The sequence below is a fragment of the Conger conger genome, chromosome 4 (genome assembly GCF_963514075.1).
Source record: "Conger conger chromosome 4, fConCon1.1, whole genome shotgun sequence".
NCBI classification, from domain to species: Eukaryota; Metazoa; Chordata; class Actinopteri; order Anguilliformes; family Congridae; genus Conger; species Conger conger.
The window spans coordinates 48,178,203-48,322,381 of NC_083763.1; the positions used below are offsets into that span (position 1 = coordinate 48,178,203).

At 40.8% G+C, this 144,179-nt stretch overlaps 6 protein-coding genes across 9 annotated transcripts; 4 read left to right on the forward strand and 2 right to left on the reverse strand.

Annotated features, from left to right (window-relative positions):
- Nucleotides 1-3,089: 3,089 nt before the first annotated feature.
- On the forward strand, nucleotides 3,090-5,886 carry LOC133126642 (tripartite motif-containing protein 75-like). The gene is made up of 6 exons (XM_061238983.1): nucleotides 3,090-3,286; nucleotides 3,411-3,506; nucleotides 3,717-3,956; nucleotides 4,364-4,386; nucleotides 4,902-5,038; nucleotides 5,198-5,886. The coding sequence occupies exons 1-6, from the start codon at nucleotides 3,107-3,109 to the stop codon at nucleotides 5,884-5,886; spliced, it is 1,365 nt and encodes a 454-aa protein (XP_061094967.1). The 5' UTR covers nucleotides 3,090-3,106.
- A 1,932-nt stretch (nucleotides 5,887-7,818) lies between these two features.
- faim2a (Fas apoptotic inhibitory molecule 2a) lies at nucleotides 7,819-22,956 on the forward strand. The gene is made up of 12 exons (XM_061237515.1): nucleotides 7,819-7,941; nucleotides 13,594-13,801; nucleotides 14,701-14,834; nucleotides 16,049-16,113; nucleotides 16,530-16,583; nucleotides 17,634-17,684; nucleotides 17,848-17,887; nucleotides 18,569-18,606; nucleotides 18,807-18,894; nucleotides 19,344-19,439; nucleotides 19,756-19,809; nucleotides 20,362-22,956. Exons 2-12 carry the CDS (start codon nucleotides 13,645-13,647, stop codon nucleotides 20,506-20,508), a joined length of 924 nt encoding a protein of 307 aa, XP_061093499.1. The 5' UTR covers nucleotides 7,819-7,941; nucleotides 13,594-13,644; the 3' UTR covers nucleotides 20,509-22,956.
- A 573-nt stretch (nucleotides 22,957-23,529) lies between these two features.
- si:ch73-173p19.1 (uncharacterized) lies at nucleotides 23,530-40,191 on the reverse strand. Of its 2 annotated transcripts, none has more exons than XM_061237511.1 (17): nucleotides 40,060-40,191; nucleotides 37,795-37,901; nucleotides 37,377-37,531; nucleotides 36,465-36,583; nucleotides 34,710-34,868; nucleotides 33,690-34,140; nucleotides 33,104-33,208; nucleotides 32,655-32,745; nucleotides 31,473-31,690; nucleotides 30,719-30,961; nucleotides 29,879-29,977; nucleotides 29,286-29,479; nucleotides 28,452-28,626; nucleotides 27,545-27,701; nucleotides 26,851-27,004; nucleotides 25,986-26,097; nucleotides 23,530-25,307 (listed from the first exon to the last, which is right to left on the reverse strand). In XM_061237511.1, the coding sequence occupies exons 1-17, from the start codon at nucleotides 40,081-40,083 to the stop codon at nucleotides 25,108-25,110; spliced, it is 2,763 nt and encodes a 920-aa protein (XP_061093495.1). In that variant the 5' UTR covers nucleotides 40,084-40,191; the 3' UTR covers nucleotides 23,530-25,107. The 2 variants fall into 2 exon arrangements, with proteins under 2 accessions (XP_061093495.1, XP_061093494.1); XM_061237510.1 differs by having other exon boundaries at nucleotides 32,655-32,748.
- Nucleotides 40,192-41,927: 1,736 nt separating this feature from the next.
- Nucleotides 41,928-100,116, forward strand: slc4a2b (solute carrier family 4 member 2b). 3 transcript variants are annotated; one of them, XM_061237507.1, is made up of 26 exons: nucleotides 47,040-47,111; nucleotides 53,379-53,428; nucleotides 58,596-58,653; nucleotides 63,169-63,341; nucleotides 77,781-77,949; nucleotides 78,791-79,044; nucleotides 80,711-80,841; nucleotides 82,353-82,609; nucleotides 84,160-84,296; nucleotides 85,560-85,646; nucleotides 86,375-86,555; nucleotides 86,913-87,048; nucleotides 87,398-87,590; nucleotides 87,929-88,034; nucleotides 88,388-88,572; nucleotides 89,000-89,216; nucleotides 89,976-90,179; nucleotides 90,404-90,552; nucleotides 91,060-91,254; nucleotides 93,263-93,490; nucleotides 93,585-93,674; nucleotides 94,470-94,636; nucleotides 94,869-95,122; nucleotides 95,664-95,833; nucleotides 96,039-96,212; nucleotides 96,445-100,116. In XM_061237507.1, the coding sequence occupies exons 4-26, from the start codon at nucleotides 63,282-63,284 to the stop codon at nucleotides 96,523-96,525; spliced, it is 3,825 nt and encodes a 1,274-aa protein (XP_061093491.1). In that variant the 5' UTR covers nucleotides 47,040-47,111; nucleotides 53,379-53,428; nucleotides 58,596-58,653; nucleotides 63,169-63,281; the 3' UTR covers nucleotides 96,526-100,116. The 3 variants fall into 3 exon arrangements, with proteins under 3 accessions (XP_061093493.1, XP_061093491.1, XP_061093492.1); XM_061237509.1 differs by lacking the exons at nucleotides 47,040-47,111; nucleotides 53,379-53,428; nucleotides 85,560-85,646 and adding an exon at nucleotides 41,928-42,036; XM_061237508.1 differs by lacking the exons at nucleotides 47,040-47,111; nucleotides 53,379-53,428; nucleotides 58,596-58,653; nucleotides 63,169-63,341 and adding an exon at nucleotides 70,014-70,149.
- A 27,506-nt stretch (nucleotides 100,117-127,622) lies between these two features.
- Nucleotides 127,623-129,476, forward strand: LOC133125841 (B-type lectin plumieribetin-like). Its single transcript, XM_061237518.1, has 3 exons — nucleotides 127,623-127,684; nucleotides 127,962-128,055; nucleotides 129,118-129,476. The coding sequence occupies exons 2-3, from the start codon at nucleotides 127,966-127,968 to the stop codon at nucleotides 129,376-129,378; spliced, it is 351 nt and encodes a 116-aa protein (XP_061093502.1). The 5' UTR covers nucleotides 127,623-127,684; nucleotides 127,962-127,965; the 3' UTR covers nucleotides 129,379-129,476.
- A 2,744-nt stretch (nucleotides 129,477-132,220) lies between these two features.
- On the reverse strand, nucleotides 132,221-142,813 carry LOC133126643 (mediator of RNA polymerase II transcription subunit 1-like). The gene is made up of 15 exons (XM_061238984.1): nucleotides 142,383-142,813; nucleotides 141,691-142,299; nucleotides 137,704-137,836; nucleotides 137,158-137,186; nucleotides 136,984-137,055; nucleotides 136,672-136,746; nucleotides 136,235-136,311; nucleotides 136,096-136,161; nucleotides 135,895-135,994; nucleotides 135,269-135,393; nucleotides 134,214-134,330; nucleotides 133,875-134,063; nucleotides 132,918-133,013; nucleotides 132,537-132,639; nucleotides 132,221-132,377 (listed from the first exon to the last, which is right to left on the reverse strand). Exons 1-15 carry the CDS (start codon nucleotides 142,811-142,813, stop codon nucleotides 132,221-132,223), a joined length of 2,379 nt encoding a protein of 792 aa, XP_061094968.1.
- Nucleotides 142,814-144,179: the final 1,366 nt, after the last annotated feature.

The window sequence follows — 144,179 nt, forward strand, 5'->3', positions numbered from 1 at the left end:
GAAACATGAATCATTACTCCAAGTTTAACATACCTTGAAACTCCTAATTGCCTGAGTTGGCGTACCTCACATTTTCAATAATCACAGTGTAAAAATATATTGCTCGCCAGCTGCTGAAATAATGTCACAAATAAAAATACAGAAGCAGTCTTAATAAATTATATGCATACCCATAGCTTAGTTTCTTTCTTCGCACTCAACATGTATTTAAGTCAAGCTGGTAATCTTATATAAATAAGATTTATATAATTTGCTAAAGGATTTCTTTCTGTTCTATTTGTGTCTAAATAGTGATTGAGAATGTAAACTTTTGACTTCATTCTTTGTCTTTTAAGAAAGGTAGGCCCTTTTATTGGGCTATTGTTCGCTAATCAGAGGAAGAACCTATTATTTTATAAAATCACTGAAATCAAATCTGAAGGCAATCTAGCCAAGGCAGGTCTTGTCTGTATTAAATGGTTGAAACAGAATTGGTTACTGGATTTTGTGTGTCCTCATGAACACATCCAGTTTAACTTCAAAGAAGGAGAGAGGTTAGCCTAATTAATTTTGTACCCAACTGGAAAAAAAACAGCTCAAGTCAGGCTGGTAGCTGGTAGCTGGTTTACCAAGACCAGCTTACAGCTCAACATGGTTCAGCTGGCTGACAAGTTCAGACCAGCTCCCAGCTTGACATGTTTTGACCATAACTGGTAATTGGTTGACCTACCACATCAGAAAAGCTACCAGCACTAGCTGGTTGACCAGCTCATATCCAGCAAGACCAGCTTATGACCAGTTTGGCCATGCATTATTTTCAAGCTGGTCAAGATGACACAGCTGGATTTTACAGCAGAGTAGGTAATTCAGTTCCCATGTGTGTATGTATGCATGTAGCTATGTATGTATGTATGTATGTACAGTGCATCCGAAAAGTATTCACAGCGCTTCACTTTTCCCACATTTTGTTATGTTACAGCCTTATTCCAAAATTGAATCAATTCATTTTTTTCCTCAAAATTCTACACACAACACCCCATAATGACAACATGAAAGTTTTTTTGAAATTTTTGCTAATTTATTAAAAATAAAAATCTAAGAAATCACATTTACATAAGTATTCACAGCCTTTGCTCAATACTGTTGATGCACCTTTGGCAGCAATTACAGCCTCAAGTCTTTTTGAATATGATGCCACAAGCTTGGCACACCTATCTTTGGGCAGTTTCGCCCATTCCTCTTTGCAGCACCTCTCAAGCTCCATCAGGTTGGATGGGGAGCGTCGGTGCACAGCCATTTTCAGATCTCTCCAGAGATGTTCAATCGGATTCAAGTCTGGGCTCTGGCTGGGCCACTCAAGGACATTCACAGAGTTGTCCTGAAGCCACTCCTTTGATATCTTGGCTGTGTGCTTAGGGTCGTTGTCCTGCTGAAAGATGAACCGTCGCCCCAGTCTGAGGTCAAGAGCGCTCTGGACCAGGTTTTCATCCAGAATGAATCTGTACATTGCTGCAATCATCTTTCCCTCAATCCTGACTTGTCTCCCAGTTCCTGCCGCTGAAAAACATCCCCACAGCATGATGCTGCCACCACCATGCTTCACTGTAGGGATGGTATTGGCCAGGTGATGAGTGGTGCCTGGTTTCCTCCAAACATGACGCCTGGCATTCACGCCAAAGAGTTCAATCTTTGTCTCATCAGACCAGAGAATTTTGTTTCTCATGGTCTGAGAGTCCTTCAGGTGCCTTTTGGCAAACTCCAGGTAGGCTGCCATGTGCCTTTTACTAAGGAGTGGCTTCCGTCTGGCCACTCTACCATACAGGCCTGATTGGTGGATTGCTGCAGAGATGGTTGTCCGTCTGGAAGGTTCTCCTCTCTCCACAGAGGAACGCTGGAGCTCTGACAGAGTGACCATCGGGTTCTTGGTCACCTCCCTGACTAAGGCCCTTCTCCCCCGATTGCTCAGTTTAGACGGGCGGCCAGCTCTAGGAAGAGTCCTGGTGGTTCCGAACTTCTTCCATTTACGGATGATGGAGGCCACTGTGCTCATTGGGACCTTCAAAGCAGCATAAATATTTCTGTACCCTTCCCCAGATTTGTGCCTCGAGACAATCCTGTCTCGGAGGTCGACAGACAATTCCTTTGACTTCATGCTTGGTTTGTGCTCCGACATGCACTGTCAAGTGTGGGACCTTATACAGACAGGTGTGTGCCTTTCCAAATCATGTCCAATCAACTGAATTTACCACAGGTGTACTCCAATTAAGCTGTAGAAACATCTCAAGGTTGATCAGTGGAAACAGGATGCACCTGAGTTCAATTTTGAGCTTCATGGCAAAGGCTGTGAATACTTATGTACATGTGATTTCTTAATTTTTTTATTTTTAATAAATTTGCAAAAATCTCATTATGGGGTATTGTGTGTAGAATTTGGAGGAAAAAAATAATTAAATCTATTTTGGAATAAGGCTGTAACAAAATAACAAAAATATAAACATATGACAACATAGAAATATAAAAAAATAACAAAATGTGGAAAAAGTGAAGCGCTGTGAATACTTTCCGGATGCACTGTATGTATGTATTTATGTATTTATACAAAGGGATACAAAGATGCAGGGAGTAACTATATAATGTTATATATAAATACCACTTGTTCATTATGATACAAGCTTAATATAAGTGTACAATACTGTTGTTTAACTTTAAGATTAAAATTTAAACAAACATGGTCTTTCACATCATGTCTCAACCATCGCCAATGGCTGTCAGTCGATCGTCCATGGAACCAACCCTACACCATAGGCCTATAATTAGTTAAAACTGTTATTAGTTATAATGCAATAAGCATACAGTTATACACACGATTTTCACACAGATTCAGTTCGCTCTGCCTGTCAAGTCGCCATACGAAATACAATGTAATAAACTTACTGTTGCCTACATTCAATTGTTGGAAGATTTTCGGATTCGGAATTGTTTTCGGAGGCGGTCTGGGAAACTTCTACGTGTTTGGAGGGAGGGACAAGAAATTACGCAACACAGCCTGGTTAGTAAATTCATGCAGTGTATGTTTTAGCCACAGTTAGATGAGGCACGGATCTGAGCTCACAACTACACCAGTAAGATGAGCGATTCACTGTCATCAACATCGAGTGATTGCTCTAGCACATGCACCGTCCATGGGCATTGTGTGGTCTACTACTGCAGAGACTGCCGGGTGACGGTTTGTGGCACCTGCGTGACCGACAGCAGTCATCGAAAACACGAATTTGAAACGCTGACGAAAGGATTTGAATTGCATATCGTAAGTATTTTGCCGGTTACATTCTTTATATTGGCTTATAGGCTAGGCTACTAGTTAACGTTATTGACGTTTATATCTTCATAAATAATGCTCCTGATGGCAGTGATATCCTGTGTATTTATAGGAGGCAGTGGCAGAACGAGTGAAAACCCTAAACAAAACCATGAAAGAGCAGACTAACATCAAACCTCGGGTGTTAAAAGCAAGGGACGAACTTGAGGTAAGCGACAATTCTTCAGACATTAATATACTCTAGTCAGAAGCTGATTTGAATTTCAAGAATAAAATAATTTATTTTTCCAAACAATTGTAACTCATAAGCTTTTCATTTATTGTCAGATAGGCTCGACACATTTAATACAAGATATGTGAAAGTGCTTTTAGCAAGCTGGACCTTCTGACTGATAGTGCACCTTATTGTTTACTGCAGGACATGTTCAACCTCGCAAAAGAAAAAGTGGCAGAGCAGTACCACGAGCTGCGGGAACTGATGGATCAGAATATGCAGCAAGCATTTATGCTGATTTTGGCCCTGAGAGAGAGAATGATTCAGGACACGGACCAGCTAGTTCAATTTGGAGAGGAATACGAGGAGAAGAGGAAGCACATCCAATGTAGTGTGAAAGCACTAAAAAGGACGCAGGACACAGATGATGGTGCCATCATTTCGGTGAGGTTTCTCCCTTCTTAACGTTCAAACTGTTCTTCTATACAGACCTCTATCTCTCTCAACTGCAGGGGTGAGCTCCATTTCTTAATCCACATGCTTTTGTACTGTGCCATGGGCACATATTTATCAGCAAGTAGCCTGTTTTCAATGCAAACAATGGACAAATGAATATGTAAATGAATAAGGAACAAACTAAATGTCGTTTTCTGTCAAAAGTTTTTATGTAAAGTGTCACTGAAGAGTGGTCACATTTATATATGTAAAAGATTGAACAAAGCCTGACCCCTCAGGCTTAACTAAAAGCCCATTTACCATTTGGAATTGGCAAATTATTTAAACCACACTTTTTATGTCACAGAATAGAATTGTGATTTTCTCTCTTGGCTCTTTGTTTTCTTATTTCACAGAAGATTGAGGAAGTGGAAGCACAGTAAGTCTTAATTTCATTGTGCATCTTTCTTTGTTGTTGTTTTTTTTTTTTTTTTGTTAAGCATGAACCAATATTTAGTTTAACGTTCTGACACAATAAGATCAATGCAGCTGTTGGGTCCTTGGGCAAGGGCCTTAACCCCTGTACTTAGTCTAATCAACTGTAAGGCACTTTGGATAAAAGTGTCAGCTAAATAACTATAATGTAATGGAAACAAACTATAATATATATGAAGTAATATGAAGTATAAACTGTAGAAATTATAATACATTCATTTGGGCTGAGGTCTGTCTCAAAAGCATGTTAATTCAAATATGAAAGACTAAGTTATGAGAATAATCTTTTTGAAAATTGATTGAATAATTCAATAAATCTCTGATTGAATACTATGGCTATAAATACTTTGGTTTTACATCACAGATGAAAGGAAAACCAAAATGTTTTTTTCTTTCATTCAAATGAACTAATCAAAATAATTTTGTAATCAAGTCTCTAATGGTTTTTTTTTTCAATAGAATTGAAGAAATAGAAGACTATCACAGGAACGTTTTTGAAATAATTACATTTGACAAACAAAGACTGAAAGCACTTGAACATTCCATTTCAAAGATTGTACAAATGAATAAGGATCTGCTGCCCAGGCCGTGGGAATGTAAGGGACAATTACCAGCCACCTCTTTTGGTTGTCATATTTCATTACACTATACTAGATGCTGTGCATTTGCCACAAAGTATAATTCTAAATAATTCAGACATTAAAAGCTCTTGAGATTGAGCAAGCAATGCAATTGTTTCCCCTTTGTGCTTACAGTTGGAGAGAATATCACCTTTGATGATGGTGCATCTCATGAACACCTGAAGATTTCTAGAGACAAGACCAAGGTACAATACGTTGCATCACAATCCTCCAACAAAAGGCGAAAAAGAAAGCAAATAGAGACTGTGTTCAATGTTCTGGCTTCCCAGTCCTTTACTGAGGGACGCCACTACTGGGAAGTGAATGTGAAGAACACAAAGTGCTGGACTGTTGGTGTGGTGGAGAAAGACTGGGTAAAGAAGGGCATTAAGCAAGTTCTGGGCCAAGACATGCTGTCATGGGTGCTCCAGATGGATGGAGACTCACTGGTGGCCCTGCACAAGCATGACACCACCATGATCACAGAGGCAGTGATAGAACGACTGGGAGTCTTCCTTGACTTCAAAAAGGGTAGACTGCAGTTCTTTAATGTTCACAGAGGAACCGTCCTGCACACCTTCGTGGAGAAGTTCAAAAATCCACTTGTTCCTGCCTTCAGCATTGAATCGCAAAAAGGCAGCACACCCGAGATGAGACTTTGTGTCCTCGTGCTAAGGGATATGGACAGAAATTATGACAGTGGGCAACGGAGAGAATCAACAGATTCTGGCAATGGGAGAGCTTTTAACAGCTCCAGTAGTGCTACTGGACGAAGCAGTCAGTCATCCAGTCCTCTGACAACTGAGTCCACAGCTAGACTCTGATTCTAATCCTAAATGGAACATTTTCAATAGTTCATTTGTCATTTCCATTTTAAAAGGCAACAGTATGAGTCTAATTTAAATCTAGTGTGTGCTGACATGAAGTTCACTGTGAGTGTGAATGCACGTGACCCCATCCCACACACATATACACATAAAGCCATAATTGTATACCCGTTAAATTTGAAAGTCAAATCATTTGTCATATTACATAGAAATATAAAAAGTGATGGTTACCTCTATTGATCAAACTGTGGAATAGGACTTTTTATTATTTTTGTATCATTTCAATCTTTTTTTGATTAATTTTTACGACATATGTGTGTATGTCGTGACTTCAACCCTCTCATAGCAAGCATTTATATTTTACCTAGTTATTCAGGGGCATATCCTTGTAGGCTAAATTCACTGTATCATGAATATAAATGTATTTATCAAAAAATATATATATTTTTTAATATTTATTATTTATTTTATTACTGATATTTATAAAATACACAGGTGAACAAGGAAGGTGAACAGTCAGGCTGATTATTTTCAACCCTTTTTTAAAGAGTAATGTGTTTTTAATGTTGGAGGCCCATATACAATGATCAGCCACAACATTAAAACCACCTGCTTAAACTAGTTTTTTTCAGGATTGAAAATGCTGTAATTTTACTTTCAGATAATCATCAGTGACTTGCATTCAAAAGTGTATTTTTTCAATGAAAATGGAAAGCTCATTGGCAGGGGTTGAAATTGAATTGAAATCTTTTATTTTTTGACTTTTGCAAGCATGAATGCATGTTTGAAGGCTCATTCCATGATTGTTGATGCTAAACAATTTGTTTAAACTGGTTTGAAGCAACATTATTCTGCAAAATTACTTCTGATGGTCAGTTGTTCCAGTATTTAAGGTAATACGAACTTTGAGCAGTTTCACAGTGCTAAACACGATGGCACGACGGAAGGAGCTCTCTGTGATTGTTCATAGCCACATTGTAGCCTTACATGATGCCGGTTGGTCACTTGATGAAAAGAATCATCTGGTGACATAAAAGTTATGACTTGGCCCCCTCAAGACCTTAATCCGATTGAGCAAATCTGGGATTTGCTGGATACCAAGCTAAATCTGTTGTAACATTGAAAGAATCTCTTTGGAATGAACTTCAAACCATATGGAATGGTTTAATGAGTGAAGATAAAAAAGAATATGTTAACAATTAAATGCTGTAATCAAAGCAAAGCGTGGCCACACTAGATACTTACTTTTTTCTCCAAAAGAGACTATTATTTCTGTTTTCACAATATATTGTTATCTGTTTACTTATTTTCATCTACATGAACCAATATTACATGAAATAAATACTTGAATAATACTTGGTTTCTGATTCATCTCCATTGTGTTAAGTGTATAATCATCACTGCACACTACTGTATACGTCATCATGAACACCAGTACCTATCAAGATTTTTAAATAACAAAACAATAACCATATCAATGAGCTTACAAGATTTCTATTTTCATTTTTGAATGCAATTCACTTATGATAATATGATATGTGTACTTACATAAGCAGATAATCTTATAATGAAATATTAAGTGTTTATAGACAAGTGTCTACAATTTAAAGCATTTTTAATAATGAAAAAACTGGTTTAAGCAGGTGGTTTTAATGTTGTGGCTGATCAGTGTATTTATCTTGGTTTAAATACTTAAAAAATCAGTAGGCTAAATATGTATTATGATTGTCATCTAAAATGAATCACATTTAGAAATTAATTTTACTTGAAATTAAATGATTGTTATGAAATACGTTAAAAATACATTTATCTGAACGAACTCAAGTAAATATCAAATTGACCAACTGTCCCAATACGTGAACTCACTGTTTTCTTTGACTCCGTGAAACTACAAGTACAGTATTTACTTATGACTCTATTCCCCTGCAACATTTGTGCGCCAGGAATGCACCTATGGGATGCACATCGCGGAGGAGTATTCATGGCCATTGTTTTGGTCTGAGCAGTGTTAGCTAAGTTAGTTTTTGCAGTCGGCGCGAAATTACATCGCAGGTAAGAACGTGTCATTTATCCAGAATATATATTGTTATATACTATTGACATAACATACACATAAATGCTTCGTTTTCCACGGAAAATGTACGTCCAATAGAAAAGCTAGCTAGCAAACCCATTTATAGCTAGTTAGCTAGCTAACAGTTACCTAGCTAGCACACAGTCACTAACTTACCCCCCACAATCATGTTTAGCTCGCTTGCACAATTTGTGTTATCGAAGCTTGATCGACAAAGAGCTTGAAATCTTAGCTAAACTGCTCATATTATTAAATAATAAATAGCCTCCATATTCTTCTAAAATATCGCCATCTTTGTTATGGAATCAGGCATGTTCAGCAAAGCAGTACATTGCTAACGTTAGTTAATGTTGGACTACTTGTGATAAACGAGTGTAAATAAATAAAATGTTTATTTATTTGCCTGGCTATCCATCACGCGCACGTCCAGTCTCGTGTTCAAAACTTGCATCGAAAGCGAGTCTAGTGTTTAATCTCGAAAAATAGGATCTTTGTAGCCTAGACATCATTTGCATAATTCCGCTACTCGTCAACAAAAACGAGACGGTTTTGGTTATTTCTTAGTGACTGTCAACAATAGATGCTTCCGAATAGTCTTTCAGTATGGCTACGTTTGTTTTGCGTGCTCATTCTAGCATTTGACAGCCAGGCTATTGTCAAGATATCCTGGAAATACTACCACACGTTTAAGCGCATGAATAATGTTAATATAAGGGCCAAACTGGACAAATGTAACAGTTACATTTGCATGAAGCCAAAGCCGCCGAAATGTTCACTACTTTTATCCGAAAATACATCTGCTTATTTATTTATTTATTTATGCATCATTTTTTGCCCTCATCTTCGCGATCCAGGGCTATCTACTTATGAAATGATAAATGGTTGGCATTTATATAGCCCCATATACAATTGATGCTTCTCATTCACCCATTCATACACACACTCACACACCAACTGCGATTGGCTGCCATGCAAGGCGCCGACCAGCTCGTCAGGAGCATTTGGGGGGTTAGGTGTCTTGCTCAGGGACACTTCGACACAGCCGGGCGGGGGATCGAACCGGCAACCCTCTGACTGCCAGATGACTGCTCTTACTGCCTGAGCCATGTCGCCCCACTTATGACATCAATTTAGATGGGATTTTAAGAATAGAGGCATAATTTAAATTATAAGCAGAACCAGCTGCTTGCATTTTAACAACTCCTATAAGGCAGTTTACATAATTTTCTTTTTGAAACATTAGTCCAAATCCAGCCCTGGTTTTTTCTCCTGGGTAATTTGTGTTACACACATGACTCTCAGTTAAAGGGAGGATGGCAAACCAGGAATTAGTGAACCAAAACCATATGATGCTGCTTTAGTTTGCTAAGTAACAATATCTCGGCAATGACTCAAATATCCAAGACCAAATTTTCCATTTTATTTCGTATAATTTCAATTTCTTTGGCTTATTGCCGACCTTGCAGGTCCCAGTCATGTACCTTAACCACTACGCTGCAGGCCATCCTCTGCATTTAACCCATCCTAATTACTTAGGAGCAGTGGGCATATTGTGGCACTTGGAAACCAACGCCAGTTCTGAGGCCAGTGCCTTGGTCAAGGGCAACAGCAGGAGCACACTGAGGGGTTATCACTCATAACTCCATTATCTTTCATTTTGGGGTGAACACAATATATAGTATATGTTAAATATAGGGTTAGTGAATACCTGGACAGTGATATAAGAACCATTTGCCTACAACGTAGAGTAATGGAGATAAGGCAAGTCAAAGTCATGGAGTTGAATTAGCATAAACATTGCTAGTCTATATTGTCCAGAGTAAAAACCCGAGACAAGTGTAATTTTGGTTCCAGGGGTTTCATATAAGGCCAAATCAGCACGCCAAATCTCATAAAAATCTGTAACGATGCGGTTCAAATGTGTGATGAGTTGACATGGAATTAACCTTAACCAGTTTATAAAAATAAAAAGAATTCTGAGATCCCTAATCACTTTAAAACCACAGGTCTTTCTCTGAATTTATTAATCTCCGGTGATAGGATGAATGGCAATCTGGGGCTTTTCTGACACAAGGTACCAAATCCAAAACAATGATAAAAGGTGTTCTGGAAGGTGCTTTTCAGACATACCAATCTGAATTTAGAATAGCAAAGAGGTTCAGTGCACTTTTCATTTTTTCAGTGTATTTTATTTCATGTGTTTATTTTACAGAGATAATGTACAACTGGATTTAGATTTTAAATACCTTCTTACAGTCCGCTTTGTAACAGTCCATTATGTTTATTTTAATTTCTCAGTCAGCTGCTTAGGGGACATCATCTTGATTGTTGAGCATAAGGATGACCCCAAGAATGGCTAGACAGTTTTGAGTATTAAACAAATTATTATATTAATTAATTTAAGCCCTAACGATTCAGTCATTAATGGCATTTGGCAGACGCTCTTATCCAGAGCGACGTACAACGTAAAGTGTAAAGTGATTTTTTCAAGGTAAGCTGGGGCTGACCCCTTAACTGCTTGGAAGGCTAGCACCAATGTTTTCAATTTGATGCAAGCCATGACAGGCAGCCAGTGGAGGGAAGTAAACAGGGGGGTGACATGCAAGTGTGCAGACCAGACGAGGTGCTGCATTCTGGTTAAGTTGGAGGGGTCTGATCACAGACGCTAGGAGACCAGCCAAGAGAGAGTTGCAGTAGTCTAGGTTGGACAAAACCATCGCTTGGACCAGGAGCTGGGTTGTGTAGGGGGTGAGAAAGGGGCGGATTCTCCAGATGTTGTATAGGAAGAACCTGCATGACCGGGTCACTGCCGCAATGTTCTCGGAGAGGGACAGTCTGCTGTCCATCACCACACCGAGGTTCCTTGCACAGGGTGATGGCGTCAGTGAGGTATCCCCTAGGGAAATGGAGAGATCCAGATGGGGAAGTTTTGAGACCTGAATTGGAAGTTTGTCTTAACTTTCTCGCATACCGCATTTCTGGTTTTATTTTGTAAATTGGTTAAATACAGCCAATTATAATTGCGCATTAAAAAAAAGTTTGTTCCCTGTCAAAGGTTATGTTAATTTCTTTTCACTTAAACATTAAACAATTTTACCAGGAGTGCCCAAACCTTTGCACAGGACATGTATCCAGTGCCAGAACTCAAAATCAGTTTGGCAGAATTATGTCAGTGATTCAAAATGAATGTAATTCAAGGTATGATAAGAAGATCTGCTAAAAATACCAATAACATGCCTGTAAAGAACGAAGGGGAAAATGGTGATAACAAATGCAAGGAAGGTCATTATTTCTGTCATTTTTCAAGAGTCTGGCAGTGTTGCTCAAATGCATATATTGGAACCTCATTTTCATAATTCAGATTTCCAAAAATATCTTTCAGATTGTTGAACAGACTTGATGCCTCAGAAATCAATTTCTTATTTATTTATTTATTGATTGACTTTTTCAATTCTTTGTTAAAACAAAATGATTTACTATTTATTTTTTACATTACAAGGCATTTAGCAGATGCTCTTATCCAGAGCGATGTACAATGAAGTGCAGATAAAACACAGGAACAAGTGTGAAGAGGACCCGAGAGGACAGCACAGTTCCGAGTCCTAGCGTGACTATACAGATAAAATCGGAACCCTTGAAGAATACATCAACTTACAAACTAGCATACCACGGTTGGCAGCTAGTGGATGGACTTTATGTAAATTAAAGTAGTCATTTGCATAGTATGCAGTCACGCAAGTTAGGTATGGGCTAATAAAAAATATGAAAGCCTGTTTCCTCTTTCTGGAATCTTACATGCTTATGTTATTTAACAGTTCAGTTCTCTTGGTAACGTGATATCCTTTATCTTTGATGAATTTGCTACACCAGATCTAGATTGTGGTTATACACTTAAAATATGTTGTAATGACTGCATGTATGACAATGACAGTCCGATAGCTGCAATTACAGTACAAAGCACAAAGACCCAACATTTATGCATTGTACTCCACAATATGAAATTTGTAAGAAAAAATATCACATGTGGTTAAAGTACACATTGTCAGATTTTAACAAAGGGAATTTTTATATATTTTGGTTTCACCATGGAGACATTACAGCAGTGTTGTATATAGTCCCACCAATTTCAGGGCACCATAATGTTTGGGACACCACAATGTTATGTAAATGAAAGTAGTCATGTTTAGTATTATGTTGCATATTCTTTGCATGACTTCCATGACTTCCTGATGTACAGTTGTTCAAATAAATAGCAGTGTGTTAAAAAAAGTGAATAAAGTGCAACTATTTTTTAATAGCTTTTAGTTCCATATTTCAAATGTAGTGGAAACATTACACATTCAATTCCAAATCAAAGCATTAACAAATTTTATCAATTTTATCAAATTTAATCAAAATGGCAGTGTCGACATTTTTCTCTTCAAACTCATTACTGTATAAACTGAAGACTTTTTCAAGATTTAACTTTAAATTACTGAACTAATATTTAGTTGCATAACCATTGTTTTTGATAACTGCAGCGCATCTGCGTTGCATCGAGTCAACCAACTTCTGGCACCCAGAAACAGGTATTTCAGCCCAGTTTTGCTTCAGAAACTGCATTTTTTAATGTCACCCTACACGTTTTCAATGGGGTTGAGGTCAGGGCATTAAGCTGGCCACTCCATTACCTCAATCCTTTTTGTCTGGAACCAAGATGTTCCTCGCTTACTCGTGTGTTTGGGGTTGTTGTCTTGTTGAAACGCCCATTTCAGGGGCATTTCCTCTTTGGCATATGGCAACATAATCTCTTCAAGTATTTTGATGTATTCAAACTGATCCATGATCCCTGGTATACGAACCCGTAATATGGAAAACATCCCCATACCATAGTTTTTGCACCACCATGCTTCACTGTCTTCACAGTGTACTGTGGTTTGAATTCAGTACCCGGGGGTCATCTGACATACTGTCGATGACCACTAGACCCGAAAAGAACAATTTTACTCTCATCAGTCCACAGAATATTATGCAATTTCTCTTTGGGCCAATCGATGTGTTCCTTGTGAATTTTTAACCGATTCTGCACATGCCATTTTTTCAACAATGGTGCTTTACGGGGGCTTCTTGCTGATATCTTAGCTTCGATCAAACGTCTTCTGACTGTAACAGCACTTACAGGTTGATCTTTCTAGAGCAGATGAATGGCTGAATCTTTGCCATTCTGACTATTCTTTGATCCTATGATGTTGATGGAAGATATTCCAACTGTGGGGGGGCATGGTGGAGGAATGTGGTTTGACATTGTAATTTGAATTCAGTGTAATTCAATCAATGCCTGTCAATTACTAGATGTTAGTAATAATTTTCCAATATTAGCACTATTAGCAACATTAGCAGTAATAACAGCACAAAGTTAACAGAGACTTTTATTCTCCATGGCATGCGTAGCTATTTCTAGCAAAATGTGGCTGAAGAAGGCAAATAATCCATCAAAAAATTAAAAGCCCCTAATTAAGAAAAAATTATTCTTAATTCATTAGGATTATTATTATTATTATTAGGTCTTATTAATATTATGGTGCTATATTTGCACTCATTCATAATTATCCCTATAAGCAATCGTATTATTCTTTGTCTCTCTCCTTCAGTGTCTGGAATCATCCCCCCCACCCCCCAAGCCAGGAATCTAGAGACCAACAATGAGTCTCCCAGCTGCCCCACCCAGCTACGCCGAAGCTATAGCAGGGGACAGGGAGCCACGATTTGGTGCCCCCCCTTACACCACCCAACCACCACCATTGCCACCCTCATCAGTGCCCATCCACCCAACCTGGGCCTTTGTACATCCAAGCCCCAGTAAGTGTCTTCTCTCACCGAATGAACTGTGGTTCCCCAGCTGTGCCTACTGTTTGATGATGACGATGATGATGATGATGATGAATAGCATTTTAGAGTTAGAGTGACTAACCTATTAGGGCTACAGACCCTTGAAAACAATTGTTCACCTTAATTAAAGCAAGTACATATTTTCTGTCATTTGCTGTCTGGATTTGTTTATTCAGCCATTCTGCTATATCTGGCAGCCAGGAAATGTTTCATGTTAAACATATTTTGATAGTTTGACAAATAACTGGCTGGTCAGCTAACCAGACAGCCCTAGAGTTCATCTGCTTGCAAAAGACAGAAAACAGTTGAGATGATTAGCCAGCTGCATAGTTTCGTTCCAGACCAGCTTTTCAGCAACATCTTATTTAGCAAAATGTACTGAAACTAAGACATATAGAATTCCCTGGCTGAATCTTTGGATTTGAAAATGTAGCAAATTAGATGTTGTGAGTTTTCAGTTAACAAGCATAAGCTTGCAGTGGACAGAGATTACAGCCTCTTGCATCGTAGTTTCTGCTGTCCGTTGTTCGCTGTCTAAAACAGTGCTTCAAATGTTCATGGATTAGCCAGACATTAGTGTATACTCATATAACAAGTGGCAACACTAAGCAAAATAGCTTTCCTTTTACGTGATGCTTGATTCATACCAGATGAAGTATGATGATAAGCGTGTAAATAAATAAAGACAACAGTTTAAGCCTCCGTGAAAAAAGTTCTTCAACGACAGGTGCATCTACAGGAATAACCACTTCAAGAGTTTCCTGGTTATCGTGAAAATGTCAGTAACTGCTGATGTTATCAGTAGCTGCTTGTCAGTAACCCAGCCGAAAGTCTCGTGCCTCTTCTCACTCCTGGTCTTTGCCTGTCAGGCCCCGGCTATGTTAACCCCTATGCCTCAGACGTGACGTCGCCCTTCTCCGACCCCAGCACCAGCGGCAGCTGCGACGGACTCAGCGGAGATGGCTGGGAGGACAAGAACGTCCGCCGGATGTTCATCCGCAAAGTGAGGGGAAACGCGGTTCCCGTCAACGCAACACACTTTGCGGCTTCCACAACGATTGGCTGCTGGCATCATTGCGCCAATGTTTTAGGGCTGTGCAGCTCCTGTAACACCTGAGGTCGAGGAGGAATTTGGCTCATTGACATAGGCGCACGACATGACAGCTTCCTTCCCTGGCCCTTAATAAATGAGTGCCGCATTTAGATGTATAATCGGAGAGCTGTGCAACGATTTGTGCACTATGAAATCTTGGACAATTGCAATACAGTGCTACTGACAGTGCTTCTAATGACAAAACTTCATGACATAATCACTGTTGTATGCAAGATTTATGACTGCTGACTGCCTATATCATGATTGTGGTGGTGGGAGGAAAGGACATACCTGAACTAGGCCCACAAACCGGTTTTGCAGTTGGAACACTGGCATATTTTACAGGTGCAGTCCTCCCTAAATGTATTGGGACAGCAAGGTCAATTCCTTTGTTTTTGCAATAGACAATTGAGTTCAAAATATTTACATGAGATTACAGATCAGAATTTCAGCTTTTATTTCCTGGTATTTTTATTGACATTTGTTAAACAACCTAGAACATATCACCTTTTGTATCAGACCACCCAATTTTTAGGTGAGCAAAAGTATTGGAACATGTGACTGACAGTTGGACTGATGTGACTCTTGGGACTCTTTTGTGGCATGTTTTTTGGATACACAACTCCACGATTCAGTGTTTAAGTACATGGACCACTTATGTAAGGGAACACTAGGAAGTTGACTGCTGAACGTATTGCTAATAGACTTAGCACTATTGCTAATTGCTAATCAATTAAAATAAAAATTAAGTAGTGACTTAATTGTGAGCTGTGATGATGCTGGCATTGAAAGCTGCCACAAAGATTGGCATTATATGAATGAAAGGATGGTTGATCATAGGTGCTAGCAACAATCATTTAGGTTTTTTTTTTTAGCTGAAACTACCCATGTATGTTATGTGTTTCAAGAAAATGCTCAAATGCAAAAATGTGTCAAGCAGTGAGCAGCCACACTGGAAAATGTATTTGGATAAAACTTAGATTGGAATCATGGAGGCATGCAAGTTTATTTCAAATATAGATACAATTACACTTGGGAAACCGTTGTCCATCAGGAAAGATCAGGTGGTCCACATTGTTATCAGTGTGACCTTTGATGGCACCGTTGTCTCATCCCATTGGCAGGTCTTCACAATTCTGATGATTCAGCTGATGGTGACCTTTGCTGTTGTGGCACTGTTTACATTCTGGTGAGGAGTCTATTGATTTCCCTTTAAATGTTGAAATGTTCAAAAACATATGTAACACTCATATAAATATTTGGTAAATCCTCGGCATGTATTTAATGTAGCTAAACAAAGCAAATATACATTTTATTTTTTTACTTGGTTAATTGTTCATTGCCATTTCTCTCTTGCTAACTTTGATAATTATGAGCTGTAAATACATATATATCTAGGGACTAGCAACTGTTACAAAAGTAGTTTTTGAATGCATTTAAGTAAGCTACACAGTGTCATTAAAAGGGATAGCTAGCTAGATTCCATTATCTCCTACACTAATAAGCACTTCAAAAACATTTATTCAATGTTAGTACTGCTAATGTAGCTTCTTTCTCTTTCTATATCTCACTTTTTCTCTTGCCCTCTCTCACTTTCTTTTTCAGTGATGAAGTCAGACAGTTTGTACAGTACAATCTTGTCCTTTATTTGGCCTCTTAGTAAGTAATTTCAAATTTTTGGCATTTGTATGATGAACTAACTGAAACATAAGTGCTCTTGTTTTCATAAAGACATTACATGCAAAAAATCTGTTTTAAACATTTTTGCCATAAATGGCCTATTCATTTTGAAGAGCAGCTAATAAAACAAATAAGCCTTTTCAACAACAACTACACAAAACAAGCAACAAAGTGAATAATGTTAAATTAAATTCTGAGTGCATGCAGTGATTAAAGGGCCAGTTTCACAGACACAGAATGGAGATTCTCCATACCAAACTAATTTTAGTCAAGAACTAAGCTTAGTCTAAGCTTAGTTTGTGAATCCAGCCCTTTAAATGGAATTTCAATTGAATCTAGATGATGTTCCCTGTTTAGCACTAACAAAAGGCTTGCCTTTTTCTAATTAAAATAAAACCGAAACTTAAACTAAATTTAAATTTAAACTAAGTTCATAGTATTGGATAGACTCACGTTAGGAATAATAATTTCTTTAAATTAAATTATTTTGTGGACGAATTATGCCATTAGACCTTTTAAATAACACATATTGGTTGGTAATTAGTTAATGGAGAACCACTAGACAACAATAATTATTTTACAATAATAATTATTTTAAATCCACTACTCCTTCCCCATTCTCCCTGGCACATTGTGTTGCACTTTGATGACAACCAGCAATTCAGGAGAGTTTTGTGAATAGCCCACTTGTTGCAAACCACCCATCAGTAGTAATAATATGAAATGAATGGAATATTAATTTCGAAAAATGTGTTTTGTGTTTACTCGGGTTCCCTTTGTCTAATATTATATTTTGTCTAAATATCTGAAACCATTCAGTGTGACAAATACAATACAATACAATTATGCAATAATAGTGGACATCACAAAGGGGACAAATACTTTTTCATGGCACTGTATTTTTTGTAGAGACCAAATCAATTGACACATATTATCTCTAATTATTAGTATTGGTCACGGCAGGAAGATGATTATCGCTTATTGGCTAATGTTGATATTTGTGCGTCTGTAATATTTTGTGTTCCTCAGTATCACTTTCATGGGGACGTACCTTATACTGGTGTGCAGTACAACCACCAGGTAAGAGCAAGACTCATATTTAATTATGTTTCACTCACACTTTAAAAAAAATATTTTTTAAGTCAGCCAAGGAAGATCTTTACATACCTGTTACTGCCTGGCCCATGAATTGGCTTGTAAGGCTAAGAAAACACTGATATGCAAATTTTTTTTTTTTCCCCAGACGGCAATACCCCACAAATCTCATTCTACTCTCCGTCTTCGTGAGTGTCCACCAGCATTAATGTTTTATGTCTGTTGTTTATGTTTTTTTATCTTAAACTGATAAATGGCAAAGTTATTATAATTACTTGGGAGCATAAGAGACACAGCCTTTTACGTGTGGAGTTTGCGTGTTCTTTCTGTATCCGCATGAGCTTCTGCATGGGTTTCTGTCAAGAGACCAAAACCAGGCTTCTTTTTTTTGAAGCTCATTTCCTGGTCATGCAGCGGTATTGGTCATTCAGACCCCGTTTTCAGTGTAAATCAATGGTACAATTGCGAAAATTATTACTAATGTTTCCCACAAATTTTTTTTGATTGTGTTATTAGGACAATACAGCAATACTTTCTGGATGAATCAAGGACAGATTAAGTCACTCTCACATAGTGGAGGAGCTGCATCAGCTTCACTAATGTGCCATCTCTGGCTCCAAATTGTACAACATGCCGGTAAACTTGACTTTCCGGGCTAAAAAAAAAAAACACTTTTCACAGCCCCATGGATAGTCAGTGGGTATCTTAACTGGTAGTTGGTCTATGGTTTCATGCCACAGTCCAAAGACATGCAGGATAGGTTACTTGGAGAGACACTTCATTGTCCAACCCCCCCAAATGCCCTGTTATTGAAAAAAACTTGACCAAATGGCGTGAATAATTGTGGTTTTTCCTTGTTTTACTTTTAGACTTTGGCAATGTCCTACATGGCAGGAATGCTGGCAAGGTAAGCTGTCCTTCAAGATGTGTATGCTATTATTTGCATGCTAATTCATTTGGGTGCCTGGGTTCATAGTACCCAGTTTAATCATGAAAGGGGCTACACAAACATATCTTAAATTATTTTTTGTTTTGCACTTGGGTGTGGGCCAGCGCTTTGACTGGAATTTGGTGCTTACATTTCACATATATCCTTTATCTTTGTAGTTATCACAACACCAAGGTGGTGATGCTGTGTGTGGGGATTACCGCTGCAGTATGCCTTGCGGTGACTCTCTTCTGCTTCCAGACAAAGGTCAGGTCCAAAATTCAGTTGGTAGAAAGGCAATGTCCGTAGACGTGTTCTCACTAGCGTGCAATTACTCCTGTCAGCCTTACCCCCTAGGCCATTTAATTCTGCAGCTGACACGTGTCGTAACTCACAGTCGCATACCAGCGCATAGCAATACCGGTTATTCAGCATGTGACAATGAGTACACACGGTACAGAAGGGTGACTTGGCTGAGAAATGAATGTCTCTACTTGCACTTTCCGTTTTTTTCTACCATTTACCGTTACGTTTCCCTTGCTACAAACCAACCTCTGCTTTTGCCCAGAATGCGTGTAACTTGTGGACCTTTAATTTCATGGCAGCTTGAGGTCGACTCATTGAAGTTCCTCCCTGTTGGTGATTGAAGGTTAACTGATGCCTTTCCTGACTCAATGGCAGCGATTAACTGACTACTTGTTCATTGCTCACCGCAGTTCGACTTCACCTCGTGCCACGGCCTCATGTTCTCCCTCATGATGGTGCTGATGGTGACGGGTCTGCTGCTCATCTTCACCGCCCCCTTCGGATACGTGAGTGACCGACTGCAGCCTTCCTCGTTGGCGCACGTATTAGTCCCTCAGTTACGGCCCCTCCCACACCCCTCCTCTGCCCCAATGAAACGGCGGCACTTCGTTCTGTTATCTTCACGCGTTCAACATTCGTAGCAACTGCGTGGAATTGTGTGAAATCCGTGTATGGAAAGCAGTAATGCAACAGAATGTTGAACACACACCTATTGCAAAGATGCAGGGGGTTGTATTGGAAATAGTGTGGGATGTGTTGTTCCTACTGTGAGGGACTGCAGGTAGAGGTTTAAATATGGCTGTGCTCTGTATGTATTTACAGATTCCCTGGCTACAGACAGCCTATGCTGGACTGGGGGCTCTGGTCTTCACACTGGTAGAAATATTTTTCACATCCCTGTAATTGTATTGAATTGCTGTGTGTAAGTGGGTTAGCACTGTGATTTTAAAAAATCAATGTTATTCATAATGCACAACGTTCATGAGCCTTGTGGACTTTGTACTGCATTTAGAAATCCCATCAGATCCTTTAAGACTGTTCCACAATATTTATTGAACTGTTCCGCATGGCATTCCTTTCCAAGGATTGCATTTTATCAGTCACTTTGTAAATTTTGTTATGCAAACAAAACCACAAAAGAAAAGTTCATTTATTAATCTTTAATCAGCAAACTCATCAAGGCATAGTATTCATTGTATCTACTATGTATACACCCATTTGTGTTCAATTATAATTCAAGTGGAAGTGATGTACAGCATGTGTAGAATGATCCAGAACAGTAACTATACCAGAGTTTTGATGAAATGGTGAATGTCCCCCTTATTCTAACACTGGTATGGAATTATTGCGCGTATGTATTGACGAGAGAGCTGCTGATAGCGTATCTGTCCCCAGATTAACCCACATGCCCTTTCCTATTCTCTGCAGTTCCTAGCATTTGACGTGCAGCTCCTAATGGGTAACCGGCGGTATTCCTTAAGCCCAGAAGAGCACGTGTTTGGGGCTATATGCCTATACATGGACATAGTCTACATCTTCTTCTTCCTCCTTCAGCTGTTTGGCCGCCAAGAGTGAACCCTTGTCAATGCCCTGCCCCACCTCTGGTTCAGTGAGAGAATCATGTGATTCAGCGAGAGCTGGGGGGGGGGGGGGGTTTAATCAAGATACTCTTTCCGTGTTGGCAACTCTATTAACTGGGCACAATGCAATACAATCATTTCCTTATCTTTGTTGGTATGCAAGATTCAAGGTTGCCAGGTCTGCGAGGGTGACTGACACTCTGTCCACAGCTCCAGCCTTGCGGCACTACAGCGCCCTCTGGTAGCTATTATACTGTAGTGCAGGGCTATCCAATAACATCAGTAGCTTTCTTTTTTTAATCCAGACCTGAGCTTTCAAACATTTCTTACAGAGGCTAAAACTGAAAATGCTAGGTTGAGTGTTCTGTGGTGACCTGCATTAAAAAGCCATTGTAAAAGTTTGCTGGATGCAATTTCCATCCCAACATTATCAGTTGAATGATAATGAAGCACTGGTGTTCTACAAGTAAGTCAGCCCAAAAAACCCCAGGGAAAGAGCTATAATATCAAAGCAATAATATGTTTAGGAGTGTCTATGCAGACCTGCTGGGGCCATTGGTACAGCTGAGCTGAAATATCATTGTCAGGCCTAGTCCTAAAGAATTCATTTTGTTTTACTGACAATTTGCTACACTGTTCACCACTGGTGTGGGTTAAAAAAAACAAAAAAAACTAGACGGGTTGTTGCTGGCCTTTTGATATTAAGCCCAGTATCTCAGTGTTAGTAAAGGGAAAAATCTGACAAGATATGTTTGAATTAAAAATGGGTTAAACTATGTTTTAAACTATGTTTGATTGGCTACTAATATGAATTTCCCAAGTTTCCCAGTCAGTTGTCCCTTGTACCGTTTAATATTTACCAGCCACATGGAAGCCTTAATTGTCTTTTTGGTCATTTTGTGGCTCTTTATTAAGACTGATTTTGATATATATTTTGGTGACTGATGCTGTAAAGATTATTCATGACTATCAGTAAATGTTTGTGTTTATTATAAGCATGGTATTAATTATGGCTGTCCAACCATTCAAGAAAGGAGTTTTAATGTGGCATTAAGAATAACTTATCCAGAAAGAGACAGCCACACACATTAACTGTTGCTGTCACTGTGTGTGTCACCCAAACTACCAAAATCTACGTGGACACGAATGTCCTTTCTATCTCTTAATATATGGTGTATAGAATTCGGCCATCTTGTTTCAGATTCTTGCATATGTAATATAAAAAATATTTCATTATGCAATATCATCACACTGGTTGTTTATATGGGAACAGCTGCAGTAGTGTGAGACTTTGGTCCTCAAAGGCAAAGCAGATCATTGAAATCCATGATTATTCCAGCTTTCTATGAAAATGTGTCACGATATGCATATTTGTCATTGTGTTAAAATCAAGTGTTCACATATATAGTGTAAACATGGGTGTAACTGAAGTGACATCATATTCAAAGAAAGGGCAGTTAGATTTTTTTTTAGATCATGTAATATCTGTTGTTTGCCAAATGCATGAATGTTAATACTAAAGTAGTAAATTTGGGAAAGTTTCTTGCTGTAAGCAGATATACACTCAGTGAACACTTTATTAGGTATTTTTTGGACTTATTAGTTGCTAATAAGCCTATCCACTTGGAGGTTTTATGCAGTGAGCTCACAGAAGCTCTTCTGCATACCACTGTTGTAATGCATGGTTATTTGCGTTACTGTCACCTTCGACCAGTCTGGCCCTTCACCTCTCATTAACAATGCGTTTTTGCCCTTCGAACTGCTGCTCACTGGATATTTTCTGTTTTTCTCACCATTCTCTGCAAACTCTAGTTGTGCGTGAAAATCACAGGAGATCAGCAGCTTCTGAGATAGTCAAACCACCCTGTTAGGTCTACCTAATAAATTGCTCAATGAGTGGATATGCTGTATGTGTGTGGTATGAAATACAAATACATTCCCTTCAAGTAAAAAAAAAAAAATCAGAACACAATGCTTACAATATTTTCCTTGGTACATTTCCCTCGATTGGTTTAGAAAAACGACTCAATTATGAGCTATGCGCCTGACCTCAACACACGCCTTGATGGCCATTGTTTGAACCAAGATTATGTATGCAAAGACACAGCTGTCAGCAGCAGGCAGACAAGCAGTCAGTGTGCAATGGAGGTTTGTCATTATCTAAAGACCAAGGCATAACAACCTGCAGTAAGGATTGCATTGTAAGTATGCACTCTGGCTATAGCAACATCCAGGTCCAGTGGTGTGTGCAGGACTTCTGGTTGTAGCCTGCCCCACTCCCATGTGCAGTAATGCCCCCCTCCCCCCTCTCCATATCTACACAAAATATAACCCGTTCTGGCTACCGTCTGGAATATACATTTTATTGTTGAGTTATTGTATATCTTTTGTATCACCCTCTAATGAACAATGAAAAAAGACATTCAATAAAAAGTTACGTAAAGCTGCTAGAAAGTTTTGTTATTTTATATTGTCACTATACTCCACTGTTAAAAAGTATCGGTCTTGAATTTTGTATCTAAATAAGACAAGATTATGTCAATGAGGTGAGACACTGGCTAATTTCAAGATTTGCAAGTGCGGCAAGAATTTAATTTGACAAGCAAGAAGTAACTTAAGGAAAGCTAATATTATACTTCAGAGAAAGACAAAGATTTAAGATACTTTTTTTGTTCTGCTATAGTATGCTGCTATTGTTACCAGTTAACCCAAATCCCAAGGGGTTTTGGCTTTGGTTGGCCAATTTAAATAGGGGCTCAAAACAAATAGTATAGCAGTGATTTTGATTGGTTGAAACGGTATACGGTCAAGAATTTGGCACTTTGAGCACTTCTGGGACTGAAAGGGTTAATAGTCACAACACTTCTGCCTGGTGTGTCCAGATGGCAAACCACAATCATGTTTTTTTTTTTACAGCAGTAGGCTGATTCCTGCCTACCTATTTTTCGATTTAAGTTGTGTGCTGTATATGAAAAGGTACAGAATGGACTAAATTCTACAGTGTAGTATAAAAGAATTTGAGAAGTTCAAAATGTATTTTTTAATAAGCATTTTCCATGTGCAGTGCACTTCAGTTGTTCCAGTACATATTTTGAAAAATAAACCGTACTTTACATCTCAGTGCAGTACAACATAAGAGGCAAAACTACATATGTTTCAAACTAATAAGAGTTGCCAGCTTTGGCATGGTACTGTTGTACCCAAGTATGTAGTTATGAGCCTACTCTTTACAGTGGGTGCTTCAGGAAAAGGGTGTCATGCTTACCTACATTTACAGCCAATGGGAGCACAGCAAGCTTCATCACAAAGTGCAAGGTGCTGATTGGATCAGATACTGTATCTTCTGCAGAGGTTGGCCAGTTAAGCACCAGAAAAGCATCTCAACCAGACACCACTTCAGATAATTGAAAATTATAAAACAAGCTAGTTTTATTCCAAAACGGGGAGGCTAATTAGAAAAGATACACCAATTGTTGGTCCCTTGCCCCTTTTCCATTTTTTCAGGAACAGTGACTCACTGTATTATTTGCAAATTGGTACATCCTCAAAGTTAAATGCAACATGTTGTATCTTAACTATTAAAATGACTCCCTTTACAGGGTTTAGTGCTTGCAGTGCAACACCACTGCATGTGCGATTACTATAAGCTATCAGAAATATTAATTTCGGTAGCCTAACTAAAAATTTGACCTGTGATTGGTGGTGTATACAGCGATTACATTTTCTGTTGAAATAATAAAAAATAAAAAAACCCAATGAAACACTTTCTAAGCCAATAACAAAAGTGTGTTTCAGGTCACTCTAAAACCATCAACTAACTACCTACAAAAAAACAACACAGGATTAATTCCATGTGTAACCATGGATGAAAGATTCTTTTTAAATTCCAGAGTCAGGCCAACACTTTCACCCTCTCTGGTATGTGCATTGCTCAAATTGAATCAAATTCGTAACTGGCACAGCCAAACAATATTAGACAATTCTTAGCAGTAACAAAGACTAAAGACACGAAAGTGTCAACATTATAATCATCTTGTACTTCAGACCCTTTTATAGGAAACCCGTCTTCCATCTGAACAGATTGTACGAGCAGTAAGCGTCATTTACATCTACAAAATCAACATTTCTTTTTTAACATTAACTTATTAGTATCCAGTCCCATATTAACGTATCGTTAAATTTTTGGTAGTTCCAGGCCCTGTCCGACATAGGCCAGTGGCCTGTTTTTGCAAGCAATTAATAGAATGCAAACTTCCCATTCACGAGATTTTAGAGAGGTTATATACAATGCTAGTGCAGATACTTTATGCATACGAAAATAATGGGATATGTCAGCATAAGGATGGATGCATGCTCCGGCGCAATTGGGGAATACCGTAGACATTTTCACGTTCTGTGGAACGGACAAGTCTTAATCGACTTCTATTCACCATAGACTATAATAGTACACTTGCATTGGTGCTCAATAGGGGGGTTTAATCTACAGGAGTAGCACGGTTCGTCTCTGTGCCGTGAGGGCTCCGTTCATTCAGTGCAACCTAGACCGCTGGCTCCAGCACCCCGTCGCCGTGACGACGTGGTCTCGGGGGCCGGCTCAGGGCCGGAGGCCGCCGCCCTCGTCGGCGTCGGCGTCGTCGTCGGAGACCTGATCCGGGGGGATGGCCCGGGTGTGGCTCGCTCGGATGCTGGCAATGTGAGGGCACGCGGAGACAAAGGCGGCAAATCCCGACAGGGTCACCCCGGTCCAGTCCAGGTTCACCTGGCTCAAGGCCATCTGCCGCAGGAACTTCAGACCTGAGGGAAGAGGAGAGGGGGCCAGAGGTCACCCCCATGCGGAAAGCATCTTTCCTCCAGGGTCTTTCAGCGCACATATCCCTGGTTATGGGTATGCACTGTGCACTTTGTGGTACGTCGCTCTGGATAAGAGCATCTGCCAAACGGCATAATGTAATGTAACGTAATGGACAGGGCGGAACATAAGGCTCTCGTAATGAGGTACAAAATAAAAGAATGAGCTTCGCTGAACTGCCTGTTATAACATTAAAGTATACTATTATCGCCAAATAATTGTGAACTTTTGTTCTCTGCGTTTTCCCAATGAACAGCCAATTTTGTTCCTACACACTACAAAGTTTCAAACTTCATACAAAAATAATAATAATTTTGTTATTTAGCTGATGCTTTTATCCAAAGCCATGTACAGTAGATTAGACGAAGCAGGGGACAATCCCCCCTGGAGCAATCCGGGGTTAAGGGCCACGCTCAAGGGCCCAACGGCTGTGCGGATCTTATCGTGGCTTGAACCACCAACCTTCCAGGTCCCAGTCAAGCACCTTAACCACTAGGCTACAGGCTGCCCCCTTAGCTAAACTCAGCTGAAGTTTGTAGCAAACAGAAAAAACTTTGAATATAGTTCAACTCCTCACATACAAAATTGGAAAACACTTTGTGCTGGAAATAAGCGAAGCTCACCGTGGTCAGTGATCCGTGTGCGGCTCAGGTTCAGTTTGACCAGCTGCTTGCAGTGGAGCAGGCCCCTCCTCACCACCGAGTCACCCACTTGAGTGCTGGCCAGGCCCAAGACCTGCGGCACATTAAACACCATGCTCAGCACAGGGTGGAAATGAGGGGAGGGATCTAAGGATACACACCTAAGTCACACGACCGATCGGTGTGTGTGCTTGTGCGCGCATGAGCATATGTGTGTAGGAATGCGTGTGCATGTGTGTATGTGCTCATGTGCATTTGTGTGCCCATGTGTGTGCATTTATGTGCATGTGTCTGTGCATGTTTACATGCATGGGTGTGAAGGCATGTGTCTATGCATGTTTGAGTGCAGGCATGCGTGTGTGTGTGTGTGTGTGTGTGTGTGTGTGTGTGTGTGTGTGTGTGTGTGTGTGTGTGTGTGTGTGCATGCTTGTGCATGCGTGTGTGCTCGTGCATGTGTGGGCAGTCGTGCGTATGTGTGTGTGTGCATGCGTGTGTGTGCTCATGCATGTGTGGGCAGTCGTGCGTATGTGTGTGTGTGCATGCGTGTGTGTGCTCATGCATGTGTGGGCAGTCGTGTGCGTGTGTGTGTGTGTGTGTGTGTGTGTGTGTGTGTGTGTGTGTGCATGCTTGTGCATGCGTGTGTGTGCTCGTGCATGTGTGGGCAGTCGTGCGTATGTGTGTGTGTGCATGCGTGTGTGTGCTCATGCATGTGTGGGCAGTTGTGTGCGTGTGTGTGTGTGTGTGTGTGTGCATGCTTGTGCATGCGTGTGTGTGCTCGTGCATGTGTGGGCAGTCGTGTGTGTGTGTGCGTGTGAGTGCGCGCGTGTGTGTGCTCATGTGTGTGTACCTGCAGCTGCGGCAGGCAGGTGACACAGGCAGCCACGCCTCGGCTGGTGACGGCTGTGCGGTCTAAGCAGAGCTCCAGCAGCTCCTGCAGGCTGCACAGGGGAAGCAGACCCCTGTCCGTCACCATCGTGTTGCTAAGGGACAGCTTCTTCAGCCTGAGGAAGAGGTTTTTACATCAGCTCACAGCCAGATAATATACCGGCGAAATATATGACAGACCAATCAACCCCACAACACATTATGTCATAGCCCAATCAGGCTCCATCTTATCAAAATGAATATACTGTGTAATAATTGCTGGGATGTGATCCAAATTTGTACAGCCAAAGGAAATAAAAAAAGGGCATATTTTATGGGGATAATTCCTATTCATTACCATCAGTTTAAAGTTTCCACAGATTAAGGATATCTTTAAATTACTGTGGCTTCAAGTGCAATTAATATATATGGCCTAGTTCTACGAGCAATAAAGAAATAGGCCAAGACACAGTAGCATTTTTATAGCATACATAAAAGAATGTATGCCCAGAAATGCTCACCTTTATATCCCATCACTAAAGATTACCTAATGCTTAGTTTACCTAAGAGCTAAATAGTATCTTGCTCTGTAATCAAAACCCCCAGAGGTTCTGCTTCCACAAAATGAGCTGGCAAGCTACTCTGCACAGCGAGCGCTCTCGGAAAAGGACTCTTGCCTGGTCATGGAGGCGAGGTGGGCAGTGCCCTGGTCAGTGACGTGTGTGTAGTCGGTCAGGTCCAGCTCGGAGAGCAGGGACAATCGGGACAGGAAGCCCAGCCCGCTGTTTGTCACGCAGTGTCTCCCCGGCAGGGTCAGCTGGGTCAGCCTCAGGTCTATGGGATGGGATATGAATAAATGCAGTCACTGACTAAACACGTGCATACAGGCGCCCTCTAGTGGCTTCATCTGGAAGTCAATAATACAACTGGAGTGCGGGGGTCACTGGTTTGCAGTGGAAATGAATGAAGTTAAGGTTCATGTACAGTGAAAAAGTATTTGCCCGCTTCCTGATTTCCTCTATAGTTGGACTTGTATTCGTTACACTGAATGTTTTAAGAAAGACAAAATGGAAAGAACCAGAGTAAACACAGAACACATTTTTGTAAATTCATATATTTAATGAAAAAAAGTTGTTAAACACCCTTGTGGAAAAAGTAACTGCCCCCTTAAACTGAAGTCTTTAGCAGTAATAATTGCAAGTAATCACTTCCTATAGCCTCCAGGTTCATTAGAAATTCCATGGTAAGAGACCTTACAACTGCTGGATATTTGGGTGGTAAAGCCCAGATACATACGAGACTGACATATGCTTTAATAATCCTCAGGTGTCAATAACTCTCATCAGTCTCTATTATATAGCTGTAATGGGCTTTACCACCAAAATATCCAGCAGATGTAACGGCAGATGTTGGAATCTCCCAACTGCAAATTCTGTGGAAATAACCGAGCGGGCCTTTAATGGAGGCAAACTGCCACTTCTCAAGGATAGTGTTAGGCAGCACGGCTTCTAAAGCCAGGTTTTTCAGCTGAAGTGTCTGATATGTGCAGAAGGCTCCTGGGCTGAGAACAGGCTAAGAGCTCACCTGAGATGATCTGGAGGGCATGGTTGCCGTCGGCGACGGGGATGCCAGCCAGGCTGAGGGAAGACAGGGTCGGGTGGGTCGCCAGGTGCGCTAAAGACCCCTCGGTCACTCCCGTCCCATCCAGGTACAGCGTCTGCAGGCTGAGCAGCTCAGCCAGGGGCGACACGTCCCCAACCTGGGCCAGGACAGACAATACAGCATGATCCCCCTCACCGGTAATATAAAAACATTATAATTATGTCTTTTTATGAGTATCATAATCATTAAAGGGGGAGTACATAAGTGTTACTTCTTCCTACTCCTTTTCGCACATGTAAATAGGTTTAAGTTTAAGTGCTGGTGGAGGGAATTTGTGATGTATTTTTATATTTTGTCATTCATCTGTTTAACTACTGTTTCTGTTTTGTAACTATTTTACATGTTCGAAATAAAGATTCAAATAAAATAAAATAAAATAAAATCATCGCTCAAAGTGGGGATGGACATTTCAAATTAGAGTGGGGATTGGACATGTCCAATTATCCGTTCGCAATCGCGGCCTCCTGGTTGGCTCAGTTGCACCAAGCAAGATCAAGACAAAGAAAAGTATTTGAATTCAAAACAGTTAGCCTCTATATTAGCCTACATATCTGACCCAAGGACAGTTAGCCTACATATTAGCCTACATATCTGGCCCAAGGTCTGATCCACACAGGTGAGAATGCGTTAGTTCAGGAACACAGTCCAGGCGAACGGAACGAGAGGCCAAACCACGCGTGTAACGGGTGACTCGGCGGCTGGAGCCGAGCGGCGTTTGATTCTGGCGCGGGCGGCGATGGATAGAAGAGCGGTCACCTGGGTGTGTTTGATGCTGAGGAGACGCAGCTGCGGCACGCTGACGGGCAGAGCGGCCAGGGTCAGCTCGCTCACGCCCGTCTGGTTCAGGCTCAGCTGGGTGAGAGATGAGGGCGCCGACCGGAGGAACTTCACCATCCCCGCGTCACTCACTTTGGTATGGTCCAGCAACAGGAAGGAGAGGGACTTCAGACCTGCGAGGATGAACACTGTTTTATCACCACCCTATCGGTCCGTTTGGCCTTCTCTATGCACTGTATTTACTGGGGTTTTGAAAACAAAAGATCTCAGTTTACTGCATGGGCCCAAGCTATCCGAAATATTGGTATTAGCTTAAGAAAATTCAAATGTATGCTCTACCAGCAGGAAATATGACCTACTCGTAGAGCACTTCACACATCCCTTGATGGTCCCACGTGCCTAATCCTCAAACTTCTCATACCTATATAATTACCACCATTCAAAGAAGCATTACATGTGTACATACTGTATAATGAAACAACAAAAGGTGCGACTGGTAAGATCACCTACTAAATGATTCATGCAAAGATGAAGAGCATGCCTGCATAGGGTGTAAATGTGAGCAGATTTACCTGTGATGTGCTGCAGGCAGGAGTCCGTTAGCTTGCTGCATGAGGCCAAGTTTAGGTGCTGGAGTTTCTGTAGGCTGGAAAGAACAGATAGGCCCGAGTCTGGAAGACAAAAGCAGCCTCATGTGCCCCAGCCCTGATATACTACATACAAATGGACATTACCTTCATGACCTCCAGCTGAATCGTCAACACGTACAACAAAACGCAAGCGGTTTCATTGGTTTTGCAGAAATTCTGATATCCCATGACAAATACAACTGGTTTTATGACTCACATTTAGCATTAACTAAGAATTTGGAATCTGTATTTATGGATTTTTGTAATAAATCATTGAGCAAGAAGGAATTTTTCTAATACACAAATACAAATAAAACCGGAAAGAGAAATGGAGCAATGCATTCTGTATGAGGCTGGAAAAGATGTTATGAAGTAGGTTAAAATCATGGTTTCTTTTTCCAAGTTTGCAAAACCAATTAACATCTTTTTCAATGCTAATTCCTAAAACAGTACATTATTAACAAGGACCATACCCCATTTTAAAACCCTAGCATAAAACACTATAATTATGTTAACATGCAGCTGGTTAATAGGGACGCCTGTAGCGTAGTGGCTAAGGTAAATGACTGGGACAGGCAAGGTTGGGGGTTCGAATCCCAGTGTAGCCACAATAAGAACCCTGCATTACTCCAGGGGAGGATTGTCTCCAGCTTAGTCTAATCAATAAAAGCGTCAGCCAAATGACACGTGATGTAATATGACAATAGTATCACATATATCAAACTTAAAAATGTTGTTTTATATATACACCCATGGCCAGCCCTACAGGCAGTGACTGTGTACCTGTGATGAGAGGCGAGTTGACCAGGCTCAGGTGCTTCAGGGCTGTGAAGGCTCTCAGCTGGCGGAGCAGCTCGTTTGTGGAGTACGGGTAGCAGTTGAGGACAAACTTCTGGAGCGGGCAGCCGAAGAAGAGCTCCAGAGTGCGTGGGCGCAGGAGTCTCTCGCGGGACATGTGGTTGAGAAGGAGCTCGGCCAGCTCCGGGGTCAGGCAGGAGAGGCTGCTGCTGTACTGCATGCTGGGAGCTGAGTTAGGGAGGGAGAGAGAGAGGTCATCAAACTTCATTACACCGATTACGTAACCAAGACCTGTTCTGCCCAACCTTGTTCCTAGAGGTCTGCCCTCCTGTAGGTTATCAATTCAACCTTCATTCGGCACACCTGGTTATACTATGAATGAAGTGTGCCTTCAAGGACTATTAATTATATGGCACTCAAGCGTTTTTTGTTTTTTTTACCAATCAAAATGACTGTTAGTCTATCGTTTTGAGCGCTCATTAAACCCCAACTAAACGTTCTCAAATTTCTCAACCAAAGCCTATTTTGCTTTTGGGTGGAGCCACTTCCTATTGGGCTAGGGACTGAAAGGGTTAATGCTCTCCTTGCACAGATGCCTTAACAGAATGAATTGATGAACCAAGACTAACTGTGGTTAAATGTAAATTTTGTGTTTAATACAATGGGTTCTGGGTATGATTTGATCCTCAATGAGCAGATTCAGGCATGTGATGACCTTAGGGTGACGGTGACCACCAACCTGTCATGAGGGTGACAGTGGCTCGGGTCGCCATGACGCAGAGAGAGGGTACACTGGGAGTCCTGAAGGCCTTCTTCGGGGGAGACGGCTGCCCCGTGGTGCCCGAGGGGTCGTCGTGGCGAGCCGCTCTTTGGAGGCGCTCCACGGCGGCCTGCCCTGCTGCCCCTGGGGCCACCCGCCTCTCTTCAGGCGCCAGCACTTCCTCTGGCGCCCCCTCCCTGCAGCAAGCAGAAATGCAGCAGTGAGTAAGACCAGACCTACACATGCCAGCAGCTCCATCTGCCTCCATTTCAACCACTAATATTCACAGAACTGGGAAGGGAATGGTAAAATGGTTCACCCAAGACAATGACTGCTCGAAGTAGGATGTTACTTTCAGGCTTGAATGAAATCTTGGCACAACAGCCCTCAGTGATGTAGCATTGGAAGCAAAACAAGTAAAAGGCATACATTTCTATGTCTGGACCATTGCCTCCACTATTTAACTCACTATTTAATGTTGAAGACTTCTAACATCCTTTGAAATGTTTGTGCAGCTACAAATATAAAAGAGCACAAAGATGCTCACTGCAGCCAGAACACAAACTTTTGAAAAGGGCATTGAAATGATCACTTTTTTCATTGCTACCATCACCTGACAATATCATTATAAATTAGGATTCTGAATTGCTTTTTCTCAGCTATATTTAGGCGTACACATAACCAAATTATATTACGGGTCTCATGAGGTGTAAAATAAGTGTGTGGAATACTAAACTGTCCTGGAAGTAGTGTCCTAAAATAGTGATCCTTCCCCTCTGCATGTCACCCTCCTCCTCCCTCTCCCTCTCAACCTCTCTCTCCTTGCTCTCCCCTCAGGCAGCAGCAGGCCCAGAAGATTGTAAGAAATAATTACAATAATAAAATCTATTATAATAATGTGTGTAACCATACATCTCAGTTGAAACCACAGTTTTCAGGTAAACGGAACGCAGCAAGTCCAGCCCCCAAACACCGTCAATGCCATTCCATTTAAATTGGAGAATTCAAGTCAGAAAAACCCTGCCAGAGTATGCCATTTAGCTGCCGACTGCTAGACTGTGCAGGGAGCTTGTTCCTAATAAAATTGAATCTGGTCCAGTGAGGTTGCCTCTCAGCCACATGTCTGGACAGTGACAGGCAGGGGGCGCCCTGGACACTCACCTGAGTCTGTTGCCCTGGTTTGGCCAGCGGTGGCCGGGATCCATCGGTCCCCGGGCTCGGTTGTCTGGGAAGAAGGGCAGCCGGGGAAGACCTGCTAAGATAATCAGCGAGATATCACTCCAAGTGCCTTTCTGCAAGCCATTTGCTACTGCACTCAAACTCCAGTCATGAATTCATCATATGGAATAACCCCGATTCAGTACCTGACATCATAGTGTGTAGCTAGAATTTACTATAAATTAAATCTGCTCCTGCTGCTGAAAACCAGTGAATATCAAGACATGTATTAAAGGCCTTCTACAGCCAACTGCTAAAGCCCTGCAGAAATGCTAATGTTGGATGCAAGTGTTCCACTGCATATTAGCAGTGATGACTGAATGAATCACTGGTGTGGGGAAATTAAATACAGGGATGGAAAACATGGAAAATGAGAAAAGGCTGAGTAGTACCAGGAAAAGGGAGGTTTTGCTCTTCGTTCCCCTCCTCTAATGGAGCTTCCTCATCAGAGCTGGACGCCTCTTCCACTCCGCCCGCCACCAGCTTCTGGCCCCGCCCTGTCCAGGAAAAAAAAATGTCAAAATACGTACCTCTTCATTAAAGGACGAAATAACGAAATCCGACTGGAATCTGACAAGCGCTTAGCGTCCTTTCAAAAAAGTCCAACACTACAGCACTGAAAGGAAAAAGACTCAATACAGTAAAGGGATAGTTCTCCATAAAGGACACATTATCTTACCTCGAGAAATGCCTTTTGACCGGATGACAGCTTTCTGCACATTTTTGATTAGTCTATTAAAAGGACTTCACAAAACCCAATTTCTAAATGAATGGAAGTCTAAGAAAGAGGCAGATTGAGCAACGGTATGTTTTTGCTTTAAGATAATAAAAGAAAATCCAAAAATAATAGAAAGAAATATGAGTCAGCATGAGTAATTCAGCGGCTAAGAAAAGAGAAGTTTCAGCCTTTGAAGAATGATCCATTTTCAATAATGAAAATGCTAAGACGCGGTTGTACCCAGTAATGTGAGCACTCACCCCAGAAATGTGAGGGGCCGGACAGCGGCGGACCCACCCCGGGGATCCCGGCGTACCCCACCGCCTCCTCCCAAAGCTGCTGGGGCAGAGGCGGGGGCAGAGCGGGCTCCTCGGCCTCCTCTTCCCCGGCGGCGTTGTTCTGATGCGCGGGCGAGCCGCCGGGGCCGGCCGCCTCCTGCCGGCCCCAGCCCGGCGGGGCGGCGGGGCTGGGAGGGTCCTGGGGCGTCTCCGGAGGGGTGGTCTGGATGCACAGGGCGGCGTTGGGCGTGAGGCCCAGGGAGTGGAGCGAGCAGGCCAGCTCGGCCTCGCCGAAGCGCTTGCGCGGGAAGCCCTGGAGGAGGGAGAAGGAGGGCAGGGACGGGTGGCGGCCGGAGATGTGCTCCACCACGCGCCGCAGGGGCGCGTCGGCGGGGAAGCGCTCCCGCATGGACTCCCCGGAGGGCAGCCGGATCTGAGGAGGACACGGGGTGGGGGTGGTGGTATGGAGAAGATGGCTCCTCTTTATTACTCAAGTGTGCATTGCTGGGGGAACTACTCTCAAACCTACCAATTACAAAGGATTGAGCTATGGTCAAGCTGCCCTGAAGAGAAATGTAGTGGCTGACTGTTGGCAACTACAGTGGAGAAAAGAGTATGTGGTATTTGGTCAAAGGGGTTTGAAAAAATATACATTTTACAGCCAAAGTCCTGTAGCTAACTACACCTCAAAATTAAAACTGCTACATATTTGAACTATTACCAGCAAACTGCAATTAAACTACTAGTTTAACTACATGTAAACTACTCTCCAATACAGGCTAAGTGTTAGCTGGGTAGTCACGCAATACAGCAAGTGCTGGGATGAAATCCTTCTCAGTTGCTCCGAATTAACATTCACTCACACATTAGTCATTCACTCCACTATTGCCTGGAGCCGAACTGGTGCCAATGATTCAGTCAACGTTCAACCGATCGATGAATGTATAAAGATTCAGGCCCAGGAGCTGGACAAGCACACTTGGCGAGGGGGCTCCATCTCACCATGAGGACGCAGTGGTTGTCCACACTGGTCTGCACCCTGCCCCCCAGCCTCTGGCCCTCAGCGGGAGAGGGAGAGGGTTCTGACTGGCCAGCGGGCTGGGCCTTCTGCTGCAGGCTCCGCCTGTCCTCTGCAATCCGCTTCAGCACCAGCTCCCTCTCCTGTCAGACATAGGGACAGCTGTCAATCATACAATACCAGTGGAAGGTTTCTGAATGGGAACGTGACACACATACACTGGAGGCCACGTCGGTCAGTGAAACTGTCCCAAGCAAGCTTTACGTTTACAGTGGCTTCGTAAAGTATTCGGACCCCTTTTGCACACTTTTTTGTGTTATAGATTTAAGTGTAAATGGATAAAATTGCCATTTTTCCTATCAGTCTCCACACATTAAGCCACAATGACAAAGTAAAAACATGTTTTTACCACATTTATTAAAAATCTAAAACTGAAATCTCTCGTTTGCATAAGTATTCAGACCCTTTGCGGTTGTCAGGTGTATCCTGATTGCTTGAATTATCCTTGAGGTGTTTCTAGAACTTGACTGGAGTTTAAGGCTATAGTTTAGAAAGGCACACATTTGTGTATATATTGACCCACAATTCACACAGCATGACAGAACAAAAAGCAAGCCATGAAGTCCAATGAACTCTCTGTAGAGAGTTTGGGATTAACTGCCCAAATCCAGGTGTGCAAAGCTTGTAGAGATTTACCCAAGAAGACTTCTACAAAGTACTGAATTAAGGGTCTGAATACTTATATAAATGAGAGATGTATGAATACTTTCTGAAGCCACTGTACATTGTCCTATCCAGAGTGATTTACAAAAGTGGAGAATGTCAGTGATACTCTCTGGAATACAAAAGTGCAATATCACCAAGAAGGCCCGCATATAATCAATAAGTGTAAAGTTGGCCAAACAAACAACATTGCATTGTAAACAAAAGTAAACATCACTATAAAAACAACAACTACACCTATAATATTACTATGCCAGTAGGAGTAGGAAATTTGAGAAGAAAAGAAAAAGGATGGATAAAGAGGGTCAGGGGAGGTGCAGGCTGGTGAAGGCAGGCCTTCAGTCAGTGTCAGAAGATGGGTTGGGCGTTTTAATGCAAAGGAATGGCGATTCCTGTTCTTCAGCCAACTCACAGCATTAGTACACAGAAAGTAACTGCGTTCCAAGTGCATAACAGTTGTGCATACAGGGCTGAGTACCGACTGGATTAACCAACCAAGTCAGGGCTGCCCAGTCCTGTTCCTGGAGATCTACTGTCCTGTAGGTTTTTCATTCCAACCATAACAAATCACACCTCATTCAACAGCAAGAAATCTCATTGAGCTGTTAAATAGAGGTGTCAAATTAGGGTTGAAACTAAAATTGACAGGATGGTAGATCTCCAGGAACAGGAATTTGGTGTTAAAGGCTTGAATCCTGGGATGGATCCTTAAGCAATTTAAGGTAGCGTAGCCGCTAAGGTACATGACTGGGACCCAGAAGGTTGGTGCCCCGGTTCAAGCCCCAGTGGAGCCATGATAAAATCCGCACAGCTGTTGGGCCCATGAGCAAGGCCCTTAACCCCACATTGCTGCCCGGGTGCCGCATGGTGGCTGATCACTGCTCTGTATGGATGGGTCAAGTGCAGAGGACAAATTACCCCACGGGGTTCAATAAAGTATATCATCATCTTCTTCTATTACAGTGAATTTACAGTAAATGGGGGGTCTCGTAATGAAAGGTGGAGGCGACGGTTACCTGCTTCTTCTGTCTCTTCTCAGCTCTGGCCTCCTGTGCCACGCGATGCCTCTGCTGCTCCTGGAAGTCGTTCTTATCCTGCTTTATACGCGACTCCAAGGGAGGGGGGGAAGCTGTACCTAGGGGCGGAGGAGTGTCTTCAGACCAGATGCTGAGAATCAACAAGCTGATGTATTTTTCTGGTGACATTATTTAAAGGCCATTCCTGGTTTTAGTATCTAAAACGCCCACAAAGACTGCAAAGAGCAGTGACGTAGCAGCCCCTCGCCCTCCGGTTCCTGTGGTCACCTCATCACATAATTATGCAAAAACATACTACCTCATGTCACATGGGAAATTGTTTTACAAACAGCTCGGAAAAATAACCCTAACATATTAATATTTCTACCAAAATTGCAACTGTTTTACGTTAATCAGTGTGGAACACAAACTGAAAGCACGAGGATAATAGGAAAAACAAAAAAAAAATGCAAGTGGGCCTTTAATTATGCTTATTTTTATTCATATAATCATCAGCTGACGATTGTGGACCGATTGTTAAGTGATAACTAATAATGTGGCAAACCAGAAGCACTGAAGCACAACAGGAGGAGCATGGTAAAGATGCAGAGATTGGGTTTTCCAAGAAAATAATTTGGACATATAATAATAAATAAATATGTCCTGACTTGAGTCATCCAGTTCAGACAATGCAAAACAGCTCCTTAATTCAGTAAAATTCCTAGCCTGCTGTGGTGAATCTGTCTATAAGCAGAAAGTATTTAGGTTCTGTGGTGGCTGAATAAAACTATGAGGAGAAAAGTGAAGTGACATCTCATGCACCATTTTGCTTTCCCTTTGGGAAGCAGGAAGCACTTGATCCATTCAGAGAAAGAAATCATGTGGTTTTGACAGCAAGTTCTTTGCTTGTACCTTCACCGTGGGAGTCATGTGGCACAGACTGCGATGAGCCTGCAGAGGTCTGAGTATCATGGCCTATGGGAGGGTTGAAAGCAGAGAAGGCGGTTTGAAGTGGCTGGGAAGACTGCTTAACAAGCTTGTGCCTTGGACTTCCACCTTGCAATAGCCTGTTGCAGAGAAAAAGAGAGAGATTGATTAATTGCTTAACTGGTACCAACTTACCAAAGCACTTTATTGATGAGACCCTTTGATTGGCCAATAACGGACATTTTACTACATTGTTATTTTGGGGGCCATATCAATGATGTGATTAAACGATAGACGTAGAGTGCCAGGTTGGTGACAGTTCATTCTGGGATGTATTTAGGAATTAGCCTGCAGGACGGATGGCTGTATGCCGTAGGACTGCGTGCACGGTGCGGCTTCTCACCACTCTGCAGCCTCGTGCACAGAGAAGTGCCCCGCCTGCACAGCGGCCTGGATCTGCGCCTCGCTGAAGCCCATTTCGCATAGCGTCCTGAAGAACTCCCCAATGGTCTACAACGGACAAAGGTGACTGAGTTGGAAGCACGGCTCAGACGGAAAGAAACAATGCGGAAACCTTCCACAGTATGCCAATGTTGAGTGTACTGACACTACCAGAAGTCAGGCTGCAAATTAAGTTTGGGATTGTCAGAAAAAAATGTATTAGTCCAGCATTAACCCCTTATGGACAGACGAATGTGCCTTTTCTTAGATTACAGTACATTTCAGAAGTACACATAGTACACTTAGTGTTGTTAACACCGAGAAACAACATTTGACTACGACCCCTCCTAGCATATACCATACAAATAAAATTGATTTGATTTTAAGATAAAACAATGGATCAGACCATTCATTATTTGCATTTTGAGATTAAAGATCTTAAGCATAGCAGATGCCAGGAAAGCACTGGCACAAGCAACTGTGCGAATAAAGCACATGATGCAAGGTCATTTTATAGCGGACGAGTCCCCACAAACTGGCACGCTCACAGCTCAGAGCTAGAGCCCCTCGACACTCGCTGTGCATAGTGCATGTGTATGCACAATAGACACAAAACGGACACTGACCCTGAGGTCAGCTGTGGGGATGACCTCATTGTGCATGTTTTTCACAGGATGTGCCCCCAATGAACGATCATGAGGTCATAGTTCCTCGGGACCATTCAGTCCGTAGAATGGGTCTTCAATATAACATGAAGGCTGAAGCGATCAAGTCACTTTGATGCACGACCCTTTTGGTGATTGCTATTGAGTTATTAATATTGGTCATTAGTGATTTGGCCATGTTCAAAGAACATACACTGTAATATACTGATCAAGATGCGTAGCAAATCCCTTTCAAAATATAATGCAACAGAAGTGATCGCGTAAACGATGCAATTTTCATCGACTGCAGTTAATCATTTAGGCCTACCTCAAGCACGCATGGTTACATGGAAATTATAAAACTGTGCTAAACTCCGACCTACCGCGGAGACTGGCACATTACGTTTTATTCAGCAAGCGCCAGTTAGCTAATGGAACTATTCAATTATATGTTCACGAAACGCAATTTTTAACCCTCGCAACATTTGCACCAATTGGGATCTAATCATATAGATGCGTTTGCGTTCCGTTTAGCTAATACGTTTTCAAATGGATGCTACTGTAACGTTAGCTAACGCTAGCAAGATATTCCGGGTACAGTATAATGCAGGTGTTTCGAGCACAGTCAATGGGTTAACTAGCTAATTTAGCTAGTACAATTTGCTGAGGTGCCCGACATTTCACACTTTTTGTCAACTTAAGTTATAATTGAACTGATTAGTTAAATTAACTAGCTAGATAACTTGATAACCAAGTTAGGTTGCAACATGAGATTAGCTAGCTAATACTTTGAGTCGCGATACATGTATGCATAACGCTAGCCATAGCTATCATGGCTGTGATGCAGCAAAACAATAAACGTTCCCGACGTTATTACGTTAGCTAACGTCAGCTGACTAAACAATTTACTGACATTAGCGAACTAGAAAGTAGACTATTTATCAAATTGTGTAGCTATCTTATCATGCGCCTTAGCAAAGTAATGCAACGAATATAGGTTTGCTACCGTTAGCCAACTAAAAATCTTGCTAGCTTGAAAATATCACAAAAGTTGTAGTATAACATATCGATATAGCTAAGTTAGCTAGGTAGCATTAGCAGACTTGTGAAAAAACTTTGATATCTAACTAGACAATACTAGCAAGCTACCTGCATCATTTCCCTGTCATAACCTAGCCAGCTAGCTTGCTAACAAGTAACGTTACTTTTTAGATTTGCTAAGTTAGCTAGCTACGTTTAGCTCGAAGGACGCTCTAGTCTTGGCAACGTAGTTAACGTTAGCGAGCATGCTAGTTATCAAGTTAGGTAACCACGTTGTTTTCTTTTGAGTGACTATTTTTATGAAGCTATGTTGTCGCTGGCTTACAACAACATCAAAAGGAAGCGCAAACAAATCATTCAATAAGGAAAAACAAACTTTCGGTTTGGTCGACGGCCTATGATTATTCCGGTTAGCGGTCAGCACAAATAACTAGCTAGCTTGGTGCAGCAGTAAGCGATTAACCAGCTGTGTAGCTAGCTAAAATATTTGCAAGCTACTTGCTAACAACCGAAATGGTATTCTTCGAAATACTTCACATTACCGGAGCAGAGTCCATTTCTTTCATGCAACAGAGCCAGCCGTCTGTGCATCTGACTTCAGAACTCAGAGGTTTGGATTTTCTGTTTACTTCCCCTGTTGATTGCCCCGTCAGAGAAAGGCAGCTGTAATACAAGGCAACAAATGGAATTGTGAAGAGCGTGCTGACGTCAGGCCAGTAGGAAATATCCCCCAAACAAAATATTATCTGCCAATCATCATCTTTATCCAGCCTTTTAAAGGAGCATTGCCCGAATTCGTGGCCAACCCTTCATTGAGGGATGGAAAGTACATCGGGCTGGGCCAAACTGATCATGGGTTTTTTTTTTATTCTTGACTTTAATGATCCCTTTGTAAGTTCAGGAACAACGGGAAGAAAATTGACAACGTGTATCGATTAGAATACCGAATTTCGATTCACATACTACGTTTCAAGTGATATTTCTTAATTTAATTTCGACCACAGAAATAACACGAGATAGGTAATAGCTTATGGTTTACGCTTTTCTAATGCTTTTATATTACATGGCCAGTAGAGGTCACAGTTGACCAAGGTACGTCGAGCAAGTATAGGCTAACAATTGAGTGATGCATATGCTTTCAGATTTTTCTTACTGTTATGTCGGGGATCTAAGGAATGTTGTCCCCTATAATTTGTGCAGACTGTCTGTTTTAATTTGAGGGTATTTATAGCCATATCGGGTGATCTGTGTAGGAATTACATCTCTTTTTATACATTTTAGGGGACCTATGTATAAAAAGGGATGCAATTCCTACTCGAATCACCCAACATCGATGAAAAACCTTCAAATTAAAGCAGTCTGCACTTTAACCTCATGTTCATTGTTTCATTTCAAATCCAATGTGCTGGAATACAGAGCCAAAAGAACAGAAAGTGTTCCACTGTCCAAATACTTATGGACTGCACTGTATTTGTTTTCTCTTCAGTTGTTAGTTTTCTCCCAGTGGTTTTATTGCAGGTTGGGCTAACCCGTTTATGAAAAGAGCCAAATTGTACATATTGCAAAATATCCTGAGAGACTGTGTGTTTTCCATGTTCACAATTATCATATTCTTGGATTGCTGATAGAGGATTTTGTATATACACTGTGATTTGAGCCAGAACAGCAAGCAACTCTGGGAAATGGTCCCCACTGGGGCAGGGCAAACACATGCTGTAATATTATTAAATAAAATAAATAAATCACAAATGCACAATTGATGTGGATATTTTCTTGGTTTAGTATGCACAATGCTCAGCATACAAAACAAATGGATTTCAGTAGGTTAGTACAGAAATTAGTGTAGTGGACACTGTATTCAGTAAAGAACTCTACTGATTATATCTTCTGCCCCATTTGTAGAATAAGGGTTACAGGAGTTTACACTTGACAGCAGATTGTGAGCTGCAGTAGCTGAGCCATTTTGTATAAGAGACAATAATGTAAAAACACAATGAAGGTTTAGATAAATATCTGGGAAATTAAATTAAATGACCAATTAAAAAATAACATTATTTTAGCCTTTAGTCATGTAAAGATATATACATTGGCAAAACAAAGATTTATTTTGGTATCCCAGAGGGAATACATTATCCCTTTGACTTCTGTGGTTCAGGCATTAGGGTAAGCGAGGAGCGTAAAGGCACGTTCAAGCACAGGTGATTCCATCAAATCTAAAGAAAAAAGAAAGCACAGAAACCCATGCTAGTGGGACCCCTTGTTTTAGAATTCATACGCTCACATATAGCTTAATGCGTTTCTAAACATTAACTACACGCATTACATGTACTTTATGCTATTCATTTGCTAGCATATATTTGTTTTCAAGATTATCAGAAGCGAATTCCACACGTAGGCTAGACTCAGACTAGTGTTCTTACCCCTCTCAAACGCAGCAGCTGGCTTTTAATTAGAAAGAAGAGGCCTTATCAAGCCACATGCGTTTTTAGCTCTAGTGGTTTTTGTCGTCCTTGAAATGGGTAAGTATTAAATAAGTTAGTGCACGTATTTAAAATTTAAATGAAAGTTCCTATGTGTACAACATTATATCTTGTTCATGGTATGAATTTGAAAACCTGACAATCATGTCGTTTTATTTGTCTGGAATTTGGTATATTTTGCAAATGGCAAATGGATGATTCGCTTGATTATGCTAGGGCAGGTAACGTTCAACTGGTATATATTTAAAAAAAGTTAAATTCAAATGAGTAGCCGAGTCTAGATACAATACCGAAAGTTACGTTCTTGGCCTGCTTGCTAGGTAGTAAATGTTACATTCGTGGATGAGATTGCGAACATTACATACGTTAGTTGTCCCACACACTAGATTAGTTTAAAATACGTCCACATTCATATATCGGGTAGGCAACTCAATGGGCCTTGTAAGGAACAGATCTAAAATATACTATAGTAGGCTTAGTATGCTTTAGACTTTAGGTTCATCTCTTTCCAAATGTGTTAGTTTTGAAGTTCAATGTTTGAAGAATAGTATTTTAACTGTATCTGGGACCCCCCAGGTAATGTTTTTCTTGCAAAACCTCAAAGAGTTGGATAATGACACACGATGATTTCATGGAAAAACCCAATGATCCTTTGGGCTTGAGTATTTGTAATAAGGCTTAGACCGATTTGTGAAATGGTTAGAAGTAGCTATGTGGCCACCATAACTTTTACGTATATTGGTGCCATGCTGAACCTGCATATTCTTCACTTGGCATACAAGAGCTATAGGTATTACCTAATATAACTGACATTGTTCACTCAGTAATGTAATGTAAAATCCACATCCTCAGTCAGTTAGTGACAGAGTGGACAGCCTGTCCAAGATGTCTGCTTTACTTGATATAAAGTATAAGAATATGTGCATGTTATTATTCAGCTGAAGGTTTTTGTTATATTTCATCTTAATCACATCTTTAGAATACATTAATCAATTTGTTGCTTTTGGTTTTCTAGCCTTTTTGGAACAGGCCCAAGTAACACATTTTACAACATTGACAAAGCATCCCAGTAACATTGTGAGAATGTTTTGTGTTAGCTGGGAGCTTTAAAAAATAATGCTGCTTGCCAGCAGCAGTACCATCATTTACTCCACTCTGGCCAAATATCAGTTAAGCAGCTAACAAGCTTCGTGTTTGGATTGGAAAATCCTGAAAAAGAGTTTGTGTTGGTGGGCCAGCAGGGGGCCGTCTCACTGCTGAACCAAACAAAACTCAATTCCTCAGTGGAGTGAAGGGGTATGAGGTATTAAAAACGAGGTCCTGACCCACTTTGGCCACTAAAGGCGCTTATTGCAAAGAGTACCAGACTTCTCTGGTGTCCTGGCAATTTTCCCAGCAGCAAACTTTCTCAGCCTGGCCAAATGATCCTGTAGTTTAGTTTCCTCTCTCTCCACCTAAGCTAATGTGTGGCCTCTGTCGTGAGGAAGACCTGTAATTTTAATAAAATCACAGCACTGGGGGGTGTGGTTTACTATTTACCATTTACATCCGATAACTGATTCTCGTGAAGTCGGGGTAGATTGATTTCTCCCAAGTTCACAAGTAGGAATTGCGACTGAGTGACAGTCTATTGCACTTTTTATAGTCTGGAATGCAGCATTAGTTCTTTGAAAACTATGATTTCTGCCAGTGTTCAATGCAGTTTTCAGTGAGCTAGCTTTCTAATCAGACATTTGATTAGACTCCGCTGAAAAATGTCCTCAGGCACACACACCCCTCCTCTCCTGTGATTAATCATTTTAAGATAAAAATGCATTCTAAGCTCTAGGACAAAAGTCTGACGGTAAGATATGGGACTGCCAAAGTAAATTTTGAAAGGGAATACTTCAGTCTACAAAAATCCCTTGATTGTCTTTGGCAAGGTGTATTTGGCCAACTGAGAGAAGGTCGTCAGAGCAAGTTCGGCTCGGTCTACTTGTGCTGCCTCTTTCTAGGGCAATATGTAGTCCCTCTGCCACAAGTTTTTGCTAATGGAGCAAAAATGAAAGTACTGTACATAATAATTAACCTATTCATCTTTATTAATTGGGTGCTTTTCATCTTGATTATTTACCTTAAAGCATGTTATGCCAGAAATTGTCCATGTTTATATTGGACTTATTGCACCATCTTGTAAACAATTGCATAAGAGGTAACCAATAAAAGACTGAGGTTAACTAATGTGCTCATAATTGGGTCGTTGAACACATTTAATTTGTAATTGTTTTCCATAAAACATGCAGGTTTGCCTTATCATTTGCTCTACCTTTAAATTCTTCATTATCTTCAAAATGGTTAGTTTTGGTGACCAGGCATCAAAATTTGAAATTAGGATTAAGGATTAGGATTAAATCCAGTGTATAATCAGTTAAAAAGGCAAAATGTATGCATAATAAGCACAATATGAACATGGGAATTTGATCATTTATGGTATGCATAATTATCTATGAATATGTGGTTTAAGAGGGCAAGTAACCCCTCTAAACATGAAAAGAACCTAATTGGGGAAAACCGGAGTACTCCAGGACTGAGTTTTCAAACCACTGGTTTAGGCTTACAGGAAGGAAACTGGGTTTGGAACGCCAAGTTATAGTGTAAACCTGTTCCCTTGGTGAAAAATCCAACATCACTTTGGGAAGGTGCCAATTAAAATTTGCATCCCTTGAAGCATGTGCAGCCATCCTTTCCCCATCTGAGCTATATAGTTGCTGCACTGGTGAACTGTGCAACAGGACTCGAGTCAACCAGGATAATTGTTGCCTTATAAGGGGATCTTATCATTTGGGCATTGCAGCTTCAGACAAATTTTAAGATGTAATTCCAAGCGTGAAATTGGGCAGATTGTGTTTGATAATGCAGTGCATGACCAGGAATGGGAATCTGTACACTTCGGACATAAGTCAGACAGAAATGAGATCCAGTGATGTTGTGCTTCTGGTCTCTCTGCCGGAAGCAGGTGATCCTCCCTCAGGATGTATCACTAACGTCATTGTTTTTCAGTACAGAGTTGTGGGCATATTTAGCTGCAGCCTCCACAGTCAATGTGGTCACTGTGGCAGATCTAAGTGTATGGATGGACTGTCCAGGCTTAAGGACTGTAATTAAGCCTACGCTGGGTGACTGTGCAGGGAGAACGATGGCAATAGAGCTATAAAGTAGCACCAGTGCTTTCTAACAATGTTACAACAATTTCCAACAGTTTGTGTACTTTCACTTCTATTTAGTTTAAATTGGTTTGGATTTAGTTTAGTTTAAATTGGTTTGGATGGCTAGACATTTAAGAACCAATATGTGTTAAAATATCAGGGCATTCTGTTGTGTTGCCCATGAGATATTGGTAAAAGTTCAAATTGTATTTGATTTTGGAGGGGGGATTGTGGGGGGGGATTGTGATCGTTCAACTAAGAAAAGACCGCTTCATATGTTTCTCTTGTCATTGTCAGTCCATGTTCAGCGGAAGTGAATCAGATAATCCTGTTTGCCAGCAGGTGGTTTGTGATTGCTTTCACATTTACAAGTTGCCACCACGGTGCAGATGGCAGGTGGGGCACATTGAGAAGCCATGGAGACTATGAGCAGTATTAGGGGGTACAGGTGCCACTTGGGTACATGGGAAAAGTGTATATTTCTGTGTAGTGTATGAGCTGTGCTGCATAGGGGCCTGGGCTGGGGCTGGGGCTGATCCACACCACTTTGCAGAAAGGTTTTCGCTTTGCCTGCTGGCTTGCCCAAAATCAGGTACATGTGAACTGTGTTTGTTGGATCCACAACTGCCATATACTGTATACACTAGCGCATATACGGGGACCCATCAGTTGCACAGAAATGGTCAAATAACTGGCATCGGTAGTCTGAGCATTGAGGCTCCTTCATCTTTCTAACATGATATGCTTGATATCTATGCCATAGCTATCTTAGAATGAGCTGCTCAGTGTGGGACTATTTGAGAGGCACTAGCTACTGCTTTTTCTAAAGTGAAATCATGTTCTAGGAGAAGCCTCTGGCACAGCTGGAGGTTTTTCATTTTTCATCAGTTGGTCTCCATTATGTAAAGTGCTATCGGCCTTTAAGAGACTCGCTGGTTCATTGAGCCCTCTGCTGAAACTAGTTCACTCTTGTTTTTTTATGTAAAGTCTGCCCAAAGCTAATTTACTGTAATGTTGGCAACTAAAAAATATGAATCCTATTGGCACAAATACAGTGTAGCAGAATGACCATCATCCTCTGTGCTAATGTAATCCGGACAAATTGCTCGCAAGCAACTGAAATGAAAGTTGGTAGTGGTTCCATGGGACAGTTGAGTGGCCTGTGTGTGGACGGAGCAGGTCAGGTAGATAGTGATATTGTGGGAATGGATTGTATGACTGTTCAGTTCTGTCTGAGCTACTGAAGAAAATCTTGTGTTTTTGCGACAGTCAAGTGTAACCAACAGGCAGTATAACTGGCAACAGAGATGGTGAACACTACAAGTACAGTATGTTTGAAAATAAACTTCTGGTGATCTGGGATCTACTTGAATTGCAACTACTTGTAATTGTCTGTTTGCTCTTCTGGTATTTTGAAGCTGCCTCCAGAGTTACTGGAACCAAATCAGGAAAATGCATCTGAACGTGAGAGCCACGGTGACATTTGTCAGAAAAATAACCTGAGCTCTGTACATGATGTAAGAATGGAATGCATGCAGCTATTAAATAACAGATTATATTCACTTTCAGTAGGATCTGCAGGCCTTGGCTCTAGTCAGGTGAAAAACTGTTGTTCTATTTCTTGGTTAATGCAGCTTTTCTCTCCCACAAATTGGCAGGTATAGCATGACACATCTACAGTGTGTGTGCCATATGGGTATCGTCTTCTACTTTTCCTTTTTAGTTTGTTTTCCTCTACACTTCTGTGGGGGATCTGATTTGGGAGCTTTGACTCAGCTGGATCAAATGTCTGTTGGCATGCAGAGGATTATCTTGAAGGGTCCAGATGACCTGGTCCCACTTTTAGCTCATAGTCTTCAAATGCTGGTTTGTTTTCCCTTCCAGCTTGCAGACGGATCGTTTCTTCAGATCAACGGCTCCTCCCAATGTGTAAGTCCAAAAATTAGGCTGTTCAGAACATCTTCAGCCTTTATGCAACAGAGCTAGAGCTTTGCATGTGCCACCACAACATTAGCTGTAAATGTGTATTCTTGTAGGATTCAAGAAGAATTCTCAAGCCAGTTTAGTTTCCAAGAGGACAACTTTACTTGGCCAAAAAAAGAGCTTGTGCTCTATTTTTAAACCTGTCATGTAAAGACCTGAAGTGACTCATGAATATGACACTGGAATTTCTTAATATACAGCCATGCTGGAAAAGAAATGGTCATACTGCCTGCTGGAGTCTTAGGTACTACTGCATGTAGGTCAGGCTGCCATGATGTGTGAAAGTTTAATGGTGAATCTTAATTGACGTATATTTTTGCTTTTTTATTATAAATGTGTGAATTCTGTAGCACCATCACTGCAGTGCCCATTTGTTGGGTCTCCGCACAGGTCCTTCATATTGTCCTACCTCTTTTCACTGTGCCGGGTTGACAGCCAGCACTTGGTCTGCCAGGGGCATTCTGAATGAGATGAGGTGGGGAATATCCTGCCGAATATCGGTCAAGTTATGGCTAATTTGACCATAGACATTGCCCTGTGGGACTATGCCAAAATCTTTAGTGGCACTCCATGAATGGAAAAACAGGTTTATAAACGCTTGATGGGTCCAACCACACGCAGTCCCTTTCTTATTTTGTAATTGATATTTAATAATGCAGTCATGATGTAAAATCCAGGGAAATTGAAAGTACTGGGCATTTTCTAGTTCTTGCCGTTACTGTGGACATGGAACTTGCTATGGCTGTGTTGAATGTGGTAGAAATGTCATCCCCTGCTCGTCACCAGGACTATGTGAAATCTGGACACTGGCTTGTGATTGTTTCCAAGGGAAGATGTCTGCATGCCAGGAAATCCAGGATTTCACTGCATGGCTGACTATTAAAACATGGAATGGGAAATTTAGAGATCAGTTGAAATCCCTCATCAAATTCAAAATCATAAAGCTGATCACAGTTTTCACCAAACGAGCCCTTGACATAAGTAATGGTATTTGTTGACAAGATCAGTGTACGGGGATAAGTATCTCAAATTAGTCAAGCGTAATCGAAGACAGTCAGGTCATCATATCCTAAACATGGCAATCGCGGATAACCGGTATCAAGACGCTTGTTATAAACTCACTCTGCCAACCTTGAAAGTAAGTCCGAAGCTATCTGCAGGTTCACATAAAAGGGGCGGTGTTTGTAACAATGAGTCAATCGCACAGCGTCACAGAGAGCAAACGTTTACCGTATGCCTATACATATAGTGGCATTTTTGTGTAGGTTCATAAACACAACTGGGGTTAAGGATTGATCCTTTAGCTTACACACTGTGTTTAAGTGAGACAGCAAGAGCCGATCCGCTTCCGGATTTTGTGCCAACTTCTGCTCTTATTTAATTAGCTAAATAATGTCTTGAACAGACATTTGTATATGTACCTGCTACAGCTGCAGACCGCTAAAGTATCCTAAAGATTGTACTGTGCTCAAGTACAGGAGTGAACTGTAGGGTCCTCGCACGGGCCGCCAAATAACGTAAGGACTTTACACTCTACGGAACCAACATAATTTCTAGAGCCGTCAGAAAAATAAATTAAGGTAATTGATTGGAAGAAAAACCAGCTAGCTGACCAGCCCTCCAACCGGAGTCGTGCACCCCTGATCCATTTTACAATCTCTGCACCGACGTCAATGGGTATGGAATACTAATCCGGTCATAATTATTTTCATTTCACAATTGCAATTACAATAGATTTTCTTTCATTCATTCATTCATTCATTCATTCATTCAGCCTTGTATCGTGGAAGTAGGTTACAGATTTTGATGGTTTCCACTTGTTAGTGTACAAAAAAAAAAAAGTCAAATGGACATTCCATTTAAATGTTCCAATTTTAATGGAATTTTTATTTTATATTATGCCAATACTTGCATAATATCATACATCATTTTTTTAATAATCCCCACAAACGGTGCTTGGGGTTCTCCATTTTTTTTTTTTTTCTCTCCTCCCCCCCCCTCTTAATATCCTACCAATATGCTGAGGTAGGGATGATATAAAAGGACCCCATATTTGCTGAAAAAAAAAAAAGGTGTCCTCCCTGATACTTTCGTCATGCGTTCTTGGTGAGAGTATCAGTATAATGTCAAATGCCAAAATCCTTTGGAAAAATACTCAGTCAGGACGTTCTACAACAGATAATACAATCAAGTCTCCCTATCGTGAAGCAATCCACAAAATATTTTAACAGTATGTTTGGATGACGGCTTCCACAGCCATTGTAAATGATACAGTAGCAGTTAGCAGGCTACTCTTGTCTATTGTCAAAGCTTAAAACGAAGTGAAAAACGGTCATATTAATTTCAGTTAAAACAGGGAAAATGAAGGAGTAGATGCAAACATTAGCTAACGTTAGCTAACTTTGGCTTACTTGCTAACGTCAGCTACACGCGACTGGCCGGTATATTAGCATTACATTTTCTAAGATAAATGCATTACATTAGTCACCACAAACAAAATATGTCCTATTTTCATTATGTATAATTCAATTGCAGCATGTGTGTTGTGAAAAATCATCGCCGTACCTACTGACTCCATGGTTGTACAAGAACCAAAAAAGAAGGGGAAAAAAAGGATATTGAAAGTGACCAATCACATGAGTGGATACATCTCTATCCAATCCCTGCAACCAAGGTCTAAAAACTCTACTTTGCTTGCAAGTGAGCAAAACGCATTCGTATGTGAAAGCGTCTCTGCTCGCTCGCTTCACAGTTCCAAGCCCACGAAAGTTTCCCTGCACGCTTGCAAAAGCGTCTCGCTCGCTTTACAATACCATTCGCGCGATATTTGTGGAACTAAATAAACACACGTCTGCTTCGTGATGTAGGCCCCTGGTCTGTGTGTATATCCCATTGAAGGTTTTTTGATGTTGTTAATTCTTAGATGATACAGAAGTACAGACGTGCACTGAAACTCTACAGGAATGGCTTTTTGGACCACAGACCAATGGACCATGTCTTGCTTGGACCAGTGCTTGTTTTGATCATGGAATTATTTTGTACCGTTTCCATATGAAATATTTTTCTGAAAGGGATAATTTACAGTATGCTGACCTGGCAGGTTTTTGCTTAATCAAAGCCATTTTTGTTTTTAAATGCAATGGAAATGCTTCTGCTGCTTTTTAAAAACTTTTTGTTGTTTTAATCTGGCCCTTATGAATTAAGCAGTAAACAGCTTGAAATTACTTTGATAAAGTTTTACTGACAATTAGTTAAATTGATACATTTACTGACAATCAGTCCAGCAATAAATTGCTGTCTCCTGTGATGAACTCACAAATTAGAATGAGCTTCTTAACGGGTGTTGAAATGTCTTCAATTCTTCTGTCCAATTTAAACATTGATTGATTAATTGAGCAAAACAAAAAACCCAAGTTAATGACTGCAGGGGGTATAGGTACCCGGAATATCTGCTTGTGCTGATGGAGCAGGTCCCTACGTTAACTCGGAAGAACAGAAAATAACAGGAAGGTGTAAATGTGCTGCTGTAAGGGAGATTCATGGGTATTTTCAGCAAAGACCACAGATGACAGGATGCTGAAAGGTGGCTTTATGTTCTAAGGACTACAATGGAAGGAAAATGCTTTTTAGTGACAAAAAATGAGTTGCTTCGATTGTCTTTGTTAGGTTTGTAGAGTATTTGCTTGAATGTGTGATTTTAAGAGAATTTTGCCTTAAGAGAATTTCTTTTCAACTGTAAAATCTGGAAAACCAAATGACATTATGCTGTGAAATTGGTGGTTATACAAACTGTTTGTACATACACATTCCACCTGGCTGTATGCATTTGCTGTATAACATATCCCTTCTATTCAATATGGTTAATAAAAGTTGGTTTTGTGCACTTCAACAAATTCTAAACTTTGGCTAGGCAGTCTTTTGTTCAAGGAAAGTATGTACTGTATAGCAAATTAAATGAGTTTAAACTGAATCACAGGCTCAAATGAAAAAGGAACACCATACAGTACTTGTATAATTTGGCTTCTGAGTATTTTAGAGGAACGGAGTGTGTGGTGCTGGAAATCTGTATAAATTGCCAATGTCAAAGTTAATTAGACTCTAGTTATTGTAAACATTGTCTGCTGTGGTGTATCTGTTTTTAGCCACAGCTCCCATTGTAGGTTTTTGTATGGTTGCTGTGGCCTAGGAGACTCTCTCGTAAATTGCTGTTGTAAAATTTGATGTTTTCATCAAACGGATAGCCTTTCAATAGGTCAGCAGTTGGTGTTGCTTTATAGGTTTGCTTTTCATTCTCCAAAGGCCATGAAATGAGTCAAAACAATTGTAATGAGTATAACACTTTCTTCTTTTTTTCTTTTTTTTGTTTAATAGGAGGGTGCAGTGAATGTTATTTGTCACTTGTGTATCTCTCCTGGCAGTACTGCATCCTTTGCAAGGATATGTTTTTGTGGCATACTCTTAAATGCCATGACCAATTATATTTATATTTATATTTATATTTATATTTATATATATATATATATATATATATATATATATATATATATATATATTAGGCGGCACGGATGGTGCAGTGGGTAGCACTGCCGCCTCACAGCAAGGAGGTCCTGGGTTCGAATCCCCGTCGGCCGGGGCCTCTCTGTGCGGAGTTTGCATGTTCTCTGCGTGGGTTTCCTCCCACAGTTAGGCCAATTGGAGAGTCTAAATTGCCCGTAGGCATGAGTGTGTGAGTGAATAGTGCGTGTGCCCTGCGATGGACTGGCGACCTGTCCAGGGTGTATTCCTGCCTTTCGCCCAATGTATGCTGGGATAGGCTCCAGCCCCCCTGCGACCCTGATCAGGATAAGCGGGTTCAGATAATGGATATATATGTGTATATATATATATATTTTGTAACCTGAATATGGAACGATACTAACATGGTTACAGCTTTTTTTTTTTTTTTGTGTGCAGATGATACATTTTTGAGTTGTGGATGTGTGCTCTGTTAGACTCTGTAAAGTGCGATACCCTGGAGGAGAATTCTCATAAATAATATACGCATTGCAGGTAAATAAATAATATTCGTAATCTTGCTCTTCAGTAAAGCCCCGTTCCAACAACTCTGGTTCTATATGGTGGTCTATGTGCTGGTTTTTGTTCCTAACATTCACCCTAGTGTTCTGACAGATCTATATACTACACAGGTTCACTCCTGTACTTGGACACAGTAACATTCATCATACATTTGCAGTCTTGCTGTTGCTTGTGCGTATGCAAAGGTCAGATTGAGATAAGATTGAGCTAAATAAATAAGAGCCTTGTTAGAGACTTAAGAGGCTTGTTGTGGACCACTGGTTTCTGACATAGCAAATATTCATTCCTGACCTTCTGTTCAGCAAGTGGAATGGAGGGGCTCAAATTAAAAATCGATGTATTGGATTCTTTGGATCAATTTTATGAAGGCTCTACATGAAAAAACATCTGGAGATGAACCTGTGCTCTGCACTGCAAAAATTTGTGAATCTAACCAAGACTTAACCATTTTTTATTGTTTCTACAAGAAATGATGTCCCTGCTTTTACTTAAATGTGTTACACTTTAATGTTTTGTTTTTGTAGGTTCTGTCTTCAATAAGTTATGAACTTTGATTCATAATACAGTAATTACAATATTTTTTACTCTGTCTTCCAGAGTTCTGTGCCGGGCTGCTTGAGTAAGAAGGAAAATGGTCAATAAATGTTGAATTGGGCGTATATACACTTAGTAAAGGTCTAAGCGTTACAGTAGTACATTGTGTTTAGCATATATTGTTGTTCAGCTGAGTGTGAATTGGCACCATGGAGGTGATTGCTGTGTGCATAGGACTCCCTTTGCATTGTGCTTGTGCATTGTTATTGAGTGCTTATTTCTCTCTTCTAAAACCATGTGCGTCTTTGCAGCAGTGTTAGCAAGTTAGACGTCCAATGCCTGGTTCATCCTGCATTTCATTAAAAATTGGCGAATGTGAGACTGCGTCCAAATGATCGTAAACATTTTAGCATATTTTTAATAAGTTGACTACATAATTAAGTTGAGTATTGCTTACTACATACAACATGGTATATTTCTATTGTCTGTTCAAAATGAATACATTTACTTATTGACTGTGAATGTCGAGCTTTATAGATGGGTTTCATTAATTGTACAAATTGTTAGAGTAAAACTTACTCTCTTCTATTTTTCATGAATCAGAAGGGGAGGTGCTTTGGAAGGCTGAAATGCTTGCAACTTTGAACGTGCTGGTAAAGTATACCAATTTAATGGATAACGATATATTAACTTATAACTTAACAGCCTTCTCGGAACGTTTTGTTTTTGTATGTATTGTATACATACATTGTTTTGTACATTTTTTTATGGATAGCTTTGCTATTTATATTATTAGCAACAGCTCCCACACACCCTTCATCGAATCTCAGTAATGAAATGTAATTGTACAGGGCGTTTCCAGCTTCATGCCTGTTTGGTTGGCCAGTCTCTGAGTTTTGCTAAAGTATAAACCACTAAATTCCTCACTGGGAAAATGTTTTCCTTTTTTTTCTTGTTAAATGGCCACTAACAGTGGGGTTTCTGCTTCGGCAAGGCAAACTACTGCAAATTCAGACGCTTGCTTGCCCTGTCACAGACTGCACTGAGGAAATGTGCACACAGTGAAAGCCTGCTAATCCAATGGCGTGTCTGTGGAATGTGCCCGTCAGGCTATGATGTCCTGCACCATCTCCCCTACCTGCTAGTCCTGCCTAAAGGTTTGAAACGCCCACCAATAAGTACCCTCCCCAAAAACACACTGCAAGAGACTGCCCCCTCTCCCATCGCTTTATAGATGGCACTCTAGCACTCCAGCCTTGTTGTTGCTTGCCTCTGGCAAACTGGTTCACTAGGAGTTGGTCCTGAACTATCTGCTTTACTAATGGTAGGCAGCACCCAGACCTCACACTGGATCATTGAGGCATCAGCAGCTTTGATTCGCCTTAGTTGTTTGACACAGAAATAGGATTTTAATCTCCAAATATTGGCATTCAGTGGAAAGTTGCTTAAGAAATTGCATGACAATTTTTTCATTGGACTGTGGAATTGCTTGGACTGATTTGATCATTTCTCCAATGAAATTTGACTGAAAACATTTTTGGAACAAAGGATATTGGGAAGTGGTGAGTTATTTGTTTCTACCTTTGGTGTACAGCACATAATTGTATGCCAATGTGACATCAGCTTTTAATTCTCTTTTTAAAGTATGTTTGTAACACCTCAAGTTTCAGTGTGTGGTTATGTCTTTGATCCCTGCTAACACAACTGTTCCACTTTTGAGGAAAAATGGTGTTGAACCTTGATTTCCTGGTTTGTGGTTTTGTTACTGTCATGATTCATTTTTTCATTAATTTTATCTTGAGCAATGAGACCTACAAATGTAAGCAGCCCCATACTCTTACAACAGGAGATGCCATAGCACCTGATCCCAGGTATTAACTGTTCTGGTCAACAATATATTGTCATGTGCCTGATCTCCTTGGATCTGTACCAAGCTGTTCTAATCTAAAATGGGGTCTTTGGGAGAGAAGGAGATTGTGAATTAGTGCCAGTAAACTAGGGTTGCCAGATTTGAACACTGGCTGTACATAAAAGTGTCTTGGCTGTATCAATCTGCAATGCAGAATTTGTGTTCTTCATCCGTTGCCAAATGTCTCTTCTAAAAATCAATGTAGCAAAACCATGAACCATAGGTCAAGGCAATGGGTCCACAAAATCGAAAATAACTGCACACCTAGGGCAATGTGTGCAACATACACTACTATACAATGCACTTCTAATTTATTTTAAGTCGTCAGTGTACCATAGCCGAGGCAATTGTAGAAATTGTGATGCATGGGATGTAGCATAATGGCCAGACATTCCAAAAGCAAAAACGGTCCCATTTTGCGGAACTACTTGCAAGAATTCTTTTAAGAAGACTTAAAAAAAAAAAAAAAAAAAAAAAAAAAGGATGCATTTACCATTATTTCAATTCATAAATGTGTTTCTAAATATTAGTTAATAAAATGGCTACATTGACAAGTTACTGTAGCTGTGGTGTAATAACGGCCCTTCAAGGGTGGTAAACTGCTGGCATTTCCACATAACTGACCTGTTCATCGGGTATTATCCCTTTTATAGTGTGCCACTGTTCCACATGTGTATGCATATACAGGTATACACCACTAACAACATTATTAGTATGTAGAGGTGCAGGCATAAAAAGGCGCGTTCAGTAACAAGGGTTTTTCCAAGAAGACTATCCATTTTTTGGAAGAAGAAGAAAAAAAAAGTTTCTGAAAATATTCAAAATGGTTGGCAACATTATTTCTCAAGGCAAAGTTGTGGCTATTAACCATAGCCACTCAGATACAGTCTTTGAAAACCTGCATATTTCCTGTAGCTGCTATTTTGCCCTCTAATGGCCAGACTGATAACAAATTTTGCATGGTGGTATAAAGTCAAGACATGAACAAAATGGCCACACCCAATTAATTGACATGTCATGCACACACAGTTCATAATAAGTAATAACTGATCAGGGTTACTCCCAGCATACTTGGTGAAGATTTGGGGGGGGGGGGGGGGTTATTTTCTCGACCAAAATGTTCCAGAGTTTTGGTCTAAAATGTGCATAGCTGTGTAACAGCACCACCATGGGGCTGATAGCCATTTTGTGATTAGTGGTTGAGTAACTGAACCTACCTGCCAAGTTTTATAGCTCTACAACTTAGTTTTTGCTGCCCATTCGCAAAGCAAAGAAAAATTTGCATGCAAAAGTAATAAAAAGAATTGGGTTCTAGCGCTATGTGCTTGAGCCTGTAATAATGAATAAAACCAAATTAAACTTTTCCATAATTTTATCAGTATTTGCAGGAAATGTACAACATTTTATTTAAAACTTTATTTATTTAAAAAAATATATATTTTACATTTTAGTAATATCTGTTGGCTAGAATTCAACTCAGTACAGACTTGGTTTAAGTGTTTGTTGTGTGTAAATGATTTGGGCTGTCGTCCTGTCCTCTACACCCCCATATCCTTCCTCTCTTGCTTTCACTGTGCTTTTGACTTTAATCGTTAAAGTGCTCCCACTGTGTAATTTAGGGAAAACCACATTATCCCACACAGTGAAACAAAACTGGAAAACAACTTCACCACGCAGTCGTGACAGCACTTTAAGGAGTTTCCATTTTCAAGTTTTTTTCAGATTTGTATACCCTTCAATCCACCTTGTACACCTCTGGCAATGACTGGGAAAAGCAACCCCCAGTCTAAATATGGAAAGGCATGTCCTCATCTGTACCCTATATCTAAAGAGTAAAGCAGCCGTAGTTATTCAGAGTGGAAGAGAATTTAGAACTTTCCAGTTACTTGCTTTCATGCTATTTTGGTTATGTGATTTACAGGCAATTGTAGTTTTGAATAATATACAGTGCCAAAGTACAGAATGCAGAACATAGCCTGCCCAGATTAAAGAGAACCTCAAACTGTGATGTTCTTTGAAAGCTTTTACTAAAATGAACAGCTGTTATTTGCAACACAAACAAAATCCACTGGATAGAAGTGCTTTGGTATGCTTTAATTTAATTCATTTTAAATGTTTGAGTGCCTTATGAAAAATAACATTTTGAACTGAAAACAAATGTTAGCACATGCAAAAATGTAAAATTCTTTGTTAATCACACATTGTATTAGCAATTTCTTCCTACAAAAACTAAATTGTTTCAGTTATGGCCTTTAAGAGATTTCACTGACTGCTAGATACCATACCGTGATACCACACCACATCATACCATGATGCTGACTATGATCTGGTATATTAATACCAGTATCTGTAATCATGACTCTGTAGTAGCTACTCAGTTAGCTCTTTTTTTAATATCCTTAATTGAGCCTCCCCCATAGGGGGGTGGCTTATACTAGTTGTTGGTTTTTTTTCTACATTGACGCATATAATTCCTGTGGGAAATCAGACTCCATGTCCACCCACTAGTCCAAAACAACTCTCAAAAACAAATAGCCTTTTTTTGGCCTACAATTGTCTATAATGTACGTCATTGTTCATCAGAGATGTATATTTACTGAAATTGTGCAACATCTATTTGTTGTGACCTTAACCTACTTTCTGTCCGATAGGTTGGCCATCTTAGAAAAGTTAGTTTTTACTATATCCAATTGGGACAAGGTATCAACTTGAAGCTTGACACTGGGCACATATTTGAAATGTATAGGTGTGAGGTATACATTCTAAAAGTGGTGCAAGAAAAATACACTTTTGGGGCGTAAAATTGTATATACATACTGATTTGCATTAATTTTATGCTGTAGCCTAAAAGGGTGAAATGCATATAGCCCGGTTATTCAATCTGGACATGAACATACTTCCAAAATGGATTTCCACTTAACAGCCTAGCCTAATTCATCTCAGTGTCCCAACATATCTTCATATTTACAAGGCATAATTCTCCTGGGGTGAGTCATGGTCTGCAATATGAAAGGGACTTGGATTGAAATTGGAATTGCAGTGCATTGCAAAGAAAAACAAACCAAGGCAGGGTAAAGGGAAGGCAGGGTGTCGGCTTTTCTCCCCTGATCGTTCAGTGATCAGAATTTCTAGTTTAATTTGCAATTGTCAGTGATAACTCTAAATGAATATTAAAGAGCAGTAAAATGTACTTATAGTTCCATTACACAAAGCAGATGTTTAAAAAATATTTTTTTATAAATCTTTTATTCCTGAACTACCACAATAAGCAATTAAAGCAGGCTATGATTATGCCTGCATTAAATCTTGAACAATGGATGATTCAAACTAAAAACGACTCCCTAGTAATTACACAGCATACGCCAATTTTGGGGTGATCCAGGCTATGACACAGTCAGACTCTACAGTATATTTGAAATGCCAGAGTATGTTACAAGGTGAGAGTATCACATCATTGTTTAGATGTGTAGGTGCTCAGACATCGGTCTTTGTGTGTGCGTGATTGTGTGCCTCTGATTCAGTGCTGTTGAGTCATCTCTGGTCACATGGCTGTTTGTCAGAGGCTGGAGGAGGAAACCTAATCCAGAGGAGGAAGGCTTGAATGATCAGTTGGTACTTCAAGCCTACAAGCGCCTGGACTGTAGCGAGAGACTGTGCACAAAGCCAACAAAGACTGCACTCTAACCACAGACCTCTCTCTCTCTCTCTCTCTCTCTCTCTCTCTCTCTCTCTCTCTCTCTCTCTCTCTCTCTCTCTCTCCTCTCTCTCTCTCTCTCTCTCTCTCTCTCTCTCTCTCTCTCTCTCTCTCTCTCTCTCTCTCTCTCTCTCTCTCTCTCTCTCTCTCTCTCTCTCTCCTCTCTCTCTCTCTCTCTCTCGCTCTATTCCCTCTGCCTCCTATTCTCTCCTTACAGTGGCTTTTGGTTTTGCACTATGATGTCAGCTGTAGCCCTACTGCAGTAAGCAATAAAGGTAAGCTCTTCTCTTTAGTGCACTGTGATTTCAGAAAGCCAAGTAGCCACACTGTTTGCTCTTGATACAGTCTTTGTAAATGTGCTTTCATTTACTAATGTGATGCAAGTGATTTTTATTTTTTAAAACTCTTGAGCAAAGCTGAGTGTGCTTTCTTTGTCTCTCTGAGACAGGTTTGTGTTATTTAGTATTTAGCTGCATGGAAATTCTATCATGAAGGAATCTGTGTGGGTAAGGTAGGAGAGGGGATATCAACTGTTCCAGGTTTTTCTTTTGGACAGTTTCCTGTGAGACATTCCTCTTCCAGTTCAGTGTTCTTTCACACATGCGCATGCAGACTGAATTTTCTGAACACACATGGCAAGCTATGACTGATGACTTATGAGGGTTATGTTGCTGCTCTGTGAAATGTGATTAGTCATTTGAACATTTGGAAGGTTATTTGAGCACGCCGATTTTCATCATCTGATTCCTCCAGGAAAGACTTTGGAAAGGCATTTGTTCTATGTAACCTGAGTTTTCGTTATGGAAGCACATGATGTGGCAAATGTTATGCAACATTGAGTTCTGTGAATTATAGTCCATATATCTAGCATTGGTGTTATTGAAATCTTAAGTATTGGAGCATAGATGAAGAAAATGGAGAGATTCACTGAGATTATCAAACAATGGGTTCTGCAACAGGAAGCATTGCTTTTAATTTGCTGCATTTACCACACCACTGCTTTCTAAAATATTTTGTTTTATGGGTTAGATTTTATGAGTATCACTTGGTAGTTGACTAATTTGTACTGCCTTCTGAAGCCATTAGATAATATTGTCTGCTCGGCAACTGTCTGCTGAGAGGAGCCAAAACAACTCTGGCTTGTGACTCCATTTACAGTATGCTATCAATTCCTAAAGATATTTATTTGACTAGATTCCAGGCCATCATGATGTGTCACTTAATGTGTGCACTGTCCAGCTTTTAAAACATTGGCCTGTATTCCCTGGAGCTGTCTGGTCAGAGGGGCCAGGAGTGGCTAGATCTTGATGTTGAGGAATGAAATGAACTGTCCCACAGTTTGTCCCATCTTTACAAAATTACAATGATTGTATGACTTTGATGTGGCTCATTTAAGATTAATGGTTTGAAAGCTAAGGAAATAATGGCCATAAGCACTTCCAAGGAATTATTAATAAGCTGGGAAACTTTCCCGATGACCATTTAATTGATTCCATTGCAGACTATTTTTAGTTGAAGGGCATTGAATGCTACCCTAGAAACCTTTCAGGGTTAGCAACTGTCTGATGGTACACTGTTCTCTTGATTTATATTTGAATAACAGCAAGTGTGTATTTGCAAACAGAGAGACTTTGTTTAGAGTTATGAAAAATGCAGACCTAGGACAATGATTGCATTGATGTGAAGATTTGATTGGGAAACAAGATTATTGTTGGAATGAATGCAAACAGACAGAGGTGCCTGCCAGCATACACAGGGATGTCATCAATCTGGTTTGAAATGTTGCAAAAATAGTAGGTATTGTTATAAAATGAGAGAATGTTGAGAATGCTAATGGTTTCTTGAGGAACTATCCTAAAATAGTCCTCATGCTGTTTTTGTAAGGAGGCACTTCTCGTTTGGTTGCAACACTTACCTATCAGAGACACGCCCATCAGGGGCACACACTGTCATGCAGAAGTTTACTTGATCTCCTGGTCATCTTTATGCAATGGTAGAAGCGTCAGGGCGAGATGCTGTAACATTCTGTTGTTACCGTTTTCACATTTCGCCCATTCTTCAGATGTGGGACAAAACATTTATTTTGGGATTTGGCATTTTCTGGCAGGTCTAGAAGTAAAAAAATAAATAAATAAATAAAACGCTTAAATGCATTTTTCACCACACAAAATGTGGATTTGTTTTAAGCAATAATTGTAAGCGTTCTTTGTCCCAATTCTCAAGAATGAGTCATTTTATTTGCATCTATGCTATCCATTTTGTACCACTAAATATTTTACCGAAGCAAATAAGGTTACATTTGTTTAAGATTTCAGATCCTTCACCCCTGAAAAACAAGGTTGAGTGTTGTGCACAGTCCTATACAGTTGTCAGGATTTGCTGGTTGTATTTCAGGCAGCCTTTGCTGAGTCATTCTGTCCCGTTTCACAAGAAGAGGGATGCAGGAACATAAGCTGAAGGGAGGATGGGGAGGGGTCCCTCTGCCCTCACTTGTTTGGGAATCTTTGTGCTGTAGTGTCTTGTATCACCTACCTACCTGTATGGTTTAATAATTTTGTTTCTGTTTCAATAAGAGTTTCCTTCTATGCCTGAACTCAAAATTGGTAGTAACCAGATTGAGTCTGACTTGAAATCCTTAAAGGAATCATACAGCACACAATTGAAAGTCTGTGCATTCCATCTAATGTCCTAATGTCCACAAAGTCTCTCCCAATCCCAGCATTATTTGTGCTATACAAACCAAAGGCACTGCATGCACAAACCTTGTCAACCTTGCTGCACACACACACCTTAGCAACTCTTACAAGGCATAATTAAGGCATAATTTTAGCAGCTTCTCACAACTGAATACAATTCTTTATATGAATTGCCATGGGGAATTTTCAGACATCAAGCCGAACTACCCAAGACTAAATGAACATCACAAATAAGTTTGAGAATTTACATTTCAGTCAGAATGATCTCCACATCCATCAGATCAAACACTGATATCACTGCTGCTTGCAATTCAACTTGGAAATAAACACAATCAGTTTTCCAGTTCTGCATCCTCTTCAGTCTTCCTGCATTTCTGCAACTGCCACTAGACAGACAAAGCACAGTATAAGTAGATGCTGTGAGGTTCTCTGTGACAATGTACTTGCTATAAAAACCTTCCAGTTTAAAGCAGACTGAAACTTTTTGTGAATGCTGAAATATGGGACACACAGGCTAATTGCTGCTCCTCTTGATCATGCCAGCCAGGCTAACATTATCCAGAATAATAAAACTGGCAGCAGTTTCCAGACTGCTTGGGAAGAGCATGAAGAGTTCTTGCTCTATGGAGCCTAATCTTTATCTGCCCCTCTTACTCATGCATGACTTCATCTCCTCCACCCTTAAGTGCCTCATGTCTAGAACCACAGGAAAGGGTTGGTTCTGCTGTACCTAAAGGAACCATCGCTAGGTCCGGCATTGACTGGCACATATTAAACCGCTAATGTTTTACAAAATGTAAGCAAACTTAGCATTAAGTTGTTTTTAAGCCAAGTTTCACTGTGCAGAATTAAAAACATTTTTTGATTGGACAATTCTGAATGGGCAGACCCACCAGTCACTGATTAACTTTGACTTTGATATAACTGCATGTCATTAATGTACTCCCTGCGCTTTTCCTAAACTGTCCAATTCTGCACAAGGCAGTGATGACCTTGGTAAAGTAAATATTGTCATGAATGTCCTGCTGGTGGAATGCTAAGGAAGTGTTTAGCTTATCTGAAATGTTCTCCAGGAGGACTAAAAGCATGCACTTTAAAAGTATGTTAAATGTTAGTCCTATTTTACTTCTATTTTTAAAAAAAGCATCCTTTGGGAATTCCCGGAACTGGAAATTACCTTAAAGAACATCAGTATCATTGGCAGTGCAAGGACTGGAAAATATCCAGTAATATTAGGCCCCAGTTTTCAATTTTGTCTCATACCAATGTTTAATCCAATACTTAGTATGTGTAACAGTCAGATTGTTACTAAAAAATTAAATTAAATTCAAGTGATAGGCCTATTAATCCACAATAGAAAAATATGAAAGATTATTAACTTTTAATTCTGCATGCACACTACAAGTCTTTATCTACAATTTCCCTACATGGACAATGGGTTATGAGATGTAACTATTAAAGAACTGGATAAATATCCCAGAGCAGACTGAACAACAGCTTGCTAACAACAGAAGGGGAAATCCTTAGCAATTTGTTGCCACTTTTGGCTCTGATGCCAAAATGAGACACATTTTCTGTTTTAAGTTTCCGATTCTGTCAGCTGTGATAAATTGAGACTTCCCGTCTGAGTAACAAGGGCCAGGTCTCATTCCACTCCATTATTACACCTCCTTCAAGTGTAACTACAAGGTCTCTGACCATTTCATCAGACCTTGGCTCTAATGTATATTACAGATAGTTAAACCAGGACAATGTGCTGACTCTTATCTGAGTAAATTCACCACAGTAGCAGTCTTATCTTGTTATCAAATAGACCTTCCATGATTGTGGGGAAGTGTTGCTGGGCTGGTACCACCCTTCACCTCTCCAGGAGTAATCAACCAAGCTGTGACAGAATTGAAAGTTTGCCAGCCAAGCTTTTTTTCTGTAGTGAGCAGCTGCTTAACTGCTGCTTCCATGTACAGTACATGCCGTAATTGTCTGGCTCTTCAAAAATCAATGTAAGTTATAGGAGTAGGAGGTTCCAAGTAGTGGAGTGAGAGTAAGTAAGGGGATCAACTGTATCCTTATTAAAATGTCCATCTGTATCTTCAGGTTATGCTGCCCAAAGGTTCCCCGTTGAGTCAGAGTGAGAAAGAAAAAGGCTAAAAGATCCCATCTGCTGCACCTACATTATCTCTAAGCACAACCACAGAGACAGAGGAGCCATGAGTACCTTGAGGGTTTCCAGTGAGGTCACCGGTGCTGTGGCTTCTGTCATCCACAATGTAAGTACAGCATTATCGCCAAGCTATGCTGCCGTTTTATTCTAGTCGTCCTATTTCAAACTAATCCATGAGTCTACTCCACTTTTATTCTGAAAAATCTGTTATATACATGATACTGTACAACAACCATGCAAAGAAAAGCACTGTGTGTCTCAGTCATGTGGTGGCCAATTTATTTTTCTTTTATAGGCTACCTTTGTTTTTGATTGATCAAATGTCATTGATTTAGATGTGTCCAAGTCTGCAGAAGTCATCCAAACCTCCCACTTATACACGCATGCAGTTTTTGTCCCTTCCCCTCCACTGCCCCACAGTGTTTGTTTAGGATATTTTGAATAGGCGTATTGGTATATTGAAGCATTACTAATCCATTATCACATTTTTCTTTCAAATGTATTAAGTATTATTGTACGGTTGCTAGCAGATTCATATATTGAGTTTCCATAAAAAGTGAAGCTTACGTTTAGACATGCTGCATCCTCTAAAATCAGATGCAGGCAAGAAGCACCTGTAAAGTGAATAAATGCACCTATAGGCTTTGGGCAAGGTCACTTGTCACTTTCTGGGTTGCACTGTAGGTCTGAAGTAGCATTCGAGCAAGATCTAAAGTTTCTGGGCAGCTTGATTGCTTTTCACTGGATGGTGATGCTTTGAGCCACTAAACCAAAACTAATTTGGGGACAGTTACAAAATGTTTAGAAGTTTGGTCACAGCATTTGGACCCAAAGTTCTCTCTGTTTGGCACCCAGAAGGGTTATTCCTCTTACAGATATGATGGTGAAGATGCATCCATATAGTGTCCTCAGGTCTCCTAATTACATCAGCACCATATGGAAGGAAAGCCAGGAAGGTGCTTTTATAATTCTGAGCAGTGGAAGCTGGAAGCGAAAGCGTTTGCGGATGAAGCTGGTTCTCTGTTCCTCCCCGGTGCTTCCTTACGTGTCACCACGTACCGCTTGCAATCCCAAGCCTGGATCTGCTTCCTCTAGGTCTCTGCTCAGGATATCCCTTAGCAGTGCAGTTTTCAGCAAACTCATCAGCTGATCTTCACCGCTTAACCCAGTTTGTGGTGTCCACCTCCATCAGGGTTATTTTGGCTTGTTATCAAACCTGCCGAGAGATATCTTATCTTGCTTTAGCATGTTGGAATTGGTTATCTGTGCTTGTCCTCTGGAGTGGTTTTATCCATTCACTGGGCATTTCAGTGTCAATGTGAGATTAGTGGCCATTACGCATATACATTAGATCAGTAGTTCTCAAACTCAGTCCAACCACAATCATAATCTTAGGATAAGATGTTTAAATTAGGTACTTTGTCTGAAATTGCTATGCATGCCAGGAAGTCCCATGCTCATAGTACTTACTTTATGTAGCTGTTTGCAATATAGCATGAGGTAAAAAAAAATTAGCTGATCAAATTAAAGACTCTCAATTGCTGAACACATATGTTTAAATTCTTTCACAATTTTTCCCTTCAATTTATTAACAATACAGGTTTGGCTCATTGTTTTTCATTACTTCATAACTATCTATCAAATGGCTAGGTGTTTCACTAATTAGGAACTCGCTGATTTACCTTGGTTTTTAATTTATATCAATTCAATTAATTTATGCAATCACAATATAGCACAATGTGAATATGGAACTTTTATTCTACATGGCATACATGGCAATTTCCGACACAATCTGGTTTATGAGGGCAACATGACAAGTTCCTAATTTAGTGAAGTTGACAGCTTTTGGGATTACAGTACAGTGTGTACATATAACAAACGCACCACAAACACAGCCCCCTTCACTAAATGTAATAAATGTACAAAGTAGCCCAGGCACTTTGTGGGGCTATCTTCTGGTTAAATACAGAACATACATATAAAAAAGAAAATATTGTAGATGTTAATACATGGGATAAGGACCAGCGGTGTATGCTGGAAAATAGATTAAAAATGATGGCATTTAAAAAATGAAATGCCAATATTTGCCCATACTATATCCACACAATCCAAAACACAAAAGCAAGTCCCATCTAACTGACTGAAAATAATCTAAATTAAAGTTTGAGTGATCTCGTCCAAGTTGTGACTTGAAGAGACCTGCTGTGGCAGAACCTGAAAATCAATTTGTCTTTATTAAAGTCTCAATAGGTAATTTCGGACAATAGGAATTGCAGAAACAAACACCCTCAAACCACAACGCTGGCGTTGAAAGGTTAACGTAACCTTTTCCAGTACAATCAATGGAATACCAAATGATCTCTACCCCCCCGCCCCCACCAAAATGGCTCGTACCGTTAGAATGGTGCGACAGGAAATTTGTGTGCTCTTGGAATAGTGACTTATTCAAACCATGAAAACATTGGCATGGGCCGGTTTTCGGTAACTAGCTAGCTAAGTTGGCTTATCCCTATCCCTGGAACAGACTACCTAAACTGCTTCCTGTCCCAGGCAGTCCTAAACCTGGCCCGGGAGAATACAGGCATGCTGCTCCGTCCTCCTTAGCCATTGTAAAAACGTTAGAGAAATTTTTATATGTTCATAGCTAGCTAGCTAGCTCTCTGTCATACTGCCGCTCACTCTCGTCAGGAGGTGGGGGAGGGTCAAAAGCTCTTCAAAGCCAGCAGCAGCCCACACCATTCACTTTGCTCATGTTCATATCAGTCCGAATCAGCCCCCCGCATTTCGCTGTTTAGTACAGCTTCAAATTGGAGTGGCATACCGCTGAGGAAAAAACGGTCTGGGCTACAAAAATCCTCTTTCCTTACCAGGTCAAGTGATGCGCCTTCTACAAGCAACAAAAGGTTAAACGTCAGACCAAGTTTGAATCGATCTACCTTAATGCCGTAAAGCACAAAATGTAATTTTTTTTTTACAGGCCCATAACTTTGTTAGGAAAAGCCCTATTTCTGCAAAAATTTGTATCTGGTGGTAATTCTGTATGTAGAAGTGATGTCCAGCCTCAGAAAACATAAATGCCCCCCCTCACTGGGGACCTATTTTGAGGGATCATTCATAAGAACATTTTTAGTGTTATTTTATATGTAAATGAGTCCTCCATTTCTCATTTTGTAACCATTAACTGGTAACATTAGCTGAAAGATGAATTCAGTCTGCCCATTTTTGGCACATTTAGACCTGTCCAGAAACCAATGTCAGAAATTTTCTCTACTTTAAGGATATAACTTCAACATATCTAATCAACTTTCTAGAATGAATTCTAGAACCTTTGCTACTCTGGGTTTTGTTTATGCAACACTTCCGTCACAACGTCATGCGTCTTTCCATACTGTGAAATTATGTGAAATGGAAAAGTTTGATTGCAGTTACCAGTATACACTGGACAATTGCACTTTTTAAATGGGTTGTAATCTATTACTGCATGCATCCTGGAACGTTCACAAGAATCTGTTCATTGTTTTGTTTTTTGTTGTCGCTCTTAAAATGGCTCGATTAGGAAAAGAAAATTGAGTATGAAGCTGAAGTGTTCTGGAATTTTAGATCTCATTGTCTACCAACACACCGAAAAAGAGAAATCCAAGAGGTGCTGTGGTGCAACGGCATGGAATGGCCGTTCCATATTGCTGAGCACACCTACGTACTTGCTTCAATTACTCAACTGGCACCAAAAGAGGAACGGAGGGGGAGTGCCATAATGAATACATTAGGTGGCGACAAAGCAGAAGTAAACGTGATGAATAGTAATAGACACGCTGAAGTGTGTGTGTGTGTGTGTGTGTGTGTGTGTGTCTGTGTGTGTGTGTGTGTGTGTGTGTGTGTGTGTGTGTGTAAAAATGTTATTTTTAAATTTTTTTTTATTCAACACCCCAGTTACACCAGCATCAAAATTCTTACAGGCTGGTGCAAGGGAGTATTATTGTTTTAGCAGCAAGCTCGAACATGGACTGTGGAAAAGCAGCCAACAAACAGGAGAAATCAGCAATTGTGAAATGTCAGTTGTATATTTCAGTTCAGTTGCTTGTTAATGAGTTCATTATTTGAATGGTTGGTACTCTGTATTATCCATTAATAAAGTCCTATTAGTTGTGCTATCTTTGCTTAGAGGATTCATTCAGTGGACAACTATGGGGATCTGGTCAGATTCATTCAGTGGACAACTATGGGGATCTGGTCAGATTCATTCAGTGGACAACTATGGGGATCTGGTCAGAGGCAAGTCATAAAAAGGTCATGCATTTGCAAATCCATCTACTTGGTTGAAGGTGCTTTAAAGTTGAAGCGGTGTGTAAAGGAAGGGAAATATTCCCGCACATTACATCAAGTTGCTAAAAGGTGAGCCTTTTCCTTTCTGAAATGGTAACATTCTTAAACCCAGACCCTCCACATCATTACTCCACTTCAGTTGACAAAAACACACATTTACTGTAATTTCTTGCAACAATTAAATTATAGGTTTTTTTACTTTGCGTGTGCTATGGTTATCTTTTTTGTGGTCATCCCGGAAATCTGCCAACAGAGATCTGAGGAGACCCTGGCTCTTCACAGTGTAAAGAGAAACTAGTTAAACGGGAAAACTGTACCTCAGAGCTGGCTGAACCTCTGGCCTTTCCTTCTCTAATTCTGTCTTTCGCCCTCTGTGGTAATTGGCAATGGTAATATTAACATAATCTGCTGGGGAGCTGTTGACGTCGGGACACTTATGTCAGTCACTCCAGAACTATGGTATGAGTCACACTGGTGTTGGGAGAGCGACTCTACTTGCTGCATGCAACCAGCTTGTCTTGCAACGCAGGTTCACGCTACCATTTACTTGCATCTATCTTGAATGTCTCATATAATGTAGATGTGGCAGCCACAGGCACTGGCCACTGACCCTAATCCGCTCTAGGAAGAAATCTAGTACCAGCAGTCATTATATTGGGGTCTAAGAATATGTCCTCAAACAGCATGCACATAATTGCCGTTCGTGCGGCGATGATTTTCTGAGCAAGAACTGGGCAAGTGGCATTTGCTAAAGCAATTAAGACTGTTGATTGGCTATGAGGGGTTAGGGTTAGATGGTAACTGCTGTTGCTATTTGTCCACTGGTATGTAATTTGTGGTGTTGCAGTACAGTACATTCTTCCCGTCTGCATTCCCTGGATTTATGAACGGTGAGAAATTTTTGATTGCGGAGCTTAGAGAGGCATATTGCCTGTTTATGGAACAATGACTACTGACACATTGCCAGATGCCTCCTGCTGTTCCAAATCCCTCAATCTTCCCTGGCTTAGGGGAATGGATTCACAAATCTGTCAGCCACTAGATGAGTAGGGGAGGCTGGAAGGCGTTCCTCATGGTGGAGAGCCAATGGGACACTGGCCAGTCCTCACAACAGGGAATGCCAGAGACATCAGGATGAGGAACTACATTTTCAGGATTATCTTCGGTCTGTGGGGTCTCTTTCCCCCAGAATGTATATCTTTTTAGATTTTTCACTCAGAACGGATCACAAATGACTTGACTGGACATTCTAATGCTGATTTAACAGTCATTTTAATTTCAGATTTTTCCCTTTTTCTCCCAATTTCTCCCAATTTGGTTGGCAATTGTACCCTGTCTATACAAATTACCCATGTTATCTAGGATACATACGACCACATCCCAGGAGCACGAATGGATCTAACGATCCGCAGAGCGATCTGCCTTCTCCAAGCCACATCGTCTCCAACCGCGACTGCAACTCCAAGGTGATCGGGGCGCTGTTTTATGCGGCGACCCTCCCCCTGCTGAGTCCTCCCCTCTCCCTTGGAACGGCGAGCCAATTACGCCGAGGGAATCGAATCAATCCCCGGTCCTCCGCATTCAACTGGAACAAACTGGACTGCAACAGCAAGGTTCGCTGCATCTTAGCCTGTTGCACCACCGCGGCTCCTGATTTTCTGTATTCTAAATATTTTTCAGTATGAATCTCATGGATCCATTAGTTTCTTTGGTTTTTGAGCTGGGTGAAAGCCTTTTCATGCAGCCATTTACTCATCCGTCGCTTATAAAATATGGGGCTGGAGGCCTAGGAGCAAGAGACGGTATAAATCAACCAAGTGACTCAATGCATAAAGCCTTATCCTAAAGACAAACGTAAGCAGCAAGCTTATGAAATTTAGTCCAATCCAGAGCCACTCAATTCTCTTCAGCACCCGATGACCATTTGATTTCCTGTTGCATCGTCTCAATATGAAAGATCTTCAAATAAATAGTGTATTTATTGAGTTTTTACATTAAAAAATGACTGTGAATGTGGTCCACAGCTGTGCTTCTGAAAAATAAGAACAAAACAAAAAAAGATCTGTCAAACGTCAAGTCTTCCTATGCCATTTTAATGAAGCGGCAACATATGCCATGCTGATAAAATGGTTGTTTTACAGCATAATGTCTATAACATGTCTGCAGGCACGGACGTTCAGTACTGATAGCAAGAATTTGTCAAAGATAAGTGTGTTTGCTCTAGCCATGCTGGAGTTATTGTGAGTCCCATTTCCCTGGAGCAAGCAACTGTTGCTCCCAAAGGTTAATCATTATCCCTCTAAGCATAAATTTAAGAGGGAGAGCACCAATATTGTCTGTGTCTGTGCGAACACAGGGGAGTCCAGACGGCCTGCCGATTGGTAAATAGATTTGAAAAGGGGAAACATTGTAAAATTAACCAACATCCTCTTCCTGTAGCAACTGCTGTGGTCATGTGACCAGGCCCGTGAAGGGATATGAGTTTCTAGGGCTTTTTTCCTTTAAAGCTGTAAAGGTCGATCTTGCCTGACCTCAATCTGAACAAATGGAATTGGGAGGCTGGCTAAATGGACTTCCTATACCAAACAAAGGTAAGCATGTGGAAGTTGCTACAGTACAGGGCAGCATGGTTCTGTGCCAATGGAGAGTTCAAGGTCACAAGTGGAAGTCTGATTCTGCAGAATCACTATCAGAAATCGTATAACTTTGGGTTGCATTTTTCCCCTGAGCAATATACCCTTTATCATAGAAATAAGCCAAGGAATGCAGATCGTGAATTGTGTTTCTCTTTGTTTAATGTGTATAGGATTTGTAAGCTTATGTAAGCTGAGGAGAAAATTAGAACATTTGCTTTGTTGTGCTGGAGACCATTTGGGCTAAGAAGGTGAATAAGTGGTGGTAGTGACACCCTTCAGTGTTCAGTGCCTTTGAGATCAATGAAAGTTGATTTAAGTGTCTTACTTCCATTATTGTAGTTGCTGCAGTTCACTTTGGCAGGTTAGGATAACAATGTGAGCAGACCAATGAGTGGACATGATGTCTCAGTTTGTTTGAGACCTGGATAAATGTGTTAAATGATTCAAAATGCTGTATCCTTCCATGCCAAAATTTTGAACCATTCCATGGCTGTTTTAACGCTCCTGTTTCTCTTTAAATCTCATTTTAGGTCTGGGCTCCTTGCATCATGTGATATGAGCCTTCATCAGCAGTTTTACATTACTCACTTCTGCATGCTACATATATTTTAAAGGCATGTTGGGCATCTGGAATTTGAGGAATTAACTGCTAAAATTAGTGTTGGCTACCATGTTACTTTATTAAATCAGTGACTAATAGGACATGTTCATCTTAACTGTGATGGATATAATGAAGCCATATTTTCCATGGAACAAGTATAGAACAGTTCATTAAACAAATCCCTACTGTAAATGCCTACCTAAGATATCATGGTATGTTTAGCTTCCCTCTCAGGTCTCTGATACTGTGTCTTGGGTATAGTTGTGTGCTTGTATAATTCAGAGGCTATTTAAAATTGTTGTTCATGGCCCGTTTTATTTAAGAGAATGAGAAGTGCAAGTTGCACACGACTGTTTAAAGTGTAGGATTAATTTTCTTTTTAGCTGTTGGTTTTCTTCCAAAATTAAGTTTTCAAGCTTCTTGGTGGGGTTCTATTTCATGATTTACTTTCGGATTGTGTATTTAGCTGCTTTCTCGGAAGACTATCCTTTAAAGAGCAATGGGGGTTGTCCACAATATATGGACTGGAAATTATTTAGAGGGAATCTAATCATATGGATGTACCAGGCACACCCAGAGTATATAAAGTGTATTCCTAAAACACACTTGATTGGTTTGTCCTATCCGTTGCATTCCCTGGTGTTTTATTTCTCATTCACTGAGGGCCCTCTGTCCTGGTTGAATGAGGTCTATCTGCTTTATCTCATCAGTTGAAACAGAAATGGTATCTGATTTGTGTAATCCACCAGCCTGCATACCCTTGTTCTCTGAATTCAACATGATTTTGGATCGCCATAGGTTAATTGCCGAGTGGAGCAAGCTCTAGCTTTGCCCTGGGTTTCTTCGATAGCCTACAGGTGCTCACTCTGCACCTCCACTGATTACTGCAGCACTTCTACCTTCACCTTTCCTGAGTACTTTGCCCTTACCACGGGTGCCGTGTGCTGTCTGGATACTCTACTTTGACCTCCATGAGCCCCCTGTAACCGCTCAGTGTGGCCAGCTGACTGCATCCTATCATGTCACACTACAATGTATGTGATTGGGGCCGCATCTTACCCTTTGTAGCATGTGACACTAATTGTATAGTAGTTTTTGACTGAAGAAAAAATATTTGTTTCCTGAAATCTATTGTATGGAATAATTCTGTACCCTTATAGTAGAGTTGGCAAAAACCGCTAATGGAATCTTTGCTGTTATGTCGATGTGTCTGCTAAATGTCCATTTTCCTAGTTCTTTTCTTTACATGATTGTTTTTGTAGTATTTCTGAACTTTCCTCTTGTATATACAGTCCCCTCCAAAAGTATTGGAACAGCAAGGACAATGCCTTTGTTTTTGCTGTATATTCAACACAATTGAGGTCAAAATATGTACAGGAGATGACAGATTCCATTTCCTGGAATTTTTTCCGTATTTATTTCCTGGAATTTTTTCAGTTTTTATTTCCGAGATGTATTAAATGACTTGGAACATATCACCTTTTGTATCAGACCACCAAATTTTTATGTGAGCAAAAGTATTGGAATATGACTGACAGGTGTTTCTTGTTGCCCAGATGTGTCCTGTAAGATTGATTGGCTTAACAATAAATAGTTCTGAATGCCTAGCCTTGGGTTTTGCCTGTGAAGACTGCATTTGTGTGAGAAAAGATGAACCAACATGAAGTCCAGAGAGCTGTCTTTGGGAGAGAAGCAAGCCATTTTGAATCTTAGAAAAGCGTAGATACCCATTGCACAAGTATTGGTGATAGCATGTACAACAACTTGGAATGTCCTGAAAAAGAAAGAACAAGACATCGAACAGGTTGACCAAGGAAAAGGCAGCTGTAGAAGTGTGACTGATGTTTGGGGTTTTTCTTCACAGTTCTGTGACATCACAAAAAACCTTCACACCTGCCCTGTGGAGATATCTCAATCAACCGAAGAAGATTTGGAGAGCAGCAATATAGACGCCATACCACAAGATGCAAACCACTCATCAGTAGTAAGAATCGGAAGGCAAGATTCGTTTGCAAAGAAGTACAGGGATGAGCCACAAAAGTTCTGGAACAAAGTTTTAAGGACTGATGAGACCAAGATTAACCTCTACCAAACTGATGGAAAGGCCAAAGTGTGGAGAAAGAAAGGGATCTGCTTCTGATCCAAAACATACGATCTCATCTGTGAATCACGGTGGAGGACGGGTCATGGCTTGGGCTTGTATGGCTGCTTCTGGAGTGGGCTCACTAATCTTTATTGATGATGTAACTCATTATAGTAGCAGCAGGATGAATTCAGAAGTCTACGAAAACATTCTGTCAACCAACTTATGGAGAAATGCATCCAAAATAATTGGGAGGAACTTCATCATGCAGAAAGACAATGACCCAAAACACACTGCCAACACAACAAAGGTCTTAATTAGGGGAAAAAAAGCGGACGGATTAAGACCTTAACCCAATTGAGCATGCATTTCACCTCCTGAAGAGGTGATTGAAGAGAAAAACCCCTCGAAACAAATGACTGAAAGGGGCAGTAAAAGCCTGGAAAAGCATCACCAGAGAAGAATGCAGTTTGGTGATGTTAAAGTAGTAAATACCAGGAAGTAAATACCCCCCCCCCCCCCCTTTCTCTAGGCATGCTAAAGGGGTGTCAGGTTTTAAAAAATGTTTTAGTTAGTGAAATGTGCTGAGCAATGTTTCACATGAATGGATAAAGCGGCGATGGTTTCCTTTGCCCAAACGTTTATTTAATTTACAATTTATTTGCCATTCACACTTGAAGGACACTGGCTCCCAATTTTATTTTTGCTTCATTAGTAGACCGATTTATTCAACAACCTTGACCTAAAGCGTTAACCGTGCGTCCATTAAATTTAGACTATAAAACTGTTACATTTAGACTGTGTACCAAAAGTACATTAAAAAAACATTTCCAATGCATGTGCAAAGAGCAACATGTTCTTTTTGATGCAATAAAGCTTGGTCAACGTTGGTTCACCTCAATGTGAAAGGTTTCTCCACGCAAAGGTTATTTCTCTTTCTTAATCCTGCCGCTGTTTGATCTAATCGCCGAGAACTCCCGCCCCGTCTCCACAGGTACACCAGTGACGGGCCCGACAGAACGAGACTCAAAAGGCCCCTCGGCCAATATTTACACGAGTAAGGTTAAAACGTGTTGATGAATGACATTCATTGTTAAAGACAATCCAAATAGCGGGTGCCCTTAAAGGCATGTTTGTCCTCAACACAGGAATTGAAATGGAGAGTCCTGTTTATTTTACAGCGCAGTAATCAGAGGTCGATGCAGGTGCCAGGCTTAGGAGATCACGAGACCCAAGTGGAGAGAGGGGCAATAGGAGAAGGGGGGGATTTTAAAGTAGCGTTGAGAAGCCAGGAGGAGCAGAGCGGGCGAGGACACGGGCACCGCCACTGAGCATTCGAACACGGTCCTGTTTTTGACATGCTCACCCATTCAACACGCTCTGCCGTGCCATGAGTCTGGTAAGTCCCACACCTGTTGCATGGGTTTCAGGGTAAGACGGGAATAGAGCGGCATGCGTTTCCTGTGGGGATCTGAGCTCACAAAGGCTTTAGGAAGGGCATGTCTCGACTGCACCACTGATTGCTTTGCTGTCATTCTAACATCAAAGTGAGGACATAAGATCTATGAAGATAAATTGAAGAAATTGGATAGGGTCACTTGTTTTGTGGAAACTTTAGTTGCTCTGTGTAACAACAGTATTCATGTTTTGTTGCACAAAGGTAGAACGTTGGTGGTTTTACATTTGCTGTGTAATACTTTATCCACACAAACAATATTACCCCCCCCCCTTGTAGTGTGTAATTTCATTCATGATTTCCCCTCTGACTGCTCAAGCTGGTCTGTGCCATGAAAAAGTCTTGAGCAAATGCTAGATTTGTGCTCTGGGCCCTGGCTGATAGTTGATCTTGCTATTTAGGGCTTGTTACAGGACACTTGTTCTGTCACCTCTTTGCCACTCCTTAACACATCCACGCCAGCTATGGTAGTTTACTGCAAGCACTGCATGTGATACACTGCCTCAAAAATAAAATATTTGAATGTTTCAGGACTGTAATTTTGTTTTTGGTGCATTACTAGGAACTGCTGTGAAGTGTCCTTCCCTGGTTTCCCCGAGTGACCTTGCGATTATCTGCCCTGCTTTTTGGGGACGACTGGCCTTGATTTGTTTAGTTAAATGGGTGTAGATTCTAACTTTTGGTATGAAACGTGAGTTGGGTGGCTACTGTCTGCATGTTGGCTGATCAAAGAGAGGATGTTTAGATTTCCTCCCAAACAAAAAATTGGAAGAATTTTTAAAAACCAGAGCACATCTCTTTAGTGAAGTCCTCTCATCCATGTGTGATGCGTTTGGTTTCATTCTGTATGATCAGTTTTCAGGTCTCTTAGGCTATTTTGGGGCTAGGGCTTGGGAATTGAATGGGATGAGGGAGGGAGCTTGTTCAGAAAGTGGTTTCAGATTGGGTCAATATTTAACATGTATAAATTGGCCTTAGCTCACATACTGTTGTTTTGTGGAAATCTTTCAGTTCTCTTTGTTCGCACCCATGTGTGGTATGTGTACAAGGAGAGGTCACTGATGGGCCTCATACGGTCAAGTTGAGCGGATTCTTAACGCACAAGAGACCTCCTGTTGTGGTCCAAATAAGCAGTGAAGCCTGACGACCTTTCATAGTTTTTGCTTTAAAAAAGCAGAGAGGGTAAAAAATGACCGATGATAGCTTCCAATGCCCAATGGCAGGTACTTGTCATTGGGGTATTTGCGTATGGCTGGAGAGTATGTTGCCCTTTGGACAGCACCTCACACCTCTCCACCTCAGGGGTTTTGAAAAAAAATGTGCTGCTCGGATATCAGTTTAATTTGTTTAACAGTGAAGCAGTTTGTAACTTTTGGTGGCGTAAATGATTCTCTTTTGAGATCTTGCTGACAAAATTTGTATTGTCTTTTTGGAATATTACAGCTTAGTAAATTTATGAGGCCTTCAGTAAGGTGGCCCGTACTATATTTTTTTGTTGGTTTACAGCCACAAATGATTTATAGCATGTACTGGCCCTATCCATATAAGGTTTGCAGCCCTGGGACCACGTACTGTACAAGGCCGTTCAGAGTGAAAACATACTTTCAGCTATGCTGAGGTATTGTGTATCCTTAAAAATGCTGTTAACTTGCCACCTATTTGAGACCTCAGAAGGACTCTCAACCTGTAAAGAGTAGCTAGAAAGCAGAACATTGGTTTGGGGTGCACCTTTTATAAAAGATACAAGTGTAATTGTCTGATGTAGATAAAGATGACTATAATAATACATGTAAGAAGATATTTTGGATGATGAGGATTAAATCAAGGTATCATCTTGAAGTCCAGAAAAATTGTATGTGAATGGCCAGCTTCTTTGGAATTGTCAGGGATACTATCTCTCCATATGTGGACAAAGATGTGCACATCAAGAGAAGTAGAACTGCAGAATCCGTTCAGTTTTGATGCTGGCCATATTCATTTCGCCATTTATTATTTTGTAATTATATACCCATTATAATGCTAATATTTACTTTGGTCTTAAGTTTGAAGATAAACACATTGCACTCTGAGTATAGATTCGTGCAGTGTTATTTACAGCACTGCTCATGAAGATCATGTAAAGGTCACTCCTAAGAATGAAAACTTTGGTTGTACTTGAGTGTATCTGCCATAAATTATTGATGTTGTATTAATGTTCTTCAGTGAATGACGAATGTGCTTTTTGAAATCTCATTTGACATTTATCTGAATTTTCTTAAGGAACACATTTTCTTCAAGTAACCTAGTTATATTTTAATTAACAACTTGTTACTCAAATTAATTAATCAATCAAACCATGTTTATTACACATTTATCAGATGTATAGAATGAAGTTATAGAAACCTTTAGAACATTCTTTTGAAACATGTTTCTTGCAACCACTTACAGTAATTTAATTTAGAAAAGATAATGAGAACTCAAATATTTGAATGGGTGAGGCCTTTGAATTGATGAGGGCTGTGCTTATGTTGCTCCATGCATAATACTGAAACCTAAGGCTTCAGTAGCAGGTTGGTTATTGGCTTTTCAGTAATAACAGCAGTGGGATTATTTTCTGAAAATTATTTTGGATTTGAAACAGCCCAGAGGGAACCCTTATCACATACCAGCATCCAGAACTTGCTAGCCAAGCTCACCATAGTAGGAGAAGGTGTGCCTTGTGCTCATGTAACCCGTTTGAGTTTGAACTTTAGCTTTACTGGATGGGCATGCTAGGGTAACCTTGTTGGAAGGGTTACTATTGTGATACTGGTGTAACATTAGTGCTGAAGTGAACATAATTAAACAATTGTCAATTATTGGCACTACAAAATGTTTTTTGTGTTTTGTGATTTAAATGGAATTATATGGGAAGACATTAACCGACATTAACTAATTGGTCCCCACCCAGTGGTTTAGCCTGGTAATGCACAATTGCATTTTTTTATTTTGACATTGCCAAACAATCGTCTTTTAGCTGTCAGTTTTAAACCCACAGCAAAACAGTCACAAGTGCACACTCACTTAACCCTTTCTGTTCTGAGCCCAATATGAAGTGGCTCCACCCAAATCCAAAGGGGTTTTGGCTTTGGATGAGAATTGAAAGCTGGTAATTTAATAGGGTTTTAATAGGGGCTTAAACCAAAAGTATTGCAGTCATTTTCATTGAATGTCATATGGCACTCTGGGGGCTGAAAGGGTTTCAGGCCGTTTCCGTCACTAAATTCTACTTGTCCAAATGTATTAACTTCTGTATATAAAAATACTATTTGGGCCAAAAGTTATTATGCCCAAGATTGACTCATCCAAGAGCCTTGGGCTCTCTTATCCATCTGTTGACTTGAGTCAAACTGAGATCAGTCTCTGATCTCTCTCCTCCCTCCCTTCCCCTCTCTGAAGTTGAACTAACTGCTGCTCTCCCTCCTCAGCCTGAGCCATCCACCCCGCCGCCTCACAGCGCCCGGCCAGAGGAGGACGAGGACGAGGACGGGGACCTGAACAAGGCCCTGGGAGTGAAACGTTTTCACCAGATCCTGAGCCCTGCTCCACAAGTCCCAGATGAGCAGTACCGCTCCTATAATGAGGAGGACTTTGAGTGTAAGCAGAAATGCGCCATTCTGCCCGATGCATCTCTCGAAGGATGGTTCTGAACCATCGTGTACTTACATTTTTTGAACTCTTGACCCTGGTTTAATTGTAGCTGGTTTGATATGGTGTTATCATTATCCCTAGGGCTAGGAATTTAAATTTGGAAGCATAAATGCGCCATTCTACCACAGATGCATCTCTCAAAAGGATGGTTCTGAACCATCTTGGAGTTACATTTTTTTGAACTCCTGACTCTGGTTTAATTGTAGCTAGTTTGATATGGTGTTATCATTATCCCTAGGGCTAGGAATTTAAATTTGTAAGCATAAATGCTCCGTTCTACCACAGATGCATCTCTCAAAAGGATGGTTCTGAACCATCTTGGACTATTTTTGAACTCTTGACTCTGGTTTAATTGCAGATTGTTTGATGGGGTGTTATCATTATCCCAAGGGCTAGGAATTTCAGTTGCACTGATTTGTCATATTTCGGGCCACTAGTTAGTCGACGTTTGCTCACATGCACTTCTGTCCTCCAACAAGACGTCAGTAGACATTTTTTGAGCCGTGCGTTATACTACTGTCTCCATTGTTTGCCCCAGATGCTTCCATCTCTAGAGAATCTGGGAAGGGAAGGTTCACGTATGCTTCCTACATATGTACATGAGCTTATAATTCATCAGAAGTAAACTGACAACTGGTTTATTAGCAAACCATATCACGCAATATGGAGGTACTTACGTTAACCTAGTCATTCTTATAGTACAGTATGACACATACTGTGAACCTTAATGTCATTGCGAGCCATATTGATAGCATGTATGTGACTCATAAGTCTGTCCCCCCTTCAGACCACCGTCACTCCTCGCACCACACCCACCATCCCTTGTCCAAACTCCCATCTGATGGCCGCAAGAAGAAGAGCGGCAAGAAGAAGAAGAAGAGCGGGAGCCGGAAAACCGCCATGGGCCCCAGCGGAGCTTCCACCATCGAGGAGGGAGAGGAGGAGGAGGAGGAGGAAGAGGAGGAAGAGTGCTGCAGCCCCCCTGAAGCAGAGGGCCTTGTGGTAACCCCTGCCACTGATGCAAAGGCTGGGCAGGTGCAGGTAATTGGACATGCAATTCCGATTCACAGGGGACCCCCGGACAGTCCCAAAAGCCCTGTTATGTCTGGAGAGTTCATCTCCAGGGCACTGGGCATGTCATTGTGTATATATTTGAGGGTAACCAATGCACGTTTCCATGGAGTCAGGGCTCATCATCACACTCCTGATGGCATACGTTGACCATTAGATCACTGTACCATTTAAAATCCTAAAGCAAGGCTTCAACATGGATGTGTATGATCTCCAGTTGTATCATATCTATTCCAAGATTGCATTCCACACATGCACACACAAGCCCCATCTGTGTCAGGCGTCACTTTTAAAGGAACTATACATACAAATGGTTGAATGGTCATTCATTACATACTTGCAGGCATGCAGCTTTGAAATGTATAGCTGTGAAGGCATTGCCAAAGTATGTAGATCAGGTGGTGTAGATCCATGTTTGTATGTTGCAAATATCGTACAACTACAGAGGACACAACTATATACTGAGGCATGGTTGGTACAATCATTACAATCTACATGGCAACAGTGACCCAGATTGTGTGACAGTGCATGCATGCATGCGCAGTGTATGCACAATTGATATTAGTATATAAAATGTATAGCTTAAAATCAACACAAAACACTGTTCCCACATTCAGTGAATGTCATGCAACAAGTGGAGCCAACCTTAATTTTCACTCGCTGAATATTTTATAAAGGTTATCATTTATTAAATGAGCTTCATGTTGCATTAAGGAATTTGATATGCATGCCTAACACTGTGGGCCATTCATTTATCAGTAGCATGCTTTAATTTGTATTAGCTGTCAACACACAGAAGCTATTGTATTACAGTATAACTACAAATAACTTGTTTGAACCACAGTTGTATACATGTGGAGTATTGATTGATATGGTAATGAGACCTTAGTTATTTAAGATGAACTTTTTGCTTCTGAAATTTAAATAGCTAAAAGACAGCCAATAGCAGATTTGAGGATCCTTCAGTTACATGCCGACTTAATGTGCAAGTTGGGGTGATGTTAGGGGACAGTTTCACTAAATTGCGGCCTACCAGTGCTGGCAAGGTGGGGTAGTGCATCTAGGCCCTGGGGAGTAGGCTGGATAGGGATTCTGAGTGGTGAAATGGTACACGTAGTGTATACTCACTGTTCTGTAGCCTTAGATTGACTTGAGTGTCCATCTGGTTAGAGGGGTCGGGCCCTTTTCTGTCCCTTTTACTAAATCTATGGTCACTGGTCAGTGAGGTCAGCATTTGGCAGGGAGAGGGACAGGGTGGGCACCCTGGGCAGTCATCAGCGGGACACTGTGCTTAAAGATTGGTGCTTGCCAACGTGGAGGGTCATAGTTTTTGCATACATTCTAATGGGAGTCGCCAAGGATTTTGTATTTTGGGGAGATTAAAGACTGTATCATGACATTTATTTTGGTAAATTTGTTTTTTTGGAGTTCAGTACTCCCTGTGTACTCTGGTAAATAAATTGATTGGACCTGCTGCGGCCATCTCATGTCTTGGAGGACCTGAGTCTTCCTGGGGAGTACATCAGGGGGTGATGTTGGTCAATTGCAAGGTAGTAATGGCTCAACCTAAGGATCTTACTGCAATGCATTTGGAAGCTTTTGAAGAGGCCTGATGGAAGTCCTTTGTTTCCCCTAGTTCTTTGTTTCAGAAGATGACCCCCCCATCTCCATATCCTGCAGCCCCCCGCCTGTCCAAGAGCTTAAAATTGTACCCGGCATGGCCCAAGACAAAGACACTATCCTTCCAGAGGAGGCTTCATCCACAGAGTGAGTAAGCTTCACTCTGTCTGCACTTTTTCTTCAGCTGACTTGATTCTCACCACATTGCTTTGATACTGCATAAATGTGTTTATGATGGGGAAATGTTTTAGTAGTGTTGCAAGAACATTCTCCCCCCTGTCCCTCCACATGGCCAGTCCTCTGGGACTCTGGGTACTCCTCAAAGAGCAACAGGTGCAGAGAAGCCGAAGAAGCCTTTCCCTGGACTGGACTTCAGTGCACACAAACAATACCCTCACCTATCTACTATACTTTATATACATTTCCCTTTTCTAGTGAGGTTGCACCACAGCACCATTTGGATTTTTTATTTTTATTTTTTTTCATAGATAATGATGAGATACAGAACTCCTGATAATTTGAGCTTCATACTCATACTCATACTGTTTTGCTGGTACAGCCACTTGCTGGGTATTACAATGAAAAATGAACTGTTGTATGAAATGCAATATGAAATGTTTCCTTTTGGAGATTTTACCCCACTTTTGTGAAATAAGTGCATCTTTAGTGCCGAGTATCTATAAACATAGATGCATGTTTTCTGAGACCAGATTTGGTCTCAACATACAAACGTATCCCTACATACACATTTACAAAGGCTTGACCTTACAAAACTATAGACCTTTTTCATTGCACCCAGTGAAATTTAAACCGCTCTACAAGCAAAACAAAATGGTGTATGAAGCTTATGAATTTTATAACTCATTGTCTCCCAGCACACAAAAAAAAATTACTCCAAGAGGTGCTGTGGTGCAACCGCCTGGAGTTGGCATCGAATGGCCATGCTTCATATGGACTGAAGGCCAGTTGGTACCACAAGAATTGGCCTTTAGTCCCAACCCAGGGCCAATAAAATGCTCCCTTTCTGTAGTGAATTTGCATGAATTTACATTTCCTTTAAAAAATGTAATTGTGAAAGCCTTCATTTTTCATACATAACGATTTCGAAATTGAGAATCAATGAGAATACTAATAGGGTTGTTTTTTTGAACAATTGTATTACTATGAAAACAACAGAATTGTTTAGCATACAATAAAGCTCATTACCTGTATTGTGTTTTATACAGGTGTATTGTTCATCTTTATCGAAGGTATGAATAATTCTGGAGGGTGTACATTGACATTTGTCTAATGTTAGCTTCTGTAGGCTTTGTGGGCCTGATAGGTGAACTGCTTACACTATTTTAGAGTGTGCAATAATACCTCAATACTGACCTGTGAAAGAAGGCCTGAAAAGCAAGTGTCGCCTGCACCACCATTTCATCACACAAAAGCCCTATAACCCTTTGGTGACCAAGGCTGTGATGCATTAGCTTCTGCTGTCACCATAGTAACCTGATCACATGATGGTTGCACTGTAGCACTGCATTTATGGTGTACAGAAGAGTTTTTACATCAGCCATTGCAGCCCTGGGCCTGTTGCGATCTGCCTTACGACGCATCTTCGGTGTTCTCAGGCTCATTGTCTCTGAATCTCCGTGTCCGTCTTCCCTGTGCAGCGAGCAGGGCTCAACCTCGACTGCGCTCAAAGACAGGACGGAGGGGTCAGACCCCACCCCAGCACCGCCTGGCACCCCCATCTTGTCGGACTCCACGCCCTTAGCCCGCGTCTCCTCTACTGGGCGCAGCTACGACCTGCAGGACCGTCGGCGGTCAGGGAACCTGACCGGTGCGGAGCAGGCAAAGTACCAGAGGGTCGCCACGGATGAGAATGAGGCCCAGACACTGGCCACTGTCGACCTGGATGGCATCAAGAGTGAGTCCTGTGTGGGGAGAGGCTTCAGTCCATTACTAGGCACCTCTGCATATTAATGGGCTGACCAATTGTATCACTTTACTCATTACTCATCAAAAATTGGTTATCAAAGTAATCAAAATTACTTGTTGGCTGCCTGTGGGTGATGTCCTAGATTAAAATTTAAATTGACATGTGCTGTCGTTTACTATGATGCAGGGTTGAGGGCAGTAGTGGGTGGTAAGGAAGGGATGTTTGAGTTCCAACAACAAAGGGAGCTTATACCATCATTACCCATCTCCACGTCCTGTGGGCCGCAGTGTCAGCAGGTATTTGCTGCTGCCGTGCGCTACACCACCAGATTTTGCTGATTATATTACCTGCTCGGTTCCAATAATAAGCTAATTGGAGAAATCAGGTGGTGTAGGCACAAATGTCTGCAGACTTTGAGTTGAGTAATGTTGACCTATACAGTGTGTAAACCAGGGCTGCCCTACCCTGTTCCAGTACCAGGGATCTACCATCCTGTAGGTTTTCATTCCAACCCTAAAAACGCACATCACATCCAACAGATAGAATTCTTGTTCAGTTGCTAATTGTTAGAACCGGGAAAAGGATTTGGCAGCCCTGGTCTAGACAAATCGTTATTGCTTTCTCAACTGGCTGATCTGTATCCTTCACACATGCATAAAAATGTACCTCAAACATAACAGGAGGATGAAGAATACAATTATACATGGGGTTGTATCTGTTCTAGAGTCTCCCCTTCAATTAGGGCTTCAGTGAAGGTAAAGGTATTGAATAGCATACCATTTACTTTTCATTCTTTATATTAGAGTACATTGACTGGAGCTGAATATTGCATGTAGGCTACTTTGGTTATAAGATTGCATACTCTCCCACAAACCTCCAAAATGTGTCCGGATTGGGTCCAAGCTCTGTGCACGCATCATGGCCCCTGTGTGAATATCTAAAACCACCTGTCACTGCCACAGTGTTCTTGGGACAAGGCTCATAATCTGTCCCATTTGTCGTTTCCTGAGTGTGGCTTTCAACTGCTGATGATGGTACCCCCTCATCACACACAGTTGTATCGCTCTCCTTTACCTAAAACTATTCTAGTACTTACACCTACAGCCACAGGACTAACTGGGGTGATCAGAGTGGAGATTCATCTAAGGGTGTTCAGATAAAGAGTTCAAAATCCTGTGACAATTAATTCACGTCTTCACAGTTCTGTTCACGTGTAATCAGCAGCTGAAGACATTACCATAATATCAGTATCAATTTTAAAATGCATTGCAGTGTTTTCCCTGATGAACAGCTGCCAAAAATCCTTTTGTGGTGAACTTGGCTTACTTCAGAGTGTTCTTCATTTATCACTTGGTCTGAAATTGAATATTTGAAGATTATTTCTCCTGCTTTTGTTTAAGTTCCTCCCCAGCTAGCTTGGCATTCTATTTTGGGAGTGGCTTTTGCCTCTTTAACTTGGCTGTAGTTTGTCATGTTCCATCATATCCACAATTACCATCGTCTCTGACCTGTAATGATTCACTCCCTCCTCTTCACAGGTCACCGCTTTGAGGATGTCCCTGGAGTGCGTCGACACCTGGTCAGGAAGAGCACCAAGGGACAGGTTGTCCATGTCACCAAGGACCACAAGGAGCCCAGCACCCGCGGCAGAAAACTGGATCGGACCCCACATGAGGTGTGTGTACTTACCAGATCTTTTTGGATCACAGACAGGAATATAGTTTTACTTTTGTTTTAGTGGTAACACTGTCTTTTTGCTGGATTGCTCTTGGATTTACTGGCATGTGATGTGGCGTACTTGCTCAAGCACATTTGTTCATACAACCATATAGATAAAGATGTACATTCATTGGGGGTAAGCGCTATAAATGGTAGTTTTCTATTCGGTATTTTGGGGTGATTAAATACCTTGCTACTCCGTTATAAATCGAGTCAAAAACCAGTGCCTCAGATCTGCTGGTTAGGTTAGATGTTTGACCAAACCCTGACTCCCTATAATCCCTATCCAATGGCATCCTAATTGAAGTGTTCCCTAGTGGCCTGGCTGAATTCTTAATCTAAGGCAGCCATCACTTTCATACAAGAACAATACGATGCATAAGCCCAGGGGGCTGCAGTGGTACTCTTCCTCTCTGGGTGCAATATAGTTGTGGATGTATTAGTACAACATGGATGTGCTGGTATAAAGAGGGCGTTCTCCACTGGAGTATACCTACAGTATGGTGTGGTTTAGTTTGACTCTTCAAAACTGATTCAGTACCATGAGCAATGTGTGTAGGCTGCCTTTTGACATTACTGAAGCTACTGACTACCAGCCTCTCAGATGGCATTTGTAATATAAAATATAAAGGCTATTTATACGGTGTAATGGCCCAAAATGGAACAATAACTTTAAATATAAATGTATCGTTCATTATGGATCACGGATGGTGCAGTGCATGAACGATGGAAACGCTAACAGTCCATTTGAATTTACAAGTTTTCATGTTCTGTTATTTACAGAAGGGTATTATTCATTAGTATGAATGCTTGCTTCATTATTGTTATAGTTATCATTTATAGTTATAGTTGTGGACAGACCTTTCAGAAGTTTTTTTTTTTACAAAAAAAGCAGCTCAACTTTTTCTACTCTGCCTCCTGTCTGTAGTTTGGCATCTCTGTTCTTGTTTTTGTGGAGGAGAAAGAAGGAACAACAATTAAAAATGAATGAGTTACTTCTTTCCTTTCACACACTGAAAAGGGAGGGAAAGAAACTGCACAGGTAACCAGACACCCGAGAGCTCAGGCGCGCCTCAATCAGGGAGCCATGTTTTATTAATGTATCTAGGTCCCCAGTAGCAAGGTGAAAACAGTGTGTGTGGGTGTGTGTGTTTGTGGAGATGCACTGCTCTTGGTGAGACTGCAGCAGTCCTCACTCCTCCACTTGTCACTCCTCCAGTCAGTGTATCTTTACCACGCCGCCGCCTCCCAGCTGGGCGGTATGGTCCTGCTGGACTTCACTGGCCGTGTGGCCCGGCACCAGAAGGTGAGGCAGTGCCTGGTCCGAGGCATGCGGGAATGCGCGTGAAATTGTGGAGAGTTTTGCCTAGCCCCGGCAGTTTGCTTTTGGAAACTCCAAACCTGTGTGCTTTGAACAATAAGGCATGGAGTGTGCGCGCAGACGAGGCTGGCGTTGGAGCTGTTGCACCAGGAATCTTGGGGAACATGGCAGCTATCTCGGAAAGCATACGTACATGCTGACAGGACACCTGTATGCAACTCCCTGGTGCTGCAGTTCGGTTGATGGAGTCTAATGGGATTAAATATGTGCATCATCAAAATGCTTTTACTGAGATTTTGTGTGTGAATGGTTTAATTGGTCTGTGTATTTGCTTAAGGTATCTGTAGCTTTGAAGAATATAGCTTTTTGCGTGTTCAGTTTGCTTGTACCTTTTTTCTGTGAACCCATATTAGGAACCATTTTCTAATTTTAACATGCACGTTTCCAAAGGATATATAGCTGACAATTAATTGAAGGTGGGTAGTTGCCTTCAGTAGCTGAATATACTAACTTTGCTAACCGATAGTACAGATCAAAGCAATGCTGCAAAGCTGAAAAATGCAAGAATGTGGCCAATGCTCATTTGCGGAGGGAAAAGTTTAATACGCAGTGGACATTATTAAACATCCATATTTAAAACCGCTGTATACTGCCTTATAAATGAGTGCTATATTGTCCAGTGGTAGATGACTTTCCTTCGGACACTTTCTCAGGTGTTTGTGGAGCTCAATGAGCTGATCATGGATAAGAACCAGGAGATGCAGTGGCGTGAGACGGCCCGCTGGATCAAGTTTGAAGAGGACGTGGAGGAGGAGACGGACCGCTGGGGCAAGCCTCACGTAGCTTCCCTAAGCTTCCGCAGCCTACTGGAGCTCCGAAAGACCATTTCTCATGGTGAGGTGGATGCACGTAGAAGGAGGGGAAAGGGAAGTGGTTTTACAAAGAGGGGGAAGGTGGCCGGGGAAGGATGTGTGATGTAGAACGGGCTAGTCATAAAGCTAACAACAAAAGGGAAAAAAGAGGGGAAACTGTGCTTGAAGCCAGTATGTGCCTGAGGCAAGTATGTATGCATTTCATTAAGCTGGTATTGTGGACAATATATCATCCTGATTGGTCGGAAATTACTGAGTGACAGACTATGTGGGTGATTGATGAACCTGTGGGTTGTTTGATAAGTGATGTTCTCATATTGACAGTGTCTCCATGCTGATTGCTTGCCCCCCACTCAATGAATTTTCGGTCTATGTTCAGGGGCGGTGCTCCTGGATCTAGACCAGAAGACGCTGCCTGGCATTTCTCACCAGGTGGTGGAACAGATGATCATCTCAGACCAGATAAAAGCAGAGGACCGGGCCAATGTGCTGAGGGCCCTGCTGCTTAAACATAGGTGGGAAATGGACCAACATGTCCACTTTGTTGTTAATGTATGATGTACCATGAAGGAAATTCATAACAGACCATTATCTCACCCTTACATTTTGGTACGGAATATTTAGAGGAACACAAGCAATGATAAAAATGAATAGAATCTAGAATAGAATGCTAGAATGCTACCTTATCTCATCTTATGTGTTCAGTCGTTGCACTGATATGTACTGTTTTGTACATTGCTTTCCACAAAAACATCTGTGAAATACAATGCAATGTATTTATGCCTATGTATTAATACCAATGTTTATGCCTAATGGCTAGCCATTTCTCCTGGTCATCGTTATCCATCTCTCTCCCTCGAACAGTCACCCAAGTGATGAAAAGGAACACAGTACCTTCCCCAGGAACATCTCAGCCGCTAGCTTGGGCTCATTAATTCCCCACCACCACAGCGGCAACCACGTGCCCCAGCCAGAACCTTCCGTCACTGACCCTCTCATGGGTAGTGGTGTTGCTGTCATTGAGACTGACACCCGGGTTGATATTGAGAGGAAGGAGGTACTGTACAAGGAGGAATCAAATGGAAATAAGAGAAACTTTCTAAAATGAGAATTTGGGCTTGGATGTACACTTCATGTACAGGTACATGCTTCAGGTGTAAGCCAGCTGCTTTACAGCAAATTTTCTAGCAAGTTCTCTTATAGAATCCTAGAGACCAGATGTATTCTGTGTTCTGTGTTGGTGGATCTTTATTTTGTCTTAACAATGGATGCATTTCAAGGGGGATTTGTTCACATTAATGTTTTTTTCTGACTAGAGGTTGGTTTTGTGGTGAATGCAGTCCTGTGCTGTTGTTGGTGGAGTACTTGGGTATATTAATGGTGTTTTTTTCACAGAAGGATCATCCCATAACAGTAGGAATGCACAAGTCCAAATCCAAGCATGAGCTGAAGCTCCTGGAGAAGATCCCAGAAAATGCTGAGGCCACTGTTGTCCTTGTGGGTGAGTTGTCCTTCACAGGAATGATTATGGCTTGTGGGAATAGTTGTAATTTGACAATTTGACTATGATGCAGTCCCCACTTAATACTTGACCGTCATTATCCCCTTAGCGTTTCCCATTTAGTTTCCGTCAGATTCCTAGATCCATGTCGTGGCGGCCTGTAGCGTAGTGGTTAAGATACATGGCTGAGACCTTCAAGGTCGGTGGTTCGATGTACGTCTAATCAACTGTACGTCGCTCTGGATAAGAGCGTCTGCCAAATGCCATTCATGCAATGTAATTTAATGTTTCCTTGATTCTTCTCTTCCTCGGATGAATTGTGAAGTGCCTGAGGCAAATTGTTACCCCTACAGGGAGTGTGGACTTCCTGGAGCAGCCCACTATGGCCTTTGTGCGGCTGCAGGAGGCAGTTGAGCTGGACTCTGTGCTGGAGGTGCCAGTACCGGTCCGCTTCCTGTTTGTTCTGCTGGGGCCAGCTTCTTCCAACATCGACTACCATGAGATAGGCCGCTCAATCTCCACACTCATGTCTGACAAGGTGAGCAGGGATGCAAGGGTCCTGAGGGGAACTATCGGATATGGAGCATGAGGAGACTGGTTGCCATTCACACCATGAACATGATGTAAACAAAATTGTTTGCCTGGAACACACGTTCTTGAATGTAGGTGGTCAAAATTACACGTGGACCACAGAACTGGTTGAATGTTTTAATAATTTAGACATGGTTTAAATTCCTGCAGTTTGCCAACCTTTTTTAGCAGAGATGTTCATTTTTATTAATATACGGAACAAAATAATTTCATATGGTTGTACGTTTTGGCTAGTAACCTTGCCAGGCATCTGCAGCACTGATTTCATATCAAACGCAAATCTGACCCAGAGACCAGTGGGTAAATGTGTTCAAATTGAGTTGAAGAAGAGGAAGTGTCTGGAGATGGTCCGATTTCCCCTTGTCCTTCTGTAGCATTTCCACGAGGCTGCGTACTCGGCTGATGACCGGCAGGACCTGCTCAATGCCATCAATGGCTTCCTGGACTGCAGCGTTGTGCTGCCACCCTCTGAGGTGGGCGGGGAGGAGCTGCTGCGCTCTGTGGCTCGCTTCCAGAGGGAAATGCTGCGCAAGAGGGAGGAGGAAGAGGAGAAGCTGCTAGCCAAAGAGCCCAAGAGCCCTGAGGAAAAAGGTATGGGGATATTCATTCATTCAGTCATTCATTCTTTAAATTAGGCTGTCACTCTTACTATAATCTTACTAGCTCTGTCAATGAAATAAAAATATATATACCTACAGCTGATTTGGCTGACAGATTATACTTGCTACGTACCTTTGCAACACTGAAAACGGCCTGCGGCCTGCAGTGTAGTGGTTAAGGTAAATGACTGGGACACACAAGGTCGATGGTTCTAATCCCGGTGTAGCCGCAATACGATCTGCACAGCCGTTGGGCCCTTGAGCAAGGCCCTTAACCCTGCATTGCTCCAGGGGAGGATTGTCTCCTGCTTAGTCTAATCAACTGTACGTCGCTCTGGATAAGAGTGTCTGCCAAATGCCAATAATGTAATGTAATGAAAACAATTCTCACGGATGTAATTTACTGTTTTGAATTGTGTATTGCCTGCTTGGTCTTCGATTTCCTTTATTACAAATAGACCTGGGTCAAATATGTAATTGTTTTGGATTCAAATACTTTTCTGTGCTCAACTGATCTTGCCTGGTGCAATTAAGCCCACTAAGAGAACCTGCAGGCGGGGTTTGCACTTTGATTATTTTGTAGGTTCCAATACACCAGACAAGTTCAAAGACGAGCATAGACAAGTATTTGAATCCAAAACAATTATGCATTTGACCCAGGTCCGATCACAAAAGCTTTACGTCTATAAGCTTGATTTTAGATTTCTTAACCATAGCAGACTTGCAGTAACTTTACATTCTTGCCCAACAGCTCTCCTCACCCCCTTCAAGCCAGAAGATGACCCCCTACAGCGGACAGGGCGGCCCTTTGGTGGGTTGATTCGGGATGCTCGACGACGATACCCCAAGTACATCAGCGACTTCAAGGATGCCCTAAATGCCCAGTGCATGGCAGCAGTTATTTTCATCTATTTTGCTGCCCTCTCTCCTGCCATTACTTTTGGGGGCTTGCTGGGTGAGTCCAAGCGGAGGGGGGATGGTTCAAACTTCATCTGGACTGAAAAACTATCTATATGAATCCACTCATAACCATGTGCAACCTATTCCAATCTAATGGTACATAATGGCTTGTCCCTTGAACAGAATTGACCCAGTAAAAGTTGGGTGTGTCAGTATTACTGACAGATGAGGGAATATCTTGTATTTCAAATCTGAGCTTGTATTCTCTCCCTCACTTAGGTGAGAAGACTGAGGGTCTGATTGGAGTGTCAGAGCTGATCGTAGCCACAGCGGTGCAGGGTGTGTTGTTCTGTCTGCTTGGGGCCCAGCCCCTCCTGGTGGTGGGCTTCTCTGGCCCCCTGCTGGTGTTCGAAGAGGCTTTCTACTCTGTGAGTTTGCTCCCACACTGTCTGAGAGACACTCTGCTGATGATGCTTGAAGTCATTAGGCATGGGAATAGTGGTATCGGTAAAAGTTATGGAAGTACAGGAAGGTAATGAGCAAAGTCAAGTGTTAGCCAAACACTTGTGTATACACATACTTTGTGTATGCTGCCCGTGTCAGTAAATAGAGAAATGTTGGTTCACCATTTGTTGGACTGATGCTGAATAATTGCTTGCTACAAAAGTATTGGTCAGTGTCACATACCTAATTGAAAAATGCACACAAGGAAATGGGTGAATGTTTTTAAGTACTTATCCTCAGATTCTAGCTGTAGGCAGAGAGCATGGCACTGCAACTTTCAGCATGAGTACATTATTCACTCAGTGTTTCTGTGGGTGGCTGGCACACTTCCAGAGTGAAAGCCTGGCATTAGTTGAACCTAAATTGAGAGTGTTATATCTGAATATGTTCCAGTGTGTTTCTGTGTATGTTTACCTGTTCTGCGCTTCTAGTTCTGCAAGGGAAACGACATGGAGTACTTGACAGGTCGAGTCTGGATTGGGTTCTGGCTCATTGTCATCGTGATCGTGATCGTGGCCTTTGAGGGAAGCTTCCTGGTGCGCTTCGTCTCCCGTTTCACTCAGGAGATCTTTTCGTTCCTCATCTCCCTCATCTTCATCTACGAGACCTTCTCCAAGCTGGGCAAGGTGGGCAGGCCTGGTTGTTGCATTGAAGCCCTAACTGACTGCAGAAAATTAGAAATGTGTAAAGCCATAGCAATGCTGAAGCAATCGTAGCATGGGAAACCAGAAACAATGTGAGTAACGGAGTGTATCAAGGTAGGTGAAAAGAAATTAAACTCTTTTTGCCCTTGAATGAACAATTCATACATGGATAATTTCTGTTCGTGGAACAGCAACCAATTACTGATACAAGATATCATTAGTAGGTTAAATTAAGCCAGTAAACCATTATGGTGTTATGAAAAGGTTATTCTATTGTAGTGAGTTCAGGGTATTTTTAATATTACATCTTTCTGCTTGACAAAAAAAATCATTTAGAGAAATGTTTACTGGAACCATAGTCAACACCCACCATATTAAGACTTATTTGTTCAAATGTGCAGTGAGTGTTGAGTTAAACCTACATCTCCTTCTTCTGACTGATAGACTCAACAGAGAGTTTGGTAGGAAGACAGAGGCACAGAGAGGGTGTGGAAAAAATCAGAGGAAAGGAGGTACGTTTGGTCAGTTTGAGCTTCAGGTGGTACTGACATTGTGTTAGCATAGTGGAACAAAATAAGATGCTTTACTGAAGAAATGTAGGGGTGGGTGATATGCACCAGTACACGTTCAGCTGTGATAGGCCTATTCACACAAATCAAGATTGTCCTTCAGCAGTTTATGAAAAGCTACTGTACACCAGATGGGCTTGCTAACTCGCAAACATTCTAACTGGTGTTTATTGTTTTACAAAGCCTTGAATAGTGGGAATGATATTTCAACCAATGTGATGGATTTTGTCCCTATTTTGAAGTAGCACTACAAGAAAAATGCAAAGAAACCCCCCCCCCCCCCCCCCCCTCCCCTCACTGATGGTCAATCACTGCTAACCATTTTGCAGTATGGGATTGTGATGGTATGATGGCCATCCTCAAAGATTTAACCATCAGTGAGGTACGCAAATGAAATTTTATGAATTAATATACCCTCACATTTGCCACAGTGTTGTCTGATTATGATTAAGTACTTATTATTAATTATTACTAATTATTTAAGGTAAGGACCTTATTTCAAGAAAGACAAAGCCGTGTTTTTACCAACACAAGATATTGTGATATGCATTGTATATTGCCCAATCATTCGGGGGTTATCGATCGCCCATCCTTAGCTGAAAGTTTACTGGCAGCAGCTACTATTTATGGCGTTAAGCATTATGTCTATTTCCACATCTCTGTTTCTACTGTTCATTTACTGATTGAAGCTGCCATTAATATTTAACAATGTGAATAAACTGGAACCACTCCCAAAGTTCTAGCTTTTAAATGTTTGCATATTGGGAGGCTTAGAGGAGACTAGAGACTAGACATTGGAGGGAGGCGGAGAATGAGTTTCTGTCATTAGAAGATGGATAGCAAGATTACTTTTGAGGATATGGGAATGTCGTCAAATTTTGGAAAGACATTAAAGGTATAATGGGTATTTTCGTACTTCTAATGGTCAAGAGAGGAATTGCAACAACAAACACGCTCAAACCACACTGTTTATCCCGCCCATTTTCTGTGAATGCACTGACGTTGGAACGCTGTTGGCTGTGGCAATTAGAACCAATTTTCAGCCAATGAGCTTGAATTATTGTACAGCTTGTATGATGTTTACCGCATATTTTGAAACTTGAATTTAAGGTCTATAAACATAGGCAGAAGGTGAGTCAACATGTCAGTGAGCCTTTTTCAATGATGGGAAGGGATTTACGATGGTCGTGGAACAATGTTTTAACACAAAAATCTGACCTATTGTACCTTTAAGCTTTTCAGTCCCAAGAATACCATATGGCACAAACTCACAAGAGTGCCATATGGCACGAAAACTACCGTAAAACTCACAAGAGTGCCACATGAGCCGTATCATGTTGGGCTTGGGACTGAAAGGGTTGGTCCTTGTGACAATGCCAAGGCTTGAGACCGGTTCGATGGAAACCTTTGTCATTGGGCAGATCTTCCTGGAGCACCCCCTGAGGCGCTGTCCCCTTAGCAACAGCACTGCTGAGAACGCCACGACAGGCGGCGGTACAGCCCTGTTGCCGGCTAACGCAACCGAGGTGGGACCAGTCAACCAGGGAGAGCCGAACACAGCCCTGCTGTCTCTGGTCCTCATGTCTGGAACGTTTTTCATTGCTTTCTATCTGCGCAAGTTTAAGAACAGTGCCTTCTTCCCTGGCAGGGTAAGTCTGAAGTGCTTGTGCATTATAAATTGATTGCATGTGTCTCACTGATATGACATCTGAGAAACTGATCCCAAATCCCTCTCTGACTCAGCTCCGAAGGGTGATTGGAGATTTTGGGGTCCCCATAGCCATCTTCATCATGGTGTTGGTAGACTACGGAATACGGGACACCTTCACACAGGTGAGAACCTACACCTTAAATGTGTTATGGTACAATAAATTGGTGTCAGCACACACATGGAGGGTGTTTGGGGGTAAGTCTGATAGGTGGATAAATCAGAATAATGTGTTTCCCATGGGGAATGGGGGCACAGATGGACCGCAACCTAAAACAAATTACCACTTAACCAAATCCAAATGCAAAAAAGCTAACTGCAGAAACTTCCACCCTTTATTCTTTTGGGGCAGCTGAACATGAATTAGTCAACTGGCTTCACCTAAAGGAGCCAACCACATGCATGCAGGGGGATGTAACACTACGAACCACTGTGCTTAATCAGAGAAACGCATTGCATATTTCATCTGAATGAAATGAATGTGTACAGTGCTGAAAGGGACTCCCCGCTACTGTGTCATATGCAAGACACATGCAAGGTCCCTCCCCCAAGTTGCAACTATAAATACCATAAATACCAACTTGTGCTTTTAAAACTTTGGCCTATGTTCCTAAAAAAAGAAATAAGTCATAATCCAATTTTATTTATTTATTTGTGTCCACATTCAAAATATGAAATGTCATTTTGATTCAAGTTTTTCCCCTATTCACCTGTGGTACCTCCTCTTAAAATGCAAAGGAAACCAGCAGATACTGTAGCCCTCCAGGACTGGATTCTTAGACCTGTGATGAATATGAATACATTTCAACTTGGCTGCCCTCTGCACCTGTATGTGGTGTGGGGAAATGTCTTATTGATGCATAGTACTAGTACAAAAACTTCAAGCTTTGCCAAGTTGTATGCCAATGTCCTTTATGCAGAAACTGAGTGTGCCCAGTGGTTTCTCCGTGACCAGCCCAGAGAAACGTGGCTGGGTGATCAATCCACTGGGGTCAGAAAAAGCATTCCCCATCTGGATGATGGCTGCCAGCATCCTCCCCGCCTTGCTAGTGTTCATTCTCATTTTCATGGAAACGCAGATTACCACGTGAGTCACATGACCCTCTCTTCTGTTAACATTTTTACAATGCGGCCATGACATTTTTTCATTCTAAATTTAAAACCCAAATTTACAGGTCACACTTATGTCCTCTTGAACATGTCATTTTGTATTAGTTATTATTTTTTCCAGAGTAACCAATACATTCCTTGTGCAATTTCATTAGATTTTTTTAAATGAAGCTAATGGTAATGGATGAGCCCGAACTTGTCCCCCTCAGTCTGATCGTGAGTAAGAAGGAGCGTATGCTGTTGAAGGGCTCCGGCTTCCACCTGGACCTGCTGCTCATCGTGGTCCTGGGAGGAACCTCAGCGCTCTTCGGACTGCCCTGGATGGCCGCGGCCACGGTGCGCTCGGTCACCCATGCCAACGCCCTCACTGTCATGAGCAAGGCTGTCGCCCCCGGAGACAAGCCACGCATACAGGAGGTCAAAGAGCAAAGGGTGACGGGGCTGCTTGTGGCTGTCCTGGTCGGTAAGTCCTCCAAACCGCTGACACCAGCCATGGCCTCCCCGCGCAATGTGTCTTTCAGGTTTATAATTGAATGCGCCTGACAAGTGCTTTCCTTATTTTCCTTAGTCTTTAGAATGAAAGCCTTTCATCCCTTCTTGGGCAAGCACAGAGGAATCACACTATAAAAGAAGTATAAATTGTAATACCTTGTTCACTAGGATGATATTTTGGCTAGTTTTGTTTGGCTATGTAAGCTGTTTATTGTTCTTATGGAAGTGTATATCATTCTATTGCATTGTGCTGTATAAAAACAGTTTTTATGTATAAATGTAATCCATTATCAGATTAATCAAATAGGCCCTAGTCCTTATCTTTGTTGTAGTCTTAGCACTTGAAATTGTACTTCCCTCTTGGGTCTTTCAGGGCACTTGTTCCTGGTGATGGGTATGCACTTTACAATTTGTACATTGCTCTGGATAAGAGCATCTGCCAAATGTCAATAATGTAATGTAATAAAGAATATCCTATTTGAGGCCAAGTGCTCAGTTGATCTCATCCCCAGGCATGTCCATCGTGATTGGAGACCTCCTGTGTAAGATCCCCATTGCAGTGCTGTTTGGGATCTTCCTGTACATGGGCGTGATGTCACTCAACGGCATCCAGTTGACAGAGCGTATGCTGCTGTTGCTTATGCCACCAAAGTACCATCCGGACCAAACCTATGTTCGCAAGGTCAGGATTCAAGGCAATGAAAGAAAACAAATTGGAGATGAATGACAAATCAGGATTTCATAACAATGTTACCTTGCTTTAAATAGGGCACCCACTAGCTAAGTTTTATTAATGCCTGTAGCCTATGTAAAAATGTGCATTTCTTTTTGTTTGGCTTGTGTCAAGAACTTGTGGCATTGACTGGAAGTAAACATTGTGTCTGTAGGTACGGACATGGAGAATGCACCTGTTCACAGGTATCCAGTTGGTCTGCCTGGCAGTATTGTGGGCGGTCATGTCCACTGTGGCCTCATTGGCCTTCCCTTTCGTCCTCATCCTCACGGTCCCTGTGAAAATGTTCCTACTTTCCAGAATCTTCACCACCCGCGAAATGCAGTGTGTGAGTAACCTCCGTCTATCGTCACACACTCCACTGGTCCTCGTTTTAAACCGAATAAAGAGCAAGTCTTAAGTGTGTCATCTCTGGGAATAGAGGGTTTCTGTATAGATTGATAAATATAAGTAGGCTTTTTTAAATGAATCCAGTTAATCAACGAAACTGAAAAGTGAGAAGTTTTAATAGAAAATAGAAAGGACTCTGAAAGTCACCAATACTTTCCTGTGTACCGCAGCTGGATGCCGATGATGCGGAGCCCACCTTTGACGAGAAGGAAGGGGAGGATGAGTATAACGAGATGCACATGCCAGTGTGAGCCCTGCCCACACGTTCCCCTGCCAGTGGCCATGCTAGCTTGCCAATCAGTCAACCCGCCAATCAGAAGAAAGCACCAGGGACCCACCCTCCTGAGGGCTCTGCATTCTTTTAATGTTCAGAGTGTTACGGTTTTATTGTCTAGCATTTTTATTTAATTTATTTTTGATTAATGGATCCATATATAGGCAGATGCCCAAAGTTAAACCTGTTCCATATTTTCCTCATTGCAAAAGGAAAAACTTAACTGTCATGATCTTGATTTTCCTCACATAATCCCTTGATACAACACAGGCATGACAGTGTTGCTACTTGGGTGGCAACTATGCATTCCAGTGCTCCCAACATAGAGGAACTGAACATGCAGTACCCATGGGTATAGCAGTGCAGTTGAAGTTGAGCTCTTTTCTGGCCTCCACAGGATGGCTGTGGTCCATACCTGCTGGACATGGGGAAACAAACTGCTCTTGACAAAAATATAATTAAACAATTGTAGAATTACTACCTAAGAACTTCTGTGCTGATTGTAGTCAGCCATGAGTCTATACCCAACAAAATGAAGGAGCTCATTGCACAAACCCACATAAAGGGAATTTTAATATATGTCCTTGTAGAGATTATCTATCAGCACTTTATAGCAATGGAGGCAGGACAGATGCATCCATTTACATAGTTAAAATCTATTATAAATGTCTATTCAAATCCAATTCAGATCAGTTGATTACTCCAGGTCCTACCCCTGTTGATTAATGGGGAAATTTATGCTATTGTGAATCAATTAAATATGTGATGTGTTGAGAGAATTTCAACTGATCAGTGTCTCAAAACGTGCCCTATTAACTAATGGTTAAGTACCTAATGTGCAACATGTTCAGGTGTAGACGTTCTGTACTGTACATTTTATGTAGACAAGCTAATTTGATCTTCCATGTTTCTGAAAATGTCCAAACTAGTCCAAAATACAGGATACTCCAGGATTTTATCACATGCAGCTATATATTAAAGCACCAAAGAAGCAACAAAAGGCCTTTCGGTGTTGCGGGAGTGTAGAAATGGAAGGAAAGGGCATCTAAGAACTGACTACAGAACTGAATGCACTGAACATGGCTGTTCTGCCATGCTGTGTGGGCGTAGAGTAGACCAGTCTTGTCAGTACTGTCCATCATGTATGTACTTGGGTATGCTTTGCATTCATCAGCTACAGTTTAAATGTATCTACAACCAGGCCTTACAGTAGCGGAAGATGTTTTTACAAATCAACAGCAATGTGTCTGACTTCAGTATAAAGGATTTTTTTCATGAAACTTACCAATTCGATAACTCTAAGGCAATGTGGTGTCATTTGATATTATGGACAGTGCTCCTTTGACTAGCTCCATTTTTTTTCCGGTGACAAGGCCTTTAATCCATGATTTAGCACTTTATTCTTCATTTTTAAAAAGTGTGCAAACTAGCATTATAACTTGAATGCCTTTACTGTGCTCAAACCAAACTACACTTTTCAAAGTTATGGTCTGTCATCACTGCTACTGCGTTTTAAAACCAAGCTCCTGTACCCTTTAGCAATAAGAATGTATTTGTGAAATTGCTTTGACTAACTTTCAGGTCCAAGAAAATTACTGAGCAAACTTGTATTTCCTTTAACATTCAATTCAAATACATTTGTTTCTCCAGTTGTGCCTACTAACTTTAAATGATGGGCTTTGCAGAGGAGGGATATGGCTTTAAGTGTGCAGGGGCCACCTGCAGTACATGCTTCTTCCTGCGTGCTTCACTGCTTTACATTCAACACTAGCCAAGACTTATATTCTGTATTCTGCAGTAGTAGCTACGATCTAAATGGATACACTGAGGCAATGATGACCGTCACTGGGAGATCTGTACATTCATCTGCTGTAAAGCTGTTCATTTGTATTAAATTCAGTGCTGGAGGATTTATGAGCATCAATTCAGTTTTATATTTATTCACATTTCAAAAATAAGAATATAAGCAGAAGATCGATTCTAGGTCAAAATTCCAACCTTGACTTTTTAACAGTTTTGCAGGGCAAGTTATACTGAAGATGTTGAGGAATATCTACACTAAACTTGAGTAACATAACATGGGACCAGCTTTAATTACCCATTGGAGTAGAGCAGCCTGACTAAATCCCTGAACTAGTCTTGGTTCAGGATGCATTGACCTGCATTTCCATGCAAATATCAACACTTTTTGCCAAATGTTTTGCTTTCAATTGCTTGTATTTTGTCGGGAAACGATTTCATATTTCGGTGATGTTCTAGAATGATTCAGAAATCTTAGATTCCATTTGGAAGGTACTAGTTTACTGCAAAGAAAATTGATTTGACTTGTAGGGTTTTGCGCCCACCTGGATTTGGTAACTTGGGTATAAGTACTAAATACAATATTCCAGTTTCTTCTGTACCTGTTCTCCAGAACAAATGTGGAGAGTCTGTTCAGAAAATGTTGAGAACATTCCTCCCTGAGAATAGTGATACCAATTATCTCACAGTCTGTCAATTGAAATCAGTCTCTTTACCAATCTTTTAAACTATATTTAAGCATAATTTGCTCCAATACTGTTGGTTTTAAAATCACAATGACTTTTGGCGAATATAGAACAACACATGTAAGCATAGCATTCCTGGATTGTGATCTGTGGCCATTAGACAGGATGTGCTTTTTCAGAGAAATGAGAACTGCCTTATCTGTTACTGTACATTTTATGGTGGTGCAAGACAAGAGCCTGCCATAGGTGTATCACCCAAACACACCCAATTTAAGTTCTGATGTCACCAATTGTGCCACTGAATGTTTCACTAATTTGTTGATTTGTCATCTACTGTACTGCGTGTCGTATGAGTGGAGTGAAATTAAATTCATGCCTCTACCCCCCTCTACAGACATAAATGGACATTCCAGAGCACAGCACTTAAACCCCAAATACTGTGGTTTACCCCCCAATGTCTAGTTTGTCCTCTTCTGTTCTTGTGGGTGTTTCACTCCAGGCATAAATCCAGTCAAATATGCTGAGCTGCTGCCTCTCGGGTTTTTCCATTTTATGTTCGATAGCCTTCATATTAGCACATTTTTAAAATGGCTGCTCTTTCAGTCAAGTTGCTGGGTTTGGTTTTTTTGGTAATCATTATTCTTATTGTTAGCCTTTAGTATGACTGCACTTTTTATGTAATGCAACTAGTTTCAGTGCTTTAAGTGGTGAGTGTTTGAAGTTCCCGTTTCTTGTTTATATGCTGAAATGCACGGTGGAGGATTTTTTGTTTTTGTGAGAACCATATTTTCTGTTCAAGAGATATGCATCATGTAGACAGTATTTTCCAGACACAGGGGGGGGCTTCAGAAAATGTATAAGTCTGTGCAGTGAAGTTTAAGGGGATGAGAGTGGATTTTGGGAAGGGTTGTGTATAGACACTGCTGTATTAGGAAGTGTAATCATCATGACATCTCAAACATGGCAGTTAATGCAATTTGATCAGATTTGTGGTTTTTAGATTTTTGTAATAATTGCGAAATAGTTTTCTGTATATATCTAGTTCAAATGATAACTACAAATAAAATACATTTTACATACAATGGCTTTTATTTTATTTTGCACTGAACCAGTCAAGTTGGGATATTTCATTCTATTCAACAGTTATTTCATTCTAGTCACAAGGTAAGTTTTGGGTTCCATTCGAGCCCAATGGTCATTACACCATGATGCGTTTATCTCTTAGCATATCTTCCTTACTAATATCATCTGGTTGTGCTCCATCTCAAAGAGACTGATAATATTAACATGCTGTTATTATTTTTGGTCTGGAGGGCTGGCTAGAAAATACATTGGATGGATTTTCAAACTGATTTCTCTTATTAGATTCCTTAGAAGTAAATAAAAAATAAGCACAATTCTGTAGGCTATCTGCTGCAAAATAACTTTTTGGAAGAAACATCTGCCTTATCTGCGTCTACCGTTGTACAGTTGTGTTCAAGAAAATAGCAGTACAACATCAGCAACCTGATTAAACCACTGTTATTGGTAGTAGTGATATTTCTGCATGGCAAATACTTTACTTGTAGATGTAGTAGTGTAATAGAAAAACAACAGACCCAACTGTCATGACATGCACGCTGCTTGTTCTGAGTAATTGAGAATAATAGCAGTGTCGAGTTCAATTTGTTAATTCATTCTGTGAAAAAAACATGTCATTAATTGTCCTTTATTAAGGAAGAAGGGAAGTTTCACGCATTGTTATAAAATATATTTCCTTCTGAATTGCCGTTCCAAACATTGTTCGGAGGAACAATGTCATTTCATTAAAAAGTTGATTGGCGAGGGGAAAAAAATATAAAGAAGTGCAGCAAATTATAGGATGCTCAGCTAAAATGATCTCAAATGCTTTAAAATGGCAACAAAAACCTGAAACACGCAGAAGAAAACAAGCAGCTGTTAAAATGGATCAAAAAATAGTCAGAATGGGAAAGATTGTCTTTTTTCAACAATGGTGCTTTACAGGGGCTCTGACTAACAGCACCTGCAGGTAATTGTAGATCATCTTTGATCTTTCTGGAGCTCCAGTTACCTGCAAGTGTTGTTAGTCAGAGCCCCTGTAAAGGACCATTGTTGAAAAAATGGCATGTGCAGAATCGGTTAAAATGTGCCAAGGAACACATCGATTGGCCCAAAGAGAAATTACGTAACATTCTGTGGACTGATGAGAGTAAAATTGTTCTTTTCATGTCTAGTAGTCGTCAACAGTACGTCAGACGACCCCCGGGTACTGAATTCAAGCCACAGTATACTGTGAAGACAGTGAAGCATGGTGGCGCAAAAATCATGGTATGGGGATGTTTTTCATACTACGGTGTTGGGTTCGTATACCAGGTATCATGGATCAGTTGGAATACATCAAAATACTTGAAGAGATCATGTTGCCGTATACCAAAGAGGAAATGCCCCTGAAATGGGTGTTTCAAAAAGACAATGACCCCAAACACGAGTAAGCGAGGAACATCTTGGTTCCAGACAAAAAGGATTGAGTGGTAAGCTCAATCCCCCAACCTCAACCCCATTGAAAACTTGTGGGGTGACATTAAAAATGCACTTTCTGAAGCAAAACCTAAAAATTCACAGGAACTGTGGAATGGAGTTTGTTCATCCTGGGTTGAAGTACCTGTTTCTAGGTGGCAGAAGTTGGTTGAATCGATGCAACGCCGATGCACAGCAGTTATCAAAAACAATGGTTATGCAAATAAATAGTAGTTCAATAATTTAAAGTGAAGTTCAATCTTGATACATTTCTTCAGTTTATAGAGTTTGAAGAGGGTTTGAAGAGAAAAATGTTGACTGCCATTTTTTTTAACATTAATATTCCTTTTCTTCGCTTCCTGTAACGCAGACTTGATAAAATTTGCTTATGCTTTGATTTGGAATTGAATGTGTAATGTTTCCACTACATTTGAAATATTGAACTAAAAGCCATTAAGAAATATTTTAACTTCATTCACTTTTTTAATGCACTGCTATTTATTTGAATACAACTGTATTTGTGGAGACTATGGAATTTGCCGATCCAACCGATGCAATATGCATTGATCGTAATGGTGATGAAGAGTTCATTTGATTGGATATGAATGAATCAGGGTACACCATGCTCACCGATAATATAGTGAGCATAATCTGGCCCATCTTCCACCTGCTCACGCACCACAAATCACCTTCTGATGGTACATTAGTGCAATCACCTGGCAAGGTGCGTGGTCTACTGGGTGCGCCCCTCCTGGCTTTGGAAAATGATAAGATTCAGTAGCCACGCCCAGTAAGCCAAACACCAGGTGACTGCGCCAATGCGCCATTTTGAAGTCGATTCCGGAAAATATGGCCCTTTCTAGGGTCACATGTCTATATACTCCAGTACGTATTTGGCTGATTAGATAATCACATGAATAAGTAGGTGTAATAAAGTAAAAATGTTCCTAATAAAGTGCTCGGTGAGTGTATAAAATGGGAACCATGTAAATACTGGAGCATAATAGGATTGTCCCAGTTGCACTAATATAAACACAATAGGAATACTCCCCCAATCGTGTTGAGTCAATATTATTATTGCACTTACTATACCCACCTTATACCAATGCTGATTTTTCATTGTGTTGCCCTTGACAAAGTTCACCACATGGTGGCAGCATAATTTAAAATTATGGCATCTGAACTCTAATTTGCATATTATTACATACATTCTTTTTCTTTTATTTTTTGTTCATGTTCAAAATCTGTGCTTCTGGTAGATCTAAATGCATCATCTGCCAAGTTTTTCCCCCCAACTTACTGTCAGAAAAGATTCCATCCATTACCATAATAATTAAACTGTCACCCATAAACTCTGCTTTATAACAGCAATTCACAGATTGCTTTCACCTAACATGACTCGATAAATAGTAAATACTGTGTCTGTAAAGACTTAAAGACTAAAATGATTTACAACCTAATGCACTCAAATTTACTTTGCTAACACAGTGGAGGAGACTTGTGAGTGTCAATCCTGCACTGCCAACTTGCATTGCACAAAACCTGGCTGTGTACAAAACACGTATCCTCAAAATATCTACTTTTTTTCATACATGATGTGCTCCCAAATGCAGACTGAGGGTGCACTGGATGAGAAAGTTAATTAGGCAGCATTTTCTCTTAAATCTAGTGTATTTAAAACCCCAAGAAGATATACATGTGGGCTCCAGAATTATTGGCACCCTTAATAAAAGTTAAGAAAAGGCTTCATATCATAAAGAACATGGATAATGATCTATATCTATATTTCTAAATTTCTATATGTACAGGCATATGGGAAAACTATGTACTTTTATTTCATTACATTTACTCTCATGTTTCATATAAACCGAGTCAGGAAATCTGATCACCCAGTAAAAGTGAACCTATTAGGCTGCTACTCCCATCATACCACTTACATAAGATCCGCCCATCACATGTTACGGCAATGTGCACATGTTACTTCCACTGGCCCCCTGTGTCTGTGTCTGCAGTGATACACAATGAAACATTTGTGCAACCCCCACACTTTCCCACTTTTCTCCTTCCTCCCCTTGGATTCTCTCTTCCTTTCTATGAGTGATACCTCCCATCTGCTCTTGTCTCACAAGCCACCATAAAGTCACTGCTTCTCATCTGAATCTTATCCCCTCTCCTTCTGACTACTATTTTTTTCCCTATGTTATCCTCTCCATTTCCTTCCTCTTACTGCTTTGTCCTCTGGCTATTTTCCTCTATTAAACACACATGAATCACACCATTCCTTTAACTATCTTGTTGTCTATTAGTGCTTGGTTATTTTCATTATGTTTATGTCCCAAATGTGTTGCCCCTCAACACCAGAGTATTCAGTTTCATCATAGTTTTTCCTAACACTGTATCACATACAAAAGTATTGGAACAGCAAGGCCAATTCCTTTTTCTTTTCTTTTTTTCAATACACTGAATACATTTGGGTTGAGATAAAAAGATGAACACGAGACAAGAATTCAGAATTTCAGCTTTTATTTCCTGGTATTTACATCTAGATGTGTTGAACTACTTGGAACATAGCACCTCTGGTATCAGACCACCTAATTTCTAGGTGAGCAAAGTATTGGAACAGAGAGTATTTAAGTAAATGAAAGTAAATAACACATAATATTTGGTGGCATATTCCTTGCTTGCAATAACTGCATCAAGCCTGTGACCCATTAACATCACCAAACTGTTGCATTCTTCTTTGGCGCTTTTCCAGGATTTTACTGCAGCCTCTTTCAGTTGTTCTTGGTTTCTTGGGATTTTTCTCTTCAATCTTCAATTCAGGAGGTGAAATCCATGCTCAATTGGGTTAAGGTCTGGTGATTGCCTTGGCCAGTCTAAAACCATCTACATTTTCTCCCTAATGAAGTCCTTTGTTGTGTTGGCAGTGTGTTTTTGGTCATTGATTTGCTGCATGATGAAGTTCCTCCAAATTAGTTTGGACACATTCCTCCGTAAGTTGGAAGACAGAATGTTTTTGTAGACTTCTGAATTCATCCTGCTGCTACCATCATTAGTTACATCATCTATTAGTGAGCCCACTCCAGAAGCAGCCATGCAAGCCTAAGCCATGACACTTCCTCCACCATGCTTCACAGACGAGCTTGTATGTTTTGGATCATGAGCAGATCCCTTCTTTCTCCACACTTTGGCCTTTCCATCACTCATTGTAGAGGTTAATCTTAGTCATCAGTCTATTAAACATTGTTCCAGAACTTTTGTGGCTCATCTGCATTTCTTTACAAATCTCACCTTCCGATTCTTACTACTGATGAGTGGTTTGCATGTTGTGCTATAGCCTCTATTTTGCTGCTCTCTAAGTCTTATTTGAACGGTTCATTGAGATACCTTCATCCCTGCTCTGTTTGTGATGTCACTGACTGATGGTTTGGGGATTTTCACAGCTCTCATAATGTTTCTGTTATGAACTGCTGTTGGTTGCCTTGGTCGACATATACGCCAGTGGTTTCTTTCTTTTTCAGGACATTCCAAGTTGTTGTACAAGCTATTCCCAATGCTTAAGCAATGGCTCTGATCAATTTCCCCTCTTTTCTGAGCTTCAAAATGGCTTGCTTTTCTCCCAAAGACAGTTCTTTGGTCTTTACGTTGGTTTATCTTTTCTAACACAAATGCAGTCTTCACAGGTAAAACCCAAGGCTAAAACCAAGAATGGACATTCAGAAGTATTTATTGTTTAGGCAATCAATCTTCGTATCATCTCATGTACATCTTTTGACCACCAACACAATTGTCTTCAGTGTATAGCAAAAACAAATGAATTGACCTTGCTGTGCCAGTACTTTTGGAGGAGACTGTATGTTGATCATTTCATTTTCCCGAGTGTGACTTACAGGCCTCACATTAAACACATGCCTTGTTGGCTTCTCTGCATAAGGCTCAACCTCGAAGAGAGGCCTGGTTCACCTATGTGGCCAAGAGCTTTTTTGTTACTCTTGTTATGCACCCTACTCATAATCAGAGACTACATCGAGATATAGCATGATGGAATGAACTGCACGTACAGTGGAATTTAATGCATGTACAATAATGCTATGTGAGAAATGCCTCATGACAGGGTTTAATGATGGTATGAAGCAAGTCTCAAGGACCTGTCAATAGGATGAATGCTGAATGGTGTCATTGTGGATGTTCAAGGCAGAAAGATTAGAAGCATTTCTTAGTCAGGGATATTATCCAGCTGAAAGAGAAAGCATGAGTGATGTGGGCAGTACCAAGAGGGGATCTATCAAGGCCTTCAGCACTATATTCCTCAACCAACACCTTGCTGTCCAAGCACTCACTCTTAGTGATGGTGCAGAGCCAATTAATCTTGGTGATGTAATTGGTGACCAAGGTCCATCTACTTTTCAATGGATAATGCTCTCCACTTTCTTGGGAGGCAAGGGATAATTCAATACTTTTACAACAGCATTATTTACTGAAAATACAATTGTGGGCAGTACCAAAAGGTGATCTATCAAGGATCTATATTTGTCAAGCTTGGAGAAGAACCCTCCAGTGGCAAGTATCTCATTCAGATGGAAGCTTGTGGATCACCTGAAGGAGGACACCTATCACACAGGGAATACAATTATAGTTTTCTTGCCTTTTTAGCAAATCATCTGAGAATCATGAGTCCTTACTCTGTAATTAATAAATAAAGAACTGCATCCATTTTCACATAACCATTTGAAGCACAGAAACCCTACAAAAGAGCAAATTGGCATTGTAATCACTGTGATACTAAAGATAATTAAATCACTTGGATTTAAAGAGTCATAGAATGTTCAGTCAATCCACCAGCATGACCCCTTGACCCAGCTGTCCTTTATCATACAAACTCTATTTCAGCCTCTCCAGACACAGTGTTCTCTATGAGGAGGAATGGCAGACAGAGGAATGAACACCAACACCTTGCTATCTAAGCACTCACTTTTCTTCATGAAGAGGTTAGTGATGGTGGAGAGCCAGTGCATTTATATACTACATAGCAGGATAGTAAACTATTTCAGCTTTTTTGGGTTTGCCTGGGTAATGGGGACAGCTGTGATTCATTTTATTCTTGCCTGTGGTTACAGCAGACTTATGTAAGCCACCCTTCCCCCCGCATCCCCCCTTCCCCAAATAATAAACCCAGTCAGGCAATATGATCACCCAGTAAAAGTGAACCTATTAGGCTGCTACTCCCATCATACCACTTATATAACATCTGTCAATCACATGTTACTGCAATGTGCACATAAAACAAATTACACTTCCCCCCTGTGACTGTGGCTGCAGTATGGTGGTGATACACAATGAAAAATGTGTGCAACCCCCACACTTTCCCACACCTCCTTCCTCCCCTCGGATTCTCTCTTCCTTTCTATGAGTGATGCCTACCACCTGCTCTTGTCTCACAATCAATCATGAAGTCACTGCTTCTCATCTGAATCTTATGCCCTCTCCTTCTGACTACTAGTTTTTTTGCCATGTTATCCTCACCATTGTCTTTCTTTTTAATACTGCTTTGTCTTCTGGCTATTTTCTTACATTAAACGCACATGACTCACACCATTCCTTTAACTCACTTGTCTCTTAGTGCTTGCTTATTTTCATCATGTTTTCATTCATCTGAAAGCGCTGTATTTTAACAATGTTGATAGTAAATAGTTAATTTCCTTTTCCCTAGTGTGACTTACAGGCCTCACATTAAACACATGCCTTGTTGGCTTCTCAGCATAAGGCTCAACCTCGAAGAGAGGCCTGGTTCACCTATGTGGCCAAGAGCTTTTTGTTACTCTTGCTATACACCCAACTGTCATAATCAGAGACTATGTTGAGATACAGCATGATGGAATGAACTGCACGTACAGTGGAATTTAATGCATGTACAATAATGTTATGTGAGAAATGCCTCATGATGGGGTTTAATGATGGTATGAAGCAGAACTGAAGGACCTGTAGATAGGATGAATGCTGAATGGCGTCATTGTGGATGTTGAAGGCAGAAAGATTAGCAGCAGTGCTTAGTCAGGGATATTATCCAGTTGAAAGAGAGAGCATGAGTGGTGTGGGCAGTACCAAGAGGGGATCTATCAGGGCCTTCAGCACTATATTCCTCAACCAACACCTTGCTGTCAAAGCACTCACTCTTAGTGATGGTGCAGAGCCAATTAATCTTGTGATGTAATGTGATGTAATTGGTGACCAAGGTCCATCTACTTTTCAATGGATAATGCTCTCCACTTTCTTGGGAGGCAAGGGATAATTCAATACTTTTACAACAGCATTATTTACTGAAAATACAAAATATTTGGTTTCTATTAAAATTTTATTTTAAATCCCTGTGGGAGTAATAGATACAAACTGGTCACCCTAAGTATAACAAGAGTTAATATTTTATTCATGTTTGTTGAGAAAATGCTTTCTTCCACAATGAGAGCAATCTTTATCTTAAAAACTTATTTTCATTGGCAAAAGTCATGCAGTGGTTATCACTTGAGACACCAGTCATCATTTTGCATTTCATTCAGGTTCTGCACAATATTTCTTCATAAATATAGTGTGGACATTTCAGCTTTTAAAATCCAGAAGCCAGACTATGAATTAAGGCCCCATATATTTTTTACTTTTGGAACTAAACATAACCTAGAAGGCCCCTGTGCTGAATTTTGGAGCCCTTGATATAAATCATGTCCAGCTGCATTAAAATTAAATATGCAAATAATTTTCCTATCCTATATTAAACACACTATCGAAACACAAGGGCAACAAAGATTTAACATTACAGTACATGATAGATATTCACAGCTGCGTGCCCTTTCAGAGTCTAAAAATGTAAAACACGATGCACATTGTAAGAATGAGATGCCAAGAATGCACATGTATGGTCACCATGTCAAAAGTGCATACTGGTCATACATTACTTCCTCCAATAAAAAGCAGCAGATTTATGTATGATTGCTGGTGTCACACTCCGTGCATGCATAGCATTTTTCTGTTTCCAGCCTGGTTTTTCATGTATCTTGTCCTAGTTCACTTTCCATAGTCATTACTTCACCTGTGTCTCATTACCTATTTCCCTGTACCTGTACCTGTTAGTCATTCAGTTAATTTGTCTGTGAATTTATACCCTTCTGTGTGCCTAGTTTCTTTTCCAGATTGTTATGTATCTTTACCATGCAGTTTTCTGCCTGCCTGCTCTGTGTTCCAACTCCCTTTGTGTACCCCGACATCTGGTTTTTGGATTTGCCTTCTGTTCTGTGTCTGATTTACTGTTAGCAAACTTTGCTTGGCCTTTTGGATTTTGATTATTGGATTATGTTCGGTACCTTTGCCTGTTTGGACTGCCTTCCCGTGTTTGGACTTTTGCTTGTTATTTTGACTACGAACTTGATTATCTCCGCTGCACCTGTTTTCCTGCATTCAACCTCTGCCTGCCTGATCCACCTGTCATTTAATAAAGACATCTATTCTGCCTACTTCTGGGTTTCGATTGTTAAAAGTAGTCAATTGCTTACAGTAATATGTTACTTTTTAAAATTAAATACAAAAATGTAATCTTTTGGAAAATGAATATTTGGAAATCTCAAATGTGTTCTTTTATGCTAACACACACAAAAAATAAGCATATATATAATAAAGTCTAGGGTGCCTAAGACTTCTGCACAGTACTGTATGTTGGAGGGAAATCCAGTAATCAGTGTCTGCAAGGCCTGCCTCCAAAGGAAGTCCTCAATTTAGATGTAGGCATCGCTAAATAATTCTCTTGTTGAAAAAGCTTTTTTGCCATAAAATCACAGCAACTGTTTTTGCCGAAGTGCAACAGAAAATCAGTTTCATTACGCAGGGAAGCCTAACAAATTATATACCGTTGGAAACGTAATGTCATTAGTTAAAATGCTATTTAATTGTCACTTCAATAGCATGTCCGTAGTTGGTTCGTTGATGAGCTAAAGTTACATATAATTTTCTTATACATTACATTACATTACATTATTGGCATTTGGCAGACGCTCTTATCCAGAGCGTCTGCACAGACAGGGGTAACATTTTACAAATACTGTAGATACGTAGAAAAATTATAGAACAATAGAATATCTATGTACAAGTACCTTTGTAGAAGTATACAAGCGCAAAACAGACAGCATTGATCATTCCTAAACAATTGAAATTCTATCAAACCTTAGTACATTTTTAGAATGAGAAACTATTGTGCATTTGGTCCACTGGACACTTGTCGTGAAAAGTTATTGACATTACCTGACATTACCTTATTTCTTATAGGAAGGTGAGGTCCCCCCACACATGTTTTACCACCCACATGTTACAAAATAAGGAACTGTTATAACTGCTAAAACAATGGCTTCTTAAAATATGTTATACAGTTAGAACCGCTTTCAAACGGTATATCCTGTTACCATAGTGATTGAAAATTGCACCCTGAAGAAGGAGCCCAGCTGATGAGACTTAAGGGATTAAAATGTATCAGGTGGACAAAACATATGTGTCAGTAGAAAAGCCTGAGATAAAGGGCGGGGGGGGGGATAAACTGCTAGAAAATACTGCTAAAATGTTTATATTCACCACATTAGTACACAATATCATTAATAGGTTGCAGTTAGGTTTTATGGTAGCAGAAGGGCAATGTGATGTAAATCCAAATAGATGTAGATGCAAATGATATTGTATTATTGTTTTACGGTGAGCTCCATAACGTTTGTGATGGAAAAATATTTTTTCTTTATTTGGCTCTGTACTTCACAATTTTAGATTTGTAACAAAACAATGTGCTTAAATGTGGTTATTTTAGGGATTTTTATAATGTTGGTTTCACCATGTGGAAATGACAGTGCTTTTTATGCCTTGTCCCCCCATTTCAGTGGACCATAATATTTGGAACATATTAATATTATGTAAATGGAAGTAGTGCTGTCGAGTGTTTTGTTGCATAACCTTTGCATGCAATGACTGCTTGAAGTATGTGACCCATAGACATCACCAGGTGTCCTTTCTGCAGTGCTGCTCTGCCTGGCCTGTAGTGCAGCCATCTGCAGCTTTTGCTTCTTTCATGGGCTAGTTTTCTCTTCAGCATATGAATGGGTGAATGGCTTAACTAGTCAAGCATTATCTCATTTTTGGGTTTGAAAAAATCCTTTGTTGCATGAGCAGCATGTTTTGGATCTTTGTCCTGTTGTAGAATGAAGCACTGTTCAATGAGTTTGGAGGCATTTGGTTGAACATGAGCTGTTAAGATGCTTCTATACACTTGAGCATTAATTCTGCTGCTTTCAGCAGTTAGATCATCAATGAAGAAAAGTGAATACTTTTCTGAGTACCTGTGGTAGCCGTACATGCTTGTATTATTTTTTCAGTTTAAGCTATGTAAGTAAAAAGTTTTTCTTAAGCTAACCAATGTTTTTTTGTGTTGTGTTGCTTTGTGGTTTGGGTGTGTATGGGTCTTGTGTTTTGTTTTGGTATCACCAGGTTTACTTGCCATTGAAGAGTAGTTCACAATCTACATTGCTTTTCCTTAGATTCCAGTCATAAATGGGGTACAATTTGGATGTTGCTGTCTTGGTTTGCTATTCAGGCAAGATAATAATGCGTAATAATAATAATGCGTAATAATAATAATAACAATAATAATAACAATAATAATAATAATAATAATAACAATAACAATAACAATAATAATAATAATAATAATAATAATAATAATAATAATAATAACACCTTATGTAATATTGAGAAATGTGTAAGACAATAACTGGAAGAGGTGTGATCTGATATTGTATCTGGACTGGAGGTAGGATCTTTTTAAAAATACTATATAATTATTTGATGGTGTTTTACAATTTTTATATTTTTTAAAGGGCAAATTCCATATTTTCATGTTAAGGGACTCTTACCCATGTAAGGGGAATTATCCAACAGTCCAACATGCAAGTATCCCTGGTGTCTCTTTTGAAAACAGATGAATTAGTCATTATGGTTAATTTTACTGTACTCACATGGCAATGTCATATGAGACTGGATTTCAAGGTTTTTCACTAGCCGTAGGTCCTTTGTACACATGGATCATTACCCTAAGGAAGACATCTGTTACTTAGGATGTCAATGCTCCCAGACTTCCTGCACACATGGTGCCTGCTACTCATGCTACCATCAGAACTACTGTATGTCTATTTCTCATGTGGTATTGAGTAAAATTACATAATGTTGTGTTAATAATGACATAAATGTAATACTGAATATGCCAGCTGTGTATGAAGTATCCCTCTGCCAATTCATAATTTGGTGTGCCTATCCAAGACTAAGAATCAATCATCAGTGTTTTATTTGTCAGTATTCTTTAAAACTGTATGAGTATGTATCATGTATCGCCGGCATGTATCATGAAATTCATACATTCCGGTGTTTTTAAATGAGTTAAATGTTAAATGAGTTGTAGATAGTGTAACATTGTGAGATTTGTGAATTTGTTTGACAAGAAGTTTACAGTCAGTGTACAGTTGCTGCGGTAATTACTGTCATTTCCCTCTTGAAATAGGTAAATCTGAACAACAGGGTTTTCTACGGTGTGCCATTTGTAAAGTGTTCCACAGTCTGTAACCCTGCTTAATTCTTGCAAATATAGCAGCAGCAAGTGTAAAAAAAAAAAAAAAAGATTACAATTTCAAAATGTCACTTTTTTAAACAATTAGACAGAAATGTATCAAAAACATTGTAATCACTTTTCCAAGACTGCTGTTATGCATTAAAGCGAGATTTAATATACTGTATATATTATACATGTACACTCACTGACCACTTCATTGTTAATGCAACTATCTAATCCGAAAATGTCTTCTTAATGAGAAAGGTCAGAGGAGAATGGCCAGACATGCTAAAGCTGACAGGAAGGTGACAGTAACTCAAAACACTCATCTCTGGACACACAACACATTGAATCTAGAAGTAAATGGGCTACAATGGCAGAAGACCAATAAGTCCAAAATAATAAGTCTAATAAATACCTAATAAAATACAGAGTGTCACAAATGTAAACAGGGGTAAGCCTACACATTTCCTGAGTCATAAACTCCTTCACCACAAGTGTGCAAAATCTGATATGCAGAACTAGAAAAAATCTATGAAGCAAAATATAAGCACCATACCCTGGTGTCCTTTAGTATCCAAATAGCTAAATTATACATTGCTAACAAATTATATACCGTTGGAAACGTAATGTCATTAGCTAAAATGCTCTTTAATTATCACTTCAATAGCATGTCCATAGTTGGTTCTTTGATGAGCTAAAGTTACATAGAATTTTCTTATATACAGACGGGGGTAACATTTTACAAATACTGTAGATACGTAGATAAATAATAGAATAATAGAATATCTATGTACAAGTACTTTTGTAGAAGTATACAAGCGCAAAACAGACAGCATTGATCATTCCTAAACATATATATGTATTATATACATATATTTTTACGACAAATCTACTTTTACCCAATTCTTCCTGTACCACTATTTTCTAGTGTACCACAAGTGACTTCTAACTACAGTGCATGGAGGGATGTGTATGTGGTGTTCTATAAGGTTTTTTCTTCCGGGTAGGGGGGAAAATACATCCGCAAAAGTCTTGCTGCACCCAAGCTACCTCTGCCTGTTGCTTTAGAGTCAGATGGTTGCCAAGAGGGACTGGATTTGTGCAGGTTTGGATCCCAGCTAATTTGACATGACATCTGGAGTGGCTAGCAAGGCAGGGTCTACCTCTCTCCACAATTTTAACAAATTGCGATGGTAGATCTGACGTGCCCCTCCCTTATCAGAATGAATAATCTCATAAACTATTATATATATAAACTATTTTGTTTGTAACTTGTGTGATCTCCATGACTCTAATTCATTAAATTACGACTGAATACTCAGGGGAATGATATTGACCAGAGACCGACTGATCAGTGGCTTTGTATCATTTATGGTATTTCCAAGCTCAGGCAAGTTCGGCCCAAAGGATTGGTGGTGCATGGCTCTTGTAATTTGGTGCGAAGGGAACCCATGGGCGTTACGACGCCGGTTCCTATCAAGTTAACTCTAAGGAACCCATTTAATGCACGCCGACCTGGGCTCGCAACTATCATGTCAGTATAGTGCATGTATTGTGTTGGCTAGACCCTCAGCCTCTGAGTTCTCCCCCGAACTGAGATTTCAGCAATAAATGCTAATCCCGGAAGCATATATTGAGTAATGGTGGCGCAGGTAAGAGTCGAGTGTAATCACTCCCGAGGTTTGCGTATGTTTCAAACCCAAATTTCTAAATTACATCTTAAATGTAGTCAGATAACGAAGGTAACAATGTATTGGCCCTACTGTGGAGATTCTTGGTCAGCCCAGACCAGTAAAGAGCGGAAGACAGAGTGGTACTACTGTCTTTGTAACGTGGTTTATTCATTAGCTGATCTAGACTCTCCACATAGCGGTCATTACTATTTACCCCTACTAATATTCTTCCAGCAACACCGGAAGGACAAGCATGCAAACCCCTTTGGCCCTCGCTAAATTCCGTCAATGGGTTAGCGTGGGGTTTTACAACCAGCTCTCCATGCATGATTTCATTCGGTGGTGTGACACCTCATTTTTAGATTTAAATGCCACAAACCCTAAATATCTTGGTGAAGAACGGTCCTACAGGATCGGGGGAGGTAGTAGAAATTGTGGAAAATTAAATGAACACACCCCACTTGTTGGGCCCCTTCTGCCGCCTTTATCCTGGCCTTCTCTCAAAACCTCAGCCAATCATGCCACAGAATCAGCAGGTGTGCGCGTTAACCCTGACCACCATACTTTGCTTTAGTCCGACAGTTGAATTTTAGTTTAATCGAATCAATCTGTGCAATCAGATAATAATATACATCCCCGTGCACACACCAAATGCCCACCTCTGTGTGTCATTATTCACTGTTCATTATATGATAGATATGTCTCTGCTGGAGTGGGGGAAAGATACTTAGCAAGCTGGGGATGGCACCTGATGTTTATCTCCATCAGGGGACAGACCTAACAGATGTGCCCCTCCTGACTGCTATTTTTGTCCTCATGGGATTCAGGCAAAAATAATAAACTAAAATAATAAAGACAAAAGAAATAAACAAACACATGAAGCTTTTTCAGCCTTGTGTGGCACTGCTCTCTTGAATCGGTTTCCTCGCCTCAGCTGTCTGTTGTGGAAAAAAGCACACTTGTTATTCATCATTCAATCCAGGTATGTGCCTACCTAACCAGTAGGCATGGTCCTCAGATTGCCCTGAGTTTGATCTTTTGAGGTTACATGGCAGATAGGGGATGTAGACTGTGACGGAGCCACGCTGTCACTGAATGCGGGCAGCACGCGCACACACACACACACACACCACACATTCCCCGTTCCCTCCCGGTCTCACAAAATATTTAATTAAACCGCAATGTGACGGAGCGCGCTCTCATGATCACATGATCTGTACAATTATGTTTATTTTTGTGTAACGTTAATTTGCACGGTAAGTAACGTATTTTGATTTAAGGGAACTGTTTAGGAGGATATAGTTGATCCTTGATTTGATAAATGGTAGAAGCTTTATTCTGTGGGGAAATTAGGTAATTGTTTTCTAAGGAATAATTAAGCCTAGTGGGAGGGGCTATATGTTTAAAAGGGGCTGCTGTTCCCCTATAAGGGGAGTCTTGACTCAGTTACTGAGAAGGTAACATTGTTTAAATTGTTGGCTTTACGTGTGAGTTACTGAAGAACTCAAGTGGGTAAATGCCCTTTTTCCTTTGGAAACCCTTTTGTATATAGAGTGTTTTGTTTTCTGTGTTTTTCCATCTTTTTGAACTTTTTCTTTGTAAATATTCACACTGTGTTGTCTGGGAGGCCGGCATAAATAAATCTCACTAAACCGAGATTTTCCGAGTACGCCTGAGTTTGTCGATTTTTGGGGAGTTCCCAAGAGAACCCCGCCACATATGGTGTCAGTAGTGGGATGGCTACTCAGAGGAAGCTAACCCGCCGTCCAGGACAGCGCACAGGACTTCGTTCTCAGGGGCAAGAGAACTATGAGGGGGGGGGGCAACCGCCAAGCCAGACGTGGAGTGGGAGACTGCGGCTTCCTCATCCGAGGAGTCTGAGAAGGGGGCCAGGGGCTGGATGCACCCAGCAGCTCCGACAGCCGCAAGGTCAACAGGTGGCCCAGATGGAGAGCTACTGGCATTGATGAGGGACTTCATGGCAGGACAGCAACGGAGAGAGGAGAACCTGTTGGCAGAGATCCGAGGCCTAAGGGTTGCTAAACCACGGACTGACCAGTTGCCTCGGCCTGCCACCCAGCCCCATCGAGATGGTGACCAAGTACAGCCTGCTCCGAACCTGCACATCGCAGCCACCCCAAGCACACTGACGGCAAGCAGTCCCAGACTTAACCTGCCAACACCAGCACCCCAGCGTGGGTGCCAGGAGACACCAGCAGAGGCATCCGATCACCACTTTCCAGACCTGGACAACAGCCCAGACCAGCCAAGGTCAGAGTGGAGGCATTATAACGAACCAAAAATGCCACAATATCAGAGGGGTGAGGACAATGAAAACTATTTATTACGTTTTGAGCGCATTGCCAAAATGTGGAACTGGCCGGAATAACGGAATATGAATAACAAGTGTGCTTTTTTCCACAACAGACAGCTGAGACGAGGAAACCGATTCAAGAGAGCAGTGCCACACAAGGCTGAAAAAACGTGTTTGTTTATTTCTTTTGTCTTTATTATTTTAGTTTATTATTTAGTTAATAGCAGTCAGGAGGGGCACATCTGTTAGGTCTGTCCCCTGATGGAGATAAACATCAGGTGCCATCCCCAGCTTGCTAAGTATCTTTCCCCCATTCCAGCAGAGACATATCTATCATATAATGAACAGTGAATAATGACACACAGAGGTGGGCATTTGGTGTGTGCACGGGGATGTATATTATTATCTGATTGCACAGATTGATTCGATTAAACTAAAATTCAATTGTCGGACTAAAGCAAAGTATGGTGGTCAGGGTTAGCGCGCACACCTGCTGATTCTGTGGCATGATTGGCTGAGGTTTTGAGAGAAGGCCAGGATAAAGGCGGCAGAAGGGGCCCAACAAGTGGGGTGTGTTCATTTAATTTTCCACAATTTCTACTACCTCCCCCGATCCTGTAGGACCGTTCTTCACCAAGATATTTAGGGTTTGTGGCATTTAAATCTAAAAATGAGGTGTCACACCACCGAATGAAATCATGCATGGAGAGCTGGTTGTAAAACCCCACGCTAACCCATTGACGGAATTTAGCGAGGGCCAAAGGGGTTTGCATGCTTGTCCTTCCGGTGTTGCTGGAAGAATATTAGTAGGGGTAAATAGTAATGACCGCTATGTGGAGAGTCTAGATCAGCTAATGAATAAACCACGTTACAAAGACAGAAGTACCACTCTGTCTTCCGCTCTTTACTGGTCTGGGCTGACCAAGAATCTCCACAGTAGGGCCAATACATCGTTACCTTCGTTATCTGACTCCATTTAAGACGTAATTTAGAAATTTGGGTTTGAAACATATGCGAACCTCGGGAGTGATTACACTCGACTCTTACCTGCGCCACCATTACTCAATATATGCTTCCGGGATTAGCATTTATTGCTGAAATCTCAGTTCGGGGGAGAACTCAGAGGCTGAGGGTCTAGCCAACACAATACATGCACTATACTGACATGATAGTTGCGAGCCCAGGTCGGCGTGCATTAAATGGGCTCCTTAGAGTTAACTTGACAGGAACCGGCGTCGTAACGCCCATGGGTTCCCTTCGCACCAAATTACAAGAGCCATGCACCACCAATCCTTTGGGCCGAACTTGCCTGAGCTTGGAAATACCATAAATAATACAAAGCCACTGATCAGTCGGTCTCTGGTCAATATCATTCCCCTGAGTATTCAGTCGTAATTTAATGAATTAGAGTCATGGAGATCACGCAAGTTACAAACAAAATAGTTTATTCGCAGACAGGTAGGTTATTAGCTTTAGAATATCACAGTCATTTACTTATGGATTTATGGATTTATGCTTGGTATATGTTAGTTTTAACCTTCCCAGCATTCTGTTCTGCATGCAATATACTACAATATAGTACTATGTATGGCTACAGGCACAGCTCGATAATTTAGTTTCTGAGTACTTAGGCAGACGTGCCGTCCAAATACTTAAAGGATAATTAATTATCCTAAATTTCATCAAGTTTGTTAAACCAGATGATCACTGGTCTCAAACATATAATTAATAGTTCACAAAAAATATATTCACGGCTGTTAGATCTGAAGCGCAGGCGCTCCATTCTATCAGCCGTTCACTTGTCAATCGGACCCATACCATCGAGCATGTCTTGTCCTGCAGAACATATGCTGAGGGTGGTTTGCTGCTGCCAAGCAAGACATGTCTGCACAAGAACCCTAGTCATGTCGTAAGGGAGTTCATTGAAGCCTTAGACTGGCATAGGTCGATTGTGTCAGAGCAAAGGGAAAATATTCTTTATCCACCTCATTAATGTATCTATGTATTGTTTGTATGTTTATCATAAGTAGTTGTACTGTCTGTATTGGATTCTTGGTTTCTTTTTCTTTGATTCACCTAAAACAGGTCTATCTAAATTCCACTACCATACGCTCAACCTGCATAGTAGTGAAGAATCAGGTATTTAGATTAGATCACCGTATTGGTGAATATCACTATAAGGGACATGAAGACCATATTCACCACTCGCACTGGTTGTCATGATACATCTTGCCATGATTTATATGCCTAACAATATTTTCCCATTTTGTACCAAATGTATTAGTGTTCAGTTTTTGTATGACCACGCTGAGATCATCCAGGTGTCTCACCCACAGTAGTACGTCATCATCGAGATGAGCTCCTTCACACGTGAAGGTCTGACCTGTCCAGCGAGTCACTTGATCGACTGGAAGTGATTGAGGACTTCGCAATGGGTCAGATCTGCATTCTGAGGAGAATTCTGCTGGAGGTGGACGTCTCTCTGTGGTGGAAGGACACTATTTCTGGTCATTGTGCGTGGTCTCTGACTGACCTAATGGACCTGGTGCAACAGGTCGTCCAGGGCTAGCTCCTCTACCAGCTCTGCCCAGGATGCCTACACATGGTGGGACTGGTGGGACTGGTGGGACTACCAGCCTCATCCACTCGCTAAAATAAGTGAATAAGCCTGTCAGTAGTGAACTGACAGTTATGCATGCTTGTGCCACATGTGAAATGCAGCAACAATTAGGCTTCACATGAATGAATGTACAATCATATACTCTCTGCAAATTGCATTACCATTATATCTACCTGTATTAATTAAGAGGGAGGTAACACTCAATGCTGTTTTAGAGGGAGGTAACACTCAAAATAACCAGTACAATTTATTTTCCATCAGTATGTGCATTACAAGTCACAGGACCACTCTGAGCAACATGACCTGATGTTTAGACATTTTTATAGATAACACTGCCTCTGAGAATTCCCCACAAGCGATACGCTGGAATTCAGCTAAGTTAGCTAACTTTAAACAAAACACTAGACCAACTGAAAGTTTTCTAGGGACATGCACATAATACTCATGTTACCATACATCTTGCTGGAAACTTATGGGGAACAGAATAAGTTGCACATGCAGAAGAACACTTGACAGGCTGCGCAAGTTACCATCGATCTGCTGTGTGGGTTATCCTCGACAGCCCTTACACTGTTTTCATTAGACTTTTGTCCACATCGGCGCCTCAAACACCGCAGGTTGTTCTTGATTAACCTGCCCTAACCTGCCCTAGATTGGCATTTGTAGTGAAGTGATTTGCTGCATGCATTGCTCGCCTGTTTAGCCTTGCATCTCATGTGCACAGACACCATGTTCCAGGCTTATGCACTTCCAACCATGGTTGCCCTTTGTTGATGATGTCCCTCACAGTTCCATACTAAAATCAGCTGTATTTATCACTGAAGCCCCTGACAAACTTGTACTAATTATCACCCTTTCTTTAAAGCCACTGAGGGCATGGCTAAGTGATGTTAGCATATTTTCCGGAATCAACTTCACAACATCAAATGAACTTGTATGTGAGACGGGTGCGTGGGGGTTGGACCCAAAATGCACGACTCCTGTCAGGGCTTTATTCGGGACGAATCCCAGGAGCGTAGTCAAAACAAGCAAAGTCCATACACGTAGATCCAGCCAAACAAACGATAAACAAACAAAAAGCACGGTGCCGAGGGAAGAGGCAAACTCGTAGTCGGTAGACGTGCAGGGAGGTCCGGTAGCAGGAGAGCTGTCAGCGGGGCAGAAGTACAGGCGGACGGCAGGCAGGTGCCTCTTTGTGTTTGCTTAATAATTTCTTGACTGCCGTTCTTCATAATTCCCGGATGATATCAGGTAATTCCTGTAATTCTGTAATTGTTTGCATAGTTGGAAAAGCTGCACTGTTTTCTAGTGGACTGACGGGACTTAATTACATTTCTGTTGTCTGAGTCGTGCATTTTGGGTCCAACCCCCCATGCACCCGTCTCAGGTTGCTGGGTAACAAAAGATGCACCCTTATCTCCTCACCCCAATGATCCATTCATACAATTCTACTGGCAATGTACAGTGATGTCCATCATTGATGGATATAAAGTTACATTGTGATTAATTATTCTATTTATTTTTATATAATCATGGGAAAAGCAAACTAAATTGAGTGCTGCAGTATTTTATTGAATGCTGCGCTAAAGAAACTTTTAATTTTGTACATTGATATGTTATGCTGTAAATTAAATGTCTTCACAGAAATGTTCTCATTCCATTAAAATGAAATGCAACCACTTCTAATAATAAGCTGATGGCAAAAATGATATTGTGGCAAATGGGTACTATTCTTACAAGCAGGCTGTACTGTAGTGTAGTGATAACTTCATCTTTATAAATCAAGCCCACAAGCACAAAGATGTATTGTGTTGCATTTCCCAGTAGATGTATCCATTACATTGTGCACATCCTGTACTTGCGTGTGTACTTCCAATTTGTCTCTGCTGCAGGGCAAAGTTCCTCTGGAGGACAACAAAGGGTCTGTCAGCTGAGGCTTCTATCACAGCAAGCAAGCATTCTGTTCATGTGTTGCCTAACTCTATCCATAAAGTGTCTGTAAAGGTGCCATTGTTGCATATCACAAGACTTTCTTAAGTCAACAAGATTCTCTCCATCAATGGCAATGAGCTCTTTGCTGCAAGAACACATTCATTATCATGGTCCTTTGTTTGGAATTTCATGTGCCTTAATGAGGGTCAGCCTGAGACAGTCCAGGCAGGCCAGAGAAGGGCCAACTCAGGATGCCTTTGGCCGCTACCTAGATATGCAGCTGGAATTGCTACATCACATCACTGATAGGCTAGGCTAGGGCAATGCTTCTTTAAGTTTGGTCCATGAACTAATACTGGCCCACAACAGTGTGCTGCTTGCTAATGCAGGTTAATATAAAAAATAAATCATGATTAATATAGGCCATTTTGTGCTTGAATGTGAAATTTCACACATGCATGCAATTTGCAATGAAGTTAAGAGAATCATCCTCGCAGCCTATGTGGCTATGTTTCAGAAACACTTACGAGTGTGGAGACTTACAGAATAAAACACTGGGCGAGGTTACACATCAAAGCACCAAGTTGCAGCTGCTCATTGCCTAACAAAAGATACTCCACATTACCAAAAGGTTCTCATTCCCATTGCGTGATGCCAGGCAGATTCTTAAAAGATGAGGTAATGCAACGCATTGTCCACAGTCCTGTGTAACCCTGAACTGGCCTCTTAACATGTGCTTTTTTGCAGTCACGACTGAAAACAGAGGCGTGTACTGATAGTGTGCATAATCTCTGCCTAGACACGGACTGTTAGCAAGACATTAAAATTTATGTCTTTCTGAAGTTGGGGACATTTTGTTCTCTGTGCTAGGGGAGAAGACCACTGTTCTGAAACCATCAATCCATTGAACAGGCATTGGTTATTCCTTTTAGAAGAATTAAAGCAAGGTATATAGTTTGTTGGTTGAATTATGAATTGTGAGTGCGTGTGCATGAAATAAATAAACTGAAGATTAGATTACAGGCTCGCAGAATCCTTTACACAATATTCACTTTGAAAGATTAATCTTTGACATGTTCTCTCTTGAAAGGCTGGGTGGGGGGGGTGGGGGGGCTGGGATAGGGGGCGAGCACAACTATTTGCTGGATGTTTTTCTTAATTGTCTACAAGTTTGATCCTGTATACATAATTGTACACAAATAATATTTCCTCTTGACTGAAAAGATTAGTTGTGGCATGTCATGCTATATCAAGAATGCAACATGAGTTCTCTTAAACATGTCATGGTCTGATAGAGCCTTATTTATGCAGAAATGTTAAGATATAAATAGTCTGTGTATTACAGTATGCACTGCAGGTGAGTACATTTCAAAGTCACAAGCTAATTTAATTACACCCAGGGCATTTAGCCTTGCACCAGGTTTGTTAATGATGTTAGTTAAGATATTTCACTTGCTTTGAAATGATGCACGTTTTGAACAGGGAGCATGATCTTAAGCAAAAAAGTAAATTGCATATTGAAAATTGTGTACACCTTTTAATTGATTCATCACAAAAAATTCAGGATTTATGTTTTAAGTGAAATGTTTGCATTTTCTGAAATCCTCAAACGGCAGGAATTTAAATTTGAATTCCATCAAGGTATATCAGCACAGAGCTCTGTTACTGCCATGTGTTACAACTGTTACAGCCATGCATTATGTCTACTGTATATCAATCATGTGCTCACCACTGGGTGGATTGTTTAAGATTCAAACCTCTCAAAGAATTCATAATCTTAGAGTTTGTGCACTGTAAATTGTATTGCCAATTTTGCATATTAAAGTCTACATATTTTATTTATTCATATAGAACCTTCAGTTGTTTCCTGCTTGTTTCAGGTACTTTTTGCCTTCAGTCTCCTCTTCAGCATGTAAAATGCATGTTCAATTGGATTCAAATCCAGTGATTGACAGTCAATCATTTTCCACTTTTTGGCTGTAAAACTCCTTCTTTTCTCTAGCAGTATGTGTCAAGTCATTGTCTTTTTACATGATGAAGTGCCGTCCAGTAAGTTTGGAGGCATTTCAGCAGATTTTTTCTGTAGACTTCAGCATTCATTGCACTACTTCTATCTGCAGTCACATCATCAATGAAGACATCCTTTCTTTCTGCAGCCTTTCCTCTTTCCATCACTCTGGTGCAGGTTGATCTTTGTCTCACCTGTCTACAAGACTATTCCAGAAATCTTGGGGCTCTTTTAGATGCTTTTTAGCTGTAATCTTGCCTCCTTTTTTATTTTTATAATCCCTCCTCCACCCCCCCATAAATTCTGATTTATAGTACAAAGATTTGACATACATTAAACCATATTTAGAAAGGAAATCAGTGTCATACATGCAAAGTGAGCAGAAAATAATGACAAAAAAAACAAAATAACAATAATGATATCATTAACGATAATAGTTGTCATATTCTAATAATATTTAGTTTTAGAGCAATCCATTAATTATTTTCCTTTCTTCCCTTTGTCTTTTTTAAAATTATTATTATATATATATTTTTTGTCCCTAATGTGGCCTAACACCAACCCTCAGCCTGTCTGAATTTTTTCCACTTGCCTCCTTATCATTTTTCAGGCTTATCAGTGGTTTGAATCTTGTAGTGTACCCTCTGTAGTCCTGCAGGTGTAGTCTTCTACATTTGAGACAGCTACACCAGCATCCAGGAGAGTGTTTTTGATCTGTTTGGGCATTGTCAGGGTTTTCTTCACCATATTCTCCGGTCATCCACTACAGTGATCTTCCTCTGTCTACGGGGTATTCTGACATAATCGAGTTTACCAGTTTTATTTTTTTGTTTTTTGTTAATAATGAACCAAACTGTTGATTTTGGCAGGGTTGTGGCAATGTTCCTGATTGATTGATTTTCATTTCTGAGCCTTATGATGGCCAGCTTAATTTGCATCGACACTGCATATTTCTCATGTTTTCACACCCCAGCAACAACCTCCAAAGGCAATTGCAAAGTCTAGAATCAAGACTAGACATTAACAGCTCTCTTCTGCATTCAATATGAACAAATGACTACACCTGCCGAACGAAACATATCTGTGAAGCCAATTCAACAAATACCAATTCAAAAACAAGCACCGTAAAATGGTGGGATCATGTACAAAAAGTGCTGTCATTTCCAAATGATTCACACTTTACACTTGGAGGTTCAATGAATACTTGGGTGTATCCATAACACAGAAATAGCACAATGCAGCTATGTCAAAATCAGTAGTTGGCGGGCCCGTTGCCATTGTAGTAGACCTATGAAATGGCATTGAAATTGGTTTTAATACAAGTGAGATTCACATGTTCGAGGTTAAAATTTGTACATTTTCAATGGAAGAGCCAACCAATGCAAACATATAGTGACCTCACTGTAATGTATGTCAGTTAATCCAATGAAACGGATAAAAAGAATAAAAAAAACCCCAGATATCTGCATAATTAGCATGATTTTTGAGAACCTGAGCAGATTCATGAAAAGTGCACAACTAGCACAGAAAGATATAATAACACTGAAAACAAGGCATACATCTAAAAATATTTATATATTTCTTGGCAATTCAGGGTTTGGGATAATCCTGTCCATAACAGGTCAGTACCTGAATGCAATAAATAGCCAGTAATAATGCTCAATGAAATACATTATGGATCCAATTGATCTGTTAATATTATTTCTACAGGCCATACTACGCACAGTCATAACAATTATCCAAGGCACTGATCTTACATGAATACACATGAAAAACTCTCAGCAAACAAATTGGGGGAGAGTTGGGTAAGATGAGCTATGGGATAAGTTTACCCATCCCTACAGTATATCGAGGCAACTCTACACATTTTGTGACCATTCAGTACATATAGGAAGTACCCTTTTTTGCTCGGGCTCTTACTATGGCTGTGGGGGAACCACATGGGAAATGTGGAAAGCATGGCTGGGTTTGATTCCAAATTGTAGCCTTTCCTCCTGTCTTCCCCTTCCCTTGATTCAAGGGGGGGAAATCCCAAGATGAAATGAAATGGGCTTCGGTTCTGAATTATTACATATAATTGCTCCCTTGTTTTTTTCTCCCACCAAGGGTATAACATGCAAGCTTCCAGCAAGGCAAATCCCACAATGCAATGTTCCATGCATAAAGAACAGAGGAGCGAATCATTGCGCTTTCAAAAGGAAGAGACAATAATTATTTTTATTAGTGTTCAGGAGGTGCGGCAATAATTAATGAGTGCATATTAAGGAATGGGAGGATTAAGAATTGAGAATTTGACTTTTGTCAGATACTACTACTTTTTTTGTTTGTCTATTTGAGAAAGGTTTAAGTGTTTTATAAGACCGGCTGGTGTATTTTTATTATTTCTGAAAATAAGCTGGTTGTGAATTATTCTTTATTCATTTTGGAAAATATAATATAGACTTTCACTTAAATTTTTGTGCATTCACTGGTTCGGTTTCAATGTTAGCATAACATATTAGATTAGCATGGAGTCAGTAGCCTACCTCCTTCAAAGTGAAGAAATACACGTAACAGCAAGCTGATACACATGATACACACAAGGTATCATGTGTATTTGAAATACATGGGCAACTAACTTTCAAAAGTGGGCCTCTCAACAAACTTTTGATTAGCTCTTTCCCAAGAATTCTCTTGCTCCCTGGATCAAGGACTAGGGATGGTGTTGTCTCAGGAGATGGGGAGGAGCGACTAGTGCTCTACATGTGCTCAGCCCCAGGGTGATCTGGTACAGTATCATTGAAAAGGAATGGCTAACCATAAAATGGGCAGGGTAATCTGTGGACTATGCCAACTGGTTAAGTAGGCACACACACCTGGATTGCATTGCGAATCAGTCCAGGACTTTAACTGTGCTTCTTTCCACAGTAGGCATCTGAGATGGGGAAACCCAGCTGGGGAGAGAGTTGAAAAGCAGTTTCATGTTTGCTTAATTTGTCTTTAGTATTGTATTGTGTGGTCTTTTGTGGTCCAATTCAAATTGTGGTCCAAATAAAAATACAAAAAAATAGTTTTTGGTATTTTAGTTTGTTAATTTTCCCAAGATCCCATGAGGGTGATGGGAGCCTCTTTGTGTATTTGCTGATTTGAGCTCTCCTCTCTCTCCCATTATAAATTCAGCAATAAACGCTGATCAAAACAGTAATTCCCGTATTTCCCAAGTTTCCAACTCTTCTGTCCATTCCACTGGTATTTTTGAACATATAGCAGATTCATTTATACAACTGGCTATCTTAGTGATAGCAAAGCAAGGCAAGTACTGATAAAGCATGTTTTTCATGGGTAAATACATCAGTGTGTACCAGGACTGAAATGCAGAGCCTGGAGGGAGAAGGACAAGTGAACCATTTGAATGAACTCAGACAAGGAAAGAGTTTTTCCCATGTACTGCGCTACCTGACATGAATACAAAGTTGTTTCTATGGAAACATGCTAGGGCAGTTTTACAAACCACAGTCTTGCGGACCCCTGATTATGCTGGTTTTTGTTCTAACCAAATTTGCAATCCCAGAATTTTAACAAATTCATTTTTCTTTATTATGTGTTTTCACCTTCATCTTTTTACCCTCTTAAGCCACATTTGGTCAGAAATGGCTAAGCATGCCGTGATGAATGTCCCATGTTTCACAATCAGTGTATTTCACATAAGAACTCCATACAAAGAGGTTACAGATGACTAATTAAAGAATGAGGTAAGTCAATAGGATCTAAATTTTGCTGTTCAACACATACGTTCTTCATAATTTTTCCACACTCAATGCAATGTAGTTTTTGGCTCATTATCATTTGCTTTGTCTTCATTATCTACACAATGGTTAGCTTGAGTGGCCATGTTTCCACACTTTCAGCAATTAAGAACCTATTGATTTACTTTAATTAATTTACTTTAATTTGATCAAGTAAATCATTTTGTTACCTCTTTTTATGTAAGGGTTGCAATATAGAAGAATAAGCACAATGTGAACATGGGACTGCTCTTCATCATGACATGAATAGCAATTTCCTACATAATGGCTTAACCCCTTATAGGCGGATGCAACCTGCATGTTACATCTCCCTTAACAGATGGATGCGACCTGCATGTTACATCTCTCTTAACAGACAGATGTGACCTGCGCATTGCGTCTCCCTTAACAGACGGATGCAATGCCAGCGTTGTATTTGATCATATGACCGTTTTTCCAGACACATGACCATTGAAATGCATTGTGAATCCTAGGCCTTTCTATGGGTTTTCTATAGGCGCCTTAGTCCATAATGGGTTAAGTGGGTAAATAATCCCACTGAACATGAAAAGCAGCAAATGAAGAAAAATTGGTTTGGAAATCACTGCGCTAAGGCCAAACATGGTCTGGATGCAGTGAGCCTGAAGGCCTATGATATAGGGCAGGCTGTGTCTGAATATGCTACCTAAGTGTAGGTACAAGTGAAGGACATTTCCACTGTGATTCATGGGGGCAGTTAACCCCCGAGCCCCACCCAAAACAGACACAACTGGCCAGTAAAATAGAAACCAGATGTGCAGAAAAAAAACGAAGACAGAAAAGTAATTCCCTCAAGGACTGAATGTTCCTTAAGATTAATATCACAATGACATTTCACAGATAGACATTACTATGTTTCTCCTTGCTAACTCTTTAATTAGAATACGAGCATACTTAATTGTTTTACTGGTAATGAGTGTATACTGTACATACCAGGGGCAATTAGAATTAGCTTTTAGAATGTTTTGAATTCCTCTTAATGGTGAGCCTTTAGTTGAAATTGGCTCTTTGCCATGGCTGCTCACACAAAGTTGTGCAGTTTAGCCCTTCCTCCCAGTCTCCTCCTTCTCTCTGTTCCTATAAAATCTGCTGATCCTTCTGGCATTGCACATTCCTCTTCTAACTTCATTCATTTGACCAGTTGCACCATCCGAAGTCTGTGAGTATTACCCCGTAATGCTTTCATTCTCATTAGTCTCATTAGTCATCTTTGGATTCAGTATAATACACTATATTTTTCTATTTCAACATAATAGATTTTTGAAATGCAGAAGCATTCTGAATCCTCATCATTTAGGAAAATCATTTGAGAAAATGTGAAATTACACTTGCAGTATCTTATGTCAAGGTTTATTGTCAGCATCTATTTTTCAACACTATACATTTTGCATTAGTAAAATATCTGCAAAAAAAGCCCCACATTCCTGTCTTTTCAGAACAATGAGCCGAAACTACCTGTCCAAGAACGATGAACTCCGCAGGGGAGATTATATAATTTCTAATAACCGAGAGTTCAAAGCAGTGTTCCAGGTAAGTAACCTGTAAAAACGAATATAGAGAAGGTGAAAAGGAGGCATAGGGTCATATATATGATTGTTTTTGACATTCTGTAGCAAAACAACACATCAGACAGACAAGAATTTGCAAATATCAATTGTCCACCCACAAGCTCTGCATAATAGAAACGTGCAATAAAGGTATAAAATCTGTTCATTTTGGTACTGATGGGACATGCCAGATTTTATTCAATTGCATTATATTTTCAATTAGTTTGAAGAAAAGTGGCAGAAAATTGCAATTATAAAGACATTCATAGTGATTAGTGAAGTTATTTGTCATAAACAGCTACGAAGTTAGTCTGATGCTCTATTTTAGAGATCAGACTTTCATGTACTTCATGCAGTGAAATAAGCCATATGCATTGGTAAAACCAAGGTTACGAAAATAGATGTTTCTCGGGATGACGTGTTTCATCGTGTTCAAAGTTTATTCATTACATTTCTGTAATCGTATTCTGTAGTCAGTTATTTATATAATCACTACACACCAAGGGCAATTAATATCGAAGAGCAGGGCCATGTAGAGACCTTTGAGAGACAGGTGCTCAAAGTGGAAATGGGCACACCACCCAAGAAAAACTATTTTAGGATGCCCAGTAATATATTTTACCATGAATTAAGAGCAACAATGATAATACTAATACCCTCTTGAATTTGAATTTGTTTTTTTACTTGCCTATACTGCTTAGCTATATAAATTTTCACCGAAAATCATGTCCACTTGTACATTACTGCCTTATAATATACACCTCAGAACAGGGGGAAATACATAAAATGTCCATGTTATTAAATAAGATGTCCTGATATAATCTGATATAATTTCTGTTACGATATACTGTAATGCAAAATTATAACTGATATAGTTTCCACTAATATTCTGTACTTTTGGTGGGAGAGATTTGGAATACGAATGATTAAAATGTAAATGTGTTTAGGTTGACAGGGCTTGGTGTGAATGCTTTTGAATAATCATTTGAGAACATGAAGCTGTGTGCTTTATCCTCCTGTAAGCATATTCCATACCTCTCCGCAGGACGACGGCAACTTTGTCATCTACGGATGGAAGCCCATTTGGTCCTCTGATACGGCATCTTCAGAGCCCCACCGTTTATGTATGCAGGCCGACTGCAACTTCGTCATGTACAAGAAGAACGATGACCCCATGTGGCACACCAACACCAGCAAATCCAAATGTAACATGTGCCGTGTCCACCTAAAGGACAACGGGTTCCTGGTGTTGGAAAGGGAAGGTGAGGAGATCTGGACCTCTGAAAAATCCAATGGCATGAAGTGAAGTGATAAGCATCACACATCAGTGACTAAAAGTGGTGTGTATTGCTTTGTACACATTTTCCCTGTATGTTTCCAATAAAAGATTGGTCAAAAATCTAAGGTTGTTCTTTATTGCAGATTGATTGGAGCAGTGAAACCAGCTGCTCAAGTTTTTAATTTATTTTGGATCTTTTCAGAATTATAGCTCAACAAAATTGAGTTATTACATGAGAAAATGAACAGATACACCATTAATAAGGATGGTGCCAATAAAAAAGCTTGCATAAAATATCAAGTAATGAATGAGCTATAATTTGAAGGCTTATGGGAAGGCAGAAGGAAAACACTATAAAGAACAACTGTAGGGTATAGAAAGTACTGAAAATGACATATTTTTGGGAAGTAATGATACTTTGTCCATAAAACGTAAGAGTCCATAATGGGTTGCAACACAAACACAAATCTAACATTGACAAATCAAGTCGATGAGCATCGATTATTCAGTCTGGAAGCAAAACGTCTGAACAAAATCTTTATTATAAATAATAGGTCCCTTTTGTCAAATATTAGTGAGGGAGCAAATGTCCATTAATTCATTAAACAAGCAGTGTTTCATCAGCTAATTGAAGAAAACAGCAATGCGTTTACAGAAGAGAGGAGTGCTATACAAGTCCCTGAGTGGCAAACAAGTCTGATGGTCCCAGTTAGAGGTTTATATGGGCTACAGAACTGTCAATTTGTTACTGACACAGAAGGCACATCCACCAACGCAGTATATTCTCTTGTGTGCCGCTTTAAGGTTACTAACTTTGATACTGTATGCCATACAGGGCTTTTCAGAATGAAGCAAAGATATTTTTTATAATAAAGGGAAATAGAGGGAACTAATGAGAGAAATCAACTGATGTTGTGAATGGTTGGATGAAAACCTACCATTAGCCCACCATGGAGCATACTCTTAAAAAATATGAGTTTTGTTTTTGTTAATGACTGCTCTACATGTTTTTCACTTGTTGAGGAACTTATGCACTTGTAGGTATCTTTGGATTAAAAGCATCTGCAAAGTGACTAAAATGTAAATGTACTCTCAACCCACCATGATCGGGGAGCCCTGCTCTAAATGTTTCTCAATACGCCATGCAATTAAGACCTGCAAGCGGCTCCTCCTGTGTACTGATGGTCAAGTCAACAAGGTGAGATAAAGGTATACATTATCGACATGGAGATTCACCTCTCCTCACCACATGTAACTGACGTGGGTTCAAACTGCCATTTGAAGGAGCAAGGACATTCCATTTGCCTAATTCTCAATTTCCCCATTTATTTTTCTTGCCACTTTTCCTAACTGCTCATGCTGGGTGGAGCTAAGATGAGAAAAAAATAGCAAAAAAATAAAACTAAGTGAAAGGAAGGAGCCCATTATCAAGGCTCAACATCTGGAGAATGAGATGGCTTTGATAACCGCCCACTGACATCACAGAAACTGGTTGAGCAGCTGGCCTACTTCAGATGGAACAGAGCCATCCAGTGGCTAAATATGGTATGATCCCCACATTTTCTTCCTGGTATGTTTCATTATATGTAGAGACATTGGCAAATATTATTTTACACAATACTTTTTAGATATAGGTTAATTCAGCATTCACATGCTATGATTCAAACAAAAACAATAATCTAGCCAGCAGATGCGTCTTGTTTAATCAAACTTGAGGCAAAACAATACATTGGAGGCAGGGGTAAATAGACTTTTTTTAAAAATACTTTCAGCAAAACTCATCTACATTATATTAATGGCATTTGGCAGATGCTCCTATCCATTGTGACATACAGTTGATTAGACTAAGCAGGAGACAATCTTCCCCTGGAGCAATGCAGGGTTAAGGGCCTTACTCAAGGGCCCAACGGCTGTGTGGATCTTATTGTGGACAGACTGGGATTAGAACCACCGACCTTGCGTGTCCCAGTCACGTACCATGTACCACTACACTACAGGCCGCCCTATTTTGTTCTAGCCCGGTGCCCTCTTGTGCCTCCCTTTAGTGGACTCACTGGGTAATTGTTTCAAGCCTTGGGCCTGAGCAGCCACCAAGCGTATCCACCAGGACGATAGCCATTTCAGAGGTCTGTGTGTGTGTGTTGATGATGTATTTCAATTGTGACTTTCATTCTGTGATGCACCTAATTTGGAAAATTTTACTAATAAATATCGGTTTAAAAGCAGCCATTGTTTGTTAGATTTTAAGATGCTTAAAATTAATTACAAGTTAGTGGCTATTGGGTGGATCCGACACATTCACAAACTGAGTGCTTGCTTTCCACTTTGGACAGGGAGTGAGACTGGCTGCAGTTAGCCTGTCCATGTCATCTAGCGACTACCTGCACACAATAATGTTGCTGAACATAACATTCTCATGTTAACAATAACTAGAATAACTTTTTTTATCCCCCATTTAGAACATTCAATTAGCTTCGTTATGCCAGTGTTGGTAATCTCTCAGCCTAACAAGCTTACGACAACTTTAAAGCCGTATTTCTCAAACATGATTTGGTGGCACTCTTAAATGTTTACCCACTAAACTTTAAACAATAAATACACCTAGTTTAATGAACCATTTCACATAACTTCCCTTTCAAAAGGTTAGATTCCAAGAGGGTTGCTTGCTGACCAGGACTGAAGCACACAAACACAGGTACCAGGGTAAGGGTTGGCAAGACAACCTGTATCCTGAGCTGCAGGCACAGACATTACAAAGTAGGAGCAAACGGGGGATGCAGGCACACAGGAATCGTCTGTGACGGAGGCATTCTGGGATATCATGGCAGAGGGAGGGCCTGTATGTACAGTCTCGGAGTCTACAGGTGGGTCACAGGGCTTCAGACACTGCTGTATACAAGCCAGCGGCAGGTGCAACTGCATGCGCAGAATACCCAGCTGCTAAAGTGGAGGCAATTACACCCGAAGAGCCATTCTGAGCCAGTCTTCTACAGATCGCCCTCATGACCAAAGGAATGCACATGCATCTGTGTAAAATAAACTCTAATCAATTCTAAAAGCATAAATCTTTCAAATGCGGATTAACCCAAACAACAACTCAACATAAAGCAATACCATAACTAATTAAATATCAGCAGTGAAATTACCTAATGATATTTATGTTTTGTTTAGTTTTTTTAATATACCTTTTCAAGACTCGCATTATGTATTCATCGATGGATAAATCTTTTGAACATGGCATAAACAGCCTGCAGGTGATCTGATGGGAGTCCTTTACATTCACTAAAACTGTGGAGGAAGGTACACTCTCTGCATTGGTATGACAGAAACCTTCAGTGTGGTTCAAAATAGAAAAAATCCCCACAATCTAAATTCGAAACAATGATTGGTTTCCAATTGTTCAGTTTCCAAGTTTTTCCTGCACTCACATCATCTTCACAGAACTCAGATACTGCAACAATGTACGCTACAATTCTGCAACCTGCCTTCGATCACAGATTAAAACCAAGCTACTCTAGGTTACAGTTCCCCGGCAAGAGTAGACCACCTGGTTCCCTGGTACTCACGCACACCGAGACAGTCGCTCTCATGTAGTGGGAAAGACACTGAGAAGCTGGAGTCAGACTCTGGAAGGACCTCGCAGTGCAAGTCTGGCTCTGAACCTGTGGAGAGGGGTGAGGTGTCAGGACAGGGGTTGCAACCATACTAATACCTCACCATGGCTGTGTTCGATACTTCATACTTCGTATACTCCTACTACATTGACATAATAATGAACCGGAAATGTAGTACGAGTATTATGAAAGTATGCAGTTGGGAACACAGTCCATGATACCTGGAACGCTCCTTTAGGTCCACCTTTCCAGTAAAAGCCATTGGCCACATTTCCACAACTGTGCCAATGTCAGGCAAGCTAGTGCATGCCTGAGCTTCTCTTCCTACATCGACTTCTAGGCCAGGCTTTGGTGGTGCTTTGGTCACCCCTTTTCAATACCTCAAGCTCCTGCTTTTGGTCCCTCTGATGCCATAATCTTACTCATGGGGGTGTGGTGAAGATTAAAGGGCAGTGTTATTACACGCAACTAGGTTTCAAAATATTAGTTAGGGGCCATCTTTCAATGGGAGTATCATGTTATGAGGTGTATGGGAAGGACTTGGTTGATGTTGGCACCCTCCGAGGCCCCAGAGTGGATAAGCAAACAGGCCATTGGGCTGAATCTTTGGCATGAACTCAACCTTTGCCTCAGACTGGCTGGCCTCTCACCTACAAAGTAACATGTATGAGTATTAGCAGATGGTGTGGACTGTTTTTTTTGGCAAGAAGTTTTGATTTCAACCTCTCATCATGTGCATGCCAACTCACTGGCTAAAAAACATAATAGTCCAACACAAGGAAACAAAAGGACAAAAAGAAGAATTAAATAACCAAGATAGTGCAGCAGCGCAAAATCACTCACATATTTGAAGTAAAGTGATTTTTACCAGCTCATAAAGCTGGAAGACCAATACATTAAGCTGCAAACCTTCGGAGGGCCTATGGGGGGTAATGAAGCTGGAGAGCAGGGTGTTGATTGCAGCTTGATGTCTCAACAGCTCCAGCAGTGGGGGGACATGGGCAGGGTGTGTAAATGGGATGCTGTGAACCAGCGCTCCCCTCAGTCCCTCTACGCCCCACGCATCTCCTGCCAGCACATAACCATGCATCTGGTTGTCTGGAAGAGGCTTGACATTGAAGGATAGAGGTGGAGAAAAATGGTTATTTTACCATATTAAAATTTCTAGATCATCTTGGACAATAAACACAAATTCTACACATTAGCCAAGAGTTGCAGCAAGTCTTTTAGATCTTTCAATGAATCTACCAACCACAAAGAAATGGGCATTTTCCAAATAATCAGAGCAGCTGGTTTCTCCCAGACTAGCCTTCAGCAGCCAGGGGAAAGGCAGCCACTGCAGGTCAGTCTCACACAAGTTCATTTCTGCAACAAACCAACCAATGGTTCACAAACAGCACTACAAACTGCTCACAGGGCAACACATGTACAACACAGACAAGGCAGTTCCAGATTAATTACATTACATTAGGCAGACGCTCTTATCCAGAGTGATGTACAGTTAACTAGACTGAGACAATACTCCCTTGGAGCAATGCAGAGTTAAGGGGCGGCCTGTAGCGTAGTGGTTAAGGTAAATGACTGGGACATGCAAGGTCAGGGGTTCTAATCCCGGTGTAGCCACAATAAGATCCGCACAGCCGTTGGGCCCTTGAGCAAGGCCCTTAACCCTGCATTGCTCCAGGGGAGGATTGTCTCCTGCTTAGTCTAATCAACTGTATGTCGCTCTGGAGAAGAGCGTCTGCCAAATGCCAATAATGTAAAAGGGCCTTGCTCAAGGCTCCAACGGCTGTGCGGATCTTATTGTGGTCACACCGGGATTCAAACCACCGACCTTGCAGGTCCCAGTCATGTACCACTAACGCGACAGGAATGGGGCTGCCACGCAGCTCAATCGATCAAGGCACCGCCCTGGCACGTGGATGAGCCAAGTGGCCTGGAATCGCACCAGTGCGATTGAGGCCTGCAGCCCTGCAGAGTGCTGCACATTCGGAAGTAGCATTGCCCGGGAAGTGAGGTACCCCCGCCAATGGGATATTCGGGTCTTGTCATTCCTTGATAAAATGATTTTGCTATGATATGGTTGAGGTTTGGCTTAGATGTGTAGAACAGCACTGAGAAAAACCTGTAACAGCTTATACATCAGTCAGTGTTCCATATTTGGGAGGGCTCCGGGTTTTATTCAGAACAGTTATCCAGAGAACTCAGTAATCCCGCTCTGTGAAATACCCCCCTGATCAGAGCTACTGTGAAACATTGGTTCATTGGTCCAAAGAAAATCGATGCACATATAGTGTACCCACCAGTGATTTGGTCCATTTTGTGGATAAAGGAAGACAGCATTGGCAAGGGTGGTTGCAGCTTCAGGAAAAAGCAGGCAGGCAGGACTTCACTAGTGACATTGTCCAGGGGAAGAAACACTGGGAGACTGCAATGACACAAGTCAGTTATTGAACACTACAGCGATTAACACTGAACCCTGTCAAACAGCAAACGATGAACACAATCATTTTAGCAGTAGATTAGCTGTGTAATGGCTTTCATCCAATTCTTTTTAAATTCCCAAAGCCAGTTTTATTCTTTGCCCATGCATCTGTTCACTGTTCATCTTTGAAAGGTTTTAATTTTTCCAAATCAGATACATAAGTTCAGTAATGGAACTTAATGGAGACATCTCAGTTGGCATATCCAGATAAAGGCCGGTTTTTCAGGGTAGTGAATCATACCAGAGATCAGTATAATTGAATACATCTACATCCAATTACAGTCAGTTTTCAGAGCAAAGGCAACTTCACTGGTCAAATAGGTGCCTATATCAATTTCAGATGTACAATGAACACAGCCGTCTTTAGACCAGAAATACTTGTCTGTCTCAAATTGATTAGCCTGGTGCAGAGACAACAAATCCATTCCAGTATCTGGAAGTTACCCCTCGCTGTTGATGATGGGAGGCTTTTGGATGAGGGATGTCATCTGCAGCCGGTGCGTAGAGTCACTGGCCCCTGCTACCACCAGAGCCACCTTGCACTCTACAATAAAGGGGGGCAATTTGCAGTCCTTACCCATGACAATTTGTTGGCCGTTCACTGAATGAAAGCACAGACAGACTCATGTCAGAAACTGACTATACCTGCATCGTCATTGTCGGTCAGGAGGTCATAAGGGCTTATGTAGTACTTGATACTCAGGGGATTTCCTGTATAAACAAAAATTACCATGTATCTCAGATCATAACTTTAATACCCCCCTTTCCTTTTCCGTTCCAGAACCTTCTCTCTGTAGGGTGACCTTCCCGATTCTTCCATTGAGAATTGTGTCCACATGAAGATCATGATCTATTAGAGGCCTGAAAGACAGAACATATCAACAGCCAGACTCACATCTTTACATACATTTAGGAAACAATTTGCCGCCAAAACTACGACTTAGCTTGACTAGGATTAACACTTATTCAGAAGATATGAATAACTGCCATTTTGAGATACACGATAAGGCCAGGTTGACGCTGAATTGACTTATGATAAACGTAATGCCTGCTAGAACACTGATGAGAACAACCTTACACCACCAAACTGAACTGGCATAAAATTACCATCAGGGGGAGCCAAATGAATTTGAAAAATTATCTGACTGTAGCTTTAAAGCAAACTGAAGTACATTAAACTAATAAAGACAATTTATTTTACTTTAACTGCCATTTGCTCACCTGGGTAACTGAGATATCTTTAGAAGATCCCTCTCCAGATGCTGAAGGGCAGTGTATACCTTTATTTTTGTTTCACTAAAAAAGATTACACACCACATATTTTAAATTATATTATTTATTTTCTTAATCATTTAAGTCTTCGCTGTAGTTTCTGTCCATTTCCGGTTGTGCATGTTATTTTTGAAACAGTCCTGTGAAGGACTTTGTAACAGTTTTGAAAGGTGCTATATACATAAAGATTATTATTATTATTATAATACTTAGTAAATACAATTAGTAAAATTAGGTAAATAAGAACAAGTGGGACCTTACTTGTCTCCAATCATGTTGTAGAGCGAAGACAAGCAGTCTAGCTTCATGGAGAAATCATCAAATCTTTTTGACCTGTGCAGTAAAAACGACATGGCAATGGTATCAAATTGAATGTTGATTTTTGCTGTTAATATAGCAAAACCTTCCAAATCAAATATATGGATGTATTCCTACCTGAGGAGGGTAAGAAGTGGTTCCCAGGACTGAAACGAGACAAATTTGAGCTTGAGGATGTATGTGATATTTTTCCCGTTTGTTTCATTGTAATTGGGGGCGACAGCATAAGGCATCGGACACATGTAATTAAAAAAGGTTAGAACTTCCTGCCTTATTCAATTTGCAACAGGCCTGCTTATAATGCCTGCAGACATGTACAGTACATTCTCCCATAATTATGAATATGCATGCCTACATTAATTATTGACAATTAAAAGTTGCACACTAATATCCATAGGGTAATCACATTTCATGATAAGGCCACAATTCTGGAACTTCAGTGTGTTTGGTGAAAGCGTATAGTAACAAAAAGAAAAGAAAATTAAAAAAACAGAAATTCTGTTTTCTTTTCTTTTCTTTTTTTAAACAGTTAATACAATGTTACACACTACTGACCAATTGGTAAATATGCATGAATAAACTATGGTTGTGGCAGTCACAGTTTCCATCTCTCTCCTACTACACCATGCAGAAATGCTGGCCTTGTGGCCTCATGGTCATTACCACAGGAGCCTCTCCATGATGAGCCACCTTGACATCCTCTACATCCCCACCAGGCAGCAGCAACACCTCCAGGTAGAACATGTCTGAAGTCAGGTAACAGGTGGTCTCTGTGGGGCTCCGGTGTGAGCCTAGCCTGAGGTCACCAAGAGGTCAGAGGAAATGACCAGGCCAATAAAGTGACAATATCTGCCAATGGTTTCGGTCCCAAGCCCAATATTAAGTGGATCCACCCAAATCCCAGGTGGTTTTGGTCTTGGTTGAGAAAATGTAGAATTTAGTAGGGTTTTAATAGGGGCTCAAAGCAGCAGTCATTATGATTGCTTGAAAAGGTATATGGTCAATATGGCACTCTTTAGATCGAAAGGGTTAATTCCTCAAACAATATTATCTTTGTATCAACAATATTTGTTTGTACAGTGGGGTGCAAATATTTGGGCACCCTTGGTTTACATGTCTGTTACAATGAATGTATGTGATCTAAAGCAAACCTGAACTATAAATGAGTTAAACATGAGACCTTTCTGCAAATTTTAAAGCAAGATTTATATTTTTGTTTTCACGGTTTATAAACTATAAAAAAAGGAAAAGGGCCCTGTGCAAAAGTTTGGGAACCCTTTTTGATTATTATTTGTTACTTGTTAAAAACATTATTACTCCGGCCCAGAACCAGGTGATTTACAGATTAGGGCTTCAATAAGTCAGTTCAATAATTTCAGGGCTGAAATTTTTATTCTTAAGTAACTCCATGCCTTCTAAAGTATCCAACTGCAGTGGCTGTTCTGTGTGGTGTTAACAACCATGGAAGATCAAATGGAACAGTTGAAGAAGTCAAGGCAAGGTCTGGAAGACCAAAAAAAGAAGATTTCAGATAGAATGGCCCGAGACCTGGTGAGAAATGCTCGGAAGAACCCACATCACTGCAAAAGAGCTGCAAAAAAAGCAAACACAGGTCTAGCTGTTCACAGAACAACAAAACAACATACTTTAAACAAAGGCAGAGTTCCCTGAAAATGCGACCTCAACATAAAATTAAGTGTGAAATATGCAAAAGAAAACATTGAGAAGTCTGAAGCCTTTGGGAACAATGTGCTTTGGACTGACGAAACCAACATTTTTGGCCACCACTGAAGGTATGTTTGGAGAAAAAAGGGCGACGCCTTTGTAAAGAACACCTTTCCACCTGTGAAGCATGGAGGTGGATCCATTATGCTTTGGGGTTGTGTGGCAGCTTGGGGCAAGGAAATATTGTAAAATTCTAGAAGCTAATGTAAAGGTCAGTCCAGACAATGATGTTGAAGAGAGGTGGAGTATTCCAGCAAGACAATGATCCAAACTGAAAATTATTATTATTTTAATTGATTCTTAACTTTTTAAAACAGTTTAAGAAATGTACCATGTTTAACATTGTACCGTTTAGAGTTCAGGTTCGCTTCTGTTCACTTAGATATTCATTGTAAAAGGCTTTTTGATCAGGGGTTATGCACATTACAGTACCACAATTAAAAAATATGGTTTTGCAGCTTGGCTCCATTGTGCATTATATAAGTATCAAAGTTAGTCTGCTTGTGGAATTCCCCTGTTGGTCCATGTCCTTCTCAGACAATGTTAATCTGAAAATCTGTAGCAAACATTATAAAGACCCAATTACATTATTCCTGTGACTAACAACTGGGTTGCCCCAGGGCAATACATACCATCTCTGTTTTGCAATCATCTCTAATCTGGATACCATTGCAGTCAAGGAGGATACTAGAATACAAATTAGAACACATGACACATTAATGGACCACTGCTGGAGTCATATTAACATAACATATTGACAACAGGCCATTCACCCCAGCAAAGCTCACCTATTCCTACCACTAAAGTGTACCAAATGCGTAGCTCCGTATCAAGCCTGGTCTTGAAAACCCCCAAAATCTGGTTGCCTTCCACCTTTTTCCTGGTTGCCTACATTTCTTGTAGTGTGGTTCCCAGAACTGAACACAATAATTTAAGTGTGGTCTGATAAAGGTATTGTATAAAGGCGAATATAAATTCCTCAGATTTATGCTCAATACTCTTGGCTATGCATCCCAGCATCCTATTGGCCTATTTTTCTTTTTACTGCTACAGTACATTGACTAGAACCTGAAAGGCTTTGATGAAATATTACTTTCAATTTGAGCAAATTCCAATTTTGTACCTCCCATAAAATAATCCTGCATTATGTTTTTATTTTCCACATAAATTTACTTCTTGGATTACTTTAGTAGATTCCAAATGTAACTCTGTGTTGCTCTGGGTCGGCACTAGTATCAAGTAAAGTTTATAATATCTCTCACTGGATTCACTCAAGCGGTATCTTATCTAAGATTCGTACAGGAGGATTGCAGTACTGCTTAATAATATTAAGAATTTCACCCAAACCCACAATAACAACAGCAGACCAATCAGCTCATGTGTCAAAGATAAGATTGTATTAACAGTATTGACACATCAAATCAGTGTATTAGAAAAACGTTGAATATGAATATGAACATGTATGTGTGTATGTTGTATATGAAATATCAATGTGAATCTCAGAATACCATTAGTAGAACGTGTGGTGTATAATGTGAAATAGCAATACAGTTCAACTTTATCTTGTAGCACACAAAAGTTCAACCTTATCTTGTAGCACACATATAATGAACAACATGAAATATCAATTCAGATCATATAAATCACCCTATGTTGGATCCAACAACCCCAAAAAATATATATAAATGTCTTTTTGATATGAGATCTCATTTAAGGAAAATGGAGAAAAATATATATATAGCTCGAGCTAGGATGAGTAGTAAGGGGGGAAAGTTTTGCGTGTTTCAATACGAAAGTTCTGATCATACAGTCCCGATTAGGGACCAGTTCAAAATAAACCAAAACAGCTCTTCTTATAAATCTTCAAGATGTCAGTCAACTTCTACTTTACTCTATGAGTTCTGTGTTGTATTAACCTAAGTGATTATAAGCTATTTGTCATAAATCTTATCAAATGTCTCTGTCTAATCTCTGTATCTGAGTGGATGGTGTCAGTCTGGGAAAAAGAAAAAAAAGATAATTTCTCCTCACAAGGAGGGTCTTAGGGAGTGTCTACAAATACCCAACTATTAATACTAGTGCTAAAGTGAGGGACTATTCACTTTAAGTAGGTGAAACTAATGAGGGTTACACTCTCCCCCTCTAGTCTCTGCATGCGAGTAAGGCCTAACAGAAGTCTGTAGTGACTGAAGTAGTGCAGATTCTAGATTTTCAAAAAAAGGAACTAATGGCTAGGATTAGTGGCTTCCCTAATTCATCATAAATCAGCTTGCGAGGCTGATACGTTGGCCTACTTGATTGTCTGACTTCAGGTGGGTCTGGAAGCTTTTCTTCAGGTCTTACTTCATCTTCAAAATCAGAACCAGGAAGGGAGGTAGGTTCTGACTCAGGGAGATCAATGACAACTTGGTCTGGACAGTGACCTGTGCTTGAGGGGACAGGAGTACTTAACTCTGGACTGGCTACATGGACAGATGGGGCTGCATCTCGAGGTGACAGGGCTTAGGAGTTCCGGGCTCTGGTCTGTAAATGTTTCAACATGTGGCCTAACAGCTGGCTCTGCAGGTTCATGTGTATGGTCTTCTTCCAGTAGAAAAGGGCCCCGAGTGATGATGTCTGGAGACTGCATGCTGGGGTATAGTTCATCCATACTACCTGACAATTCATTCTCAGTGTTATCTGGACATCCTGGCTGGTTTTTAGGTTTTTGGGCTCTGAGTCGCATTCTCCTGGACTTTGGGGGAGGGTCCAGCTCTTCGGCTCCTTGCACCGGTAAAAACCCACATGGCAACAGGAGATCCCTGTGTAGAGTTTGGTGTGGCCCTTCACCTACTTCTGGTTTCGCCACATAGACAGGACTCTCCTCAATCTGTTTCACCACCACATGAATTTTCTGTTCCCATCTATCCGCCAGCTTGTGCTTACCCCTTGACATTACGGACAAGGACACGATCTCCTGTGAAGAGTCTTACAGCTCTGACTGTCTTGTCGAAGCGGGACTTGTACTTGTCTCTTGACTTTTGAGCACTTTCACTGGCCAGGGAGTAGCTTTCCTGGAGACATTGTCGGAGGCTCTTGACATACTCTGAGTGAGTCAGGTGATCTCCGGTGTCAGGAGTAATTCCGAGGACAAAGTCTATGGGAAGTCGGGGTTGTCTCCCGAACATTAATTCATAAGGTGAGTATCCGGTTGTATCATTTCTTGTGCAATTATAGGCGTGCACCAGAGGCTTCACGTAATCCCTCCAATGATGCTTCTCTTTGTCCTCCAAAGTCCCCAACATTCCCAGGAGTGTTCTGTTAAACCTTTCCACTGGATTCCCCCGAGGATGGTATGGGGTTGTACGGACTTTGGTTGCTCCTATGACTGCACAGAGTTCCTTGATAGTTCTAGACTCGAAATCCCGGCCTTGGTCACTCAAGAGGCGACTGGGGAAGCTGTAGTGAACAATGAAATTCTCCCACAGGGCCTTGCTATGGTTCTCGCTTTCTGATCTCTTGTGGGCACTGCCACTGAGAACTTTGTAAAGTGGTCTGTGATGACCAGTGTATTTCATGTGTCATGACTGTCAGGCTCCAGAGACAAGTAATCCATATAAAGGAGCTCAAGTGGATACGTAGTCGTGATGCTTTCCATCGGTGCAGCCTTTTGAGGCACCGCCTTCCTCCGGAAACAGCGCTCACATGTCTTGCATTTTTCCTCTATGGCTTTGGCCATGCCAGGCCAGAAGAAACGCACACGGGCAAGGTGCAAGGCACGTTCAGGACCTAGGTGGCCCACTTCTTCATGTATGCCTTGCAGAGCTCTCTCCCGAAACGGCAGGGGTAACACCAGCTGATAGGCAGTGCGGCCACGGTCATTCCGCTTGCGGTACAGCACACCATTCCTCAGCTCTAACTTGTGCCACTGTCGCAAGAGGAGCTTTATTTCGGGGTGCTCTGTACTGACTTCTCTGGAGCTGGGCTTCATTGCACTGGCAAGGAATCGGATGACACGACTGATATATTGGTCCTCTGTCTGAGCTTTCTGCCAGTCTGCCAGGGTCATGGATGGCAAGACATCTTGTCCAAAAGAGTCAGGCACTGACGAAGCGTCAACAGCAAGCGACTCTAAGATGATGCTGTCAGAGCAATGCCTGTCCTTGGGAACTACAAGGTGGCGTTGGCATATAGCTGAGAGCACTTCACATGAGATGCTGCTGCCAGCCACATCCGCAAGCCGTCTCTAGAGGTCCTCTATTCTCTCTTTCTCTTTCAGGAAGGCATCATCTTCATAGGGGGGATCTTGTGGTCGTCGGGACAACCCATCAGCATCTCTGTTGGCCTGGCCTGCCCTGTACTTGATGTTAAAACAGTAAGTGGAAAGGGCAGCCAGCCATCTGTAGCCAGCAGCATCCAGTTTGGCAGATATCAAAACATACATGAGGGGGTTATTGTCTGTTAGGATGGTAAAGTCACACCCATACAAGTAGTCATGAAATCTTTCGCAAATTGCCCACTTAAGGGCTAGGAATTCCAACTTGTGGGTGGGATAGTTCTGTTCACTCTTCGAGAGCCCCCTACTAGCATAAGCTATTACTCTGAGCTTCCCTTCTTGCTCCTGATAGAGAGCAGCACCCAAACCTTGCCGGCAGGCGTCGGTGTGAAGAATGTACGGCAACTGCGGATTAGCGAAGGCGAGGATGGGGGCAGACGTTAACCTTTCAATGAGTGTCTGGAAGGCTGCTTCGCATTCAGAGGTCCACTTATCTCCAAATGGCACCTTTGGATTTGGGTGGCATTCTGTGCTGGGCCATTTGTACACTTTCCCCCTTTTTCTTGCTGGGTGGTAACCCGCTGTTAAGTTGTTAAGTGGTTTGGCTATCTTGGAGTACCCTTCGACAAAACGCCAGTAATACCCTGCAAAGCCTAAGAAACACTTCAACTCCTTTTGATTAGAAGGACAAGGCCAGGACCTCAAGGCTGAAACTTTATCAGGGTCTGTGTGTACACCCTGAGCATCCACTACATGGCCCAAGTACTTCACTGAGGTTCTAAAAAAATTGCATTTCACAGGGGATAGTTTCAATCCGTAGTCCCTTAGACGAGTGAGTACCTTCATTAGGCGATCTTCATGTTGTTCTAATGTCTCGGAGAAGACTATTAAGTCATCAAGGAATACGAGCAATTAATTCAGATGTAAATCACCAACACACTTTTCCATAAGACGTTGAAAGGTGCTTGGCGCGTTGGTCACGTCTTGCGGGAGTCTGTTGAATTCAAAGAAACCTAAAGGACAAACAAACTCTGTCTTATGCTTGTCCTCGTCGGCAACCTCTACTTGATAATATCCGGACTTAAGGTCCATCACAGAGAACCACTTTGCTCCACTTAAACTGCAGGTTTCCTCTATGTTTGGGAGGGCATATGCATCT

Excerpts from the sequence above, each read along its gene's own strand:
- LOC133126642 (XM_061238983.1), top strand. The coding sequence starts at position 3,107 with ATGAGCGATTCACTGTCATCAACATCGAGTGATTGCTCTAGCACATGC. Across the intron at positions 3,507-3,716 it reads AAGCAAGGGACGAACTTGAG|GACATGTTCAACCTCGCAAA; the intron begins GTAAGCGACAAT and ends TGTTTACTGCAG. Across the intron at positions 3,957-4,363 it reads ATGATGGTGCCATCATTTCG|AAGATTGAGGAAGTGGAAGC; the intron begins GTGAGGTTTCTC and ends CTTATTTCACAG.
- faim2a (XM_061237515.1), top strand. The coding sequence starts at position 13,645 with ATGAGTCTCCCAGCTGCCCCACCCAGCTACGCCGAAGCTATAGCAGGG. Across the intron at positions 13,802-14,700 it reads CTTTGTACATCCAAGCCCCA|GCCCCGGCTATGTTAACCCC; the intron begins GTAAGTGTCTTC and ends TTTGCCTGTCAG. Across the intron at positions 17,685-17,847 it reads GTGTGCAGTACAACCACCAG|ACGGCAATACCCCACAAATC; the intron begins GTAAGAGCAAGA and ends TTTTTTCCCCAG.
- si:ch73-173p19.1 (XM_061237510.1), bottom strand. The coding sequence starts at position 40,083 with ATGAAAGAAATGGACTCTGCTCCG. Across the intron at positions 27,005-27,544 it reads CACCTCGCCTCCATGACCAG|GCTGAAGAAGCTGTCCCTTA; the intron begins GCAAGAGTCCTT and ends CCTCTTCCTCAG. Across the intron at positions 26,098-26,850 it reads CCTGCCTGCCGCAGCTGCAG|GTCTTGGGCCTGGCCAGCAC; the intron begins GTACACACACAT and ends AATGTGCCGCAG.
- slc4a2b (XM_061237507.1), top strand. The coding sequence starts at position 63,282 with ATGAGTACCTTGAGGGTTTCCAGTGAGGTCACCGGTGCTGTGGCTTCT. Across the intron at positions 80,842-82,352 it reads GAGGAGGCTTCATCCACAGA|CGAGCAGGGCTCAACCTCGA; the intron begins GTGAGTAAGCTT and ends TTCCCTGTGCAG. Across the intron at positions 86,556-86,912 it reads CCGAAAGACCATTTCTCATG|GGGCGGTGCTCCTGGATCTA; the intron begins GTGAGGTGGATG and ends GTCTATGTTCAG.
- LOC133125841 (XM_061237518.1), top strand. The coding sequence starts at position 127,966 with ATGAGCCGAAACTACCTGTCCAAGAACGATGAACTCCGCAGGGGAGAT. Across the intron at positions 128,056-129,117 it reads AGTTCAAAGCAGTGTTCCAG|GACGACGGCAACTTTGTCAT; the intron begins GTAAGTAACCTG and ends ACCTCTCCGCAG.
- LOC133126643 (XM_061238984.1), bottom strand. The coding sequence starts at position 142,813 with ATGACCCTGGCAGACTGGCAGAAAGCTCAGACAGAGGACCAATATATC. Across the intron at positions 142,300-142,382 it reads ATGGAAAGCATCACGACTAC|ACCACTTTACAAAGTTCTCA; the intron begins GTATCCACTTGA and ends TGGTCATCACAG. Across the intron at positions 137,187-137,703 it reads ATCATGGAGAGGCTCCTGTG|TCCTGGGAACCACTTCTTAC; the intron begins GTAATGACCATG and ends GTCTCGTTTCAG.